This window comes from Dendrobates tinctorius, unplaced genomic scaffold (assembly GCF_039654945.1).
Source record: "Dendrobates tinctorius isolate UK_male_01 unplaced genomic scaffold, ASM3965494v1 ptg000058l, whole genome shotgun sequence".
In the NCBI taxonomy this organism is placed as follows: Eukaryota; Metazoa; Chordata; class Amphibia; order Anura; family Dendrobatidae; genus Dendrobates; species Dendrobates tinctorius.
The window spans coordinates 10,211,507-10,355,685 of NW_027361726.1; the positions used below are offsets into that span (position 1 = coordinate 10,211,507).

The 144,179-nt window shown below is 44.9% G+C and overlaps 1 long non-coding RNA gene across 1 annotated transcript; it reads right to left on the reverse strand.

The window, feature by feature from the left end:
- Positions 1–28,671: 28,671 nt before the first annotated feature.
- LOC141092216 (uncharacterized) lies at positions 28,672–102,164 on the reverse strand. The gene is made up of 3 exons (XR_012232709.1): positions 101,602–102,164; positions 84,387–84,545; positions 28,672–29,351 (listed from the first exon to the last, which is right to left on the reverse strand). It is a non-coding gene; the product is annotated as an uncharacterized lncRNA (long non-coding RNA).
- Between the last annotated feature and the right edge of the window lie 42,015 nt (positions 102,165–144,179).

The following is a 144,179-nucleotide window of genomic DNA, read 5'->3' on the forward strand; positions in this document are numbered from 1 at the left end:
CTGTGCACTAGCGCTCACACTTTGTTCCCCATTGAGATCCATTGTATACACTCTGTGCAATAGCGTTTATACTTTGTTCCCCATAGAGTCACTGTATCCACTTTCCATTTACATTTATTTTGATACGGATAATTTGTGTATACTCTCTTTTACAATTGTTAATAGGCGATTTTATGTAATAGCGCTTATATTTGGCTTATTAGATACAGTTGTGGCCAAAAGTATTGACACCCAATTCTGCAATTCTGTCAGATAATACTCAGTTTCTTCCTGAAAATGATTGCAAACACAAATTCTTTGGTATTATTATCTTCATTTAATTTGTCTTAAATGAAAAAACATAAAAAGAATTGTCCTAAAGCCAAATTGGATATAATTCCACACCAAACATAAAAAAGAGGGTGGACAAAAGTATTGGCACTGTTCAAAAAATCATGTGATGCTTCTCTAATTTGTGTAATTAACAGCACCTGTAACTTACCTGTGGCACCTAACAGGTGTTGGCAATAACTAAATCACACTTGCAGCCAGTTGACATGGATTAAAGTTGACTCAACCTCTGTCCTGTGTCCTTGTGTGTACCACATTGAGCATGGAGAAAAGAAGGAAGACCAAAGAACTGTCTGAGGACTTGAGAAACCAAATTGTGAGGAAGCATGAGCAATCGCAAGGCTACAAGTCCATCTCCAAAGACCTGAATGTTCCTGTGTCTACCGCAGTGTCATCAAGAAGTTTAAAGCCCATGGCACTGTGGCTAACCTCCCTAGATGTGGACGGAAAAGAAAAATTGACAAGAGATTTCAACGCAAGATTGTGCGGATGTTGGATAAAGAACCTCGACTAACATCCAAACAAGTTCAAGCTGCCCTGCAGTTCGAGGGTACAACAGTGTCAACCCGTACTATCCATCAGCGTCTGAATGAAAAGGGACTGTATGGTAGGAGACCCAGGAAGACCCCACTTCTTACCCCGAGACATAAAAAAGCCAGGCTGGAGTTTGCCAAAACTTACATAAAAAAGCCTAAAACGTTTTGGAAGAATGTTCTCTGGTCAGATGAGACAAAAGTAGAGCTTTTTGGGCAAAGGCATCAACATAGAGTTTACAGGAGAAAAAAAGAGGCATTCAAAGAAAAGAACATGGTCCCTACAGTCAAACATGGCGGAGGTTCCCTGATGTTTTGGGGTTGCTTTGCTGCCTCTGGTACTGGACTGCTTGACCGTGTGCATGGCATTATGAAGTCTGAAGACTACCAACAAATTTTGCAGCATAATGTAGGGCCCAGTGTGAGAAAGCTGGGTCTCCCTCAGAGGTCATGATTCTTCCAGCAGGACAATGACCCAAAACACACTTCAAAAAGCACTAGAAAATGGTTTGAGAGAAAGACTGGAGACTTCTAAGGTGGCCAGCAATGAGTCCAGACCTGAATCCCATAGAACACCTGTGGAGAGATCTAAAAATGGCAGTTTGAAGAAAGCACCCTTCAAATATTAGGGACCTGGAGCAGTTTGCCAAAGAAGAATGGTCTAAAATTCCAGCAGAGCATTGTAAGAAACTCATTGATGGTTACCGGAAGCGGTTGGTCGCAGATATTTTGGCTAAAGGTTGTGAAACCAAGTATTAGATTGAGGGTGCCAATACTTTTGTCTGGCCCATTTTTGGAGTTTTGTGTGAAATGATCAATGTTTTGCTTTTTTGCTTCATTCTCTTTTGTGTTTTTTTCATTTAAGACAAATTAAATGAAGATAATAATACCAAAGAATTTGTGTTTGCAATCATTTTCAGGAAGAAACTGAGTATTATCTGACAGAATTGCAGGGGTGTCAATACTTTTGGCCACAACTGTATCTCTATAGTGACCTTATATTCTCTGCCTACTTTTTCCTTCCTAACAGATAAAACTTTATCTTTAGGGATTTTGTGCATATATTTCTTTTATAGTAGTTGTTCTTGAGTGATAATTAATGTTGAGCATTCCAATACTGCAAATATCGGGTATCGGACGATATTCGCTGTATCGGAGTTCCGATACCGAGTTCTGATATTTTTACAATATCGAATACCGGAATCGGAAGTTCCCATAATGCAATGAGCCAGTTGTGTTAGCCATGTTAACTAATGGCATGGCTGTGATTGGCTGCTGAAATGATGTCATCATGATGCGCAGTCTGTACGGGCCTGCCGGGGGTCTGTGCGGGGCTGCCGGGGGTCTGTGCGGGGCTGCCGGGGGTCTGTGCTGGCCTGCCGGGGGTCTGTGTGGGCTGCCGGGGGTCTGTGCGGGCCTACCGGGGGTCTGTGCGGGCTGCCGGGGTCTGTGCGGGCCTGCCGGGGGTTTGTGTGGGCTGCCGGGGATCTGTGCGGGCCAGCCGGGGAGTCTGTACGGGCCTGCCGTGGGTCTGTGTGGGCTGCCGGGGGTCTGTGCGGGCCTGCTGGGGGTTGTCTGTGTGTGCAGGCATCGTCCGATGGGACTACAAGTCCCATCGGGCTATGCCTGCTACAATGACAGTGATTGACACATTAGTCAATGATGGGACAGTAGTAGTCCCATCATCCGGCTAATATGTTGAATGAAAAAAAAAAAACATACATACTACAAACATACTACATACATGCTACATATATACAACATTCATACAACATACATACATACTACATACATGCTTCATATATACTACATTCATACAACATACATACATACTACATATATACTACATTCATACAGCATACATACATACTACATAATACATATATACTACATTCATACAACATACATGCATGCAACAAACTACTTACATACTACATTCATACAACATACATACTACATACATACTACATATATACTACATTCATACAACATACATACATACTACATACTTACTACATATATACAACATTCATACAACATTCATACAACATACATACTACATACATACAACATACATACATACTACATACAATACATTCATACATTCATACAATACATACATTTAGACATACAGTACATATAACATAGAGTACATACCATCACTTGTCACTTTGATCCCCGAAGCCAGTGTCATCTCACTGTAAAAAATATTAAAATAACAAACAACCAATATACTCTCTGATCCGCAGAAATCCACGAGTGTCCCACGACGATCTTCTGCAGTGCATCACTGAGAGGTAACTATAGTTCACTGGTCTCACTTCATGGCAAAAGCTGCGTGGGAATTTTCTCACACAAAAGTGAGACTAGGGACTATTTTTTTACAGTGGCGAAGGAATACAGTGCAGAAGGATACCTACCTCTCATCACTGTATTCCTGGAGCCCCTAGAGAGCGGTCGCATCAGCTGATGCTGCTGTTCTCCACGGGAGATCGTCGTGGGACACTCGTGGATTTCTGCAGATCAGGGAGTATATTGCTTGTTTGTTATTTTAATATTTTTTACAGATGACACTGGCTTCGGGGATCAAAATGACAAGTGATGGTGAGCATGTACTCTATGTTATATGTACTGTATGTCTTTATGTATGTATTGTATGAATGTATGAATGTATTGCATGTAGTATGTATGTTGTATGTCTGTAGCATGTTTTATGTATGTTGTATGAATGTAGTATGTGTGTAGTATGTATGTAGTATGTATGTGTGAATGTAGTATGTATGTTGTATGAATGTAGCATAGGGGGGTCTAGGGCATCGTAGGAACCTCCCACGGCTACTGCTAGTTGTGTTGATAGGTTCAGGGGTCTGCAATCCGATAGCTGCCAACTTCTCTGGCTTTCTGGACTTAGCTAGCATTTCTGTTTTTGCCTCCTACGGTGACTCAATCATAACAATATGCCTCCCTCTTTCCAAATAGCAGGAAAGAATTGTGCTTAAAAAAAAAAAAAAAAAAGTGTGTATATTCTTTCCTCTATATCTCTGAGGCCGTAGGGGGAATTTTTTTTTTTTCTCTCAATGGAGATAAAGCAATTGTCTGATCGTGTGGAGCAGCTCGCTGCGGAAGTGCGGGGAATTTCCGCCTACCTTGCTCATTCGCATGCTGTTGAACCAAAGATCCCTACACCTGATGTATTTTTTGGGGATCGATCTAAATTTTTGAGTTTCAAAAATAATTGTAAATTATTTTTTGCCTTGAAGCCTAACTCGTCAGGGAGCTCCGCGCAGCAGGTTAAAATTGTCATCTCTTTGCTGCGTGGCGATCCCCAGGATTGGGCGTCTTCTTTGAAACCAGATGATCCTATTCTGACTAATGTGAACGCATTCTTTCAAGCTTTGGGGTTGTTGTATGACGAACCTAATGCTATTGATCAGGCTGAAAAGACCCTGTTGGCATTGAACCAGGGTCGAGATTCTGCAGAGTTGTACTGTCAAAAGTTCCGAAAGTGGGCGGTCCTTACTACCTAGAATGATAATGCCTTGGCTGCTCTCTTTCGGAAGGGTTTGTCAGAAGCCGTAAAAGATACTATGGTGGGATTTCCTGTTCCCTCTGGTCTGGACGATTCTATGTCATTAGCCATTCAGGTTGATCGGCGTTTACGTGAACGCAGGATTGCACGAGAGGTGTTGCCACCGGTTGAACAGACGTCTGAACCTATGCAATGTGATAGAGTTTTGTCTAAGGCGCAACGTCAGGAGTTCAGAAGGCGTAATAAGCTGTGTTTTTTCTGTGGAGATGCCTCGCATATTATTTCTGTTTGTCCTAAACGAGAGAAACGCTTTGCACACACGTTTTCTGTTGGTGGTGTTCAACCTAAGTTTCTTCTGGCAATTACTCTGATCTGCTCCCTGTCCACATTTTCCGCCAAGGCTTTTGTGGAGCAGCGCTAAACCTAATGGACTTGGATTTTGCTAAACGTTGTGGATTTCCGATGACACCTCTGCAGACGCCTATCCCTTTGGCTAAAAATAAACCTCAGTTTTGGACCCAGGTGGTCATGCGGGTCGCCCCAGACCATCAAGAAAATTGCAGATTTTTGGTGTTGCATGGTCTGCATGATGCCGTTGTTCTGGGGTTTCCCTGGTTGCAAATTCATAATCCAGTTTTGGATTGGAAATCTGTGTCTGTGGTGAGTTGGGGTTGTCGGTGTGCCTTTAGTGAGGCTCCGTTTTTTTCCACCTCTCCTCAGTCGCATGATGTTCCTGACTATTTGGCGGACTTTTATGATGAATTTAGTGAGAATGAGTCTGCGTCCTTGCCTCCTCATAGGAGTTATGACTGTGCAATTGAACTAAGCCCGGGGTGTAAATTTCCCAAGGGTCGGCTCTTCAATTTATCTGTACCCGAGCACGAGGCTATGCGTTCCTATATTAAGGAGGCGTTGGAGAAGGGTCATATTAGACCATCCTCTTCACCCTTAGGTGCCGGGTTTTTTTTTGTGGCCAAAAAGGATGGTTCTTTAAGGCCTTGTATTGATTATCGTGCCCTCAATAAAATTACTATTAAATATCAGTATCCGTTACCCCTGATTTCGGATCTATTCTCTAGAGTTAGAGGTGCTTGCTGGTTTACCAAGCTTGACCTCAGGGGGGCGTATAATCTTATTCGCATTAAGCAGGGGGATGAATGGAAGACGGCGTTTAATACTCCGGAGGGACATTTTGAGTACCTGGTGATGCCTTTTAGGCTCACTAATGCCCCTTCTGTCTTCCAGTGCGTCATGAACGATATTTTCCGAGACTTTGTGGATAAATTTTTGATTATCTATCTGGATGATATTTTGATCTTCTCCAAGGATTGGGATTCTCATGTGGAACATATTTGGACTGTGTTCCGGATCTTGAGGGAGAATTCCCTGTATATCAAAGGATCGAAATGCCTTTTTGGAGTACAGAGGATTTCATTTTTGGGATTTATTTTGTCTCCGTCAACTATTGAAATGGACCCGGCCAAGGTACAGGCCATTTATGATTGGGTTCAGCCCACTTCTTTGAAGGCCCTCCAGAAGTTTTTGGGTTTTGCTAATTTTTATTGGAAATTTATAGAAAAATTTTCTAGTATTGCCAAGCCATTGACTGATCTGACTAAGAAGGGTGCTGATGTGTTGAATTGGTCTCCGGAGGCTGTTGCTTTCTTTCAGGAGCTGAAGCGAAGATTTACCTCCGCCCCGGTTTTGCGGCAACCTGATGTCTCACTCCCGTTCCAGGTAGAGGTGGATGCTTCTGAGATTGGTGCAGGAGCTGTTTTGTCCCAAAAGGATCCTGTAACATCTAAAATGAATCCCTGTGCTTTCTTTTCCCGAAAGTTCTCTCCATCTGAACGTAACTATGATGTGGGGAATCGGGAACTGTTGGCCATGAAATGGGCATTTGAGGAGTGGAGACATTGGTTGGAGGGAGCTAAACATCAAGTCGTGGTCCTCACTGACCACAAGAATTTGATTTACCTAGAGTCGGCTAAACGCTTGAACCCTAGACAGGCTAGGTGGGCCTTGTTTTTTACACGTTTTGATTTTGTGGTCTCTTTTCTTCCTGGAACTAAGAATGTCAAGGCAGACGCCCTCTCTAGGAGTTTCTTTGCTGATTCTCCTGATTTGAGACTTGCTCTGCAAGAGGTCCAGGAGGACAAACCTGAGCGTTGTCCCAGTGGAAAGTTGTATGTTCCTGACCAGTGGAAGAAGAGAGTGATGTCTGAAGTTCATTGCTCTGCATTGGCTGGTCATCCAGGTATTTTTGGTACTAGAGATCTGGTGAGTCGCTCTTTTGGTGGCCCACCTTGTCTCATGATGTCAGGAATTTTGTGCAGTCCTGTGGGACTTGCTCCCGGTCTAAATCTTGTTCTCGCTCTAGTGGGTTGTTGATGCCTTTGCCGGTCCCCAGGAGGCCATGGACCCATATTTCAATGGATTTCATCTCTGATATGCCGGTCTCTCAAAAAATGACTGTTATTTGGGTGATTTGTGATAGGTTCTCTAAGATGGTTCATCTTGTACCACTCCCTAAGTTGCCATCTTCCTCTGAGTTGGTGCCCCTGTTTTTGCAACAGGTGGTTCGCTTACACGGGATTCCTGAGAACATTGTATCTGACAGAGGAGTTCAGTTTGTGTCTAGATTTTGGAGGACTTTCTGTTCCAAGCTGGGAATTCAGTTGTCCTTCTCCTCTGCTTTTCACCCTCAGACCAATGGGCAGACAGAGAGAACAAACCAGACCTTGGAGTCATATTTGAGATGTTTTATTTCCGCTGATCAGGATGATTGGGTTTCATTTTTGCCCTTGGCCGAATTTGCTTTAAATAATAGAGCTAGTTCTGCCACTTTGATGTCACCTTTTTTTTGTAACTTTGGCTTTCATCCTCGATTTTCTTCAGGGCAGGTGGAGCCTTCTGCCTGCCCAGGTGTTGACACTGTGGTGGAGGGAATGCACCAGATCTGGGACCAAGTGGTGGATAAGTTATCTCTCTCCCAGGAAAAGGCCCAGCGATTTTCCAATCGACATAGGACCATTGGTCCCCAGTTTAAGATTGGTGATATGATGTGGTTATCATCAAAAAATATTGCTATGAAGGTGGCTTCTCCTAAGTTTAAGCCTAGATTTATTGGACCTTACAAGATTTTGGAGATTATTAATCTGGTCTCTTTTCGTTTGGCTCTTCCTGTCATATTTAAAATCCATAATGTGTTCCATAAGTCCTTGTTGAAGAGGTTTGTTGAACCAGTTGTTCCTGGGGTGGCACCTCCAGACCCTGTATTGGTTGAAGGTAACATGGAATATGAGGTAGAGAAAATACTGGATTCCCGTTTGGCTAGACGGAGACTCCAGTATTTGGTTAAGTGGAAGGGTTATGGTCAGGAGGATAATTCCTGGGTCTCTGCCTCTGATATTCATGCCAAAAGATTGGTGCGTGCATTTCATCGGGCTCACCCTGATTGCCCTGGTGGCGTGGTTGAGGGTTTGGTGACCCCTCCTCAAGGGGGAGGTACTGTTGTGAGTTCATTTTCCCCTTCATCACTGAGGTCTGGTGAACTCCCTATTCTGGTAAAGGAAGGTAATGAGCCTGATTATCAGGCACCTGAGCCTAATGAGGATGACTGGCTGAGTGGAGTCACGGACTGGATATAAGGCTGCCAATGCCCTTCTGCCCTGCGGGTGATTTCTCTGTGGACTTCTAGGACACCAGTCTGATTCCTGCTCCTCTAAAGCTAAGTTTTTTGCTTTGCCTGTTAGCATTTGTTTTTGTTTTCCTTGCTTTTCTGGATTCTGCCATTCCCTGCTGGGGTGAGCTGAATCTCCTTTTGCCTGTTGCTCTGTCTTCAGAATATTCCTGAGTACTGACATAGCTTTTTTGAAGCCTAGCGTCTTCAGGGCCTTTTTCACTGTCAGTCTGTTGGTTCTTATTTTCATAGGGTTTTTCACGGATTGCAGACAGCAGCCTTCCTGTCCTTTTCTACCTAGTTAGCTTGGGCCCCGTCTTTGCTCAGTCTATCTTTCTGTCTGTGTTAGTGTTTTCATCTTGCTTCACCGTCATTATATGTTGGGGGCTGCCTATTGCTTTGGGGTCTGCTCTGGGGCAGTTTAGATTTCCCCTTTCTTTCTTTAGGCCTATTTAATTCTCCGGCTGTGATCGAGGGGTCTAGGGCATCGTAGGAATCCCCACGGCTACTGCTAGTTGTGTTGATAGGTTCAGGGGTCTGCAATCCGATAGCTGCCAACTTCTCTGGTTTTCTGGACTTAGCTAGCATTTCTGTTTTTGCCTCCTACGGTGACTCAATCATAACAATATGCCTCCCTCTTTCCATTTTATAAACATTTCTTTCTTCCTTTTTAGCATGTGCTTAAGTTCTGTGTTCATCCATCCTGGTTTCCTTAAATGCTTCCTATTCTTCCCTCTTTTCAGAATTGTTAACAATTGTGCTTTGAGAATTTCATTTTTCAAGATTTCCCATCCATCCTGGACATTTTTGTCCTTAAGGATATCCAGCATTGGATCCCTCCAATTTTCTTTCTGAATCTTTTAAAATCTGCCTTTCTGAAATCTAACCTTGATGTATGAGTCTTCACAGGTCTTCCTCCTCTAGTTATCCAAAATTCTAAAATAGCATGGTCACTACCTCCTAGGGTCCCAGCCTCCTAGGGTCCTAGCCACAGGGCGAAAGAAAGAACAGAGAGAGAGAAAGGAAGAGGGGAAAGAAGAGAGAAACAGAGAGAGATAGAAATAAAGATTCTATAGGATACTATAGCAGCCCGGCTCCCATTGTAGTGCCCATCTGAGCCTCCTTATGCAGGACACATCATGATCCGCTCACATGGACAACATCCCTGTGTCCAAGGCGATTCCGCTGTCGGAGGAGGACACGGTGATGGATCCGACGTATTCCCTGTAGTGCCTCCATGATTCTGTCACAATCTCCTCCTGAAATTATCTCATTTCCGGTCAGCTTCCTGCACGTCACTTCCGGTGGAAATGTGCAAATTTTAAACTGCTTCTCGGGGCTCCGCTGTGTACTCCTGTGTCTGCGGGAAAAGTAACCTCCCGGACGGGGCAGTGGGGCAGACTCAAAATTGGGACTGTCCTGCTGGAACTGGGACGGTTGGGCGGTATGAATGCTCCCCACCATACACTTTGTACACGCATGGCTCCGCATACCTCATAGGCACACGGTTCTGCTTTGTATGTCTCGTACACACATGGCTCCGCTCCGTACACATTGTGCACACACATGGCTCCACTCCGTAAACCTTGTACACTTGCGGCTTTGCTCCGTACACCTTGTACACATGCAGCTACGCTCTGTACACCTTGTACACACATGGCTCCACTCCGTAAACCTTGTACACATGCAGCTTTGCTCCGTACACCTCGTACAAACGTGGCTCCGCTCCATACACACGCAGCTCCACTCAGTACACCCAGTACACACACGACTTCCCTCCGTACACACACGGCTCTGCTCCGTACACCCCATACACACACGGATCCACTCCATACACCCCGTACACACACGGCTCTGCTCAGCTCCGTAAACACACGGCTCAGGTCCATACACTTTGTACACACAGGGCTCCGCTCCATACACCTCGTACACACACGGCTATGCTTAGCTCCGTAAACACACGGCTCAACTCCGTACACTTTGTACACACAGGGCTCCATTCCGTACACTTCGTACACACGCGACTCCGCTCTGTACACCTCGTACACACATGGCTCCGCTCTGTACACCTCGTACACACACGGCTCCGCTCTGTACAAATCGTACACGTGCAGCTCCGCTCCGTACACCTCATACACTCGCAGCTTCGCTCCATACACCTCGTACAAGTGCAGCTCCGCTCCGTACACCTCATGCACACACGGCTCCGCTCCGTACACCTCGCGCACACTCAGCTCCGCTCCGTACACCTTGTACACACGCGACTTTGCTACATCCACCCTGTAAACCCCTCCTGACCCCACACATAAACTTCCCTCATCCAGCACCATGACGACCAGCACAGCAGAGTCCTGCATACACCAAGGCTCCTGATCATGTGCCCCCTGACTCCTCCCCTCCTGTGATTTCATCACAGGTCCTGTGTGCACAGAATAGATCAGCCTAGCGACGTCTTTGCAGGCTGTGAGGGGCTGTGGTGTGTCTCTGGGAGGTCGAGGATAGGGTCGGTGCATGGGAGGGGGGCATGCGGGTTATCTCAGTGCAGTGTGGGAAAAGTAGAGTCCCGGGCGGGACAGTGGGTGGGTGGGGCAAAAGCGGGACTGTCCCGCCGAATCCGGTATGGTTGGGAGCTATGGTTATGGATTCATGTATGGAAGTATGTGCTTATAAAGATGTATCAACTGTGGATATGCTGTGCACCGTTATCAGTAAAGAAACTGTTCAAGTTGCACTGGACTGTGTCTTATTTAAGGGAGTTCGCCTTTGAAAGGAGTCTTCGATGGCTGAAAGCACTCAGAAAGTGTTGAACCAGGAGATGTATGTGATCTGCCCTCACTAAATGAAGCAGAATTCATGTAGCTTATACAGGCAGCTAAACCGCTGTACCAAGGTCCAACAAGGAGACTAGTTGAATCTGTACTTTATTGAACGTGATGGTATATTGGCATGGTGAAGCTACAAGCAAACATATAAATACACTCAGTCAATACAGGGTACATCAGGAATTCTTATATACATAATACAATATAAATCAATATCTGGACTAATAGCTAACCAGGGGAGAATTGATTAACCAGGTTAATATAAGACAGGAATTAGATACAGGAAGCATAAATACATACCAGCGATGCTATCACAAGGGGAGAGGAGAAATGAGATGCTTCCAGAATGCAGGCAGAACGAAAATGGAGAACTGGAGGGAAATGGGCGCTGGACTAACCATAATCCTTTGCAAAGGCTACCAGGATGCATTGCAACCTTACCAGAATGCACTGCAAAAGCTTACCAGAATGGACTGCAATGGAGGGAAAGAAGCAAAGTGAAAGTAAACTACAATACACTGCGGTTATGACTCTGGTCACTAGATGGAGCCAAAAAAAACACTGTAAACATTAACAAGCAGAAAATTAAGGATTACGAATCAGATGTCGGAGACAGAACAGTAGATATGCTTGATAACGGACTTTACTTTAATGTGGGAGAAGACCGGGACACTGAGATTGTAATATTCATGGCCATGACTACAGTCCCGGCCTCCATTTACACTTGGCGTAGTCAGTAAGATGCGACTACCTCGCCATGTGGAGAACCCTCTGTGCAAAACGCTGATGAAAATGTGTATGCGACTGTTATGCCCCAGGAAGACGAGCAAATGATTGCTGCAACTGAAGAAACACTGGATTTTCCTACTACCGATTGTGTGTCATTACTGGACTTGACTGCTGGATTATCCCTGATTGATTTGAAGGAAAAATCTGACTTTTTTAGTGTGACCAAGATGGCGGCCAATGGCGTCGCTGGAGCAAACAACAGAGAAAACAGTGTCCTTCGTGGGCATTGCCGCTACTCCCTGGCGCCAATACTTGCCTGTCAGTTTGCCCCAGTCTGCCCCTGGTGGGTGCGGATGAAGAGGAGGAAGACCTACCCACCCTCACAGCCTAATGACAAGTGGGTGGAGCAGCTGGAGGCAGACTCACCAGGAAATGGGTGGGACTTGGAAGAAAACGCCAAATGCAGCTGCGGCGGCATAGGCTGCATGGAGTTAAAATGGCAGCAGGAAGAAGGAAGAACCCGGTCTGGGAGTTCGTGGGAAGAAATCATCGAACACCCCACTTACCAGCTCCAGGAGAGTTCTTCAGCACAGAATCAACATCAACCTGTAGGCCAGAGTCATCAGGAGCGGAGCCGTCCTCAGCCTTTATCTACCCCTCAGGTCTCCACCGCAGCTGCTACTCCATGGCAGCCTGTGGCCTCTGCGGCTGCAGTCACCCCAGTCCCAAAATCGGGTCTGGGATTTATCTATGTTTACAGGGGCATGAGATGCACACCGCTAAATTGCTTGAACTTTTCTGCCCAGGAAAAATGTTGCGCACTTTGCGCCATGCTAAACTGTTTGTAACAAGACAAAACAAGGGCGGGGGCGCAGACATAGGGCTTCACCTGGTATAAATCAATTAAAATATAAAAGTACTCTGGAGTACTCACCCTTTATGGGTTGTGTTCAGACACAACCACTCTCAACGTTTGTTGCAGTCATATAGCTGCTGCAGAGCTCGTGCAGGTGGACAGCGTCCACTAGGTATCATAAGTTGAGGATCCAAGAAAAGCACTTCTGAGCACCCGCGCTGCTTTAGTGATAAGAATTCTTCAGAAATCCATATAAATCTTTCAAGTTCTTTATTATATGTACTACAGAAACTACGCGTTTCGAGGTGACAAACCGCACCTCTTCTTCAGGTTACAGTACAGAGTGCTTCTTATCACTAAAGCAGCGCGGATGCTCAGAAGTGCTTTTCTTGGATCCTCAACTTATGAAACTGTTTGTAACGGGACTGTTCCGCATCCCTGCAGGCAAGGAGCTCTAAAAACCACCCCAAGATGGAGGGTGTAATGCGGCCAGACAGCCAGAAGTGAACAATGTGCTTTTTGTTGTTGCTGTTTGTTGTTTTTGTCGCACCCGTAGCGATATTTCTGCAGGAACTTGCCCTAGGACTGCATCATGGACTACGTGTTACTGTAGTAACCGACTGTTTCTAGGACAGGTTGTGCACATAGCGTATAAGGGCAGTGCTACCCTTAAAGGGAGGGGGAAATCCTTCCCAAGGGACCGTACTTCCCTCAAAGGAAGGAGGGAGCTTTGTCAAGAACTGTGGACTCACAGTTAGGGTCATCCTGTAAATAATTATGGTGTCATCATGAACTAAACCTGGAGGACTGTGAGCCAGGACCTTTTGGTTCATTGCACGGACTAGTGCGTGTACCCGGCTCATATAAAGCTTAGCTGTATATAATTACGTGTTCCTCCCTGAGCAGAGTATTATCTGTTTTTTTTTTATAAAAATTAGTTGATTGGTTGAGGACAACCAAACTTAAGGAAATAAGAAGTTTAAGTGGTGATATTGAATTACTGCCTTGCTCTGCTCCCCTAATGGTTCTTAATGTATGACTGTTCACATGTGTTGGTTCCTGTTATGTTGGTGTTAATTAGCAGTGACATTGCTACGTGTAAAATATGTATTGCCACTACTTATTAATGGTATTGCCACATGCTTTGCTGTGTTATCATTTCATTACCTTACTGTGTATTTGTTGTGTGTTAGAGACAGTTTTCAGTGCACCTTTGGGACATTAGAGGAGGGCACTTTAGGATATAGTTCACATAGTTAAAGGTAGATGTAGCTCTCCTGGTTGGCCACTAAATGGTGGGCATTTCAGTACAAATAGTTCTTAGAGTAATAGACAAGTCAGGACATGTTTAAGTAGGAGGAGCTGCCGGGTAGTAAGAGAAAAGCTTGCAGGAAGTTTAGTCAGACAAGGCCAGGGTGCCTGAAGCATCCACATGGGCCATAGGCCCAGGACAGCCCGACAGGTCTGCAACGTTTGTAAGCAGTAGTCCCAGGTATCTGCAGTTGCAGGACGGAAAGACAGAGGGACTACAGTATGGACAAGCTTTGGCAACTGATTGCCTGGGTGGACACCCAGAGGTCTGGAGTTAGACGGACCAAGGGGTCTATGGAGTTAGTGAGCGTGGAAGGAAGAGATGCTGAGGCTTCACCAGAGACAGTACGGATGGGTCGGATGCTTTGCCAGATGTAGCCGAACGTAGTGACTTATGATCTTGCGCTTGGGGCGAAACAAGTGGAGGGAAGTGTCACTGTGGTCAGGTCAAGCCAGGGAGGAACTGGGAAGTTGTCTACGACGGTCCGATCTGGACGCGTGCTACAGAGAAGCATCAGTTATGCAGGGGGAGTTAAGGAATCTTGTATGGAAGTATGTGCTTATGAAGATGTATCAACTGTGGATATGCTGTGCACCGTTATCAGTAAAGAAATCGTTTAAGTTGCACTGAACTGTGTCTTATTTAAGGGAGTTCGCCTTGGAAAGGAGTCTTCAACAGCTGAGAAGCACTCAGAAAGGCTTGAACCAAGAGATGTACGTATGCTCGATAATGGGCTTTACTTTCATGTGGGAGAAGGCCGGGACACTGAGATTGTAATATTCGTGGCCATGACTACAGTCCCGGCCTCCATTTACACTTGGCGTAGTCAGTAAGATGCGACTACCTCGCCATGTGGAGAACCCTCTGTGCAAAACGCTGATGAAAATGTGTATGCGACTGTTATGCCCCAGGAAGACGAGCAAATGATTGCTGCAACTGAAGAAACACTGGATTTTCCTACTACCGATTGTGTGTCATTACTGGACTTGACTGCTGGATTATCCCTGCATTTTACACATACTCACTATAGCTCCATTCACTTTCTATAGAAGAGGTGGTCGCAAAGGCTCACTATTGCTCCATTCACAGTCTACCAAAGTGGTGATCGCACATGCTCACTACCGCTCCATTCACTGTGTACCAAAGTGGTGGTTGCACATGCTCATTACTGCTCCATTCAAAACTGTACAATATTGTGGTCGCTATTTCCTAGATGCCCGACGACCTGCAGATTTGTTATTCTGTCAGGTCTGATAGTATTAGGTCTAAAAGTGCTGCTCCTCTGGTTGGATTCTGCATCAACTGTGAAAGATAATTTTTCTTGGTTATTAGCAGAAACCAGTTGCTTTTATGGGTTTCGCGGGTCTCTGTTTTCCAGTTAATATCCGGGTCCCCCATAATAAGGACCTCATTATGGGTTGCAGCTTCATCTATCTACCTTAATAGTATACTGTCCATGATTTCTGTTATATTTGGAGGTTTGTAACAGATCCCAATGAGAATTTTGATACTATTTTTCCCTCCATGTATTTCGACCCATATGGACTCAAAATCCTCATTCCCTTTGCTAATATCCTCCCTTAAAGTGGACTTTGGACAGGACTTTACATAAAGACAAACCCCTCCTCCTCTCTGATTTTTATGATCCTTTCTAAATAGACTGTAACCCTGTAAGTTAACTGCCCAGTCATAGCTTTCATGTAATCATCTCTCGGTTATTCCCACTATGTCATAGTTACCTGTAGATATTTCTGCTTCTAGTTATTCCATCTTGTTTGTCACTCTTCTGGCGTTAGCGAGTATGCAATTTAGAGGATTTTGTTTTGTTCCAATCTCCTCCCTGTGGATTCTTTTAGAAATTTTATTTTCTCCCTTGCAAGTATGTTGTCTTGGGTCTTCTTTGCCACACCCCATATCCTTCATCAGTATATTTTCTGGCTTCATGTTCGTGTCTAACGTTTTTATTCCCGTTCGTTCTTCTTCTAGTTTAATGCCCTCCTGATGAGTGTAGCGAGTCTTCGGCGAATGTGTGTTTCCTAGGTTTGTTGAGGTGTAGTCTGTCTCTGGCGAGGAGTCCATCGTACAGGTAATTCACACCGTGGTCCAAGAATCCGAATCCTTGTTGTCTGCACCATCGTCTAGCCAGTTCACATCTAGGATCCTGCTCCATCTCCTGGTGCCATGCCCGTCTACTGGAAGGATAGAAGAAAAAACTACATGTACATCCAGTTCCTTTACTTTCTTCCCCAACTCTTCAAAGTCCTTGCAGATTGTCGGTAGGTCTTTTCTTGCCATGTCATTGGTGCAAACATATATCAGAAGAAATAGGTGGACGTCCTTGAAACTAATGAGCTTTGGTATCCTATCCGTCACATCCTTGATCTTCGCACCTGGGAGGCAGCATACTTCTCTTGCGGTTATGTCCGGTCTGACCTGGCTGCTTCTATTCCTCTCAGTAGTGAGTCTCCCACCACTACCACTCTTCTACGCTTCTTGGCTGTACTGTTTGTTGTCACTTCTGTGTGTTGCTGTGTGCCCTTTTCTTCTTTGCTTGCTGATAGTGTCTCATCCTTAGGTGTGCCATCTTTGTTCTCCACAAGTCCTTGGTATCGGTTTCTCAGTTGTGTGGTTGATGATGTCTCCATGATCTTCTTGCTTCTTTTTGTCACATGCTTCCACTCGTCTGCTTTTGGAGGTTCTCTGACATTTTCTTCACCTGTGACCAGTAGAGATGCTTCTGTTCTGTCTAGGAAGTCTTCATTTTCTTTGATAAGTTTCAAAGTTGCAATTCTTTCTTCCAGACCCCAGACCTTTTCTTCTAAAAGGGCCAGTAGTCTACACTTCTGGCAGGTGAAGTTGGATTCTTCTTCTGGTCGATCTGTGAACATGTAGCACATGTTGCAGCTCACTATGTAGGTTGTCACATCTGCCATGTTGCTCTTAAGCCCCCGTTACACATAGCGGTATCGCTAGTAATATCGCTGCAACGTCACCGATTTTGTGGCGCAGCAGCGATATTGCTAGCGATATCGCTACATGTGATACTTACCTCCGACCGGCTCCCGCGCTGCTCATCGCTGGTCGCGCGAGAACGTCCTGAACCATTTCTCGCTGGTCGCGTCCTGCTGGGCTTCCTGTGGCGCCGACGAACGACGCGTGGACACGGGCGGGAGGATGTCAGGATCGCCGCGTCTGACAGGTAAGTAACGACCCCCGACCCCTGCGATGTCGCTGGTGAGATCTGCCTGTGTGGCAGCTCACTAGCGACCACTTAGTGATGCCCCAGCGATCCATATTGTTGTCGGGATCGCTGGCACATCGCTAATGTAACTGTACCCATAGATCATGCTGACTTGCTGTGTGTCTTCCTTCTTGTGTAATCTACTGTGTAACCTTCTTGTGTAATCTGCTGAGTTTTTTCCTTCTTGCGTAAGCTATTGAATCAATCAAGCTTTCTTGCAATAATGTCCTAGAGGCAAAAATTTCCGTGCCTTATGGCAGGTGGTTTGGCGATGCTTTCCAAGCAGCTGGTCCCGGCTGTACCCAACGATCTTCTTGCTGAGGGAGACTCTTCGCTTTTCATAAGAAGGCTCCTGGAATATGCAAATTGGCCTCCTGTCTATAGGAGTGGTGGTCATACATGCTCACTACTGCTCCATTCACTGTCTATAGTAGTGGTGGTTGCACACACTCACTACTGCTTCATTCATTGTCTATAGGAGTGATGGTTGCACATGCTCACTACTGCTCCAATTACTGTTTATAGAAGTGGTGGTCACATACACACACTAATACTCCATTCACTGTCTATAGGAGTGGTGGTCGCGTATGTTCACTACCACTCCATTCACTGTTTATAGGAGTGGTGGTCGCATATGCTCACTACTCTTCTATTCACTGTCTATAGAAGTGGTGGCTGCACATGATCACTAGTACTCCATTCACTGTCTATAGGAGTGGTAGTCGTACACACACATTACTTCTCCATTCATTGTCTTTAGGAGTGTTGGCCGCACATGCTCACTGCTGCTTCATTCACTATCTAGAAGAGCAGTGGTCACACAAGCTCACTACTGCTCCATTCACTGTCTATAGAAGTGGTGGTCATGTAAGGGGGACGACTGGACCACTGGTACCTGCATGCCGGGTCCGGAACTGAAGAGGCTGCATCCCCTGTTCCCGGAGGGAAACTTGAGTCAGGTGCACCTTCCCCTTTTGCCGGAGGGAAGATTGAGCCAGTGGGACCTTCCTGGAGCTTCAAGAGGGCTGGGAGAGAGGAAGAAAGCACGCAGCAGGGGGATAAAAGAGAAAAAGCAAGCGCAGCAGGTGAGTTTGGTGCGAACGCAGAGCAGCGTGCAGATCGGCGCACGGTGCGCTCTGCTGCCCCTTCCCCCACGACAGAGTACCGATGCTGGATAGAGAGAGCACCTCTTTGACTGACAGAGCAGAGCCGAACTGTTAGCAGAGGATTAATCAGCATAACATCCAGAGTCAGCAACACAGAATGTAGATTTATTCATATACAGGTTGAACAGCTTACAGCATGAAATGTGATCAGTCTGGTATCTGCTGTGGCTTGCAGCATGGGAGCATTACAGCAGCAAGAAGGGAAGAGAAGGAGGGGACATCCTGTCTGTTTTTTTTTTTTGTCACTGAACTTAGTTAACAATCTCACAATATGCACAATATATAAAACAGTACAGTAGTAGTTGTTGCAATACATACAGATCAATATGCATTATTCCAACACCCTCACTCAACAACTACTTATCCTCTTAGTCCCAGTGTGGTCCTCAATTCTTGGAACCTGGCTCGTGGCAATGGCTTTGTCATAATTTTGAGAATATCCTTTTGCCACCAACCTTGCTTTAAATCTGTGGACTTTACCTTCAGAGTCATATTTGGTTTTGAAGACCCACTTGCACTTGATTGCCTTTTTGCCCTGTGGCAGCTTGGTGAGTTTCCAAGTTTGAAGTTGATGAAGCGATTTGATTTCCTCATTAGCAGCATTGATCCACTTTGTTCTTTCATGGACAGGTAGTTCTTGCATTTCATCCCATGACTGCGGCTCTGATTCAGGTAGTGTCTTGACTATGTAGGATAGACGTTTAGCTGGTACGCCTCTGTTTGATCTAGAAGATCTCCTGATTTCAGATTCACCTGATTTTTCTGTTGTTCCTTCAGTGGTTGAAGAATCCAGCCAGACCTCTACATCCTCCTTGTTATTGTCTTGTAATTGTGACTTCAGCTGGACTACTGGCGTGATGTCACAAAACTTGGGGGACACAAAGTTCTCATCAATCACTACATCTCTACTTATTGTGACCTTGTTTGTTTCTGGGTGTAGAATCCTATAACCTTTCTGGGTTTCACTGTAGCCTACCAGGATCCCTTCCTTAGCGTGAGATTCATACTTAGTTTGCCTTTCTTTGGGAACATGTACAAGCGCTTTACTTCCGAATATTCTTATATGATGTAGTTTTGGCTTTCTGCTGTTCCATTGCTCAAACGGATTTTTCTCTGTAGCTTTACCTGGTAGTCTGTTCTGAAGATAGCAAGCTGTCATGATTGCTTCACCCCAATATGCTGTGGGCAGATTTGCAGCAAAAAACATACATCTTCCACTTTAACAGAGTGTTCGGTTCCTTCTTTCCGTGACACCATTTTGCTCAGGATTGTACGGTACAGTGGTCTGAAATAGGATTCCATTTTTCTTTAAAATGCTCTGTGTCTCATTACTTGTGTATTCAGTCCCATTATCTGCACGTAGAATCTTCTCCCAAATGTATTATATACCTCAGCTAGACATACTTCAAGTTTCTCTGGAACTTCTTTCTTGCTGTGAAGCAGATGGACAACTGTATATCTTGAATGATCATCAATAAATGTGAGAAAATATCTCTTCTTCCCAGGAGTCTGAGTGCTCATAGGACCACAGACATCTGTATGTATTAAATCTAGTGTCTGTTCTGTTCTTGTAGTACTTCTCTTAGGAAAAGCTTTTCTAGACATTTTCCCTTTGATGCAGCTAGTACATTTCATTATCTGGTTACATAGGTCAATTGTAATGTCCCCAGCTAGTTGCTTTTGAACTAACTTCCTTATTGCTTCTGGGTCTCTGTGTGCTAGGCACCTATGCCATACATGAATGCAGTTATTGTGCCTTTCTTCCTGAGCAGTATACACACACTCTTTGCATTTAAGCTGGTAAAGTTCATTTGTGATTTTTCCTTCTGCTAGTGTGTGGCCCTCTTTTGAGATGATGCAGCTATCATGCGTAAATGTAACTTCATTTCCTTGTTTTGTGAGTTTCTTCACAGATAGTAAATTACTCTCAAGACTAGGCACATAGAACACATCTTTTACTGGGATCTTCTTGCTTTGTGTTGGTTAGATGTGACAATCAATATAACCATCTCCTATACCTTGTGAAGTCATGTACTGACCACTAGCCATAATCACTTTCTCTGACTTACTTTGGTTAAGCTTAGAAGAGAAGTCCCTGTTATTAGTCATGTGACTAGTTGCTCCAGAGTCTATACACCATACATGCTTTGAGGTATTTACACTGACAGTAAATGCAGTTTCATTATTCACAGAATCTTTTTCTGCAGACACAGCACTTTTAACCCTTTGAAGACTGCCTTGCTTTTTCAGCTGAATCATTCTAGCTTTTCCAGACTCTGCAGTCGGCTTTCAAATGTCCTGATTTCTTGCAAACAAAACATTCACGTGTTTCTTTTAGGTGCTTTCTGTTATCATTTAGATTTTGTGTCTGTAAAGCAGATTCTGCATCGCATGTCCTGCTGTTTACACCTTCCGCTTTCCGCTTATATTCATCTATGAGCTTCCCTCTGACATACTCCAATGTAAGTTCATCATCTGGGCGCGCATCTAGTGCGGTTACAAGCGTGTCATAGAAGACCACTAAGCAGTAATGCGGCTACATGAAAGTCCTTCAAATCTTCCCCAATGCCTCTCAGGCGTTCTACAATCTCTAGAATGCTTGTTATGTAGTCCTGCATATCCTGGCCATTCTGTAGTTTAGTCTGGTACAATTTTCTCATGAGATAAAGATTATTGCTTAAATTTATCCTCTCATGCACCTTTTGCAGCTGCTCCCACATTTCTCTTGCAGTTTCACTTTTACACACATGCACAATCTGATCATCATCTATACTGAGTGATATGGTACTTTGTGCTTTCTGATCCATCTCTATCCACTCCTGTGATACTGGGTCAGGTTTAGGCTCCTGTGTGTATTTCCACGTACCTTCTCTAATCAGCAGCATTTTCACTTTGAATTTCCAGGATTGATAATTCTGGTTAGTGAGACTTGGTACTGTAAACTTCATGGAGTTGCTGCTGCTGGTGGCCATCTTTGCTGTCTTCCTTTCTTTTCTTTTCTCTGTGCTCTGGGGATCTGGGACTCTAGGACTCTGGGCCCATAACCTGTTAGCAGCGGATTAATCAGGGTAACATCCAGAGTCAGCAACACAGAATGTAGATTTATTCATATCCAGATTGAACAGCTTACAGCATGAAATGTGATCAGTCTGGTATCTGCTGTGGCTTGCAGCATGGGAGCATTACAACAACAAGAAGGGAAGAGAAGGAAGGGGCATCTTGTCTGTTTTTTTTTTTTTCACTGAACTTTGTTAACAATATCACTATATGCACAATATATAAAACAGTACAGTAGTAGTTGTTGCAATACATACAAATCAATATGCATTATTCCAACACGAACTGACAGTGCCGAAGTAGAGAAGGGACAGGTGTGCTGAAGCAGCCAGAGAGAGAGAAGTGCTCTGTTTTGGGGGCACCAGCATTACTCAGGCCAGGGTCCATACAGCAGCCCTGTTGCCAGCAGCGGGGATCTGAGAGAAAGAGACATGCAGTGTGAGCCCGGTGACTACAGAGAGAAATTGCAGGGTGCTGGTGACCACCAGAGAGCAGCATGAAGAGGAAAGTGCAGCATGCCCAGTAGTGACCAGAGAACAAGGTGCCGTATTCTCCATTTCCGTGAGTACAGTAAACATGCACATAAGAGTGACCACATACGGGACTGACACTTGTGCCCTGAAATTGCCAGAGACCATTTGCCCAGGCACTTGTGACCTGACTTCATTAGTGATTATAGTTGCAGAGCCACGTTGGGCTCGTAGAGGACTATGGCCTGTACCCTTGTCAGCCACTGCAGTACATGGACTAGGGGCAGTGGAAGGTACCAGAGACTGACCACTGTTGCTAGAAGACGGGGTATTGCTGTGCCTCGATCAGTGAAACGCACGGTGGGGTCGCACATCCTGACGGGGGTTATCTGCTCCATTCCAGTTACTTACCTGGTAAGCCCTTCTTGATATGTATTGGATATTTTCATGTGATATCTTTGATTTAGAGACGCTTGGTGAGGCTTCACAGGGGGGTCTTTTGGATTATGTCATTGTAATGACAAGTTACTCTCTTACTATGGAGCGATACTCCCCACCCATTGTGCTATCATCTTGTTCCCTCTACTATTATGCTGTTGTACAGTTTTATACATTTTTCTATTTTTTGTCATACTTAATAAAATTTAGAGAAAACAAAAAGCAAAAAACACAAATATCCTGAACTAAAAAGTAAAAAATATACTGCAAATAATGCATAAAGGTAATAATAAGGGTGTTTAGTAAACATAATTTTGATCAAAATAATGTACAAGCCATCCCGCCACGTCACGGCAACCCTTGTGGGACAGTCCCTACTCTAGTATTTAAAACCTTTTCACTTATTACCTTTATGCATTATTTGCAGTATATTTTTTACTTTTTAGTTCAGGATATTTGTGTTTTTTGCTTTTTGTTTTCTCTGGTTAATGGTCATGTGTTAATATGCACTTATATTGTGCATACACATTAACTTACTTTTCTCAGTTCAGATTTGTTTTTTATTCATTTCATTGTGCATTCAGTGCACATATGGGTGTGACCGCCCTCTTTCTGAGCTGGGAAAGCCATCCAGTCTGGCCTAAGCTGTTACTAGTGGTTCAGCCGCTCGATCCTTATTCACATTCACGTCACTTGGCAAGTGAAAAGGTTTTAAATACTAGAGTAGGACTGTCCCACAAGGGTTGCCGTGACGTGGCGGGATGGCTTGTACATTATTTTGATCAAAATTATATTTACTAAACACCCTTATTATTATTACTACCTTTATGCATTATTTGCAGTATATTTTTTACTTTTAGTTCAGGATATTTGTGTTTTTTGCTTTTTGTTTTCTCTGGTTAATGGTCATGTGTTAATATGCACTTATATTGTGCATACACATTAACTTACTTTTCTCAGTTCAGATTTGTTTTTTATTCATTTCATTGTGCATTCAGTGCATATATGGGTGTGACCGCCCTCTTTCTGAGCTGGGAAAGCCATCCAGTCTGGCCTAAGCTGTTACTAGTGGTTCAGCCGCTCGATCCTTATTCACATTCACGTCACTTGGCAAGTGAAAAGGTTTTAAATACTAGAGTAGGGACTGTCCCACAAGGGTTGCCGTGACATGGCGGGATGGCTTGTACATTATTTTGATCAAAATTATGTTTACTAAACACCCTTATTATTATTATTATTATTATTATTATTACCTTTATGCATTATTTGCAGTATATTTTTTACTTTTTAGTTCAGGATATTTGTGTTTTTTGCTTTTTGTTTTCTCTGGTTAATGGTCATGTGTTAATATGCACTTACATTGTGCATACACATTAACTTACTTTTCTCAGTTCAGATTTGTTTTTTATTCATTTCATTGTGCATTCAGTGCATATATGGGTGTGACCGCCCTCTTTCTGAGCTGGGAAAGCCATCCAGTCTGGCCTAAGCTGTTACTAGTGGTTCAGCCGCTCGATCCTTATTCACATTCACGTCACTTGGCAAGTGAAAAGGTTTTAAATACTAGAGTAGGGACTGTCCCACAAGGGTTGCCGTGACGTGGCGGGATGGCTTGTACATTATTTTGATCACAATTATGTTTACTAAACACCCTTATTATTATTATTACCTTTATGCATTATTTGCAGTATATTTTTTACTTTTTAGTTCAGGATATTTGTGTTTTTTGCTTTTTGTTTTCTCTGGTTAATGGTCATGTGTTAATATGCACTTACATTGTGCATACACATTAACTTACTTTTCTCAGTTCAGATTTGTTTTTTATTCATTTCATTGTGAATTCAGTGCATACATGGATGTGACCGCCCTCTTTCTGAGCTGGGAAAGCCATCCAGTCTGGCCTAAGCTGTTACTAGTGGTTCAGCCACTCGATCCTTATTCACATTCACGTCACTTGGCAAGTGAAAAGGTTATAAATACTAGAGTAGGGACTGTCCCACAAGGGTTGCCGTGACGTGGCAGGATGGCTTGTACATTATTTTGATCAAAATTATGTTTACTAAACACCCTTATTATTATTACCTTTATGCATTATTTGCAGTATATTTTTTACTTTTTAGTTCAGGATATTTGTGTTTTTTGCTTTTTGTTTTCTCTGGTTAATGGTCATGTGTTAATATGCACTTATATTGTGCATACACATTAACTTACTTTTCTCAGTTCAGTTTTGTTTTTTATTAATAAAATTTAGATGTCTTTTACTAATTGGCACTCGTTACTTGTTGTTCCTCCAATTAGCTTATGGCAACATTTGGGTATAAACATTTTGTTCAAACTGTATTAAAGTAGTAGCACCTTGTCCAGCTCCCATTTATTACTGACTTTGCCGATATCACCTGTCGCACTGGATAAGGCAGCACCCAACTCCTGCCTCCTTGTGTTCTCCTCCTCGTGGGCACTTAACCTTCATACATTGCTTCATCCCTCAGATTAACAATTCCATTATTACAATATGTACATTTTAATGGCCGTGAATCCTGTTTTCGGGCCGTCATCACCTGAATATCCGACCATAAAAATCCACCTCCACCAGACTCTGTAGAACTTTCTAGTCCAAAGACTCCGGACATTCTATGGACCCTCTCTGCCATCTAGTGCTCATATGGTGGAAGTGACAATGAAAGTGTTAACCAGAAAATCAGAATTCTTTAAATTACTATAAATTGTTTGCTTTTTGTTCTGCACACAGCGTCACATTTCATATCCAGTCTGTATCTGGTACTGCAGCTCAGTGCCAGTCATTTGACTCCAATGCAGAATCTGCCCCAGGGTTTCCACCTATCACTTGCCGCTTATTGTATATCACGATGTGACTAGCCCTGCGTGACGCGACCCGACGATCGGTCGGTCACAAAACCAACAAAGACAATCAAGGGGACACCAGGGAGACAAATACGGGGAAATGGACACCTCCTGTACTCCCCTAAGAAAGAGCCCTGAACTCTCCTCACGTTCCCTATACAGGTTCTTTCAACCTGTCGCCGACTAGGATACCTAGGTCCCTCACTTGCCCTGCACCTATCCCTTACTAGGGAACTGGCAAGTGTGGATACTGGTCCCACTGCTGTACTAATAAGACACCAAGGAAAATAACAGACAGGGAAAAACAAACAACACTTAGCTTGCTCTGCGGTCATGCACTGGACCGCAGAGTAAGGCACCCGAACACAGCTGCCAGCAGGAAAACCACTGCTCCTGATCTGCTGCAAACACCACTGCTCAAGATAGCTTCTCTCTTCAGAACAGTTGGCTTCCAAATGACCTCTATTACCAACAGTGAGCTGCAGCACCAGGTGGCCTTAAAAAGGGAGGGGGAGTGGCACCTGCATAAATAATTAAATGCAGTAACACCGGCAGCCACTGGGGGAAAAATCCACCAGCAGACTAACTAAAGTGGTAGTAACACCAGCAGCCACCAGGGGCAAAAACTGACATTAACCCCCGATGACCTGAAAGGAAAAAAAGTTTATATATGAGAAGCCCACACTGACCCAGATCCAAACATGGATCATGACATTATATTAGTGTCTTCTTATGTATCAGAGGGGTGTTTAGACAACCCCGGAACCCTTATATACCTTTATAGCTGTCCATCAGGTACAGAAGTGCCACATTCCAATCACATACCTCCCAACTTTTGAAGAAGGGAAAGAGGGACAAAGGCTGTGGTGCGTGCAGTGTGCTGTGGCAAATTTTAGGCCATGCCCCAACGACACCCATTTCACAACTAGTCACACCCATGTCCACACCAACCGCACCCATTTAGCACTGCTGATCACACTGACTGTTACTGAGGGTACAGTGGCTGGCATTATGGGCACTGTAGCTGGTACTGTGGACACACTGATGGGTACTGAGGAAAAGAAAGAAAGAACAGAGAGAGAGAAAAAAGTAAATGGAGAGAAAGAAAGAAAGAAAGAAAGAAAGAAAGGAGAGAGAAAGAAAGAACAGAGAGAAAAAGAAAGAATGAACAGAGAGAGAAAGAAGAAAGAACAGAGAGAGAGAAAGAGGGGAAAGAAAGAACAGAGAGATAAAGAGAAAGGAAGAATAGAGAGAAAAAGAGGGGAAAGAAAGAAAGAACAGAGAGCGAAAGAATGAACAAAGAGAGAAAGAAAGCTGAAAGAAAGAAAGAACAGAAAGAAAGGAAGAAAGAAAGAGGGGAAAGAAAGAACAGAGAAAGAAAGAACAGAGAGAAAGAAAGAGAAAGAAAGATCAGAGAGAAAAAGAAAGAAAAGAGAGATAAAGAAGAAAGAACAGAGAGAGAAAGAAAGAGTGGAAAGAAAGAACAAAGAATGAAAGAAAGAACAGAGAGAGAGAAAGAAAGGGGAAAGAAAGAACAGAGAGAAAGAAAGAGTGGAAAGAAAAGAGAGAGAAAGAAAGAAAGAACAGAGAGAGAGAGAAAGAAAGGGGAAAGATGGAAAGAACAGAGAAAAAGAAAGAAAGAACAGAGAGAGAATGACAGAGGAGACAGAAAAAAGAACAGAGAGAGAGAGAAAAAAGAAAGCGGGGAAAGAAGGAAAAAGACAGAGACAGAAAGAAAGAAAGAGGGGAAAGAAAAAAAAGAAAGAAAGAAAGAACAGAGAGAGAGAGAAAGAAAAACAGAGAGAGAATGAAAGAGGGGACAGAAAAAAAGAACAGAGAGATAAAGAAAGAGGGGAAAGAAAGAAAGAACAAAGAGACAGAAAGAAAGAGGGGAACGAAAGAAAGAAAGAGGGTAAAAAAGAACAGAGAGAGAACAGATAGAAAGAAAGAAAGAAAGAACAAAGAGAGAAAGAAAGAACAGAGAGAGAGAAAGAGGGGAAAGAAAGAAAGAACAGTGAGCGAAAGAAAGAACAGAGAGAGAAAGAAAGGTGAAAGAAAGAAAGAACAGAGAAAGAAAGAAAGAGGAGAAAGAAAAAAGAAAGAACAGAGAGAGAGAATGAAAGAACAGAGACACAGAAAGAAAGAGGGGAAGAAAGAAAAAGATAAAAAGAAAGAGAAAGAAAGAACAGAGAGAGAAAGAAAGAGGGGACAGAAAATAAGAACGGAGAGAGAAAGAAAGAGGGGAAAGAAAGAATAGACAGAGAGAAAGAAAGAAGGGAAAGAAAGAAAGAACACACACGAGGCTCCACTCCGCACACCCTATACACACACGGCTCCACTCCGCACACCCCATACACACGCGGCTCCGCTCTATACACCTCATACCCACACGGCTCTGCTGCATTCACCCTGTAAAGCCCTCCTGACCCAACACATAAACTTCCCCTCATCCAGCACATGACAACAAGCACAGCAGTGTCCTGCAGAGCAGACACTGAGGCCCCTGATCATGTGACCACTGACTCCTCCCCTCCTGTGACCTCATCACGGGTCCTGTGCGCACAGAGCAGCCCTGCAATGTCATTGCTGTCTGTGAGGGGCTGCGGTGGATCTCTCCGAGAGGGCAAGGTTGGGGTGCATGGGGGGGCATGCGGTTTATCTTAGTGCAGTGCGGGAAAAATTACTCCCGGATGGGACAGCGGGTGGGTGGGGTTCAAAATCGGAACTGTTCCGCTAAAATTGGGACGGTTGGGAGGTATGCCGGGTGGGGGAGGGTCAAAATCGGGGCTGTCCCGCTAAAATCGGGACGGTTGGGAGGTAGGCTATCAGTACCCAACTTTCCCAAACTTCTGAATGTAAGTAACTTTGTTATGCGTCTGTACAAAATGATTTTGAATTTTTTTTGCCTTTTATGGCCTATTAGGACCCATAGTTAACCTTGGGCGTGTTCTGCCGTGCCACGTCTATCATGGTCCCTAACGGAGGGATTTTAGGAGTTTTGCCCATTACAATCCATGGTGACTAAAACCGCAAGAGGTTGAAACGCTTTGGTTGTTATGGGGACCCCATCCTTCCTTTCCTTTGTATTTTTGATACATAAATTTAATATGTCTTGAATAAAAGAATTGATTTTATTGGATTACACGCTGGGGATTTTTTTTCCCCTCTTCCATTTTTCATTGTGAACCACGCCTCTAATCAAGGTAGCTCAGTGCGTGCTCAATCAGAGAAACCTGCAGAAGATTGGTGAGCAGACTTTTTTCCTTTTCCCCTTTACCCGTGCTATTGACATTACAATCCTTGGAGCGCTCCTAACGTCATAGGGGCAATAATATTTTCTGTCTTGTCTCAGTGATATTACCAAGAAATTGCAGCAGAGCAAACGGTTCAAGGAAGTGTTGACATGGGGACATTGTTGCAGGCCTTTTTCCATAAGAGACCCCATAACTGTAAATTCTGATACAGGAATAAGAAAGCTATTCTTTTTCAATTTTAGATTCCATGAACACAAAGAGTTGTCATGGGGACACTGCTACAGCAAGTCCTTCCACACTGGAGGCCTTTATCTGTGAAAGTCAGAGAACTAAACAAAATCAATGTTTTTGTGGAAGTTATAGCTTCTAGGGCACAGGGTCAGGAAGAGTTGTCATAGGAACCTGTATAAAAGCTTTTCTAAAAATGTGATTCTTATAATGAAATGAAAGGTTTAAACACCGTTATCAATGGTGGAAATATCATCTATAGGCGCTGGGGCACATGAAGTGTGATCATGGGGACTCAAACTTTTTTGAAATAAGGTTTTAATTGTATTACAGCAAAACATTTATTGGGACATCAAATGGATATCAAAAACATCAAAAAGCCAAGGACCACTGAGCAGAAGCATGTAAGTACAGGGTCTCCTATAATTCCAAGGACAGCATTAATTGAGGTACTTTCCTAATAGCCCCCTGCATTGGTAGCCTCCATGCATGAGCAGTTAGACTATCAGAAGGTGAGAGTTTTTCACAAGGGCCCCTGAATAAGTGGGGTCCTAAATTGGGATAGGGTTGATGTAGCAGGAGGGATCACAGAATTGTTTCCTCTCGTCCTCCTCTGGGCGCCTACAACATGGCGGCTGCACTGTGGATTTACAATGTGTCACATTGTAGAAATGTTACGTTGTATCAAGATACAAGACACTGCAGTGATGCTTCCCAGCACTGGATGTCAGTGTCGGCTCAGGATTCAGGGTCCATTTCCACAATTACTAAGAAAAGAGCTTCAAATGAATAATTCATCTCATCTCTATTCTTCTACTGGAAAATTGATTGAAGGTCCTAAACTGTGAGCGAGAATGAAAAATGATTATATGGCAATATTGATATTATTAAATATTAATATTGATAATATTTAGAACCTCGATAACGAGCATGATATCACGATGACGTGTACTGGGATATTGGGTCCATTATTGACTATGCTGCCAAAAAATTGATCCATGATTACCTTCCTTTACAGGACTGTCCTCTGAACCTATGGCGACCCTTATGTGAACATCTAGTTCTCATCCAGAGTAAGAATATTCTCATAGCGTGTATCCAACCTTGGAAGTTAGTCATCTATATGAGCTCCGTACTGTACGACTTGTTATCAACCAAACATTTGTTAATGGATCTCACCAATTTGAAATGATCTGCCATCAATTTGGTAATAACAGAACTTCTTCGGACAAGTTGTACCTTTGCTTGTCCAAGCCATTGCCACTGTTCTACAGTAAAAACGTGAACCAGTCTATGATTTTAGTGGACATAGAGTTGGTGGGATTTTCTACTCTTAGATTTTGGTGGATCTTTAAGTTTTTAATTTTGATTGTTAGGTCATTCAAGTTTGGACTTCGCATACATGGAGTTGGTTGGATCATCTAGATTTAGATTTTGGTGGACATGGAGTTCACAGGATCACTAAGTCTTGAATGTTGGTGGATATCGAGATGGGAAAATATTGTGTTGGATTTTGGTTTACATTAAGTTGGCAGGATCATCTAATCTTTGATTTTGGTGAACATGGAGATGAAACAATTATGTTATGGATTTTAGTCAACATCCAGTTGACAGGATCATCTAGTCTTGGATTGTGGGGAGCATGGAGCTAGAGGGATCCTATAGTTTTGTATTTTCCTGTACATGGAGTTGGTGAGAATGTTCTGATCTTTGATTTTGCTGTACATTGTGTTGGTAAGATCTTCAAGTTGTTTTAAAATTTTAGTTGACATGGAGTTTGAGATCTTATAATCTTGATATTTTGCTGGATTTAAAGCACATGGATCTTTTAGTCTTGGATTTTAGCGAATATGAAATTGGGGGAATCTTCTAATTTAAGATTTTGTGGTGTCAGAATCTTCTAATTTTGCCTTTGGGGATCCTTTAATGTTGGATTTTGGCTGACCTAAAGTTGAGTGCACCTCCTAGTGTAGAAGTTTGGTGCTCATGGGGTTGGTCGGATCATCAAGGTGTGGATTTTAATATAGACAATGAGTCGAGATTATCTTTAACCTGTATCTAAAATTGATATTTGAAACAGCACACAATTTTAGTACCTTCATCTCCAGAAGTGATGTGGCCATAGATTGAAATTCTTTCAAAAGACTTGGTAGCCCATCATCACATTGGTGGCCTCTTCCTTACCTCCATACAAATGCTGTCTCTATGCCTAAACCTATTTCATTATTCCAGAAAATATATTCAGGAATGTTGAAGCCAACATTTCTTGAACCATTTCCAAAAATAGGTCTAATTGCCGTCACACATAAATACCTCCGTCTATCATCTCCAGTCTTACTAGGGTTCCAACTTCCCAGTCCCCTATAGCAAAGGTATCATTACTGAGTTTAGTAATGCACACTAATTATGTTGTCTTTTATGTGTTTGCATCACCATGGGCTTCTTGTGCTGCATAATCTGCTGGAAGGAGCCTTTTAATGAAATGCCGAACATTTGCTCACGCATATGGAAGATTTTTTGGCTTTCGTTTTGTAGACACAAAGACTGCAGGCATCAACAGCAGCCCCAAAGCCAAAATCTGTGAAATCTGTGTTCATGGAAGATAAAAATTTCTGGAGGACCCAAGTATCCAGGATCTCGGTAAATGACAGCTATAATTAGCAGTGCGGATAAGCCTATTTGTTGCTAAATGTATCATGTCCCAGCGGCTACGCTGCAGCGGCAAGGTAATGCGGGTCCTGACTGTCTGCAGATGCTACATTTGTCTAACTACAGGAAAAGCGGACTTCCAGCTGTTCATTATATCACTGTGATTATTATCAGCATTAACACATATTTGCCAATCGGCATGGCAGAAGTTGTAACTCCGCAGACGAGCCGGCACAAGAATAATCATTAGCTGGAACGCGTCATCTTCCTGCCTCTATTCACTCAATGTGGCATCATCTTATACTTAAAGGGACAGAAAAGTAGCAGAAGTCACAGCTGTGCTACACAGCCAGCACCTGCATCTAACAGCAGCGACTGGAGCCAGCTCTCATTGCTGCTGTTTTGCCCCTAAAATACATCTGACAATTATTGATTGCAGGTTCGAGTTCCCGTAGGCCTTAAAAAAATAAAGTGAAAAGTCAAATTATTTAGAAAAAAAACATTTAAATAACTTTTTTTTTCTCCTATTAAAAGTGAAGAGACAAAAAATGTGGTTTGGATGCATCTACAAAGGTTGGAGTCATCAAAATATACAATTTTAAATAAATTCTGCATATATGAAAAAATAAACGAAAAAATAAATACAACTCCATAGTTACAGTACACTCCCCTTCTCACAAAAAAAAAAAAGATAAAAAGTGATCTTGGTGTGTACCCTATAAATGATACCACTAAAAACAACTGATCATGTATTGATGGAAAAAGAATGTTATTGATCTCATAAAATGGCAACAAATTATATATACAATTTGGCCTATTATTCTTATCATTTCTATGGTGTTATCGTCCTTCTGTAAAGCTGGAAATAACACAATTTATTACCGTGCCAACACAGACCACCCTCTGACATAGACTGCAAGGGGGAGCCCAGTATCACACAGGATAGGATTAGATACACGGCTCAGCAGCCAGTATCACACAGGATAGGATTAGATACATAGCTCAGCAGTCAGTATAACACAGGATAGGAATAGACACACAGCTCAGCATACAGTATCACACAGGATAGGATTAGATACATAGCTCAGCAGTCAGTATCACACAGGATAGGAATAGATACATAGCTCAGCAGTCAGTATCACACAGGATAGGAATAGATACACGGCACAGCAGTCAGTATCACACAGGATAGTATTAGATACACGGCTCAGCAGTCAGTATCACACAGGATAGGAATAGATACACGGCTCAGCAGTCAGTATCACACAGAATAGTATTAGATACACGGCTCAGCAGACAGTATCACACAGAATAGGATTAGATACACAGCTCAGCAGTCAGTATCACACAGGATAGGATTAGATACACGGCCCAGCAGTCAGTATGACACAGGATAGAATTAGATACACGGCTCAGCAGACAGTATCACACAGAATAGGATTAGATACACAGCTCAGCAGTCAGTATCACACAGGATAGGATTAGATACATAGCTCAGCAGTCAGTATCACACAGGATAGGAATAGATACACTGCTCAGCAGTCAGTATTACACAGAATAGTATTAGATACACGGCTCAGCAGACAGTATCACACAGAATAGGATTAGATACACAGCTCAGCAGTCAGTATCACACAGGATAGGATTAGATACACGGCTCAGCAGTCAGTATGACACAGGATAGAATTAGATACACGGCTGAGCAGTCAGTAACACACATGATAGGATTAGGTACATAGCTCAGCAGTCAGTATCACACAGGATAGTGTTAGATACATGGCTCAGCAGATGGTATCACACAGGATAGGATTAGATACACTGCTCAGCAGTCAGTATCACACAGGATAGGATTAGATACACAGCTCAGCAGTCAGTATCACACAGGATAGGATTAGATACACGGCTCAGCAGTCAGTATCACACAGGATAGGATTAGATACATAGCTCAGCAGTCAGTATAACACAGGATAGGAATAGATACATAGCTCAGCAGTCAGTATCACACAGGATAGGATTAGATACACAGCTCAGCAGTCAGTATCACACAGGATAGGAATAGATACACGGCTCAGCAGACAGTATCACACAGGATAGGATTAGATACACAGCTCAGCAGTCAGTATTACACAGAATAGGATTAGATACATGGCTCAGCAGACAGTATCACACAGAATAGGATTAGATACACAGCTCAGCAGTCAGTATCACACAGGATAGGATTAGATACACGGCTCAGCAGTCAGTATGACACAGGATAGAATTAGATACACGGCTGAGCAGTCAGTAACACACATGATAGGATAAGGTACATGACTCAGCAGTCAGTATCACACAGGATAGTGTTAGATACATGGCTCAGCAGATGGTATCACACAGGATAGGATTAGATACACTGCTCAGCAGTCAGTATCACACAGGATAGGATTAGATACACAGCTCAGCAGTCAGTATCACACAGGATAGGAATAGATACACAGCTCAGCAGACAGCATCACACAGTATAGGATTAGATACACAGCTCAGCACACAGTATCACACAGAATAGTATTAGATACACGGCTCAACAGAGAGTATCACACAGAATAGGATTAGATACTCGGCTCTGCAGTCAGTATCACACAGGATAGGATTAGATACATGGCTGAGCAGTCAGTAACACACATGATAGGATTCGGTACACGGCTCAGCAGTCAGTATCACACAGGATAGGGTTAGATACACGGCTCAGCAGACGGTATCACACAGGATAGGATTAGATACACGGCTGAGCAGTTAGTAACACACGATAAGATTAGATACACAGCTCAGCAGAAAGTACCACACAGGAGAGGATTAGGTACACAGCTCAGCAGACATTATCACACAGGATAGGATTAGATACACAGCTCAGCAGTCAGTATCACACAGGAGAGGATTAGATACACAGCTCAGCAGATGGTATCACGCAGGATAGGGTTAGATACACAGCTCAGAAACAAGATGTGCCTGAGGAGAGGACATTTTCATTCCAAGAATTCCACTCATTCCATCTGATTTGTTTTTTGATTTTAAACCCCTCCAGTTTCCAGTTCAACTGCTATTTGCAACATCCATTAACAATGCTCAGGGACAGTCCTTGAAAGTAGTAGGGATCGATTTGCAATCTCCATGCTTTTCTCATGGTTAACTTTACTTGGTCTGTTCAAGAGTTGGAACTGCCAAAATCTGTTCATCTTTGCACGGAAAGGAAAAACCAAAAATCTTGAATGCGTTTAAAATAAAATACTATCAATACTTGGGCAATCATTTAGTTAATTTGTGTTGCAAATCTGTAGAGTTGAATATATGATGTGAAATGTTTTTATGTGCAATATAATCATTATAATTTGTTATAACTAACCACAGTTGGTTACTATGCCCAGGCAACACCGGGCTCTTCAGCTAGTAACATATAAAACTTTATGTTGCTAGGTCATATTTACTGCATAATGAAGACCATAAAGACAAAGCCTCATAAAAGATGGCGGAATTGCAAATTTTTCAACATTTTACCCAAATAGGATTTTTTCCCTTTTTTTCCGCACAAAATCAATCCTATTAATGTAGGGGTGGCAGCGAGGGCGACAGGGCCCAGGCAAATTAGGTGGTGGTGCTGCTGCTGATGTTGATAGGCGGGGAAGGTGTGCTGTGCTTAGGTGGTGCTGATCCAACAGGCTGGGGGGGGTGACCCACCTCTTGACACAGACTGGATACTGAGACAGGAAAGTGTATTCAACAGGTCCATATTTTATTCACCAACTCCATTAACAACCTCCACAGACCATGACAGGACTTTTGGGAATTGCTTCTCACACAGACCCGGGTACCTTTACTTGTTCTGTGTGTCACTGTCATGGTGTCCCCTGTGGTTCTCTTCGCTGTGGCTGCCCTAGGCACCTTCACCACAGCGCTTCACCACCCAGAGTACACCGTTGTCCTCACCCTCAGGGTGTCACTGTCTGCTGCCACCATCTATTGGATCACCCCGTGTGACCGTCTTCACTGTCAGGCTCTCTCTGAGGGCTCTCTGCTGCCTCTCTCCTAACAGCAGACCCTCCTTTCTTGTGAGCTCCCCTGGCTGACTGAAGCTTCTAGAAGCTTACCTCAGTCTTTATACTCACAGCCAAGGTAGCCCCGCCCACTGTCACCTGACAGTCACCTCTGACCAATGAGAGTGACCTCGACCTCTGGCAGTTACATAACCTCTCTCATGGCAGTTATATGCCTACCCTTTACAAGCTCCCCACTGCCCTCTAATGGTCACTCTCAATATGGCACCCTCTTTTTTGATCTGAGTGCCTCTGTAAGGTCAACCTCCCCACATTCCCTTCCTTTAACCATTGTCATCCTCGACAATCTCGTCCTGGGGTGAAAGTGGTGTCAGAGACCTGGCACTGTCATGGTCGGCGTCTGGGTCACACAGACCCTCGGTCACACAGACTCCTGGTCACACAGACCCTTGGTCACACAGACCCCTTTGTCACACAGACTCCTGGCCACACAGACCCTTGGTCACACAGACCCCTTTGTCACACAGACTCCTGGTCACACAGACCCTTGGTCACACAGACCCCTTCGTCACACAGACTCCTGGTCACACAGACCCCTTACACATGTACCCGGTCTGTCTGTCCCCTTCTTGTCCCATCGTCCTTTCAACCTGGAAAAGTCGTGGTCATCATACTCTTTATACCCGGGACCTGTTGAACATACATTTTCTTTTTACAATAAATAACACTTTAACATTTCAAATGCACTACACACTTTTCATATTTGTTGCAATATGTTTTTATCAAAACAGAGCTCTTTTTTTTTTAAACACAACATACTAAAAGCATGTCAACAGATGAGGCCAGGGGTGCCCCCCTTCCTTTAAATAGAACACTCTCATTAGGCATCCCTGATGCACCAGGAGGATATGTTTCCTACGGGAACGCGGAACAGTCCCCTCATTTTGCAATGGTGCACTACAGTCCTGGCAGTTCAATGTAGTAGGTGCTCCGGGCCACTTCCTGGTGGCTGATGTCTCACCATAACAGAGTGACTCCACAGCCGTGGAGTCTCTGGGATGCCAAAAATACCTCTGGGCCTCGAGTGTCCCTGATGCCCAAGACCCAGGAGTCCTTGTCCTTTTATGGAGGCTTGTAGCCCTCAGGGTAGGCGGTGACAGCTACCGCGTAATAGCCGTGGGGGCAATACTCCTTGTAGTAGGAGACTAAATTTCCCGGTTGAGGAACCCGGCCGTGTATGATGGAGGCCACGATGAGATAAACTTTGTAGCCGGTGTTGTCTCTAATAAAGCCATAGACCTTGTCAGTGTCCATTGTTGTGAGATCATTCTCCCCTTCACCTTTGATGTCTGATGAACTCCCTCTGCTGGTGAATAGAGGTAGTGAAATTGATTGGGATGGGAAGAACCTGTCATCTGAACAGGCAGAGTGTAATTGGACATCTGGAATTTCTGAGTGGATATAAGGCAGCCGACGCCCTGAAGGGCTGCTGGTGATCCTTTCTGCTCTGAGCTCTTGCATCCAGTTTAGTTCCTGTCTACTAAAAGCTAAGTTTTTGCCCTGCTATTATTCCATGAGATTTTGTCTGGTTTCCTTAGTGTTTGTATTCAGCCAATCCTGGTTGGGCCTTGCTGAATTCCATTTTTGTCTCTGATCAGTTGATCTCTTTGCTCTGTTTTCAGAATATACCTCAGTGCTGATATAGTGATTTTGAAGTCTAGCGACTTCAGGGCCTTTTTCCCTATCAGACGGTTGGGACATTTTTGGTAGGGTTTTTTGCGGATTGCAGCCAGCATCTTTTCTGTCCTGTCCTATCTAGTTAATTGGGCCCCATCGTTGGCTCAGCCTGTCTTCCTGTCTGTGTTTGTGTTTTCATCTGTGTTTCACCGACAATACATGTTGGGGGCTGTCTATTGCTTTGGGGTCTGCTCTGGGGCAGTTTAGATTTCCCCTTTCCTTCTTTAGGCTTATGTAGTTCTCCGGCTGTGATGAGGGGTCTAGGGCACCGTAGGAACCCCCCACGGCTACTGTTAGTTGTGGTGTATAGGATCAGGGGTCTGAAATCTGACAGCTACCAACCTCTCCGGTTTTCTGGACTTAGCTTGTATTTTGTTTTCTCCTCTTCCGGTGACTCATTCATAACAGAATCACCAGCCATACCGCAGATTCTAGGGTACTCAATAGCAAGAAAGAATTGTAAAAAAAAAAAAAAAAGTGTCAGAATTTTTTTTTTTCTTTTGTGTATATTTTTTCCTCTATTTCTCTGAGGCCGTAGGGGGAATTTTTTCTCAATTGAGATTAAGCAATTGTCTGATCGTGTGGAGCAGCTTACTGCTGAAGTGCGGGGAATTTCCGCCTATCTTGCTCATTCACATGCTGCTGAACCAAAGATCCATACTCCTGATGTGTTTTTTGGGGATCGGTCTAAATTTCTGAATTTTAAGAATAATTGTAAATTATTTTTTGCCTTGAAGCCTAACTCATCGGGGAGCTCCGCGCAGCAGGTTAAAATTGTCATCTCTTTGCTGCACGGCGATCCCCAGGATTGGGCGTTTTCTTTGAAACCTGATGATTCTATTCTGACTGATGTGAATGCATTTTTTTAGGCCTTGGGGTTGTTGTATGATGAACCTAATGCTATTGATCAGGCTGAAAAAGCCCTGTTGGCATTGAGCCAGGGTCAGGATTCTGCAGAGTTGTACTGTCAAAAATTCTGAAAGTGGGCGGTCCTTACTACCTGGAATGATGGTGCCTTGGCAGCTCTCTTTCAGAAGGGTTTGTCAGAAACCGTAAAAGATACTATGGCGGGATTTCCTGTTCCCTCTGGTCTTGACGATTCTATGTCATTAGCCATTCAGGTTGATCGGCGTTTGCGTGAACGCAAAACTGCACGAGAGGTGTTGCCACCTGTTGAACAAATGTCTGAACCTATGCAATGTGATAGAGTTTTGTCTAGGGCGCAACGTCAGGAGATCAGAAGGCGTAATAAGCTGTGTTTTTTCTGTGGAGATGCCTCTCATATTATTTCTGTCTGCCCTAAGCGAGAGAAACGTTTTGCACACACATTTGCTGTGGGTGGTGTTCAACCTAAGTTTCTTCTGGCAATTACTCTGATCTGCTCCCTGTCCACATTTTCCGCTAAGGCTTTTTTTATTGATTCGGGAGCAGCTCTGAACCTGATGGACTTGGATTTTGCTAAACGTTGTGGGTTTCCTATGACACCTCTGCGGACGCCTATCCCTTTGAAGGGTATTGATGCTACTCCTCTGGCGAAGAATAAACCTGAGTTTTGGACCCAGGTGGTAATGCGGGTCGCCCCAGACCATCAAGAAAATTGCAGATTTTTGGTGTTGCATAATTTGCATGATACCATCGTTCTGGGGTTTCCCTGGTTGCAAATCCATAATCCAGATTTGGATTGGAAATCTGTGTCTGTGGTGAGTTGGGGTTGTCGGTGTGCCCATAGTGGCGCTCCTATTTTCTCCACCTCTCCCCAGTCGCATGATGTTCCTGATTATTTGGCTGATTTTTATGATGTATTTAGTGAGAATGAGTCTGCATCTTTGCCTCCTCATAGGAGTTATGACTGTGCAATTGAGCTGAGCCCTGGGTGTAAATTTCCCAAGGGTCGACTTTTCAATTTATCTGTACCCGAGCACGAGGCTATGCGATCCTATATTAAGGAGTCGTTGGAGACGGGTCATATTAGACCATCCTCTTCACCCTTAGGTGCTGTTTTTTTTTTTGTGGCCAAGAAAGATGGTTCAGTAAGGCCTTGTATTGACTATCATTCCCTCAACTGTTAAATATCAGTATCCGTTACCCCTGATTTCTGATATATTCTCCAGAGTTAAAGGTGCTAGCTGGTTTACCAAGCTTGACCTCAGGGGGGCGTATAATCTTATTCGCATTAAGCAGGGGGATGAATAGAAGACGGCATTTAATACTCCGGAGGGACATTTTGAGTACCTGGTGATGCCTCTTGGGCTCACTAATGCCCCTTCTGTCTTCCAGTGCTTCATGAATGATATTTTCCGAGACTTTGTGGATAAATTTTTGATCATCTATCTGGATGATATTTTGATCTTTTCCAAGGATTGGGACTCTCATGTGGAACATGTTCGGACTGTGTTCCGGATTTTGAGGGAGAATTCCCTGTATGTCAAGGGATCGAAATGCCTTTTTGGTGTACAGAGGATTTCATTTTTGGGATTTATTTTGTCTCCGTCAACTATTGAAATGGACCCGGCCAAGGTACAGGCCATTTATGATTGGGTTCAGCCCACTTCTTTGAAGGCCCTCCAGAAGTTTTTGGGTTTTGCTAATTTTTATCGTAAATTTATAGCTTATTTTTCTGGTATTGCCAAACCATTGACTGATTTGACTAAGAAGGGGGCTGATGTGCTGAATTGGTCTCCGGAGGCTGTTTCTTCCTTTCAGAAGCTGAAGCGAAGGTTCACTTCTGCTCCGGTTTTGCGACAACCTGATATCTCACTCCCGTTTCAGGTAGAGGTGGACGCTTCTGAGATTGGTGCAGGAGTTATTTTGTTCCAAAAAGATCCTGTAACATCCAAAATGAATCCCTGTGCTTTCTTTTCCCGAAAGTTCTCCCCATCCGAACGTAACTATTAGAGTTGAGCGAAACGGGTCGAAAAAATTCAAAAGTCGCCGACTTTTGGCAAAGTCGGGTTTCATGAAACGAAACCCGACCCTAGGATGAGGTCGGCCACGAGGTCGGCGACTTACGCGCCAAAGTCGCGTTTCAAAAGTTTGTTTTGCGCTCTTTTTCAGCCAATCAGGATCCACGGACACTGTGGGCAACGTGATGACCTAGGCACGGGTCACCACCATCTTTCAGAAGGGCATGCAAGTGATTGGCTTGCTTTGGTGGGCGTCACAGGGGGTATAAAAGGGCGTGCACGCCGACCGCCATCTTACTTCTGCCGATCTTAGTATAGGGAGAGGTTGCTGCTGATTCTGTAGGGAGAGCGTTAGGCAGGGAAGAAGACAAAAAAACTGCTTCTGATGCTAGCGATTTGGCCTGCACAACACACAAGTCACTGTGTGTGCAGTACAAGGGGAGGCTATATTGTGGTGTATCAGTGGTGTTGGTTGTTGGGCTGCCTTTTAAGGCTTCCTGACACGCTGGCATTGCTGTTTACCCACTGCTCCGCAAACTGCTTTTTTAAAAGCAATCCAATCTCCCTTATCCTCTAGTCACTTTTGTCACAGCTGTGCCATCGAGCGTGTCACATAGCGCTCAGATATCAGTGGGCCTCACACAATCCACAAGTGTCCAGTGTCCAAAAGTGTGCGCAGAGATTCAAAATCTCCATTATCCTCTCGTCACTTTGGTCACAGGCAGCTGTGCCATCGAGCCTGTCACATAGCGCTCAGATATCAGTGGGCCTCACACAATCCACAAGTGTCCAGTGTCCAAAAGTGTGCGCAGAGATTCAAAATCTCCATTATCCTCTCGTCACTTTGGTCACAGGCAGCTGTGCCATCGAGTGTGTCACATAACACTCAGATATCAGTGGGCCTCACACAATCCACAAGTGTCCAGTGTCCAAAAGTGTGCGCATAGATTCAAAATCTCCATTATCCTCTCGTCACTTTGGTCACAGGCAGCTGTGCCATCGAGCGTGTCACATAGCGCTCAGATATCAGTGGGCCTCACACAATCCACAAGTGTCCAGTGTCCAAAAGTGCGCGCAGAGATTCAAAATCTCCATTATCCTCTCGTCACTTTGGTCACAGGCAGCTGTGCCATCGAGCGTGTCACATAGCGCTCAGATATCAGTGGGCCTCACACAATCCACAAGTGTCCAGTGTCCAAAAGTGTGCGCAGAGATTCAAAATCTCCATTATCCTCTCGTCACATTGGTCACAGGCAGCTGTGCCATCGAGCGTGTCACATAGCGCTCAGATATCAGTGGGCCTCACACAATCCACAAGTGTCCAGTGTCCAAAAGTGTGCGCAGAGATTCAAAATCTCCATTATCCTCTCGTCACTTTGGTCACAGGCAGCTGTGCCATCGAGCGTGTCACATAGCGCTCAGATATCAGTGGGCCTCACACAATCCACAAGTGTCCAGTGTCCAAAAGTGTGCGCAGAGATTCAAAATCTCCATTATCCTCTCGTCACTTTGGTCACAGGCAGCTGTGCCATCGAGCGTGTCACATAGCGCTCAGATATCAGTGGGCCTCACAATCCACAAGTGTCCAGTGTCCAAAAGTGTGCACAGAGATTCAAAATCTCCATTATCCTCTCGTCACTTTGGTCACAGGCAGCTGTGCCATCGAGCGTGTCACATAGCGCTCAGATATCAGTGGGCCTCACACAATCCACAAGTGTCCAGTGTCCAAAAGTGTGCGCAGAGATTCAAAATCTCCATTATCCTCTCATCACTTTGGTCACAGGCAGCTGTGCCATCGAGCGTGTCACATAGTGCTCAGATATCAGTGGGCCTCACACAATCCACAAGTGTCCAGTGTCCAAAAGTGTGCGCAGAGATTCAAAATCTCCATTATCCTCTCGTCACTTTGGTCACAGCTGTGCCATCGAGCCTGTCACATAGCGCTCAGATATCAGTGGGCCTCACACAATCCACAAGTGTCCAGTGTCCAAAAGTGTGCGCAGAGATTCAAAATCTCCATTATCCTCTCGTCACTTTTGTCACAGGCAGCTGTGCCATCGAGCCTGTCACATAGCGCTCAGATATCAGTGGGCCTCACACAATCCACAAGTGTCCAGTGTCCAAAAGTGTGCGCATAGATTCAAAATCTCCATTATCCTCTCGTCACTTTGGTCACAGGCAGCTGTGCCATCGAGCGTGTCACATAGCGCTCAGATATCAGTGGGCCTCACACAATCCACAAGTGTCCAGTGTCCAAAAGTGTGCGCAGAGATTCAAAATCTCCATTATCCTCTCGTCACTTTGGTCACAGGCAGCTGTGCCATCGAGCGTGTCACATAGCGCTCAGATATCAGTGGGCCTCACACAATCCACAAGTGTCCAGTGTCCAAAAGTGTGCGCAGAGATTCAAAATCTCCATTATCCTCTCGTCACTTTGGTCACAGCTGTGCCATCGAGCCTGTCACATAGCGCTCAGATATCAGTGGGCCTCACACAATCCACAAGTGTCCAGTGTCCAAAAGTGTGCGCAGAGATTCAAAATCTCCATTATCCTCTCGTCACTTTTGTCACAGGCAGCTGTGCCATCGAGCCTGTCACATAGCGCTCAGATATCAGTGGGCCTCACACAATCCACAAGTGTCCAGTGTCCAAAAGTGTGCGCAGAGATTCAAAATCTCCATTATCCTCTCGTCACTTTGGTCACAGGCAGCTGTGCCATCGAGTGTGTCACATAGCGCTCAGATATCAGTGGGCCTCACACAATCCACAAGTGTCCAGTGTCCAAAAGTGTGCGCATAGATTCAAAATCTCCATTATCCTCTCGTCACTTTGGTCACAGGCAGCTGTGCCATCGAGCGTGTCACATAGCGCTCAGATATCAGTGGGCCTCACACAATCCACAAGTGTCCAGTGTCCAAAAGTGTGCGCAGAGATTCAAAATCTCCATTATCCTTTCGTCACTTTGGTCACAGCTGTGCCATCGAGCCTGTCACATAGCGCTCAGATATCAGTGGGCCTCACACAATCCACAAGTGTCCAGTGTCCAAAAGTGTGCGCAGAGATTCAAAATCTCCTTTATCCTCTCGTCACTTTTGTCACAGGCAGCTGTGCCATCGAGCCTGTCACATAGCGCTCAGATATCAGTGGGCCTCACACAATCCACAAGTGTCCAGTGTCCAAAAGTGTGCGCAGAGATTCAAAATCTCCATTATCCTCTCGTCACTTTGGTCACAGGCAGCTGTGCCATCGAGTGTGTCACATAACACTCAGATATCAGTGGGCCTCACACAATCCACAAGTGTCCAGTGTCCAAAAGTGTGCGCATAGATTCAAAATCTCCATTATCCTCTCGTCACTTTGGTCACAGGCAGCTGTGCCATCGAGCGTGTCACATAGCGCTCAGATATCAGTGGGCCTCACACAATCCACAAGTGTCCAGTGTCCAAAAGTGTGCGCAGAGATTCAAAATCTCCATTATCCTCTCGTCACTTTGGTCACAGGCAGCTGTGCCATCGAGCGTGTCACATAGCGCTCAGATATCAGTGGGCCTCACACAATCCACAAGTGTCCAGTGTCCAAAAGTGTGCGCAGAGATTCAAAATCTCCATTATCCTCTCGTCACTTTGGTCACAGGCAGCTGTGCCATCGAGCGTGTCACATAGCGCTCAGATATCAGTGGGCCTCACACAATCCACAAGTGTCCAGTGTCCAAAAGTGTGCACAGAGATTCAAAATCTCCATTATCCTCTCGTCACTTTGGTCACAGGCAGCTGTGCCATCGAGCGTGTCACATAGCGCTCAGATATCAGTGGGCCTCACACAATCCACAAGTGTCCAGTGTCCAAAAGTGTGCGCAGAGATTCAAAATCTCCATTATCCTCTCGTCACTTTGGTCACAGGCAGCTGTGCCATCGAGCGTGTCACATAGCGCTCAGATATCAGTGGGCCTCACACAATCCACAAGTGTCCAGTGTCCAAAAGTGTGCGCAGAGATTCAAAATCTCCATTATCCTCTCGTCACTTTTGTCACAGGCAGCTGTGCCATCGAGCGTGTCACATAGCGCTCAGATATCAGTGGGCCTCACACAATCCACAAGTGTCCAGTGTCCAAAAGTGTGCGCAGAGATTCAAAATCTCCATTATCCTCTCGTCACTTTGGTCACAGGCAGCTGTGCCATCGAGCGTGTCACATAGTGCTCAGATATCAGTGGGCCTCACACAATCCACAAGTGTCCAGTGTCCAAAAGTGTGCGCAGAGATTCAAAATCTCCATTATCCTCTCGTCACTTTGGTCACAGCTGTGCCATCGAGCCTGTCACATAGCGCTCAGATATCAGTGGGCCTCACACAATCCACAAGTGTCCAGTGTCCAAAAGTGTGCGCAGAGATTCAAAATCTCCATTATCCTCTCGTCACTTTTGTCACAGGCAGCTGTGCCATCGAGCCTGTCACATAGCGCTCAGATATCAGTGGGCCTCACACAATCCACAAGTGTCCAGTGTCCAAAAGTGTGCGCATAGATTCAAAATCTCCATTATCCTCTCGTCACTTTGGTCACAGGCAGCTGTGCCATCGAGCGTGTCACATAGCGCTCAGATATCAGTGGGCCTCACACAATCCACAAGTGTCCAGTGTCCAAAAGTGTGCGCAGAGATTCAAAATCTCCATTATCCTCTCGTCACTTTGGTCACAGGCAGCTGTGCCATCGAGCGTGTCACATAGCGCTCAGATATCAGTGGGCCTCACACAATCCACAAGTGTCCAGTGTCCAAAAGTGTGCGCAGAGATTCAAAATCTCCATTATCCTCTCGTCACTTTGGTCACAGGCAGCTGTGCCATCGAGCGTGTCACATAGCGCTCAGATATCAGTGGGCCTCACACAATCCACAAGTGTCCAGTGTCCAAAAGTGTGCGCAGAGATTCAAAATCTCCATTATCCTCTCGTCACTTTGGTCACAGGCAGCTGTGCCATCGAGCGTGTCACATAGCGCTCAGATATCAGTGGGCCTCACACAATCCACAAGTGTCCAGTGTCCAAAAGTGTGCGCAGAGATTCAAAATCTCCATTATCCTCTCGTCACTTTGGTCACAGGCAGCTGTGCCATCGAGCGTGTCACATAGCGCTCAAATATCAGTGGGCCTCACACAATCCACAAGTGTCCAGTGTCCAAAAGTGTGCGCAGAGATTCAAAATCTCCATTATCCTCTCGTCACTTTGGTCACAGGCAGCTGTGCCATCGAGCGTGTCACATAGCGCTCAGATATCAGTGGGCCTCACACAATCCACAAGTGTCCAGTGTCCAAAAGTGTGCGCAGAGATTCAAAATCTCCATTATCCTCTCGTCACTTTGGTCACAGGCAGCTGTGCCATCGAGCGTGTCACATAGCGCTCAGATATCAGTGGGCCTCACACAATCCACAAGTGTCCAGTGTCCAAAAGTGTGCGCAGAGATTCAAAATCTCCATTATCCTCTCGTCACTTTGGTCACAGGCAGCTGTGCCATCGAGCGTGTCACATAGCACTCAGATATCAGTGGGCCTCACACAATCCACAAGTGTCCAGTGTCCAAAAGTGTGCGCAGAGATTCAAAATCTCCATTATCCTCTCGTCACTTTGGTCACAGGCAGCTGTGCCATCGAGCGTGTCACATAGCGCTCAGATATCAGTGGGCCTCACACAATCCACAAGTGTCCAGTGTCCAAAAGTGTGCGCAGAGATTCAAAATCTCCATTATCCTCTCGTCACTTTTGTCACAGGCAGCTGTGCCATCGAGCCTGTCACATAGTGCTCAGATATCAGTGGGCCTCACACAATCCACAAGTGTCCAGTGTCCAAAAGTGTGCGCAGAGATTCAAAATCTCCATTATCCTCTCGTCACTTTTGTCACAGGCAGCTGTGCCATCGAGCCTGTCACATAGCGCTCAGATATCAGTGGGCCTCACACAATCCACAAGTGTCCAGTGTCCAAAAGTGTGCACAGAGATTCAAAATCTCCATTATCCTCTCGTCACTTTGGTCACAGGCAGCTGTGCCATCGAGCCTGTCACATAGCGCTCAGATATCAGTGGGCCTCACACAATCCACAAGTGTCCAGTGTCCAAAAGTGTGCGCAGAGATTCAAAATCTCCATTATCCTCTCGTCACTTTGGTCACAGGCAGCTGTGCCATCGAGCGTGTCACATAGCGCTCAGATATCAGTGGGCCTCACACAATCCAAAAGTGTCCACTGTCCACAAGTGTGTGCAGAAATTCTAAATCTCCCCTGTCCTATAGACACCATGTACCTTGTTTTACATTACTATATAGTTTGTTGGGTTTTGTCTACATTTCTACCAAAAATGAGGAAGGCTGGTGGAAGAGGCCGTGGAATTGGGCGGGGGTTGGCAGCTGGTAATGATGGTGGTGGATCTGATGGTAGTGGCAAGAGCAAAATAGGACCGAATGCAGGAGGTGCTGACCCTGCGTCATCGTCTGGCTACATAAGGCCTCGAACGCTTAGTTTTCTAGGAGTTGGCAAACCGCTTTTAAAGGCAGAGCATCAGGAGAAAGTTTTGTCTTACATTGCTGACTCAGCTTCCAGCTCTATCGCCTCCTCTTCTTCAGTTGTAAAAAGTAAAAGCACTGAGTCGTCATTGGAGGCTCATGTTCATGAACCACACCTTTCCTTGTGTCCTTCACCCCAACCAAGATTGAAGGATGACGCAGGCCATACTACTGATTACTCCATGGAGCTGTTTTCACATACCATGCCTGGATTATCAAGTGAAATGGTGAATTACCCAGGCCAAGATGAATCTGACATGGAGTGCACTGATGCACAGCCGCTGATGGATGATTCTGCTGGTACATTCACTCAGAGCACTACATTGTCCTCGCAGTGTACAGAGCCAGATTTTGACCCTGATGAAACTCAGGTGCCCCTTCCCGCACACTATACCACCATACACGGTGACACAGAGAAAGGTGCACATGACATAGAAGAGGAGGTGATGGATGACCCAGTTGTTGACCCAGATTGGCATCCATTGGGGGAAGAGGGTGCTGCTTCCAATAGCTCAGATGAGGAGCATCCACAGCAGACATCGACATCGCAACAGCTGTTATCTGGCAGGCCCGGAGCACTCCAAAGACAGGTTCCAAACATCAAAAGAGTTGCTGGACAGCTTGTCCAGAGTTTCAAAAGATCACAGCGTGCTAGGCCGCAAAATGTCTGCCAAAGTAGGAAGAGTGCAGTGTGGCACTTTTTTGAACAAAATCCTCATGATCAGGCCAAGGTTATCTGTAAGAAGTGCGCAAAGACCTTTAGCCGAGGGAAAAATCTGAAAAATTTGAATACCAGTTGCATGCTTAGACATTTAACCAGCATGCACTTGCAAGCATGGACACAACACCAAACCTCAAGTGCCACATGTGCAACTGATCACAACGAAGGTAGTCAGCAACGCTACATTGTTTCCCCCACTGTAAGCCCACCGGTTAGCACAGCAGCAAATGTTGAGGTGTCGTTGCAAGACCACAGCAGTCAGGGAATCCCACTGTTATATCAACGAAAGACTGATTCTAGGCCATCAGAAAGAACACCAACTCCATCACCATCATCAACCCTCTCTCAGTCTGCCCTGTCCACCGCTACTTCCACCATATGCAGCTCTCAAGTCCAGCTCACCCTCCCAGACACTATGAGTAGGTCAAGAAAGTACTCAGTCTCTCATCTGCGTACACTGGGTTTGAACGCCCACATTGCCAAACTAATCTCGTTTGAGATGATGCCCTTTCGGTTGGTGGAAAGCACAGCTTTCCGCGAACTCATGGCCTATGCAGTACCACGCTATGACCTACCCAGTCGCCACTTCTTCTCTCGCAAAGCCATCCCAGCCCTCCACCATCATGTGAAAGACCGCATTGTCCATGCACTCAAGCAGTCAGTGAGCGGAAAGGTGCACCTCACAACTGATGTATGGTCCAGTCGGCATGGCCAGGGCCGTTACGTGTCCATCACTGCGCACTGGGTTAATGTGGTGGATGCAGGGTCCACAGGGGACAGCGGTGGTGGGACAGTGCTGCCTAGCCCACGGTATAGGAAACAGTTGGCTGTAGGCGTTCGACCCTCCTCCTCCTCCTCCTCCTCCTCCAGAAGCGAAAGCTCGTCCACAGAGTGCAGTCGTACGAGCACTCCATCTGCAGCTGCCACTGTTGCACACGATGTGTCCCCCTATCGAGCAGCTAGTGGAAAGCATCAGCAGGCTGTGTTGCAGATGATGTGTTTGGGCGACAGACACACCGCCGAGGTGCTGGCCGAGTACTTGAAGCGACAAACTGAGTCATGGCTGGGCAGTGTACATCTTGAGGCAGGCAAGGTAGTTAGTGATAACGGCCGTAATTTTGTGGCAGCCATAGCCCTCTCAAAACTCAGCCACATACCTTGCTTGGCTCACACCTTGAACCTGGTGGTGCAGTGCTTCCTCAAAAATTATCCGGAGTTAACAGCCCTGCTCCAGAAGGTGCGAAGACTGTGCGCGCACATCCGCCGGTCGCCTGTACACTCCGTTCGTATGCAGAAGCTGCAGCGATTGCTCCACCTTCCCAACCACTGCCTCATTATCGACATTGCAACAAGGTGGAACTCCACCCTGCACATGGTGGAGCGGCTGTGCGAGCAGAGGCAGGCCATAATGCATTTGTGGGAGGATACACGGCCAGGCACTTTGAGAGCAGACATGGAGTTGACAGGCGTGCAGTGGTCGAAGCTGAAAGACCTTTGTAAAGTCCTTCAGTGTTTTGAGGAATGCACACGGCTGGTAAGCGCAGACGACGCCATCCTAAGCATGAGCATCCCCCTTATGCGTCTGCTCATGCAAACTTTGACGCACCTTAAGGAGCAGGCGTCTGCAGCCAATGTTGATGAGGAGGAAGAGGAGGAGGGAATCCTTGATGACATTCAGCCATTGTCTGCTCAGGGACCTCTCCTGGACGAGGTGGAGGAAGAAGAGGAGGAGGAGGAGGATGATGGGGATGATTACTTAGGGGAGGAGGATGCATCTCGTGGGGCAAGTGAAAATGTTGGCGTGGCAAGGTCTGGTACAGGGTTTGTGCGTGACTGGAGGGATGTGGATTTGCCAGAAAGTGCTCCTCCACCCAGCACTCGCAGTGCATCATTGACACCGGGAACATTGGCCCACATGTCAGATTATGCCTTGCGGATCCTAAAAAGGGACCCCCGCATTGCCAAAATGATGAACGATGACGACTACTGGTTGGCCAGCATCCTGGATCCACGCTATAAAGGCAAATTACAAAACATCATGCCACAGGAGAACCTTGACCTAATATTGGCTAATAAACAAGCAACTCTGGTAAATCGGTTGCTTGAGGCATTCCCAGCACACAGCAGCGGTGATGGTTCTCACACGAGCCGTACGGGCCGGGGGCAGCTTGGCAGAGGTGTTCGTGGTGCACACAACAGAAGTGGCGTTGGAGACAGGGGTTTCATGACAATGTTGTGGACTGATTTTTCAAATACCGCTCACACAACTGGTAATACTGCATCGATGGAAAGTGACAGGAGACAGCAGTTGTCAACTATGGTTACAAACTACTTTTCCTCCCATATCGATGTTCTCCCACACAGGTCATTCCCCTTTGGCCGCTAAACTGGACACCTGGCCTGAATTGGCCCAATATGCCTTACAGGAGCTCGCTTGCCCAGCTGCAAGTGTGCTATCGGAAAGAGTCTTCAGTGCAGCTGGATCAATCCTGACAGAAAAAAGGACCCGTCTGTCAACCCAAAATGTGGATGATCTAACCTTCATTAAAATGAACCACGCATGGGTTTCCAAGTATTTTGTCCCACCTTCCCCTGATGACACATAGGGTGACAGAAAAATGGCTTGCTTTGGTCCACCTCTTCCTGGGACTTCACCTATTTCGCCTTTTGCATCAGCTGAATGTCCAACATCAACATATGCCACTTTCTAAAACTCCCTAACTGTGCTGCCTCCCCCCCCATGGCCGGGGTCACCACCTACCGCACGACACCGTGCGAGTGCCGTTGCCCTGGACAGGTGGGTAGGCCGACTCTTGGGCGCGGGCACTGGCACAGGGTCCCTCATAGTGCAATCAAGTGTCTCTGACGGTGGTGGTGCACACCCGCCGTCAGACACACCGCTGTACTATGAGGGGCCCAGTGCCAGTACCGACGCCCACGAGTGGGCCCCCCTTGCTTGGGCAGGGCCCCAGCATTTGCAATCTTTACCTCTCCCTGCTCCTCCGCTGTGTAATCTGGGCCGTCAAATCCATACTGTGCCTGACACCGTCTGAGCCTGCCTCCTGAGACATATATTTTGAATGTGTACGCTATCCATACATGTTATCCGGGGATACAGTACCCTTTCTAACCTTTGTGCAATCACGTGCAATCCATACTGGGCCTAACACCGTCTGAGCCTGCCTCATGCTGTATAGACATATATTTTGAATGTGTACGCTATCCATACATGTTATCCAGGGATACGGTACCCTTTCTAACCTTTGTGCAATCACGTGCAATCCATACTGGGCCTAACACCGTCTGAGCCTGCCTCATGCTGTATAGACATATATTTTGAATGTGTACGCTATCCATACATGTTATCCAGGGATACGGTACCCTTTCTAACCTTTGTGCAATCACGTGCAATCCATACTGGGCCTAACACCGTCTGAGCCTGCCTCATGCTGTATAGACATATATTTTGAATGTGTACGCTATCCATACATGTTATCCGGGGATACGGTACCCTTTCTAACCTTTGTGAAATCACGTGCAATCCATACTGGGCCTAACACCGTCTGAGCCTGCCTCATGCTGTATAGACATATATTTTGAATGTGTACGCTATCCATACATGTTATCCAGGGATACGGTACCCTTTCTAACCTTTGTGCAATCACGTGCAATCCATACTGGGCCTAACACCGTCTGAGCCTGCCTCATGCTGTATAGACATATATTTTGAATGTGTACGCTATCCATACATGTTATCCGGGGATACGGTACCCTTTCTAACCTTTGTGCAATCACGTGCAATCCATACTGGGCCTAACACTGTCTGAGCCTGCCTCATGCTGTATAGACATATATTTTGAATGTGTACGCTATCCATACATGTTATCCGGGGATACGGTACCCTTTCTAACCTTTGTGCAATCACGTGCAATCCATACTGGGCCTAACACCGTCTGAGCCTGCCTCATGCTGTATAGACATATATTTTGAATGTGTACGCTATCCATACATGTTATCCAGGGATACGGTACCCTTTCTAACCTTTGTGCAATCACGTGCAATCCATACTGGGCCTAACACCGTCTGAGCCTGCCTCATGCTGTATAGACATATATTTTGAATGTGTACGCTATCCATACATGTTATCCGGGGATACGGTACCCTTTCTAACCTTTGTGCAATCACGTGCAATCCATACTGGGCCTAACACCGTCTGAGCCTGCCTCATGCTGTATAGACATATATTTTGAATGTGTACGCTATCCATACATGTTATCCAGGGACACGGTACCCTTTCTAACCTTTGTGCAATCACGTGCAATCCATACTGGGCCTGACACCGTCTGAGCCTGCCTCCTGAGACATATATTTTGAATGTGTACGCTATCCATACATGTTATCCAGGGATACGGTACCCTTTCTAACCTTTGTGCAATCACGTGCAATCCATACTGGGCGTGAGAACGGCTGGCGAGCTGTTAAGCAAGCTACAGCACCTGTCCAGACAAGTACAGGGATTCCCTAGCGAGGAGACTTATTTGATTGTTTTCAATGTTGGGACAGCAATTTTTGGGGAGCACTATACTCTGGAGAATGATAGATGGGGCCCACCATACACTGGAACATTCCAAAGGTGGACATCAGACACTGGAGCAGCATTTACAGGGCCCATTATACACTAGAGCATTAGAAATGGGGCCCATTATGTTTGGAGCATTATTTGGGCCCATAAGACAGTGGAGCTTCATCCATGGGGACCAACATATACTGTAGCATTATGTGGAGCTCATCATATACTGTTTCAAACATTATATGGGACCAATGATTCTGTATGGAGAAATAGATGGGCCTCGTCATGAGATGTAAAAAGTGAGGTATTTTTCATTGTACTATACCGCTATTTATCTGCCGTATCGGAGCATGATGAGTTGTGGTATGTGTTAAAGGGGCGCTCTTTCGCCCAGGGCACATGAAAACCTGCAGCCAGCCCTCCCCCCCACAACTTTAGCCAAATAACCCCCATTTTTCAGTGCGTAACTTGTATTATGAAGTTAATTAAGGTTGACAAGCTTAAGTAAGAAGAATTGATGCTTTTGGCATTCAAATGGGCACTGTAGGTGTGTTTCCTGTCCTCCTCTCACTGCCGACTTTTATTCCCCATTGACTTACATTGGGTTTCGTGTTTCGGGACGACCCCGACTTTTCCCTATAATCGGACGATCTTGCTCGACCCGACTTTTGGAAAAGTCGGGTTTCACGAAACGAAACGCGACCCTAAAAAACCAAAAGTCGCTCAACGCTAGTAACTATGATGTGGGGAATGGGGAACTGTTAGCCATGAAATGGGCATTTGAGGAGTGGAAACATTGGTTGGAGGGAGCTAAACATCAAGTCGTGGTCCTTACTGACCACAAGAATTTGATTTACCTGGAGTCGGCCAAACGCTTGAATCCTAGACAGGCTAGGTGGGCCTTGTTTTTCACACGTTTTGATTTTGTGGTCTCTTTTCTTCCGGGCACTAAGAATGTCAAGGCAGACGCCCTCTCTAGGAGTTTCTTTGCTGATTCTCCTATTGTGACCAAGCCTGCTACCATCTTAGGTGAGGGGGTAGTTCTTTCTGCCATCTCCCCCGATTTGAGATGTGTTCTGGAAGAGTTTCAGGAGGACTAACCTGAGCATTGTCCCATTGGAAAATTGTATGTTCCTGACCAGTGGAGGAAGAGAGTGATGTCTGAGGTTCATTGCTCCGCATTGGCTGGTCATTCAGGTATTTTTGGTACTAGAGATTTGGTGAGTCGGTCTTTTTGGTGGCCCGTCTTGTCTCGTGATGTCAGGAATTTTGGGCCGTCCTGTGGGACTTGCTCCCGGTCTAAACCTTGTTCTCGCTCTAGTGGGTTGTTGATGCCTTTGCCGGTGCCCCGGAAGCCATGGACCCATATTCCAATGGATTTTATCTCTGATATGCCTGTCTCTCAGAGAATGACTGTTATTTGGGTGATTTGTGATAGATTCTCTAAGATGGTCCATTTTGTACGACTCCCTAAGTTGCCATCTTCCTCAGAGTTGGTGCCCTTGTTTTTGCAACAGGTGGTTCGCTTGCACGGGATTCCTGAGAACATTGTATCTGACAGAGGAGTTCAGTTTGTTTCTAGATTTTGGAGGACTTTCTGTTCCAAGCTGGAAATTCAGTTGTCCTTCTCCTCTGCGCTTCACCCTCAGACCAATGGGCAGACGGAGAGAACAAACCAGACTTTGGAGTCGTATTTGAGATGTTTTTTTTCTGCTGATCAGGATGATTGGGTTTCATTTTTGCCCTTGGCCGAATTTGCTTTAAATAATAGAGCTAGTTCTGCCACTTTGATGTCACCTTTTTTTTGTAACTTTGGGTTTCATCCTCGATTCTCTTCAGGGCAGGTGGAGTCTTCTGCCTGCCCAGGTGTTGACACTGTGGTGGAGAGAATGCACCAGATCTGGGACCAAGTGGTGGATAAGTTGTCTCTCTCCCAGGAAAAGGCCCTGCGGTTTTCCAACCGACATAGGACCATTGGTCCCCGGTTTAAGGTGGGTGATATGGTTTGGTTGTCATAAAAGAATATCTCTATGAAGGTGGCTTTTCCAAAGTTTAAACCTAGATTTATTGGACCTTACAAGATTTTGGAGATTCTTAATACGGTCTCTTTTCGATTGGCTCTTCCTGTTACATTCAAGATCCATAACGTGTTTCATAAGTCTCTGTTAAAGAGGTTTGTTGAGCCAGTAGTTCCTGTGATGGCACCTCCTGACCCTGTATTGGTTGAAGGTAATGTGGAATATGAGGATGAGAAGATACTGGATTCTCGTCTGGCTAGACGGACACTCCAGTATTTGGTTAAATGGAAGGGTTATGGCCAGGAGGATAATTCTTGGGTCCCTGCATCCGATATTCATGCCAAAAGATTGGTTCGTGCTTTTCATCAGGCCCATCCTGATCGCCCTGGTGGCGTGGATGAGGGTTCGGTGACCCCTCCTCAAGGGGGAGGTACTGTTGTGAGTTCATTCTCCCCTTCACCTTTGATGTCTGATGAACTCCCTCTGCTGGTGAAGAGAGGTAGTGAAATTGATTGGGATGGGAAGCACCTGTCATCTGAACAGGCGGAGTGTGATAGGACATCTGGAATTTCTGAGTGGATATAAGGCAGCCGACGCCCTGCAGGGCTGCTGGTGATCCTTTCTGCTCTGAGCTCTTGCATCCAGTTTAGTTCCTGTCTACTAAAAGCTAAGTTTTTGCCCTGCTATTATTCCATGAGATTTTGTCTGGTTTCCTTAGTGTTTGCATTCAGCCAGTCCTGGTTGGGACTTGCTGAATTCCATTTTTGTCTCTGATCAGTTGATCTCTTTGCTCTGTTTTCAGAATATACCTGAGTGCTGATATAGTGATTTTGAAGTCTAGCGACTTCAGGGCCTTTTTCCCTATCAGACGGTTGGGACATTTTTGGTAGGGTTTTTTGCGGATTGCAGCCAGCATCTTTTCTGTCCTGTCCTATCTAGTTAGTTGGGCCCCATTGTTTGCTCAGCCTGTCTTTCTGTCTGTGTTTGTGTTTTCATCTGTGTTTCACCAACAATACATGTTGGGGGCTGTCTATTGCTTTGGGGTCTGCTCTGGGGCAGTTTAGATTTCCCCTTTCCTTCTTTAGGCTTATGTAGTTCTCCGGCTGTGACGAGGGGTCTAGGGCACCGTAGGAACCCCCCACGGCTACTGTTAGTTGTGGTGTATAGGATCAGGGGTCTGCAATCTGATAGCTACCAACCTCTCCGGTTTTCTGGACTTAGCTTGTATTTTTGTTTTCTCCTCCTCCGGTGACTCATTCATAACAGTACATATATACCAGCCGCCCGCATGATCGTGGAACAGAGATGCCAGCCTCTCCTTTCTCATGCAGCAGCCCCCAGATCTCCCGCTCTCTGGCCTTTTTTCCTTCAATGACCTCCGCAACCCAGGCAGAGGGTCCGGTATAGGCCGCAGAGTCCGGTGGGCGGGTCGCAGTCGAGGTTGAGGGCGGAACAGAAGCGGCTGCAGGCACCGATAGTGAGTAGGCCACAGCCGGCTTTGACAGCGGCGTCGGCGCGGCCGCAGGGGAGGCCGCAGTTGGTACCAAGGCTTCCACGGGCTCCGGCAAAGCAATCTCAGGTAGGGCCACAGATGAAGCAGCGGCCGCACTTTCCGGTAAGTCAGACACTGCAGCTGATGGCCCGATTTCAGTAGTGGCCGGGAGTGGGACCGATGCGTTGGAAGTCAGCTTGACGGGGGCCACGCCGTCGCTCAGACTGGGAGGCACCACATCGTAAAGAGATGGGCGGGGAGGCCGAGGATCGGTGTCAAGGCCCCGTGGTCTGTATGCTGCATGGTGCGTGGGGACGGGGTTGGCTTGGGGTGTCACCGGTGGGGCCGGGGGCCCGCTCACCTGCCCAGCCGCCACGGCTTCCAGCAGACTCTCCCACTGCTCCCTCATCGGCTGTAGATATTCACCCCGCTGTCCGACAGGGCCGGCCTCCAGGCCCAACAGCTCCGTGGGGAAGCTCCCTGGGCAGGTCTCCCGACGTGTCTCCAATTCTTGGTGCCATCGCCATTTCTGGCATCCGATACCCCGACAGCTACAGTGTCTCACGCCGTCCGAGGTCCAGTAGCCAAATGGTGCTAAACAGCCACAGCAGGTCTCTCCACCTGGGCCACTCCCGTTCTTGGGGGGTGCGGCGGTGGGCTTCTCCACCCATTTTCAAGGGTCCAACATGAGGGAACAGTTCTCTTCAGAAGAACACCACTCCCCCAGGGGCGGATTTGATAAAGCCCTGGGTCATCCAGTACAATCAGCAATGTCTGTTTCTCTTTCTTTGGGCGCCAAATCACCACAGCCATTTTATTGGCAGCCAGCAATCCACAGTCCAGTTTTTTTTTTTTTATTATTTGTAATCCACAGGGTACAGCAACCAAACAATTCTTCACCCCACACAGCTTGGTTGGGGGCCTTTGCTACTTGGTGGCAGGCCTGCCGCTGAAGATGTTGTATTGGCGGCAATGATCCTGCCAACTGCGCCAAATGTAGGGGTGGCGACGAGGGCGACAGGGCCCAGGCAAATTAGGTGGTGGTGCTGCTGCTGATGTTGATAGGCGGGGAAGGTGTGCTGTGCTTAGGTGGTGCTGATCTAACAGGCTGGGGGGGTGACCCATCTCTTGACGCAGACAGACTGGAGACTGAGACAGGAAAGCATATTCAACAGGTCTGTATTTTATTCATCAACTCCTTTAACAACCTCCACAGACCATGACAGGACTTTTGGGAATTGCTTCTCACACAGACCCGGGTACCTTTACTTGGTCTGTGTGTCACTGTCGTGGTGTCCCCTGTGGTTCTCTTCGCTGTGGCTGCCCTAGGCACCTTCACCACAGTGCTTCACCACCCAGAGTACACTGTTGTCCTCACCCTCAGAGTGTCACTGTCTGCTGCCACCGTCTATTGGGTCACCCCCCGTGACTGGCTTCATTGTCAGGCTCTCTCCTAACAGCAGACCCTCCTTTCTTATGAGCTCCCCTGGCTGACTGAAGCTTCCAGAAGCTTACCTCAGTCTTTATACTCACAGCCAAGGTAGCCCCGCCCACTGTCACCTGACAGTCACCTCTGACCAATGAGAATGACCTCGACCTCGGGCAGTTACATAACCTCTCTCATGGCAGTTATATGCCTACCCTTTACAAGCTCCCCACTGCCCTCTAATGGTCACTCTCAATATGGCACCCTCTTTCTTGATCTGAGTGCCTCTGTCAGGTCAACCTCCCCACATTATTCAGGCAGAAAAATAAAGTTATGACTCTAGGAAGAAGGGAAGGAAAAAACAGAGGCAAAAATATTAAAATAGGAAAGAAGTTAATGGGTCACGGCGAAATAAAGAAAATGTGGCTGATCTTGTCGATTTCTACAGGTTGATCATCTTACATCTATGTGTGTCTTGATCAGATCCTGTACTGGAAGCTGCATAACATTTTATGTTTTCCTAAATTTTTTCTTTAAAAGAGGAATTGCTGAGAATATTCACATTTTCTATCTTTTTACAGCTTACGACTGTATTCTTGCCTTTATGTGACTGCCTACAATAGGTAAGGATGAATGGCAACAATTCATGACAGTAAGGGGGCATGTACTTTTGGCCTTGTCTTCTCTATTAGCGCTAGCATTGATACAAGCACTGATATAACTAATCTTGTTTAGCTGCAGAAAATAATATGGCCACTTGTCGCAGCACAAAGTTATTACACGCAGATTACATTGTGCAAATGGACTGTATTATTATCAACAGAGTATTAAAATGTAATCTCAGCTCCAGCGAAAGTTCTCTGCACCTCATCTGTCATAGAGCATCGAGAGCAAACTGTGATCACTGCAAGATTACGTGTTTAGCTGGGACGATTGTGGCGTAATCTACAAAAATAACTGCCATTTATATAAAGGGACAAGTGATGTAATGTACGCACACAGTGACTCCAGCAGAATAGTGAGCGCAGCTCTGGGGTATAATACAGGATGTAACTAAGGATCAGTAATGTAATGTATGTACACAGTGACTGCACCAGCAGAATAGTGAGTACAGCTCTGGAGTATAATACAGGGTGTAACTCAGGATCAGTAATGTAATGTACAGTATGTACACAGTGACTGCACCAGCAGAATAGTGAGTGCAGCTCTGGGGTATAATACAGGATGTAACTCAGCATCAGTAACGTATTATATGTACACAGTGACTGCACCAGCAGAATAGTGAGTGCAGCTCTGGAGTATTATACAGGATGTAACTCAGGATCAGTAATGTAATGTATGTACACAGTGACTGCACCAGCAGAAATGTAATGTATGTATACAGTGACTGCACCAACAGAATAGTGAGTGCAGCTCTGGGGTATAATACAGGATGTAACTCAGGATCAGTAATGTAATGCATGTACACAGTGACTGCACCAGCAGAATAGTGAGTGCAGCTCTGGAGTATAATACAGGATGTAACTCAGGATCAGTACAGGATCAGTAATGTAATGTATGTACACAGTGACTCTGCACCAGCAGAATAGTGAGTGCAGCTCTGGAGTATAATACAGGATTAGAGTTGAGCGATACCGTCCGATACTTCAAAATATCGGATCGGAATGGATCGGCCGATCTTTAAAAAAAGTATCGGTATCGCCGATGCCGATACCGGAAGTCCCATTCAAGTCTATGAGACTTCCGGTATCGGAATTGGAAAAACCCTTTCCTGCCCTTGTACAGCCTCTCGGGGGTCTGTACGGGCCTTCCGGGGGTGCCTGCCGGGGGGCTGTTCCGGCCTGCCGGTGGGCTGTGCGGACTGCCCGGGGTCTGTACCGGCCTGCCGGGGGGCTGTGCCGGCCTGCCGGTGGTCTGTGCACCCTGTGGGGGTCTGTACCGGCCTGCCGGGGGGCTGTGCCGGCCTGCCGGGGGGCTGTGCACCCTGTGGGGGTCTGTACCGGCCTGCCGGGGGGCTGTGCCGGCCTGCCGGGGGGCTGTGCTGATGTCCGGGGGTCTGTGCAGGCATCGTCCGATGGGACTACAAGTCCCATCGGGCGATGCCTGCTACCATGACAGTGATTGACACATTAGCCAATGATGGGACAGTAGTAGTCCCATCATCCGGCTAATGTGTTAAATGTTAAAAAAAACAAAACAAAAAAAAACTACATACATACTACATGCATGCTACATACATACTACATGCTACATACATACTACATGCTACATACATACTACATACATACTACATATATACTACATGCATGCTACATACATACTACATGCTACATACATACTACATACATACTACATGCTACATACATACTACATACATACTACATATATACTACATGCATGCTACATACATACTACATGCTACATACATACCACATATATACTACATGCATGCTACATGCTACATACATACCACATATATACTACATGCATGCTACATACATACTACATATATACTACATGCATGCTACATACATACCACATATATACTACATGCATGCTACATACATACTACATGCTACATACATACCACATATATACTACATGCATGCTACATACATACTACATGCTACATACATACCACATATATACTACATGCATGCTACATACATACTACATACATACTACATATATACTACATGCATGCTACATACATACTACATGCTGCATGCATGCTACATACATACTACATGCTACATACATACTACATATATACTACATACATACTACATGCTACATACATACCATATATATACTACATGCATGCTACATGCTACATACATACCACATATATACTACATGCATGCTACATACATACTACATATATACTACATGCATGCTACATACATACTACATGCTACATACATACTACATGCTACATACATACTACATACATACTACATATATACTACATGCATGCTACATACATACTACATGCTACATACATACTACATGCTACATACATACTACATACATACTACATGCTACATACATACTACATACATACTACATATATACTACATGCATGCTACATACATACTACATGCTACATACATACCACATATATACTACATGCATGCTACATGCTACATACATACCACATATATACTACATGCATGCTACATGCTACATACATACTACATATATACTACATGCATGCTACATGCTACATACATACCACATATATACTACATGCATGCTACATACATACTACATGCTACATACATACCACATATATACTACATGCATGCTACATACATACTACATGCTACATACATACCACATATATACTACATGCATGCTACATACATACTACATACATACTACATATATACTACATGCATGCTACATACATACTACATGCTGCATGCATGCTACATACATACATACTACATGCTACATACATACTACATACATACTACATATATACTACATGCATGCTACATACATACTACATGCTACATACATACCATATATATACTACATGCATGCTACATGCTACATACATACCACATATATACTACATGCATGCTACATACATACTACATATATACTACATGCATGCTACATACATACTACATGCTACATACATACTACATACATACTACATGCATGCTACATACAATACATTCATACAATACATACATAGACATACAGTACATATAACATAGAGCAACATACTTACCAATACTTGTCACATTGTTCCCCGAAGCCATTGTCTTTTACGGAATAAATATTAACATAACAAACCACAAAAATACTCACCCATGATCCGAAGCAGTCCACGAGTGTGTCCCACGACGATCTTGGGTAGAGAACTGCAGCATCAGCTGATGCTGCCGCTCTCTACGGGCTGCAGGAATCCAATGACGGAAGGTAGGTATCCTTCCGCACTGTATTCCTCCGCCACTTTAAAAAAAAATAGTCCCTAGTCTCACTTTTGACATTGCTGTGTGAGAAAGTTCCCACGCAGCTTTTGCCATAAAGCTTTTGTGGTTTGTTATGTTAATATTTATTCCGTAAAAGACAATGGCTTCGGGGAACAATGTGACAAGTATTGGTAAGTATGTTACTCTATGTTATATGTACTGTATGTCTATGTATGTATTGTATGAATGTATTGTATGTAGCATGCATGTAGTATGTATGTAGTATGTATGTAGCATGTATGTAGTATGTATGTAGCATGTAGTATATATGTAGCATGCATGTAGTATGTATGTAGCATGTATGTAGTATGTATGTAGCATGTAGTATGTATGTAGCATGCATGTAGTATGTATGTAGTATACAGTGGGGCAAAAAAGTATTTAGTCAGTCAGCAATAGTGCAAGTTCCACCACTTAAAAAGATGAGAGGCGTCTGTAATTTACATCATAGGTAGACCTCAACTATGGGAGACAAACTGAGAAAAAAAAATCCAGAAAATCACATTGTCTGTTTTTTTTTCATTTTATTTGCATATTATGGTGGAAAATAAGTATTTGGTCAGAAACAAGCAATCAAGATTTCTGGCTCTCACAGACCTGTAACTTCTTCTTTAAGAGTCTCCTCTTTCCTCCACTCATTACCTGTAGTAATGGCACCTGTTTAAACTTGTTATCAGTACAAAAAGACACCTGTGCACACCCTCAAACAGTCTGACTCCAAACTTCACTATGGTGAAGACCAAAGAGCTGTCAAAGGACACCAGAAACAAAATTGTAGCCCTGCACCAGGCTGGGAAGACTGAATCTGCAATAGCCAACCAGCTTGGAGTGAAGAAATCAACTGTGGGAGCAATAATTAGAAAATGGAAGACATACAAGACCACTGATAATCTCCCTCGATCTGGTGCTCCACGCAAAATCCCACCCCGTGGGGTCAGAATGATCACAAGAACGGTGAGCAAAAATCCCAGAACCACGCGGGGGACCTAGTGAATGAACTGCAGAGAGCTGGGACCAATGTAACAAGGCCTACCATAAGTAACACACTACGCCACCATGGACTCAGATCCTGCAGTGCCAGACGTGTCCCACTGCTTAAGCCTGTACATGTCCGGGCCCGTCTGAAGTTTGCTAGAGAGCATTTGGATGATCCAGAGGAGTTTTGGGAGAATGTCCTTTGGTCTGATGAAACCAAACTGGAACTGTTTGGTAGAAACACAACTTGTCGTGTTTGGAGGAAAAAGAATACTGAGTTGCATCCATCAAACACCATACCTACTGTAAAGCATGGTGGTGGAAACATCATGCTTTGGGGCTGTTTCTCTGCAAAGGGGCCAGGACGACTGATCCGGGTACATGAAAGAATGAATGGGGCCATGTATCGTGAGATTTTGAGTGCAAACCTCCTTCCATCAGCAAGGGCATTGATGATGAAACGTGGCTGGGTCTTTCAACATGACAATGATCCAAAGCACACCGCCAGGGCAACGAAGGAGTGGCTTCGTAAGAAGCATTTCAAGGTCCTGGAGTGGCCTAGCCAGTCTCCAGATCTCAACCCTATAGAAAACCTTTGGAGGGAGTTGAAAGTCCGTATTGCCAAGCGAAAAGCCAAAAACATCACTGCTCTAGATGAGATCTGCATGGAGGAATGGGCCAACATACCAACAACAGTGTGTTGGCAACCTTGTGAAGACTTACAGAAAACGTTTGACCTCTGTCATTGCCAACAAAGGATATATCACAAAGTATTGAGATGAAATTTTGTTTCTGACCAAATACTTATTTTCCACCATAATATGCAAATAAAATGAAAAAAAAACAGACAATGTGATTTTCTGGATTTTTTTTTCTCAGTTTGTCTCCCATAGTTGAGGTCTACCTATGATGTAAATTACAGACGCCTCTCATCTTTTTAAGTGGTGGAACTTGCACTATTGCTGACTGACTAAATACTTTTTTGCCCCACTGTATATGTGGTATGTATGTAGCATGTAGTATGTATGTAGCATGTAGTATGTATGTAGCATGTAGTATGTATGTAGCATGCATGTAGTATATATGTAGTATGTATGTAGCATGTAGTATGTATGTAGCATGCATGTAGTATGTATGTAGTATGTATGTAGCATGTAGTATGTATGTAGTATGTATGTAGCATGTAGTATGTATGTAGTATGTATGTAGCATGTAGTATGTATGTAGCATGCATGTAGTATATATGTAGTATGTATGTAGTATGTATGTAGCATGCATGTAGTATATATGTGGTATGTATGTAGCATGTAGCATGCATGTAGTATATATATGGTATGTATGTAGCATGTAGTATGTATGTAGCATGCATGTAGTATATATGTAGTATGTATGTAGTATGTATGTAGCATGTAGTATGTATGTAGCATGCATGTAGCATGTAGTATGTACGTAGCATGCATGTAGTATGTATGTAGTATGTATGTAGTATGTATGTAGCATGCATGTAGTATATATGTAGTATGTATGTAGTATGTATGTAGCATGCATGTAGTATGTATGCAGCATGTAGTATGTATGTAGCATGCATGTAGTATATATGTAGTATGTATGTAGCATGTAGCATGCATGTAGTATATATGTGGTATGTATGTAGCATGTAGTATGTATGTAGCATGCATGTAGTATGTATGTAGTATTTTTTTTTTTTTTTAACATTTAACACATTAGCCGGATGATGGGACTACTACTGTCCCATCATTGGCTAATGTGTCAATCACTGTCATGGTAGCAGGCATCGCCCGATGGGACTTGTAGTCCCATCGGACGATGCCTGCACAGACCCCCGGACATCAGCACAGCCCCCCGGCAGGCCGGCACAGCCCCCCGGCAGGCCGGTACAGACCCCCACAGGGTGCACAGACCACCGGCAGGCCGGCACAGCCCCCCGGCAGGCCGGTACAGACCCCGGGCAGTCCACACAGCCCCCCGGCAGGCCGGCACAGCCCCCCGGCAGGCCGGCAGAGACCCCCGGAAGGCCCGAAATGACGGCGCATCATGATGCGCACACACCGCGCATCATGATGACGTCATTTCGGCTGTCAATCAACTTTGAACTTCCGATTCCGATGCCCGATATTGAAAAAATATTGGATGTCGGTATCGGAATTCCGATACAGCAAGTATCGGCCGATACCCGATACTTGCGGTATCGGAATGCTCAACACTATACAGGATGTAACTCAGGATCAGTACAGGATCAGTAATGTAATGTATATAAAGGTACTAGAGTGAGGTTTGTGGGATGCAGTGAAGAGCCAGAGGCAGAGAAGGGGTTGACAGAATTTACTTATACAGGTTATTGAGTACAAGGTAAACTCTGCACAAGGAGATAAGATCAACAATGAAATGTCACAGGAACACTGAAGCAACAACAGAATCTGAACAAAGACACAAATGGGTCGCCCTCCCAGGGCTGTGGGGTACTCGGTACCGGGCTGGGGTCAGTGGGATGTGTCACAGCAGCAGTGACCCGGTCCGTGGCCCTGGGCGCCCAAGTAATAGGGAAATGTAATGGTGTAATGGAATAGTTCATGACGCCACCTGTGGTGTTCGGCAAGGGAGATGTTAAGCCGACGCTGCAGACAGATCCGGTGGGACTGGTGGTATGGTGCAGCAAAGATGTAGTAGCTCCCCACAGGTGAAGCTATAGTCCCAGGGCAGTGTAGATGTGGATGGCACGGTGATGTAGCAGTGCCGTAAGGGTAGGAAGCAGACAAGACACAGCGGGGTGCAATTTCTGTACCTTTACTTGATAACTGCAGTCCAGGGTCCTGATTACAGATGGTAATGGAGCAGGCTAGCCTGGAAGCAACTCAGGGATTCTCTCTCAGCAGATGGGCTGCGCAGTCTCCTTCCTAACGCTGGTTTGAAAGAAGCACTCCAGTACTAAGTTACTCTGAAGTTCCTCCTGTCAGATGTTCCCAAGAACCTAACTTGCACGGCAGACAGCTGTAGCCGCTCTCGGGGACTCCTCTTACTCTGAGTCCTGGCTCTCTATCCATGCTGCTGTTGTGCCTCAAGTCTTAGATGGGAATAGGGCATTTACAGCCTCCTACTTGGCTGGTATCTGTTGTAGGACCGTTAGTATCTGTACAACCGTGGAGACCAGGCTCCAGTTCAGGCGCTCTCAAGCTGAGGGAGCTCTCCTTCCTAGCTCAACCTCCAGCTTCTCTCTCCACATCTGCACACTTCACCCTCTGCAGACTAACTAACTCCTTCCTCCTGGCCCTCAGAGAGCACTCCTCCCCTTAATCCTGGTTCAGAGTTCCCCCTGCTGGCCTGGAGTGGAACTGTGTTGCATGTATGGATTGACTGCGAGAGAGACCCATCATTGCCTTCAAGCCTGGCATTACCCTCCCCTGGAGGAAGGCAAAGCCACTGTGGCAGCCATATTCCTGGGGGCACCACATGTACACAGTGACTGCAACAGCAGAATAGTGATTGCAGCTTTGAAGTATAATAAAGGATGTAACTGTGGCACCCCAGGAGTCCGGTTGCCACAGTGGCATTGCCCCCCTCACAGGGAGGAATGTCATGCCTGGAAGCAAGGGGGGGTCCCCTTACCAGGTGTCAGTAGGAGAGAAGTCTAGCAGAACCTGAGGAGGGAAGCTGTGATTAAACTCGCCCCAGAGCTGAGCGCTAGGAACTGGATATCGGAATCCGTGGTTGCGCGGGTACTGAAGTCACGGCAGCTACATCCAGAGGTCAGGGGACTGCATGTCTCCTGGCCAGATCTAAAGGCCCCGTCACACTAAGCGAGATCGCTAGCGAGATCGCTAAAGTGTCACCGATTTTGTGACGCAGCAGCGATATTGCTAGCAATATCGCTACATGTGATACTTACCTCCGACCGGCTGCCCCGCTGGTTATCGCTGATCGTGCGAGAACGTCCTGGGCCATTTCTCGTCGGCCGCTTCCTGCTGGGCTTCCTGCTGGCGCCGACAAGTGACGCGTGGACGCGGGCGGGAGGACGTCTTCATCGCCGCGTCTGACAGGTAAGTAACGACCGCCGACCGCTGATATGTCGCAGGTGAGATCTGCCTGTTTGGCAGCTCACTAGCGACCATTTAGCGATGCACCAGCGATCCTGACCGGGTTGTATTGTTGTCGGGATCGCTGGTGCATTGCTAAATGTGACAGTACCCTTATACCTGGCAGCACAGCAGCATACCAGAGCCTGGAGCCGACACAAAGGAGCGGCACCTGTCATAGGCTCGAGCTGCCTGCCATGCAGGCAATGGTTTGTAAAAACAGTTTAAGATTAACACACTGGCGCCAGTCCACTTGGACAGAGAAGGAAGGTCCACTATTCCCAGATGCAGCTGGTGAATAACAAGCTCTGTGCTGGTGCCTGTTTAAAAGAGCTAAAGCTGATAAGAAATACACTGCGCTATACTGGGAAATGAAAAAATAATAAAACTGAGTACTCACTTGCTGGTGTGTGAAAAAATCACGTGGTGGTGGATGTATAGCAGTATCCTGAGACTATTCACCTTGTCATAGATGTATATTGCCTTGCACTTGGATGCCAAAACTGCTGAGTAGATAATATAGGGCTAAATGGGGGTGAGCCCGTTAGTGTGTTTCAGAGGGAAAAAATGAACTAATCTTGATTTACTCACTTAAGTAAATCAGAGCCATATAAAATACATGCTGTAAATGTAGCCATTGCTAGGTATTAAGATTGGAATGTTGCAGCCTGTTTCTGATGTAAAAAATTATAATAGTTGAAAAATAAAATGAAACACCAAAAAAAAGAGGGGGATAAATAGATGTTTGGGATGATAACTGAATGCTGACCTTACTGCATGCCAATTTCAACAGGCAAGGTCAGAATGATTAATCCTGTGCAAAACAAATGATGGCACAGTTCCTGCAAAGTGAATGAGCGTTAGTGACAGCTTGTGCCCACTAGTGGAACGGGGTGCTTGATTCTGGTGCACTTACTTGCAGGGCCAGTGCTCAGTGAGGCAGGCTTGGGTGCTCAGCGTGGGGGCTCGGGCTGCTGCTGCTAATCCGCATGGAAGTGGAGACCGCCGCTGCCTCGCGCGCTCCGGCCGAGAGCAACGTTGAGGGACTCGGCGTGTGATGGGGGCAGGGCTAGCGTGACGTCACACTGGGGGTAAGACGGTGGCTCAAAGGCAGCACAATACCGACATGTTTCGAGATATCGCTACTCTCTTCATCAATACCCGGCAGCACAGCAGCATACCAGAGCCTGGAGCTGACACAAAGGAGCGGCACCTGTGATAGGCTCGATCTGCCTGCCATGCGGGCAATGGTTTGTAAAAACAGAGAGAGACAGTTAGCTGCAGGAGGACGAGCTGTTAGGCAGCAAGGAAAAAAGGAGGGCAGCAAAGAAGGAAGGTCTCTGTACCTACCTGGCCAGGTGTAGCCAAAAGTTCTTCCATGCTGCCCGGCTCTTCATAACGATCTGATACCAGTGCCCTGGTCTGTACTATCAACCATCAAGTAAAGGAAAATAAAACTACAGCGCTTGTGCTCTCCAGTGATCTCTTGCGCCTTGAGTCCTGCACCGCAAGGTACACGAAGGCTGACAAACAGAACCGGTAGCCCTGGGGCCCCGCTCCACCTGTGGGGAGCAGAACCATCCCAGGTGCGTCACCATCAGCCCCAGTGGTTTCCTTTAGTAGCGTCGGCCATCTGTTGCCGAACACCACAGGTGGCGTCATGTTAAATCCCATATACATATTCCCCATTTTACGGCACAGCCAGGGCCACGGAGTCAGGTCATGGTCCTGTGACTTCCCCAAAGAACTGTCCGACCCAGTTCCGAGTACCTCACGGCCCTGGTGGGAGTGTCATAACTCAGGATCAGTACAGGATCAGTACTGTAATGTATGTACACACTGACTGCACCAGCAGAATAGTGAATGCAGCGCTAAAGGATAATACAGGATTTAACTCAGGATCTGTAATCTTCCTGTGGTTTCCTGTTCCTCTTACATGTATGAGGACCAGTTGGCTATTGCCAATGGAAGACAATACCCATCCCCCTATGAGTGGGCACAGCGCTGCTCTATAGGTAGTCACAGACTCCATATATCAGATACACACCTCCCTGTAGCCATATATGAGGAATATAAGGACATGTGGAACATCTACAAGGCTGTACAGCTTTGATAATAGCTGGAAAATTAGATGGACATACAGTGGGTACAGAAAGTATTCAGACCCCTTAACATTTTTGACTCTGTGATACAATGCAGCCATTTGAATTGAAAAAAGTTAATTTTTTTCATTAATGTACATGCTGTACCCCATCTTGACTGAAAAAACCCCTGAAATGTAGAAATTTTTGCAAATATATTAAAAAATAAAAACTGAAATATCACATGATCATAAGTATTCAGACCCTTTGCTCAGACACTCATATCTATGTCACATGCTGTCCATTTCCTTGTGATCCTCCTTGAGATGGTTCTACACCTTCATTGGCGTCCAGCTGTGTTTAATTAAACTGATAGGACTTGATTTGTAAAGTCACACGCCTGTCTACATAAGACCTCACAGCTCACAGTGCATGTCAGACTGAATGAGAATCATGAGGTCAAAGGAACTGGCCAAGGAGCTCAGAGACAGAACTGTGGCAAGGCACACATCTGGCCAAGGTTACAAAAGAATTTCTGCAGTTCTCAAGGTTCCTAAGAGCACCGTGGCCTCCATAACCCTTAAATGGAAGAAGTTTGGGACCACCAGATGTCTTGCTAGACCTGGCCGTCCAGCTACACTGAGCAATCATGGGAGAAGAGCCTTGGTGAGAGAGGTAAAGAAGAACCCCAAGATCACTGTTGCTGAGCTCCACAGATGCAGTAGGGAGAAGGGAGAAAGTTCCACAAAGTCAACTATCACTGCAGCCCTCCACCGGTCGGGCCTTTATGGCAGAATGGCCCAACGGAAGCCTCTCCTCAGTGCCAGACATAAGAAAGCCCACATAGAATTTTCTAAAAACACATGAAGGACTAGCAGACTATGAGAAATAAGTTTCTCTGGTCTGATGAGATGAAGATAGAACTTTTTGGTGATAATTCTAAGCGGTATGTGTGGAGAAAACCAGACACTGCTCATCACCTGCCCAATACAATCCCAACAGTGAAACATGGTGGTGGCAGCATCATGCTATGGGGGTGTTTTTCAGCCACAGGGACAAGATGACTAGTTGCAATTGAAGGAAACATGAATGCGGCCAAGTACAGAAATATCCTGGATGAAAACCTCTTGCAGAGTGCTCTGGACCTCTGACTTGACCGATGGTTCACCTTCCAACAAGACATTGACCCTAAGCACACGGCTAAAATAACAAAGGAGTAGCTTCAAAACAACTCTGTGACAATTTTTGACTGGCCCAGCCAGAGCCCTGACCTAAACCTGATTGAGCATTTCTGGAGAGACCTGAAAATGGCTGTGATGTTACTACCTGCAAGTGGACGAAGACATGGAAATTTCCTGGTTATATGGTTGGTGTGCAGGTATCTCCTGCATTTGTCATGTGTTGTATAATGAGAATAATGAGAATCCAATACTTTATTACAGTAATGCTGCTCTGCTCCAGGATGGCACGAGTTCACACACAAGATCTTATCAACTGATCTGCTACATATTATTATTTCTCACAGTAGAAGATTCCTGCACACGAGGCTGATACTAGATGAAACCCACGTGATGGGCAGCAGACCTGATTCCTGGTGACAACCAATCAGACTTCTAGTCTAACGGCTACAGCCATTATCACCCAGAAAAAAAAATCAATGTATCTGCCCATCCTTTCTTAGTTATTCCATTATTCCTTCTTTGGATATCACATGTGTTATGGTGTGAGTGTTAGCATTGTGCAATATGTGGGTGCAGGGTGGGGTTCACAGCTGTATATTTCTATGGAGGAGACTCATCGCCATCTGCAGAGGTCAGTGGAGCTGAATTAAGTTCCCTGTGGAGACGTTACAGGATCTGAATAAAGTCGTGACATCAGCGCTCTTAGAGGAGTTCGAAAATCTTGACCAATCCAGTGTGCTCAGTGCTGTGTACCGGGACTGTGGGGTCTGTCATCAGCCAGCACCTCGTGTACCTGCAATTACTGGATTGTCCTAGAATTTTCTCCAGATTTTTACATTAAGGCCGGGGTCACACTAGAGAGGAATACGGACGAGTGAGAGGCGTTAAAAGCACGCATTACACACAGACCAATGATTCTCTATGGGTTTGCTCCCAACAGCCGTATATTTCTCATCCGTATTCTACGGTCCGTGCCAATCGCAGCATGCTGCGATTGTCAGCGTACTACGCCAGTAGTACGCCAATGCAAGTCTATGGGTGGGCAAAAAATACGGATTACACACGGACCACACGTGTGACTTGCGAGAAATACGCAGGTCTTTTGGCTGGTGACAGGAAATGGACCAATCCATCATCAGGAAGCCTAAACATGCAAATGAGCTCAAAAAGCGGTCCAGACATCCAGGAAGTACGCCTCCATGGAGTACGCCTCCATGGAGTACAGCAGCGTCATGGCGCCATATTTCCTCAATGTGGAGATGCTTATTGTATTAGTGCAGGAGCGGCCAGAACTCTGGGACCAACGTGACGCCCATTATGCCAACCGGGCAAGAAAGGAGGCATCGTGGAGGCGCATATGTCGCCAGATGTTCCATGATTTTGGTGATCGGCCACGTGATGAGCAGCAGAAACTGAGTAAGTACAACCCAATAACTGTTTAAAAATACCTCACATCAAAAGATGCATATAGAATTGGCCACCCCCCTTCCTGTGCTTGTACTTTTTTCTTCATGAGGCGGGTAGATTTTGATGTGACCCATGGTTTTACACTGCCATCATTTGGCACAGGCCACAAGCTTCTCATCCTCCTAGCCAACCAAATTATTAAGTGTAGTTACTTGATACATGAACTATTGTGACCCTGTGTATCTGGCCTGTATGGGCCAATTAGATATGCCTCCCTGGGTAGAAAGCACACACCAGAAGGCCACATGCCTAGGCTACTGGTAGAAAATTTGACATATCAAATATGTGAAATTGATATTTCCTGTCACATTGCAGTGGAAGATGTGATGAGACGGTGGCGCAGCATCCGCAACCAATACAGGCGGGAACGTCAGCAGCAGTCCAGGAGTGGTGATGCGGGCTACATAAAGAGAAAATACATCTATTATGACCACCTCTCCTTCCTCGCCCCTATTCTGCATCTGAGACTGTAAGTAGATACCTCACACCACATTACACAGATACTTTACAGGGCCAAAAATATTGATTTATTTTTGGCTCTGTTCTATTTCATAACAGAACTCAGTTCAACCTTACGGATAGAGGAACGGGCTCAGATACAGAGCCCATCATTGATCCTGTAGGAGATGAGGTGGCTGGCCCATCTTCTCCCCCTACAAGAAGCATGGGTGAAGAATCCTCTCAGGAGAACCCAGTGCCTGCGACACAAACCCCACCACCAGGACCGTCTGCTGCTGCACCATCAGCCATACTGGAGGAGCAGGGCAACATGAGCAGCAGCCCAACTGCCCAGATCCGGGGCTCCCCACAGCCTGCTGGATCATCCCGGCGAGGATGAAGAAGGCGCCAGATCCCTGGCTAGAGTGAATACAGATGATGGCGAGGAGGCATACTCACGCAACCTGGCCCTTTATCTTCGTACCCTTTCCCGTGAGGTGAGGCTCCGTATTCGAGGATGTTTTCAGATCCTGCTTGATGCAAGCACACCCCGCAATACCCCATATGAGTTGTTTGAATATCTGGAGAGGTGGCAGCTTTCACCCAGAAATCTAATGCGCCTTAGACCACCCACACAGATGCTTGCTCAAGCAGGCTCTGAGGATCCTCAAATACGTGGGCCTACACCTCACCCCCTTCCTCCCCCTACCCAACCTTTACAACACCAGCAACATATGTCTGCCTCTAGCCAACCCCACCAATATGGCCACTTTTTACCACCCAGTGTTGGAGGCTGGTCCCAACCTGATTGGGGACGACATGGCTATATTGGTGGGTATGAGACACGGGCCTACCGGAGCCAACAAGATGCCCCTGTTCCGTATCACTCTGGCCAGTACCAAGCCCAATCCTAGGAGGCAGTACAATACCCACATCATGGGCAACAGTATGCTCCCACACAGGGCGATGTTGGGCAAAGTAGCCAGCAGCAACCACAGGCTGGTCTTCTGCCTTCTCCTTCCCCAAATTACCAAAATTTATAATGTAGCCATTTTGGTATTGCATTATGTTGTATTTTTGTTTTTGTATGTGTGAAAAATTGTTTGTGAAAAAATGTTCACATCTGCAAAAAGGCCAATTTGCCACATTGCCACAGTTCTTATTTGGCAATAATATGTTTTGATTTAAAAAAAAAACAAAAAAAAAAGGGTCAAGTAAACATTTGGCTACTACATTTTACGTCTCTGTCTCAATTCTAAAAAACAGAGTCAGCAAACTAACATACGTTTACCAATGCAATTAAACAGTCATAGAATCAGAAGGGGTAGAAATATATATATTTAGACACACATAAACCAAAATATTATAACATAGACACAGCATGCTCTTGCCAGGAAGTTTCCCCCTCAGGTGACATAAAGTAATTTGTGAAAATATCACGCACTTTGAGGCCAGAGAGCGGTCTACGTTGAGGGTTGAAAGGTGGTCTCGCCCTACGCACATTGTCCAACCCACGCACAACACCACCAGGGGAGGAACAAGCATGTATCCTGGTGAAGTTATGAAGAACCACACAGGCTTTAACTACTTCATTAACATTTTGTTCACTCAGCTGAATGGCAGACTGGAGTACCCGCCATTTGGCACAAAGAATGCCAAAGGAACACTCCACCAGTCGCCGAGCACGTGATAGGCGCAACTTAAAAATTCTGCGCCTGTGGTCAAGGTTGCGCCGGGGATATGGCCTCATGACATTGCACGTTAACTGAAACGCCTCATCTGCCACAAGGACATAAGGGACAGATTCTTGAGTGGAGCCTGGTAGCTGGCGTGGTGGTGGTAGATCCAACTGGTTGGTGCGTAGCCGCCGAGCCATAATGGAAGTATTGAAGACTCTAGAGTCTCCCGTCCTTCCATAGGCCCCAATGTCAACAATTATAAACTTGTATTGAGGGTCGGCCAGAGCCAACAATACAACAGAAAAGTATTGTTTATAATTGAAGAATTGGGAGCCAGAGTTTAGCGGCTTACGCACCCGGATATGTTTGCCATCAAAGGCCCCAATACAATTAGGAAACTGGCATTCCTCCTCAAAGTCCCTTGATATCCTCAACCGGTCTTCCATCCTGGGCTCGGGCATGACGAGTTGATGTAGTCTTGACCATATTTTCACTACATGTCGACCTGACTATGCCAGAAATGGTAGATCTTCCAATCAGAAACTCATGGTGGAGGGTGGCATAAGACAGGCCAGTGGACAGGAAGCTGAAGAACAACAGAAAAGGAACCTTTTAGAATGCACAAATTAAACAAAAAAGGTACATACATACAAAACTTGTTATGAATTCACATCTAATAACACACACATATTTTGTTGCACAATGACTAAGTGATATTCAGTACATCTTACACATAACATTCTGGTCTGTAAGTTTCAACATATCTGGAATAAGATGAGGGCATTAAAATTAGTCCATGAAGCAAAAAATACATACTTTGGGCAACACATCATCAACATAGAGAATGTGGTTGTGTAGTACATACCGTATTGTGAGTAGAAGTCGCTCCTCTGCAGATATGGCTTTGCGCATCCTTGTGTCCTGAAAGGTTATCCCACGGTGCACTGTCTCCAAGAGTCTATCAAATGTTGCAAGGCTCATGCAACAGTATTGGTAGAATTTAGCCGGATGCTCCCGCAGAGAAGAATAGAGGCGGTGAAAATGATCTCTTGTAAGTCGTTGCCTCAAAAGTGGATGGACCCACATGCATCTCCTCCTCCGCGGATCCACTATTACTGGGTATGGTTGTCCAAAGCGGCGTGACAAAAGCCAGTTGAAGAGACCTGCTCAGTTGTGTTGAAAGTCAGACTGTCTGCCATGTTACACATACAACAGCAACACACCTAGTGAAGGCAAGGTCACAAATGGACAGAATGGAGGCAGCCACCTGTTCCTGAGGCAATACATATGGTGCAGGCTAATGATTTAAATAGCAGGCCTCAAAACTGTTAAATGTCCATTTTGCAAGGCTGCGAGAAAATCATACGGATGCCATACGGATCATATACGGATGCTGACATGCGCAAAATATGCGACCACACCTTGCTTATGGATGACATACAGAGCACTGTTTAGGGGTCATACATCCGTATTACGCATGTAAACTACGGACCGTATTTCGCGTCGGTTAGTGTGACCCCGGCCTAACCCTTTGGAACCAACCAAAATTAGAGTGTTTTATTTCTACAATATTTTCAAGATCACTGCTTGACATCAGTGAATGGAAACATTCCTGCTCACAACCAGACATAAACCCCCTTCCAACCTATTAGTTCTCACACTGGTAGCTGGTTACATTAGTATCCTGATCATCCTCTGGGGTCAGTACTGATACTTTTCTTTTGCACTGATACATTGTAGCAAGCGATCAGCACCAGAGAGACTTGAGCAGCTTGGGATTGGGATACAATTGTTTAAAAAACCAAGTGTAAGATGTATCAGGTGAGGAGGAAGTTTTGGGTCTAGAGATAATCACAAACAGTTTCCATTCACTGATAGCAAACAACGATCTTGAAGGGTTTAGAAACCAAAACATTCACCGGTCTGGAAACAGGCACCCTTCACTCATCTCCTCCATGGGCCTCCAGATGTTCTTTCTCCACATTCACTGTCAGCAGCAGAGTTCTTAAAAATGGTAAAATATTGAAAAGTAAAGATTATTTTTATAGAAATTTGTGAAAATTTTAATTGTAAAATGAATATTCTTAACCCCTTCAAGGTGGGGCCATACTGTGTTTTATGGGAGCCAGAATTGATTTGATCTTTGCAGTACTGAAGAGTTTTTGATACTTTATTTTTTTTATCTGAAAAACTAGTTAAAATGTGAAATTTTCCATCATTTCTCTGGATAGACAGGCTTTTGTTAGTCTGATGAGGTTCAGCCGCCAATCTGCCGATTAGTATTCAGCGAGCACCAGGCAAACATCTCAAGTTTAACTTCATCGGCCCTTTCTAATGGATCTTTTTCAGCCTCCGCTCCTATAAACTCCCCATTATATGCTTATCCCTGATTTACTTCCTTTGCCTAATACTAGCAGGCTTGTTTAAGACTCGGCTTTATTCAGAACACGACATTTGCCGCTCCGGCCCCGTATTCATCTGCTGAAACTATCTATTGTATGGATGAATGGCTGAGCCTTAATGAGGATACTGAGCAGCGCCAACTTCTTACTTTGCAAATAGCCTCGAAATGTGTCTGTATCCCTGCAGAACCATACGTGACAGCATACCTGTCACATAAAGTGACTGTGCAGAATATGCTGTTATGTGTAGATACAAGAGGAATGGTGCTATATGCGGCCATTTATGACTTGTATCCTGCATTTTCACTAGTTTTACCCTCTGCAGACTGTTTCTTATTTTCAATTGAATACCGAAAAAATGGAGTCTAAAGCAACTGTCTAAGTACAATACAAAAAGTCTGTTATTATAGTATCATATAACAATGTGACTATCAAAAAGTCAATAACTGTAATTACTGTACATAACGAAACAAGATAAATTATGAAGGACTCCGGTAAAAAAAGTCTAGAGTCAAAACCTTATAATATATAGATCGGGAGAATCGTGTTCCTAAATAAGACACATAAAGTCTGTAACAAGAGGTGAGAGTGTATGAAGATGGCTTTAAGAGGTCAGGGAGTCACTACACCAGGATAAGCGTCAAACTGGATATAACTTAAGTGTATAGTGAAAGACACAAATGAACCTCAGACTGGCACCCAAACATTCTAAAGCATAAAGGATTGATTCTTACCTATGTGGATTTTAGTAAGGTGTCAGACAGCCCCAACACACGTTTCGCGTGGGCCTCCTCAGGGGGCCCCTGAGCAATGTTTGGGTGTCAACCTGAGGTTCATTTTAGTCTTTCACTATACACTTAAGCTATATCCAGTTTTACATGTCCTGGTATAGCGACTCCCAGACCTCTTAAAGCCATCTTCATATACTCTCACCTCCTGTTACACACTTTATATGTCTTATTTAGGAATACGATTCTCCCGATCTATACATTACAAGGTATTTACTTTAGACTTTTTAACCTGAGTCCTTCATAATTTATCTTGTTTCCTTATCTAATTACAGTTTTCATTGATTTGTTGATAATAACATTGCTATGTGATACTATAATAAATGACTTTTTGTATTGTACTTAGACAGATGCTTTACACTCCATTTTTTTCAGCATTCAATTGCATGTTTTGGAGTTGTTCTGTTGCTTATGATCCCCATTTCTATGGTTATTAGGCCTCCCATTCACACCTAGTGTGATGTGTCTTGTTCTGATATACCGTATTTTTTGGACTATAAGACGCACCGGTCCATAAGACGCACCCCAAATTTTCAGAAGAAAAATAGGAAAAAAAATTAATGCGTCAAATGAGGGTCCGTCTTACAGTCCGAATTATTCAGCTTACCTGGGGGGTAGGGTGTGATATGGAGCGCTGGTGGAGTGGGGTCACAGGAGGTGGTCTGGCTCATCCCTGGCTGGTGCAGCAGGTTCGGTGGTGTGGGGGCTCTGCCATTCTGTGAAGTCCCCACACATTCATCCTAAGCTGATGGGCGGCGATTTGGCAGAAGATCGGTGGTGTGGGGGCTCCGCCGGCATTGGATTGGTGTAAATCCCAGAGCCCCCGCACATCCATCCTAGGCTGGTGCAGCACTTTTGCAGGTGATCGGCGGTGCAGGGGCTCCGCCGGCTTTTTGTGAAAGGCCGGAGCCCCAGCACTTCCATTGTTGTAATGCTGAATTGAGCTTCATGAAAATGGCCACGCATAGTGAGATCTCGGGAGACAAGATCTCGGGAGACGAGATCTCGTCTCTTGAGATCTCACTCTGCGCATGCGTCGCCTCCGGTGGCCATTTTCCTGAAGCTCAATTCAGCACTACAACCAGTCCGGGATGGATATGCGGGGGCTCTGGGATTTCCACCAATGCCGGCAGAGCCCCTGCACCACCGATCATCTGCCAAATCGCCCCTCCATCAGCCTCGGATGTGTCTCCTGATATGTGCATCTGGACCGTAAGACGCACCCCCATTTTTCCCCAAAATTTTTTGGGAATAAAGTGCGTCTTATGGTCCCAAAAATACGGTATTTGTTTCCCTGTCTCTTATTTTCAGTTGTCTCTGAGCTAGTGGAGACGAGCTGCTGTGATTTCTCCCATACACAGCACATACAGACATGAGGGATGCCTGCTCTCTTGTTTCTTTGTAACACATGTTCAAAAAAAGCAGTATCATGGAAGACACTACGCATCAGTAGTGCACAATGTAGCCATGAATCCAGCACTGTGGTGAGATAAAACACTTAATAGGAAGCAGCATCAGCATAGAAAAAAATTTATACAACAGTACAGAGCAATGTTGCTGTGAATCCAGCACTAGGGTGAGATGAAATGCTTATTATAAATTAACAGCAACATGTAGGACATTTTAGAGTGGTGTAGATAGGAATCCAGCATCAAGGTAATATTAACACTTAATAGAAGCATGGAGGCTATTATACAGCAGTAATGAGCAGTATATCTGTGAATCCAGAACTGGAGGGAGATTATTATTATTATTATTATTATTATTTATTATAGCGCCATTTATTCCATGGCACTTTACATGTGAGGAGGGGTATACATAATACATACAAGTACACTAATCTTAAACAATACAAGTCACGACTGGTACAGGATAAGAGAGGACCCTGCCTGCAAGGGCTCACAATCTAGAAGGGATGGGTGAGGATACAGTAGGCAAGGGTAAAGCTGGTCGTGCAGCAGTTTGGTAGATCGGTGGTTACTGCAGGTTGTGGACATGTCGGAAGAGGTAGGTCTTCAGGTTCTTTTTTAAGGTTTCCATTGTAGGCGAGAGTCTGATATGTTGTGGTAGAGAGTAGGGGGGATGCGCGGGAGAAGTCTTGTATGCGATTGTGGGAAGAGGAGATAAGAGGGGAGTACAGAAGGAGATCTTGTGAGGATCGGAGGTTTTGTGCATGTAAGTAATGGGAGAGGAGGCCACAGATGTATGGAGGACTCAGGTTGAAGATGGCTTTGTATGTCATGGTTAGGGTTTTGAACTGGAGTCTTTGGGTAATGGGGAGCCAGTGCAGGGATCGACAGAGGGAAGAGGCTGGGGAATAGCAGGGGGACAGGTGGATTAGTCGAGCAGCAGAGTTTAGAATAGATTGGAGGGGTGCGAGAGTGTTAGAGGGGAGGCCACAGAGAAGGAAGCTGCAGTAGTCAAGGCGGGACATGATGAGGGTATGGACTAGGGTTTTTGCAGATTCTTGGTTGAGGAATGTACGGATCCATTAAATATTTTTGAGTTGAAGTCGGCAGGAAGTGGAAAGGGCTTGGATATGTGGTTTGAAAGAGAGATTGGTGGCAAGGATAACCCCGAGGCAGCGAGCTTGTGGGCCTGGAGAGAGTGGGAAGCCGTTTACTTTAATGGATAGGTCCGTTGGGGGGGGTCACGTGAGATGGGGGAAAGATGATTAATTCTGTTTTGTCCATATTAAGTTTTAGAAATCTAGCGGAGAAGAAGGATGAAATAGCAGACAGACATTGAGGGAATCTGTTTAGTAGGGAGGTGATATCTGGTCCAGAGATGTAGATCTGTGAGTCATCAGCATAAAGGTGATACTGAAAGCCATGAGAGGGAGATAAACACTTACTAGAAAACAGCAACATTAACAATGCTATAGAGCAAAACTGATTAGTCTGGCTGTGACTCGAGCATCAAGGTAAGATACATACTTACTAGAAAGCAGTAGCAACATGGAGGCCATTATGATGCAGTACTAAGTAGTGTGGCTGTGAAGTCAGCATTGATGTGAGATAACCACTTTCTATAAAGGAGCAGCAACGGGCAGGACACTTTTGAGCAGTAATGAGCTATGTAGCTGTGAATCCAGCTATGGGGTTAGATAAACATTTACTACAAAAAAGCACTTGGTGAGTATCTTTGTCTCCCTTTCTGATCATCCAATCTCCTGCTTTCCCTTGCCAGTTTGTCTTATTTGGACCAAGATGGATTTTATCTCTTTTTCAAAGCTCAGAAAGCAGGAGGAAGAGAAGAAGTTGGTCAAAAGTGAAGAAAGAAGCAGATATTTCTCCTGTTTTAGTCCATGAGATAAATCTGACCTGGTGATATGAGGGTCAGGCATTCAGGGCCAGAATTAGGAGCAGGCATACCAGGCAGCTGCCTAGGGACTCTGCTCCTCCAAGGGTCCACAGGCAGTGCCATGCCGCTAATAGTGGCACATCACACAGCCGCTAAGGGGCCCATGATTAAGAGGGGCCCCCTGCACCCCTGCATCGCGCATTCAACTTTTTGGCTTCATAGATGACGCTCCCTCTTCAATCCCTACCCTTCTGCCTCTGACTCAGGGTGTACCAGCAGTGGAGTTGAGGTGCTCTGCAGAAGCCAGAGCAGCGGGGGAACAAGGAGGAGAGGTAAGTATTGTGTGTGTGTCTGCTGCACTATACCGTGTGTGGGGGGACTGCACTATACTGTGCATGTGGGGAGCTGCATTATACTGTGTGTTGGGAACTACACTTTACTGTGTATGTGGGGGACTGCACTATACTGTGTGTGGGGGCTGAACTTTACTGTATGTGTGGGGCTGCACTATACTGTGTGTGGGGGTTTGCACTATACTGTGTGTGGGGGCTGCATTATACTGTGCGTGTGGGTGACTGCACTATATTGTGTCTTTATTTGTGGGGGGGCTGAAATATACTGTGTGTATGGGGCTGCATTATACTCTGGGGGTTGCATTATACTGTGTGTGTGTGGAGCTGCATTACACTCTGAGGGGGCTGCATTATACTCTGAATGGGCTGCATTATACTGTGTATGGGGCTGCATTATAATCTGAGGGGGCTGCATTATACTGTGTGTATGTGTGTGGGGGCTGCACTATACTGTGTGTGGGGGTTGCACTATACTGTGTGTGTTTTGGGGGAGGCTGCTTTATACCGTGTACATGTGGGGGCTACACTATACTGTGTGTGTATTTGTGGGGGAGGGCTGAATTATACTGTGTGAGTGGGGAGCTGCATTATATTGTGTCTGGGGCTGCATTATACTCTGGGGGGGCTGCTTTACACTCTGGGGGCTGCATTATACTGTGTGTATGGGGCTGCAGTATACTCTGAGGGGGGGTGCATTATATTCTGAGGGGGACTGCAGAATACTATATGAGGGGGAATGCAGTATACTCTGAGGGGAGCTGCATTATAATCTGAGGGGGCTGCAGAATACTCTATGAGGGGGCTACATTATATCGTTGGTGGGGCTGCAGTATACTCTGACAGGGGCTGCAGTATATTCTGAGGGGGGCTGCATTGTACTCTGTCAAGGACCATGGTCAGCGCATTATACTATATAGGACCTGCATTACACTGTATTGAGGACTATCTGTCCCCATCATTCTTCCTCAGCCGGAGTAAAGAAGCCGGAAACAAGCATTGAACGACTTCAATATTGTCGATCACAATTGTTTATCGGCCTGAACGCAGCACATGTAACTACAACAGAAATGTTTCTGTGCTATGTGCAATATGTGAGCATTGGTGGCCCCGCTTTACACTTTTGCCCAGAGCCCCACTTTGTCCGAAACCAGCCCTGCAGGCAGCTTACAGTTATCAGAGTCCTCTCTTACAATGAATGGACATGTCTGCCTAATTACATAAGTGTTTCCATTCAATGACAGTAAATACGAAGAACAAATCCAGAAAGTAATTTGGGATATGGTATACTTTTTTATACTATACAAACACATTTTTTAATTTCTTGAAACCAAGATATCCCTTTAAGGAATCAAAATGAAGGAAACAACTAACAAGTGTGGATGATAATATAAAGAATGACAGGTATTTAAAGGGAAACTCCACACAAAATCTAAATTTTATTCTTCAGCTTTTTTTCAACATGTCACAGCCTCTCTTCTATTATTTTGGCTTATTAGTTAACGGAGCCCTATCTTAAAGGGGTTGTCGTAAATGGAAAATCCATGGTTGTGCTTTATTAAGTCATGCATATGCCATACAGGACAATCATGTATTTCTCTACAAATGCTGCTTCCATATTATGTGGATAGAAGCCTCAGCCTTGGCATGGAATAGTTAATCACGGTGGGAGAATTCTTTGTACTTTAGTATTTCATTTTCTATGTCACTCTATCGGCAGGTAAGTGATTCCGCCTTTTACCTGTTGCTTAGCAGTGCTCAACCTTAAAAGAGTTTTATAAATATATGCCATTGTCTTGTAGCGATGTTCCCGCAGCAGTGACCGGGCTCGCGACCACCCTGCAGTGACTCTGAAAAGCCTGCAATGTACATTAAAGGCAATGCAATCAAGCCACAGCTAAATCTTCTGCCCCCGGTGCCAGTATGTGCCTCGTGTATCGTCTGCTCACCCACAGATTAACCCTTTGGTGCTGCAGCTGTTCGCTGGAAATTCATTTTTTCGGCTTTTTTCATCAGTTCTCAGCCGGAAGCTCCCGGATCCTGATATTTCTTTTGCTCCAGTGCTTGTGCCGCTGGTTTCATAGGAAGAAAAGCCCTTATTTTTTTTAGCGTTAGTGATTAACGCCATCGCCTTGTTTGATTATATTTTTTACTAAGGCGATTAAACATTCTCTACAGAACTTTTCTCTGTTAGAGATTTCCTGCGAATTGCAATGTTACAAAGCTGCCAGTTGCCCTGAAAAGATGTGTGTAACACTCTGAGGTTTCCTACAACTGTATCCAACACTTTTCAAGCTCTTTAATGCAGTCTTAGTAATGTCCAAGTGACCGCACAATAGAAATGGTTAGTAACCAGTAATAAATATAAGCATATTTAATAACACAGCGAACTGACAGAGAGCGCAAAAATATACCTTTTGAACATTTGTGATCAGGCAGACCAGTCTGTGCAGAAGACTAAGGCCGGGGTCACCCTTGCGAAAAACTCGCACGAGCCTCGCGTCTCAATACCTGCCACTGCCACCGACACTCAGACCGGAGCACTCAGCTGCATAGAAATACATGCAGCCGCACACTCCGGTCCTGAGTGCCGGCGTTAGTGTCGGGTATTGAGATGCAAGACTCTTGTGAGTTTCTCGTTAGTGTGACTCCAGCCTAACTCAAACTGACGGTGTCGCTGTCAGAGGTAACATCATCCTGCTGTGATGAATTGACTGATGTGCTATATATTCCATAGTGTATTTTTACCACCTAAATTTCGGTAACTTCTGAACTGGCCGCTGTAGCCCGCAGACTCTAAGGCTGCTATTTCGCCGTGAATTACCATGGTAAACATCAGGACCACAAAATCATGATCTCAGGGTGCCAATGGGGATAAAGAGGAAGCCCCCACACTCAGTTAACCATTTATATGATGTAGACACTATTGACAGCAGCATCTAAAGGGTTAAACGGATATGGACGGTGCAAACACTGATCATGGCTGATGCAGCAAGTTGTCAGCTATAGTGTACAGCCGACAGCTGCTGGACTGTCACCTGTAAGGGGATGCTAGTCTCTTATATCTCAGGTCAGTAAAAAGACGTATTGGCGGTCATTAAGGGGTTAAATTATTATCTGCCTCAATTATTCCACCTTTGACAAAAAAGACGTAGCAAGAAATGGTAAGTAGGTAGAAAGGTAGGTAGGTACACATACAGACAGCAAAATGTCGCAGCTGGACACAGTATAGGTGTAGCGTGTATGATCACACTAGAATAGTAAATCAGATGTCTAAAAACTGAATATGTACATATATATACAATATAGGTGCACATCCGAAAAGCCAGCATCAGTAACAGGGCACTGTATTCATGTGGCATTTATGGATGTAAAATTTCACTAGTAGAACAGATGTGCAAAAAAATTGTTTGCAACACTCACACTTTGTGAGGAAGACAGTCACAATTTCAGTAAATGTCTGGATTTTAAGAATTCTCATTTGTTTTTTTTAAAATACAAAGATTGCAAACCCAAAAACACAGTACAATCACTAGTAACAAGCAAGCACACAATCTCTCACATTGACTTCACATTTTTTTTTATGTAAAAAAGTATTGTGCTGGCTTACATGTACTGCTGCCTTCAAGTACATTAAGAAAAGGAAAAAAACATTGTAATTTAAAGCAACAGGACAGTCGAAGCTCCATCGCATCCCTGATCAATCACAAAGTCTGGCACCTCTCCTATCTCATTGTCAATTGAATATTTATGTTATTCCCAGACTACTACACTCATCATGTTTAGTGATGTATCTGTACAACATGTTGCTATCTGGAGTAATTGTCCAAAGTTTCAGGGCCTATCTCTGATGCTGATCTCTGAGCTCTAACGTCCTCTCACTAACACGGCTGCTGCATTCCCTGCCTTGGCTTTTATACTGGCTGACAGTCCTTTCTGATTAGCTGCACTATGCTATGTGATTTAACAGCAATAATGAAGAAATGCTGGCGTAAGTCAAGAGGTCCAGACCACTGGACTACAGTATGTATAAAATAATAAATGGCAGTACTCCCAGTTCAAAAAGGTAAACAAAATAGTATTTATTCCAAGCCTATGTATGACTTGAAAAAGGCTCATTGCCAGAGCCGGAACATTGTGTATAAAGTCCCATTTTTCACCTCTCTGACAGGGGAGTGCTGCCATTCATTATATTATATACATTGTGACTTAATTTGCCCATAACACAAGATTCGCTTCTCTCCAGTCCCAAACATAGTTATTGTGTTTTTTTTACTCTTCTTAGTGTAAATGAAGGGCAGCACAGAGACTCCTCGCACAGGGGAAAGGTTGTAACAGTGTGTCGAGGGGCTGATGTGGACTCAGGTTGCTCGAGATTCTCAGAACACTATTTTAAGTCTCTGAATCTGTAACCTACCATAAAATCAGCACACACTCTCTACTGAAATACTCTGTGCTGCTGTGGGACACTGCTCCTTACACCATGTTTTCAGCCTGCATTCGGGTAATATCCGATGCAGTGCGATGTTTCCGATAGACATGCATTGGTGCGTGTGATCCGATTCTCGCAGCCATTTGCAGCACGCTGCGATTTGTTTATACCTGCCGAATCGGCATGAGAAAGTAATCGCAGATGTGATCTGCCTCATAGTTTAACATTGGGCCCAGTTTATTCTTATTTTTATCTGATTGCACTCTTCCAATTTCATCATTAGTGTGAGCAAACCCTAAAACATTCCCTCCTGCGCCTCAATCAGGTAGGCAGAGTACAAATTAGTATAAGGAATGAGCAATATATTATTCTCCCACTAGGTGGCGCTTCAGAGAGCTGCTCTTTATAAATATATACATATAAACATAATAAGTAAATACCCTGCAGTAATTGTATTGATGTGGTCTACCATGGCTGCATTAAGTCGGCTGGTGGAATATTACCTCTGCACAGCACCCCATGTGGTGGGACATGGTACTAAAAAGGTATATAAACAGACCCGTCACCCCAGTCCACCAGCAGGTTATCAATACAGAAACGACAATCTTTTTATTACCTGTAGCTATTTTCTTTGCATCTTTCTTCATCCTCTCTGTTATCAGTTTGTCAGAGTTTCACAAATTGCTTTTAGCAAAACCAACTCAAAGCTTTTCCTGACCCGACCTGCACATCCTCGTCACACAATAATGGAAAGCGTGGGAGTTTATTGTATCACCTGGGAATACAGTACAAAAGTAAAAAAAAAAAACAGTAAATTCAGCTATTAAAGTCTAAGTAGTGTATGTGCATCCTCTGAAAGTGCAATATCATATCTCATAATGCATAAAAGAGCAGGTATTTATGTTGTAAGGGGACCCCCAGTTGTAGGACATATTGCACTCCTCATGGGTGGAGTTTAAACAAGATCTGGGGCTCTCACACATTGCAATAACTGTGTAGAAGAAATATATTTTACAGATACCCCACATGAGGCGCTAGTATGCATTAAAACTGCTGCTATACTCTCACACCTTGTGATGAGTGTGCAGAGGTGGAGCCAGATACATGATAATACTGCCCATCAGGAGCTAGTATGCATTAAAACTGCTGCAGTACCCTAGCAGATTGTGGTGTTTTTGCAAAAGAGGAGCATTTTACAGGTTAAAGGAGTTGTCCACTATTCGGGCAACCTCTTCTGAATGCTTGTTTCTCACCCAATAAAATAATAACACATACCCACCTCCAGTCCCAGTGCCGTACCAGTGGTGTTGGTGTAGTAGTAGTGGAGCTGATGGTTTGCTTCCTGACACTCTAAAAGGTTAAATGTATTTGATGTTCATGTATGTTATAAAAGGGTAACACTCACCGGGGCTGCAGTTAGCTTAGACAGGGTTAACTGTAATGGCCAGCACAGTTTGGGCTGAGAGTTTGTGTCAAGTACAGGAAGGGACAGAGTCAGTGAGTGCCGAGCAGTGACAAGCAACAGGCTTAGCACAGGGTCCTGCTAGAGACAGTGTGAGTTCAGAACCTCGGGGCAGTGGATTGCCAGAGAACCCCTCTGCACGAGTCCCCTTTTGATGGCCTAGGAACCTTGAGATAGACTTTGGGGCCCAGGGGCAGCCTCCTTCTGTGAAGCTGCAGGAGAAACTGTACTCAAACTCTTAGAGGTGGAGTGAGATGGAATCCAGATATACTGCTAGAAAACGAGAAGATCCCCTAGAACACGAGAAGATATTAAAAGGAATGTTCTACCTATACCGAGAAGAAGGACTGAAGTTGTGTCCGGTACCTGTGGAAAAGAAGACAACCCGTTGGCCCTTATCCTCTACACCTGCCTGTAAATATTGCCAAGCACCAAGTAAAAGTTTGCTTGTTTTTATCAACCTCATGTCTCTTGGATTGATTGCTACCCTGGTTGTAGAAGATGGATTCCTGCAGACAGAAGAGGCCCGCGGCCATATACAGTAGTAACTGTGATGCCTCCCCATACAGCAGCACACCGAGACTGGGACACAAGATGACTGTAGGATTTCAAAGTGAGTGGGAACAGAAACTCGCCCAAGACTACCTCGCTCGTGCATCTTACATTTGCACTGGATCTCCCAGGGTTCACACGTGATATTATTATGTCACGCGATCCCTGCAGCTAATCAGTGCTGGCTCCACTCATGTCACACAATTCCTGGGAGAGCCAGTGCCTACACTGCTGGAATTGTGCCGGCATCATAGGCAAGTATAAGTGTTATTAGTTAATTGGGGGGAAACATAGGGATGAGAAGGTGTCACCTGAGTAGTGGAGAACCCCTTTAATGCCACCTAGGATGCATCAAAACTGCTACAATGTCCTCTTACTTGATGATTGTGCAGAGGAGCAGCCATTCTCATGCTAATACCACCAATAAGAACTTGACAAAACTAAAACCCTAGCTGGGTCCTTCAACATTTTTATGGCTGTAGAAGGGATGACTATCACAGATTATTACCACCAATCAAGAGCTGTGTTGCACTGGAATTGCTGCAGTATCCTCGCACACTGTGATGGCTGTACAGAGGAGCAACCCTTCACAGGTTAATACCGCCCATGAGAAGCTTGCATGAGTAAAAGCAGAGCTTGGTCTTCCAACATTTTAATAGCTACGGAAAGAGGATTATTCACCAGTTCTTACCACCCATGAGGATCTAGGATGCATTCAAAATGTTTAAACAGTGTTATGGCTATTACCCACGAGGAGCAGGATACATTATAACACCTGCTATAACCCCATCATAGCTTTATTAATGGTCATTTAGAATTCATCAAAACTACAGCAGTGCTGTCACTGTGTGAAGTTTGTGATAGCTTGTACATTTTGATGAAGAGGAGCCAATCACAGGTGAATACCATATCTGAAAAGTTATGTTGCGTTGGAAATGCTGCAGTGCTCTCGCATATTGTTATGGCTGTGAAAATCCGGAGACCTTTACAGGTAGTTATTCCCATGATAAATCAGTGTGAATAAGGGGCTCTACTACATTTTGAAAATGAGGAGCTTTTGCTAAGTTAATACCACCCATGAAGAGCTAGGATGCATCAAAACTACTGCTATACTCTCACACATTGTAATGTCTGGGCAGTGGATGAGCTCTTCATAGGTCATTACTGCCCAAGAGCAGGTAGGATACATACAAAAGTTCACTGCCCTCACATATTGTGATGACTGTTCAAAGGAGAAGCCTATTATGTGATGAGGTGTAGAGAGCGTCAAAACTGCAGAACCAACACACATTGTGATGGCTGGGCAAAGGAGTAGTTTTTACAGCTGATTACCACCCATTATGAACTAGGATGCATTAAAGCATATTATGAAGCCTCCAATTCTGTGCAATTGAGGAGCATTTTACATGTTTATACTGCAAATGAGGAGCTAAGATGCCGTGGCAAATTGTGATTCCTGTGGAGAGCCTTCAACACCACTTTTAATACCACCCAAGAGGAGCTAGGTTGCATCAAAGCTGCCATCATACCCTTGCACATTGTGAGGCTTGCGTAAAGGAGGAACCTTTTAAAGATGATTACGGCCCATGGGGAGCTAGGATGCATTTGGACTTCTGCAGTACTTCGACACATTATTATGTTGTGCAAGTGAAGAGCCTTTAGAAGATGATTACCACCCATGAGGAGCTAAGATACATTTGAACTTCTGCAGTACCCTCACACATTATTATGCTGTGCAAATGAAGAGCCTTTTAAATGTGATTACTGCCCCTGAGGAGTGAGGATACATCCAAAATGCTCAGTGAGCATTCCGATTGTCACAGCTTACGAAGTATTGGCTTATGGAAATATGAAGGCACAAATCATATAGTGACATCTATCAATAGGATTCTTTTACATGTTAATAACCCTGTTAAGGAGATGGTATAAGCCAGTGCTGAGCTGGTACCATCCCACAGTGAGAGAGGTGAAGCATACACTGAGTGCATGGTCAAGGACCTGAATACCTATCTTCTTGGCTATGCACCAGACATGGAACATGATGCACTGTGCACCTAGAGACATGGAGAAGGCTTTAGATATTAATACACGAGCACAATCCTACAATCATTTGTATCATAGATACAGCTGGATATAATGTATTTCCGAGTAGCTGAAGACTCTCTGGTGTCAGTTTAGCGTTACACGTTAGGTCACAGATAGAGGGAATTATCTTTCCAGCTTAATCCATTTACATTCCTCCTCTAATAAGCTTTTTATAACACCGGTGTTTAGGGCATAGGATTTATTCTTCTTGACTAAAATGCAATAAACCCTGTAGACTGATTACATTCATCTTTAAGGAGGGCATATAGATTCTTTCATCTGGACTGCCTGGATTGCTATTCTAATTAAGAACAGATTTGTTTGTAAAACTCCTGAATGTAACGCACATTAAAATCATTTACATGAATGATAGAGAAGCCGACATTGTATGTTGTTACTCACTGCACTCATTAGAAGCTAATTAGCCGAATTGCCGGCTAAAAACAGCCACACCGCATGCAATAAACCGACGTCATTGACTCTCGTACAAATGGTAATTACATTGTAAATAATGACACTAATAGGTGGCGGAGCCGAACTTGTGAGAAAGAGGCCATTGAGAAAAAACAAGGTTGATGTGATCGTAGCGCTGTGGATGTCAGGGGTATCTCCACACACTCGCCGCTCCAAGGAGTCAAATATTCAGCAGAAGTGGTAAAGTGGTAGGACCATTCTAGCTCGGTTCTGGTAATTACAGGGGAGAAAAAATATTTAGTCATACATCAATTGTGCAAGTTCTCCCACTTATAAAGATGAGAGAGGCCTGTAATTGACATCATAGGTAGACCACAACTATGAGTCAAAATGAGAAAACAAATCCAGAAAATCACCTTGTCTGATTTGGCAAGAGTTATTTTGCAAATTATGGTGGAAAATAAGAATTTGGTCACCTAAAAACATACAAGATTTCTGGCTCTCACAGACCTATAACTTCTTCTTTAAGAGGCTCCTCTGTCCTCCACTCATTACCTGTAGTAATGGCACCTGTTTGAACTTGTTATCAGTATAAAAGACACCTGTGCACACCCTCAAACAGTCACACTCCAAACTCCACTATGGTGAAGACCAAAGAGCTGTCAAAGGACACCATAAACAAAATTGTAGCCCTGCACCAGGCTGGAAAGACTGAATCTGCAATAGACAAGCAGCTTAGTATGATGGAATCAACTGTGGGAGCAATAATAAGAAAATGGAAGACATACAAGACCACTGATAATCTCTCTCGATCTGGGGCTTCATGCAAGATCACACCCTGTGGGGTCAAAATGATCACAAGAACAGTGAGCAAAAATCCCAGATCCACACGGGGGACCTAGTGAATGACCTGCATAGAGCTTGGACCACCGTAACAAAGGCTACCATCAGTAACACACTACGCCGCCAGGGTGTCAGATCCTGCAGTGCCAGGTGTGTCCTCCTGCTTAAGCCAGTACATGTCCGGGCCCGTCTGAAGTTTGCTAGAGAGCATTTGGATTATCCAGTAGAGTATTGGGAGAATGTCATATGGTCTGATGAAACCAAAGTAGAACTGTTTGGTAGAAACAAAACTTGTCGTGTTTGGAGGAGACAGAATGGTGAGTTGCATCCAAAGAACACCATACCACTGTGAAGCATGGGGGTGGCCATATCATGCTTTGGGGCTCTTTCTCTGCAAAGGGACCAGGACGACTGATCCATGTACATGAAAGTATGAATGGGGCCATGTAGAAGACTATTGGGAGAATGTCAAAATATTGAGATGAACTTTTGTTAATGACCAAATACTTATTTTCCACCATAATTGGCAAAATAAATCTTGCCAAATCAGACAAGGTGATTTTCTGGATTTGTTTTCTCACTTTGACTCTCATAGTTGTGGTCTACCTATGATGTCAATTACAGGCCTCTCTCATCTTTTTAAGTGGGAGAACTTGCACAATTGGTGGCTGACTAAATACTTTTTTTCCCCACTGTATGTCATCAGAGAATTATTAGGATGCTTTGTGCACGCTGCACTGAATCACAGACTGGGTGGCAGCACGGCACTGTACAGATGGAGCAGATATTATTGCCATCTGATACTTTGTGACAACATGTCTTTGACTAATTTATAATTGTAAAATGTTGTATTGGAGACCCAAGAACTTCAAGCAGCGTGCTCAATGCATCCTAATAATTCTCTGATGACTCAGTCGTCGTACGGAGATTGGATCGGTGACAAGCGCAGATTCGATCTCCATTTGGTTGATGGAGACCTCGCTGATGCTCCATGGCCGCTTCACTTTTTTTACACATACAAATGATTTTGCCTCCAGAGCAGCAGAATTATATTTGCTGATATGATTATTCCCGGACGAAAGGTGCAAGATTGAAATCAACAAATGTAATAAAGAATCAGTAGATAGAAATGTAAATACAGAACGAGAAGAGACATATGACCTTGCTTCTTTGTGACAGGAGCATTCTGCAGAGTAATGGAAAAGTTGTGTATGGAAACATAAACAAATCGCATATAAATTTGCATACTCTTCAGTTCTCAGGATTTATCAGGTTAATAGCACAAAAGATAAAGGAAATTAAAAATTGATTAGTCTTTCCTTTCCCTTTGTCTTGAGTAACACGTGTGAGAAAGTTGAAAGAGTGCTGAACATGAAAATCACTGTGCCACACACTTTGTAGTGGTTGCTCTGGATACTGCAATTCAGATGCTATTGAAGTGAATGTAATCTGAGCTGCAGTCCCAAGAACTGCCACTACACAGTGTATGGAGCTGAGCTGAAGTACCGAGAAGGGCCACTACACAGTGTACGGAGCTTAGCTGCAGTACCGAGAACGGCCACTACAGTGTATGGAGCTGACCTGCAGTACCGAAAACAGCCACTACATAATGAACAGAGGCTAACTGCAGTACCGAGAACGGCCAATTACACAGTATGTGGAGCTAAGCTGCAGTATAGAGAACGACCACTACACAGTGTACTGAGATGAGCTGCAGTTCTGAGAACGGCCTCTACACACTGTAGGGAGCTGAGCTGCAGTACCAAGAATGGTCACTACAAGGTGTACTTAGCTGAGCTGCAGTTCCAAGAATGGCAACTACATGGTGTACTGAGCTGAGCTGCATTTCCATGAACGGCCACTACACAGTGTTCAGAGCTGAGCTGCAGTACCAAGAATGGCACTACACAGTGTCTGGGAGTCTAGAATAGGCTGTCGGAGCATAGAAGAGTCTGGATGGGACGAAGATTTAACTAGAGGGGACAGGGAAATCAACAGAAGACAGTGGAGTCTAGAGGGCACAGAGTAGTCTTGATGAGGCAGAAAAGTCTAAGTGATAAGGGGGTCTGAAGGGGACAGAGGTTTCTCCAAATTGAAAAAAAAAGCACTCAGCCAGGTGAAATATTCATAGGGCAGAAGAGAGAATATACACTACTGTTGGCGAATTGAGACAGAAATATAACAAAGGTTGACCATTTCCAAAATAAAAATATATAACCAGGTCACTAATATTTTGACCCCCATGAGGCCTGAGGAGCTTCTAGGTGACCACCATCAGATTATGAGTTACTTCTCCTGTAGGAGACGTGTAGACTTCCTTCCTTTGAGTCATATCTGTTTTTCTCATTGGTCTCCGGAGTGATTTATTTATCGGTCATCTTCCAGAACATGTTCTCTTTCTTTGAGGGATTTCCCGGATCTCCGATTTAGTTGTGAAGACTCCTCCGCATCTCAGGCCAATGCCCGCTACGTATGAGACAAGATACAATAATGTTCATTGGGAAGGTCTGGTGTTAGGACAGTGTATTGTAATTATAACGTGGTAATTGGCTGTCAGAGTTATCGCCCGTGTTATTGCCACTATTAAATACTAGACGAGCCTTAAAAAATGGAAGACATTGATCTGTTTATTGTGATGCACTAATTAACACCAAACTGACAGAAACAGAAGTTTATAACGAGATTAGGTGGGTTGTGATTTTCAATTATCTTTGTGTTCGCGGAAAATAGCTGAGAAGTGAGGATGGATAAATCCTTCTAAAGAAACGTGTAAGCTATAAAAAAGGAGGCGAGGAAATTACATTCCCTCATGAAAACCAATCTGGGTAGAAAAGGAAGATAAAGTTTCCATTATTCCATCATTCCGCACTTGGTGGCACACTAGGCTTCCTGGATCTTCTAGGAATAATTCTCTGAGGTTTCCCATTAGGAATAACGGAGGAAAATATCTCCAATTCTTCTTTGTTACTGGGTGTAGATATCTCCCTTGGTCTCACTATGGTTGACTTTAACCACCAAAGACTGAGGCTTGTGATTGTCCAATTATTGTTATGGCTGAGACAACAGTGAAGAACACAAACCTCGAGACAGAAAGCCGACACCACCAAATAATCCATCTACTAAAGAGGTGCATGGTCTACATTAAATAGAGTCCATACTAAAGACACAGTAATGGTTTGCTAGGACGAAGAAGCATCTTCCTTCACTTATCTGCAGCTACACAGGACAATAGCCAGAGTCAAAAGAAAAACCAGAACAGAATCATCAGGAAGAGGCAAAAAGACAATAGCGAAGATGTCATAAAAACAATATCCTACCCAATATCTACTATCACAGTCTTTGTGTTGTATCAGAGCAATGGAAAAACTGGCGTTATGTAGAACGATGGTGAAAGGGGCATGGATTTAGTAAAAACAGACTTCTTATAATTTATATATTTAATTACATATTAATGCATTAATCCAATAATCAATATCCATCATCTTACTACATCTATTAATTTCTCCATTCATTTTTCTATACCCAATTTACCAATCCACCCATCCATCATCCATTGATCCATACATCTCTCTCAACTATAGATTTCCCTTCCCATCTGTCCATTCATACACACTGATCCATTCACCCAATGACCAGTCCACCTACCTGCTCCTATCCATTAACTACCCACTATCTGTATGTTCATCCATCATCCATCCAGTCACCATCAACCATCCATTCATTCTTTCGTTATTCCACACACCTTTGCACCCATTTACCCAACAACCAGCATACGTTGATCCTCAGCATCCAATGTGCATGAATCCATTCATCCATCCACTATTCATCAATCCATTCATCAATTCACTATTAATTCATCAATCCTTTTGACCATCAACTAATCCTTTCATCCAAACATCCATTTATCCATTCACCCATCCACTTTCCAACCTATCCATCAATTCACTAACCATCAACACATCCTTCCAACCACCATAACAACCATCCATTCATACATTACCCATGAACTAATTTATTTTTCCATCCATCCAACCCAGCCATCATTTAACTATCAACTCATCTTTTCACTCATTTACCATCCACCATATTCAACATCCATCCATTTCTTATAAACCTGTCCATCCTTTGACCATAAAGTCATCTATCCATCCATCCACTCATCATCCACCATATACATATCCATCTACTTCTCAGCAACCTATCAATCCATTTATAATCAACTCATCCATCCATATATCCAACTAACCATCCATTCTTCCACTTACCCATCCAATTACCATTAACCCATCCAACCATTCTCCATCCATCCATCCATGGCTCTGTAGAATGATTAGTTGAAACCCCCCAAGACCCAGCCTATATACCACCCAGAGGTGGGCAATAAACCACCTGGTGGGACCTGTAGACCACACAGAGGGGTCTGTGAACGACGATCAGATGTCAGTATACCACCCCAAGGTGCTTGTATACCAGCTAGAGAGGCCCCTAATCCATCCGCTCACTTTTCATCCACTATATACCCCATCTATCTACCCCACATCAATCCATCCATTCTCAATCAACCCACCCTTCATTTGACCATCAACCCATCCATGAATTGATCCAACTAACCATTGATTCTGCCACTTACCATCAACCCATCCAATCATTCTTCTTCTAGCCATCCATGGTTCTGTGGAATGATTAGTGAAAAAGCCCAAGATCCAGCCTGTATATCACCCAGAGGTGCCTGTACAAAACATGGAAGGTATTGTATAACTTCATCTGTAGAGACCTGTATACCAGCCAAAAGTGAATACACAGTACCCGGATTGGCCTGTATACTAAATGGAGAGGTCTGAACACCACAGTAAGATGCCGGCAAACCACCCAAAGGAGGCTGTACACCACCACCATGGTGTGGAAGGGCCTGTTCACCATCTGGAGGTGCCTATATCCCATACGGAAGGGCCTGTACACCACCCGAAAGTATATATAAACTATCTGGAGTTGCCTGTCTACTACACACGTGGTCAATATTGTTGGTACCCCTCGTTTAATGACAGAAAAACCCACAATGATGACATAAATAACTTGAATCTGACAAAAGTAATAATAAATAAAAAATCTCTGAAAATGAACAAATGAAAGTCAGACAATGCTTTTCAACCATGCTTCCACAGATTTAAAAAAAAAAAATAAATAAAACTCATGAAATACGCCTGGACAGAAATTATGGTACCCCTGAAATAATGTGACAAAAAGGACATGTTAAATCAAGGTGTGTCCACTAATAAGCATCACAGGTGTCTACAGTGAGTGGGTATAGAGGGCTACAGATACTCACTGTGCTGTTTGGTGACATGGTGTGTATCACACTCAACATGGACCAGAGAAAGAGAAGGAAAGAGTTGTCTCAGGAGATTACAAAGAAAATGATAGACAAACATGTTAAAGGTAAAAGTTATAAGACCATCTCCAAGCAGCTTGATGTTCCTGTGACTACAGTTGCACATATTCTTCAGAAATTTAAGCTCCATGACACTGTAGCCAACCTCCCTAGACGTGGCCACAGGAGGAAAATTGATGACAAATCAAAGAGACGGATAATACAAATGGTAACAAAAGAGCCCAGAAATCTTCTAAACAGATTAATGGTCAACTTCAAGCTCAAGGAACATCAGTGTCAGATCGCGCTATCTGTCATTGTATGAGCCAAAGTGGACATCATGGGAGAAGACGAAAGAGGACATCATTGTAGAAAACAAATCATAAAAAAGCCAGACTGAATTTTGACAAACTACATGTTGACAAGCCACAAAGCTTCTGGGAGAATGTCCTATGGACAGATGAGACAAAAATGGAAATTTTTGGCAAGGCACCTCAGCTCCATGTTTACAGATGAAAAAATGAAGCATATCAAGAAAAGAACACTGTCCCTACTGTGAAACATGGAGGAGACTTATGTTTTGGGGCTACTTTGCTGCATCTGGCACAGGGTGTCTAGAATCTGTCCAGGGTACAATGAAATCTCAAGACTATCAAGGGATTATAGAGAGAAATGTGATGCCCACTGTCAGAAAGCTTGGTCTCAGTCGCAGGTCAACAGGATAATGACCCAAAACACACAGCTAAAAGCAAACCAAGAATGGCTAAGAGGAAAACATTGGACTATTCTGAAATGGCCTTCTATGAACCCTGACCTAAATCCTTTTGAGCATCTTTGGAAAGAGCTGAAACATACCCTCTGGAAAAAGCAACCTTCAAACACGAGACAACTGGAGTAGTTTGCTCTTGAGGAGTGGGTCAAAACACCTGTCAAGAGGTGCAGAAGTCTCATTGACATTTACAGGAACCATTTGATTGCAGTGAGTGCCTCAAAAGGTTGTGCAGCAAAATATTAAGTTAAAGGTACCATCATTTCTGTCCAGGCGTATATCATGAGTTTTATTTAAAAAAAAAATTCTGTGGAAGCATGGTTGAAAAGCAATGTCTGACTTTCTTTAGTTCATTTTCATGTATTTTTTATTTATTATTACTTTTGTCAGATTCAAGTTATTTATGTGACCATTGTGGGTTTTCTGTCATTAAATGAGGGGTACCAACAATTTTGACCACGTGTGTATATGGAGAGGCCTCTAAACCACCAAGAGTGGTCTGTCCACCACCCAGAGGGCCTGTCCCAAAGGTGCCTATATTTCATAGGGAAGGGCATGTACACCACCAGGGAGTGACCTCTATACTATATGCAGAGGCCTGTGGACTACTAGGAGGTGTCTGTCTGCCACCCATAGTTGCCTGCAAACCGCACATAGGGGCTTGTGCACCACCTGAGGGGGCCTGTACACCAATTGGAGGAGCCTGTACATCACCTGGAGTGGCGTGCACACTACCTGGAGGGGCCTGTACACCACCGAGAGAGCATGTACACCAACTAGAGGAGCCTGTACACTAACCAGAGGAGCCTGTACACCAACCAGAGGAGCCTGTACGCCACCTGGAGTGGCCTGCACACCACCTAAAGGGACCTGTACATCACCGGGAGGGCATGTACACCAACCAGAGGAGCCTGTACACCAACCAGAGGAGCCTGTACACCACATGGAGTGGTCTGTACACCACCTAGAGGAGCCTGCACACCATTTTGAGGGCATGTACACCAACCAGAGGAGCCAGTACACTAACTAGAGGAGCCTGTACACCAACCAGAGGAGCCTGTACACCACCTGGAGTGGGCTGCACACGACCTGGAGGGGCCTGTACAGCACCCAGAGGTGCCTGTGTGTGGCGCCCCTGAGGCTCAGCCACCACAGAGGTACTGCACCTCCTCCTGAGGTGTGATGCCCCACCATCCAGGTAAGTTGGGGGCTCCTGACCACGCTCCAACAGTCGCACCCCACACAACACAGTAGTTCAGCAAAGCCACATTGCGGTTCCTTGCTTAGAGAGTAGCAGAGCACCTTTGGTGGTTCCCTGCTTGGAACACGAAACGTGCTGGGAGGCGGGTGGAGTTGAGAATACATAAAAGAGCGGGAAGGTTTAGGATTACAGGTCAGTCTGGGAGAGGAAGCCACTCAGAGAGGAGTGAAGAAAGAAGATCCCTGAGAGAAGGATGGAGGAAGGAGGTGCTGCAGCAGACCTCAGTGACCTGGGTCTGCTGACACGGGAAAGGAAAGAAGGAGAAAGACATTGAACTGAAACCTGATCTTCCATAAGAGAGAGAGAACGAAGGAGTAAAAGGGAACAGAGGAAGTGGGTTAGGAGAGAACCCTGCCTAGAAGTTCTAAGTGCAAGGCCGGGGCCCGGTCCCCGAGGTTGTATGGACTAATGGTCCTGCAGCAGACACCGGTGGAGTAGTGGGCTGTAAATGCACTACTCCCATCTAAGACTTGGGGGCACAACAGCAACTTGGATAGTGAGCCGGGACTCAGGAGTAGAGAGTCCCCGAAGCAGGCTACAGCTGTCTGCCGTACAAGTAGAGTTCTTGGGAACATCTGTCAGGAGAAACTCCAGTGTAACTCAGTACTAGGAGTTCTTCACACTTAAAGGTGCTATAAGAGGAGACATTCAGAAAGGTACATGTTGGCGGAGCGTTGGAAGGGAGCAATCCATCGGACCGGGAGGTTGGTTGAGCCTCTGACCCGGAGGACACAGTACGAAGGTGGGCACCTGTGTGTACTACAGACTGTGAGTAAAGCTTTGCAACTACAAGCCCTGGTGTCCTCCATTGATTCTTGCGCCAACACAGCCAGCACTGCTACCTTTGGGTACCAGCTTCTACACCGTTTGTGCCTCTCCTCTAACTCTACATCTACACTGCCCTGGGGCTACAGCTCCACCTGTGGGAAGCTTCACCATCTTGGCTGCAACACACCACCAGCCCCAGAGGAACTGCAAGCAGCGTCAGCTTAACATCTCACTTGCCGAACACCACAGGTGGCGTCATGAACTATTCTCATTCCACCATTGAATTGCCCCTATTAATTGGGTGCCAAGGGCCAAGGACCGGGTCACCACTGCTGTGACAATCCCCTCTGAGAGACCGGCCCGGTACTGAGTACCCCACGGCCCTGGGAGGGCGACCCATGTGCACCACACAAAGGAATCTGTACACCACCTGGAGGGGCCTGTAGACCAACCAGATGTGACTACACACCACCTGAAGGGACCTGGATACCACCTGGTGGGGCCTGCACACTAACCAGTGGAGTCTGCACACCACTAAAGAGGCCTGCACACCACCTGGAGGGGCCTGTATACCACCTGGAGGGGCCTGTAGACCACCTGGAGGGGCCTGCAGACCATCCAGAGGAGCCTGCACACCACCTGGATGGGCCTGTATTCCACCCAGAGGAGCCTGTCCACCACCTGAACGGACCTGCACACCACCTGGAGGGGCCTGTAGACCAACCAGAGGTGCCTGCACACCACCTGAAGGGGCCTGGATACTACCTGGTGGGGCATGCACACCAACCAGTGGAGCCTGCACACCACCTAAAGAGGCCTGCACACCACCTGGAGGGGCTTGTGTACCACCTGGAGCGGCCTGTATTCCACCCAGAGGAGCCTGTGCACCACCTGAACGGACCTGCACACCACCTGGGGGGGCCTGTAGACCAACCAGAGGTGCCTGCACACCACCTGAAGGGGCCTGGATACTACCTGGAGGGGCCTGCACACCAAACAGAGGAGCCTGCACACCACCTGGAGGGACCTGTATTCCACCCAGAGGAGCCTGTTCACCACCCAGAGGAGTCTGTAAATCACCTGGAGGGGCCTGCACACCAACCAGAGGAGTCTGTACATCACCTGGAAGGGCCTCTAAACCACCCAGATGGCATGTACACCACCTGGAGGGACCTATATACTATCCGGAAGGGCCTGTACATCACCTGGAGGCTCATCACACAGATCAAGATCTCCAGGACGAGTCTCCATCGTGGCACGGCATGCATTTTCTGTCTGCTCATTATTACAGAGACAAAGCTCCAGGCGTTTATAACATTTAGAGATTATAATTAATTTTTCAGAAAAAATAAGTCGTTTCTGCCTAGATAAAAATAAATATGAATTAATCACTTGCTTCAAATACTAAAAGCGCCAGGAGGATTCTCTGTCGCAATCTGATTGTCTGCATGGACACTGCCACGTCTCTGCGGGTCGCCCTTGATATGGAAATAGGATATATTTTACTGGGTACATATTGTGTTCTTCTTAACCACCTTCTTTTGTTCTGCTGAGTAAAAGATCAGAGAATTTCCCGCATTCACAATTTCCAGCACTGATTCTTTGTGTTACAAAATAAGAAAAGATCTCAGATTTATAAATGGATTAATCAGCGAAGCAGCAGAAGAAATGTGAGAATATTTACCAGCCACAGACATGTAAGTGATGTGCTGCATCAGCAGCAGCTCTGCAGTATGAGTGCTGGCAGGACAGCAACGTATCAGGTCAACGCATCGCCATCTGGAGGCTACAAGCTACAGGGGAAAGAGAAGAGTGTCCTGGGGACCCGAAATATCAGCTCTGACCCGTAGTGTGACTCTGGTACAAACACCACCAAGGAAGCGCTTGCTACATGGTAGATTTAACTATTAAAATATCTACACAAGTATCAATCATCCATGTGTCTAATTATCTGTTTATCTATCTGCCCAGCGTTCACTGACCTTTCCCAAAATGGCGCCAGTGACTTTGAAAGTCACTGTGCATGTGCAAAATCACATCACACCTGCCTTGTATCCTGACATGTGCAGGGGGCTAATACGGCGGTTTTGTTATATAGCTGTCCCTGTGACCTATAGGGGGTGTCATCTCAACTACATTTAGTTATTGTGATTTTCCACCTCCTATTTACCAGCATAATTAACACTACTGCACTACCTCTCTGCACTGTGGAACTGTAATCCTTTCACTTACAGGCATGTGCATATGGTCATATATCTGTATATTGTATATTTGTGGTGCCCCTGAGGGTCCAGTCGCCACAGAGGTACTGCACCTCACCCAGAGGTGTGGTACCCCATGACCAGGTAAGGTGGGTGCACCCGACCAGACTCCAACACCCACACCCCACACACACCAGTAGTGTAGCAGAGCACCCTTTATGGCTCCCTGCTTGGAACACGAAGGCGGGAGAATCCTAGGATAGAAAGTGAGATCAGATCCCTCTGAAGGAGGGAAAGCAGAAGGACGTGTCTACAGCAGCTCTACTGCTTAGAGGCAGCTGGAAGGATTGGAAGATTGGAATACAAGGGAAGCTCCCTAGGAAAGAAGGTTCTTCTAGGACACGGCTGGAGCAAACTCCCCGTGGGTCCCTTATTCACGCTGACTACAGGTCAGGTGGAGGGAGAAACTGGTCGCAAAGGGAACGGCCCCTAGCCTAGATCGCATTCTTCTGGGTGCCACTAGCAAGCTGACAGCTTTGGTTACTTTATGGACCAACTCCCCTACCACAGTTAGTCCAGCTGAAAAGGCGACTGTATAGAGTCACAGAAACGGTGAGGCATTGTTTGAACAGGATTCGCAGCTGCTGGCCCAGAACGATAACTGTGAAGTGCTGGAGTGGAAGTAAGGCGGGAAAAGCAGCATATTGTTTGGAGACAGCCAGGAAAGGCACACACTGACAGGGAAAGCATTTCATCTCATCTGGGAGGTGGCTGGACCCCTCACCTGGAGGACACAGCACCGAAGCGGGCCTCTGTATCGCGAGCAGAACTGTGAGTAAAGCCCATTGAACTACATGCACTGTGTCCCCCGCATTCTTTCTGCGCCACTGGTCCAGCACTACTACATCTCCCTTCTACAACAACTCACTATCTTCCAACTCATCTCTACTGCCCTGGGACTACAGCTCTACCTGTGGAGGGCTTCAACATCTCAGCTGCACCGAACATCTATCCCAGAGAAGCAACACCGCAGTGCTGGTCAATCTGACCAGAAACCACAGGTGGCCTCACGAATCACTACATAGACTTTATCCCCATTCAATTCAACTCCTTTTACATGACCGCCTGAGGCCACGGACCGGGTCACAGCCACTGTGACATTTCCCATTGACGTCAACGGGCCCGGTGCCGAGTATCCCACGGCCTCTGGGGCGTGTCATATTCACCTTGTTTGTGTGTTTTTAGGCATTTTTGGCGATATTGTATAATCACCTTCCTAATCAGTTTTCATGAAATTCATCCAATTTTCTTGGAAAGTCAAAAGCAGCTGAATTTCTGTTAAACAAAAATAAGAAGCAGAAAAAATTCAGTATTTCCACAACATGTGAACACGGCCTAAATGACCAAGCAAAGTGGATGTGATTTCATGAAAATTGCGCCGTTGTTGCATTTGAAGACGCTGCTGAACTCGGCAGATTTGGTGTATTTTTTTCTCCTCTATAGGCTTCTGTGTGGAGCCTGAAAAAAACACAAGTAGAAAAAAAATTGCCATTGTACTTTTAAGTGCAGAATCAAAGCTTTTCTGTACTATATAAAATAATTGAGACCACATCTGCACAAAACGCATCAAATAAGGGGAAAAACGCATAAAAGAAATGCAGCAAACACGCAACAGTCAGAAAAGATTGTTATAGTGTAGTGTGGTGCAGAAAAAGGCAGCATTTATGCTACTGGAGTGCCCGCCAAGCCTGTGGGGTACTCGGTACCGGGCAGTTCTTAAAGGGGAAGTGTTCCGACAGCGGTGACCCAGTCCATGGCCCTGGGCGTCCAATGAAAATGTTCAATAAAGTTTTTAGGGGATGATTTAAAAGGGAATTAGTTCGTGACGCCACCTGTGGTAATTGGCAAATAAGGTGTTAGCCGACGCTGCTTCAGAGTCCGCTGGGGCTGATGGTGATGCAGCAGAGTTGTTACGGCTCTCCAGAGGTAGAGCTAGGCCCCAGGGCAACTGTATTTGTAAGTGATGAGATGATGATGGTGGTTGTAGTTAAGGGCAGATGGAATAGCAAACAAATCTGAGGACACAGCGGGGTTGTAGTTTCCTTTACCTTTATGGATGTACAGAATTGCAGACCGGAGCACTGGTTACAGGTGACAATGGAGGTCCAGGCAGCCCGTAGCAACTCAGGATCCACTCAGGCAGGTGGGTTGGAGGCCTCCTTACTGCGCTGCTCTATTTGAGGTACTTGCTGCCTAAAGCTCTGCTCAGTCCTCTGTTCCTCTCACTGTCTGTCAGAAAATGTTACCCGCATGGCAGGAAGCTTGAGCCTTTCACAGGTGTCGCTCCTCGCTCTAACCTGCTGCTGTGCCTTCAGGTGTGTGATGGGGGCCAGAAGACCTGCAATCTTCTACCCTCCAGATTTAGCTGATGAGACCACAGTGCTCTGCAGCCACGGACTCTGGTGTCCAGTTCTAGCGCTGATCTCTGGGATGAGCGTGGTCACAGCTCCTCTTCCCAAGCTTCCCTATACTTTTCTCTTTCTCTCTGACTAAGAATGCACTCCAGTCTGGGGACAAGCTCCTCACTCGTCCAGTTCCCAGCACTGACTGAAACTCTAACTAACTTCCTCCTCCTGACCAGAGAGAGCAGCTCCCCTGAAGTCAGGTTCAGAGCTCCCTGTGCTGACTTGGAGCAGGAACTGTGTTCCATGCTATGTATACTTGGCCAGGGGATTCCTCCTTGCTTTGGGCCTGACATCACCCTCTGTGAGGGAGGCAATGCCTTTGTAGCAACCGGACTCCTGGGGTGCCACACTATGTGTGAACACGGCCTCAGCGTTACATTTTGATTGATTTTTTATGGGTTCATTGAAAAAAAAGGACAATGATGCAATTTTTAATGCCATTTACTGATCACGGTAATCACGTCTGTTATTTGCTGATTTGTGAGTTTTTTTTGTTTTAAAGTGCATTAAAATTTAATTGTTTTTAAATATTTTTTAGTAATTATTCAAGAAGAAAAAAAATATTGTTTTTTTTATTTTCCCTCTAGAATACAATAAGATAAAAATGCGCTGCTACAGGTGTGTGAAAAAGTCTTTGACCCCTTCCTGATTTCCTATTCTTTTGCATGTTTGTTACACTTAAATGTTTCAGATCACCAAACAAATGTAAATATTAGACAAAGATAACACAAGTAATCACAAAATTCAGTTTATAATGAAGGTCTTTATTATTGAGGAAAATAGAAATCTAAGGCTGTGTGCACACATTGCGTTTTTTTTGCGTTTTTGCGGCGTTTTTCCGCTGTGCAATCTCCGCGAAAACGCAAAGAAAGCGCATCCCATGCAATCCTATGGGATTCCACATTGCTGTGCTAATGCTGCAGATTTTTCCGCTGCAGAATCGCATAGCGGAAAAATCCGCAGCATGCTCATTCTTTTTGCGGAATCGCGGAGATTCCGCACCCATAGGATTGCATTGAAACGCTCACTTTATGCATGTGGATATGCCCACCATGCGTAAAGTGAGCGCTCAATGTGCAGATGTTCTTATTGCTCAGCAGCGGTTTCCATCTTGGAACTCTGCCATCCAGGCTGAGGAGACTCTCCTCCAGGCCCTGGGTACCATAATCCTGTAAAAAATAGATTAAAAATACTCACCTTCTGATAGCCCCCGGAGACCTCCCGCCTCTCACCACGCCCCGTCATCTTCCGGTCCCAGTAATGTTTTGCGTGAATGACCGCTGAAGACGTTGCGCTCTCGCAAGCGTGATGTCATCTCAGGTCCTTCGCGCAAAGCATTACAGGGACCGGAAGATACCGGGAGAGCCGCAGAGTAGATCGGGGGGCCATCGGAAGGTGAGAATAACAATATTTTTTATTTTTTTATTATTTTTAACATCCTATCTTTTACTACTGATGTTGCATAGGCAGCATCAATAGTAAAAAGTTGGTCACACTTGTCAAACACTATGTTTGACAAGTGTGACCAACCTGTCAGTCATCTTTCCAAGCGATGCTGCAAATTCGCATGCATTTTACCCGTGGCGGGAGTTACGTAAATGTTATGGAAATTTCCGCAGCATTTCTGCAACGTGGGTACTAAGCCTAAATCTACAAGGTCCTGTGTGAAAAATGATTGCTCCCTAAACCTAATAACTGGTTGGGTCACCCTTAGCAGTAACAACTGCAATCAAGCATTTGCAATAACTGGCAATGAGTCTTTTACAGCACTCTGGAGGGCTTTTGGCCACTCATCTCTGCAGAATTGTTGTAATTCAGCCCATTGGATGTTTCTGAGCATGAAGCACCTTTTTAAGGTCATGCCACAGCATTTTAACCAATGCAAGGTCAGGACTTTGACTAGGCTACTCCAAAGTCTTAATTTTGTCGTTCTTAAGCCATTCAGAGGTGGACTTGCTGATGTGTTTTGGATCAATGTCCAGCTGCATAACCCAAGTGCACTTTAGCTTGAGATCATGAACAGATGGCCAGACATTCTCCTTCAGGATTTTTTTAGTAGACAGCAGAATTCATGGTTCCATTTACAACAGCATGTCTACCTGAAGCAGCAAACCAGTCCCAGACCGTCACACTACCACCGCCATATTTAATGTTGGTATGATGTTCCTATTCTGAAATGCTATGTTACTTCCATGCCATATGTAATGGGACATACACCTTCCAAAAAGATCAACTTTTGTCTCACCCACAGAGCATTTTCTCAAAGTCTTGGGGGTCATAAAGATGTTTTCTGGCAAAACTTAGATGAGGCTTTATGTTCTTATTGCTCAGCAGTGGTTTCCATCTTGGAACTCTGCCATGCAGGCCATTTTTGCACAGTCTCTTTCTTATGGTGGAGTCATGAACACTGACCTTAATGGAGGTAAATGAGGCCTGCAGTTGGATGTTGTGGTGGGGCCTTTTGTGACTTCTTGGATGAGTTGGCGCTGCGCTCTTGGGGTAATTTTGGTCAGCCGACCACTTTTGGGAATGTTCACCACTGTTCTATGCTTTCGCCATTTGTGGATAATGGCTCTCACTGTGGTTTGTTTGACTCCCAAGTATTTAGAAATGGTTTTATCACAATTTTCAGACTGATAGATCTCAATTACTTTGTTTCTCATTTGTTCCAGAATTTCTTTGAATCACGGCTTGATTTCTAGCTTTTGAGGATCTTTTGGTCTACTTCACTTTGTCAGGCAGGTCCTATTTAATTGATTTCTTGAATGAGAAAAGGTGGGGCAGTAATCAGACTTGGGTGTGGCTAGGGAATGTGAACTCAACTTCCCAAAGATGTGATAAACCACAGTTAATTTTTGTTTTAAGGAAGGGGGCAATCAATTTTTCATACAGGGCCTTGTAGGTTTGGATTTCTTTTTCACTTAATAATAAAGACCTTCATTTAAGAATGGCATTGTGTGATTACTTGTGTTATCTTTGTCTAATATTTTCATTTGTCTGGCAATCTGAAACATTTAACTGTGACAAACATGCAAAAGAATAGGAAATCAGGAAGGGGGCAAAGACTTTATCACTGAACTACAGGTGCTTCTCACAAAATTAGAACTGTTTGCAGTGGAGAGAGCCCACTGGATCCCAGCCGGTCCCCTGCCACCGGATCACCCTGCTGGAATAATGCTGGCAAAAATTCTGCACTATAGGGATCGAGACACTATACTGAGTAAGGCCAGAGAAATGACTGATCTCTCTATTAATGGACATAAGAGCTTGATCTTTCCAGATTATTCCACTGAGGTGCAAAAATAAAGGATGAAATTCTCGGAGGTTAAAAGATGCCTAAAGAACTTAGGATTGTCATATTCCACGATGTATCCAGCTCATCTGCGATTGGTTGCTCTGAAAGAAACCCACTTTTTTCCAGGTCTGGAAGAGGCCATGAAGTGGCTAGATCAACACGAAAGACAAATACGTCATGATGCCACCTGAAGCTGCTGAGTAGTTAAGAGAGTGATGGAAGAAGATGTAGCAGTGCTGCGGGTTCATGCTTATGACTTTATATAGTAGATATTCCTGATGGAGTAGCTATCAGACTTGAAGTTATTACAATGTTTTTTCCTTTCCCTCCTTACTACTTAACTTAGGCTGGTGTGGTACCATATACTGAAGCATATGCAGAGATAGATTTAATATCAGGTAGTTTACCTGAGTTCTAATTGTGTAAATGCCTGCGGTCCTGCTAAGATCTCTTTCACACATCAGTTTTTTGGCGTCGGCCACAATCCGTCGGCTCAACGGATCGACGGATCCGTCGCAGATTGTGAAAAACTGATGCGATGGATCCGTTTTGTCGACAGATCCGACTAACGGATCCGAAGACAAAACGGATCCATTGCGTCCATTTTTTCATCCGTTTCATCCATTTATTGACGGATCCGTTTTGACGGAAAGAATAGATAGATAGCAAGGATAGATAGATAAATAAATGAATAGATAGATAGAAAGAATAGATAGATATATAGAAAGAATAGATAGAAAGAAAGAATAGATACATTACCTGCGGTAACCTCTTCCCTTGGATTTTCCCACTCTTCAGAGTTTACTTCAGGTCAGGCTGTGAGGGGGCAGAGCTTCAGTGACATCAGCGCTAGTCACTGAACTTCCTCTTCCAGCATCTCATTCCTCAGTGCTTTACAGCCGGGGTGGTCGCATTAGCATTGCTCCAGGCTGTAAAGTATTTGCCCGCCAGATATGGATTACGCCGTGGAACTTGACTGTTCGCCAGACAGGTATGGGTATATTGTTGTTTTTTTATTATTTACTTCTTTCAGGTGATCGAGGGCTTCGATTGGATAGGAGAACAATAAAGATGGAAAACCTGTGTGTTTATTTATTTCATTAAAAGACTTTATTCTTATTGTGTGTGTGTTTATTTAACCCTTGAATAACTCTAGGACTAGTAATTACTAACCCAGGCTTACAATAGCAAGGTGACATTAACCCCTTATTACCCCACTTGCCACAGCTACAGGGCAAGTGGGAAGAGCTGGGCAAAGCACCAGAATTGCTGCTATTTTTCGGCTGGGGGGGCCAAGATCAATGGCCCCTTACGAGCCTGAGAATACCAGCCCCCAGCTGTGAGCTTTAGTCAATAACTTGATCTCAAGTACAGAACACATATTCTTTTGGTAAAAATCCTGGTGTACCACCAGAATACTAACGGGAATGTTCCCTATGGAGCTCCCTAATAGGTAGAACAGGAAAATGGAGCCAAAATCCATAGAAATAACAAGAAATCTGTATAAATCTTGCTTTTATTGATAAAAAAATTTCCAGTAAAGACCAAGAAGGAGGAAAGAGGGAGGGCAAGGGTTAGAACGGAGTTTCAGCCATTACCCGTGCTGGTGTCCATAAGCGAGCGCGTACCCCTACGCGCGTTTTGCGATAGCTTCCTTGGGGGGTCCTTCTTGGTCTTTACTGTAGCCACACTCTAGCAAGATGTAATTACAGACACTCCTAGTTATATATGGGGGCATAGAATGTGGAAGAGGGATTGGGTCCCACGTCGTTTCCCCCATTTGTTTGGGTTACTATTGTTACTGTCTTCTTTAGACGTATTATATAATTGTAGATATATGTGTGGAGTTCATAGGCTATTGTACTGGCCTTAACCCGGTTTCTGGTGCTCACTATGCAGCACATTTTATTCTAATTATGGTGCACTCTGACCTGTGTCAAATGGCTTTGTCTTTGTTTGCACTATTATGTTATGGATTTTAAATTTTTGGTATCAATAAAAGCAAGATTTATACCGATTTCTTGTTATTTCTATGGATTTTGGCTCCATTTTCCTGTTTATGAGCTTTAGTCAGGCTGGTTGTCAAAAATGGGGGGGACCCCACGCCATTTTTTAAATTATTTATTTAAATAATTAAAAAAAAGTATGGCAACCCCTCTATTCTTGATAACTAGCCTTGCTGAAGCTGACAGCTGAGGATTGCAGCCCCCAGCTGTGAGTTTTGTCTGGCTGGTTATCAAAAATAGGGGGAGACCCACGCCTTTTTTTTATTTTTATTATTTATTTATTTATATTCAGTGCAGGAGCGGCAGATGAATACTCCCATCCGCCGCTCCTGCTCTCACTGCAATTAGTCGTAGTAGGTGTCAGATGATGGGATCAATTGTCCCATTAGCTGACACCAGTGACCAGAGGAACTGAGCATGCTCAGTTAAAAAAATGGAATCTGTCACCCATAAGCGTCCATTCTAGCAGACGATGGACGACGACGGATCCGTCGCTGTCCGACTTTTCGACGGACACAAAAAAAGTTGCTTTGTGCGTCGTGTCCGGCTGACGGGCAAAGAATTTCTGACGGATCCGTCGAACGATGGATGAAACGTGCGGCCATCCGTTGCAATCTGTCGCTAATACAACTCTATGAGAAAAAAACGACGGATTGTGACTGATGGGAAAAAAATGATTTGTGAAAGAGGCCTAACTGCAATAGGAGTATTCTCACCTACTCTCTGGGCAAGAGAGGAAAACAACACTCCACTGTTTGGGGGGGGGGAGTGAGGTATGGCAGGGGGAGAGAAGGTTACTTGTTATGTATGGTGGGGAAATCACAGGATGAGTCCTTGAAGTACTGGCATATGGTAAAGGCACACTGTAATGGCATTCACAACAAGATCTTAAGTACAATATATGATCCTAGCAATAATGTCTGGAACAATTGAGATTATAAGCTGGAATGTCAGGGGTCTTTCAAATGGGGCAAAACAAGCAGCGATCCTTCAACATATTCAATCACAAAATCCCTCTACAGTATAGTATGTTTGCAAGAAACACACCTCACAAAAGAGAGGCTTTGTACTATGAGGAAGACATGGTTGCAGGCAAGTTACCACTCCATCTTCTCTTCATATTCTAGGGGAATCTCTATAATGGTTCACGCTTCTTTGCCATTTCATCTAATTGAAGTAGATATATATGCAGAAGGATGATTTATATATTTAACCAGTAAGATATCTGATACAGTAATCTCCATCGTTTTCATCTACGTCCCACCTCCATATTCTGGTAAGGTTATGCAAAAAATATTGGCTTTATCTGCATCTAATCAGGGGACTCTGCTCTTGATTATTGAGAATAACAACAACATTATGAACTCCCATTAAGATAAAGGGAAGCATGACCCCATTAGGAAAGAAGGGAACATAACAACTTTTAGGTCCTTCATTAAGGAGGTTGCGCTAGTAGATTAACCCCTTCATGACCCAGCCTATTTTGACCTTAATGACCTGGCCATTTTTTGCAATTCTGACCAATGTCCCTTTATGAGGTAATAACTCAGGAACGCTTCAACGCATCCTAGCGATTCCGAGATTGTTTTTTCGTGACATATTGGGCTTCATGATAGTGGTATATTTAGGTCAATAATTTTTGCGTTTATTTGTGAAAAAAATGGAAATTTGGCAAAAATTTTGAAAATTTTGCAATTTTCAAATTTTGAATTTTTATTCTGTTAAACCAGAGAGTTATGTGACACAAAATAGTTAATAAATAACATTTCCCACATGTCTACTTTACATCAGCACAATTTTGGAAACAACATTTTTTTTCGTTAGGAAGTTATAAGGGGTTAAAAGTTGACCAGCAATTTCTCGTTTTTACAACAAAATTTACAAAACCATTTTTTTTAGGGACCACCTCACATTTGAAGTCACTTTGAGGGGTCTATATGGCAGAAAATACCCAAAAGTGTCACCATTCTAAAAACTGCACCCCTCAAGCTACTCAAAACTATATTCAAGAAGATTATTAACCCTTCAGGTGCTTCACAGGAACTAAAGCAACATGGAATGAAAAAATGGACATTTTAATTTTTCCAACCAAAATTTTATTTTAGCATCAGTTTTTTCATTTTCACATGGGTAACAGGATAAAATGTATCCTAAAATTTGTTGGGCAATTTCTCCTGAGTACACTGATACCTCATATGTGGTCATAAACCACTGTTTGGGCGCACGGCAGGGCTCAGAAGGCAAGGAGCGCCATTTTACTTTTTGAATGTAAAATATGCTTGAATGTTTAGCGGTTGCCATGTCTTGTTTTAAGAGTACCTGTGTGCCTAAACATTGGAGCTCCCCCACAAGTGAGCCCATTTTGGAAACTAGACCCTCCAAAGAACTTATCTAGATGCATAGTATGCACTTTGAACCCCCAGGTGCTTCGCAAATTGATCTGTAAAAAAAAAAAAGTACTTTTTTTTTCACAAAAATTTTATTTGGCCTCAGTTTTTTCATTTTCACATGGGCAACAGGATAAAATGGATCCTAAAATTTGTTGGGCAATTTCTCCTGAGTACATCAATATCTCATATGTGGTCATAAACCACTGTTTGGGCACACCGCAAGGCCCGGAAGGGAAGGAGCGCCATGTGACTTTTTGATTGGAAAATTAGCTCCAATCGTTAGCGGACACCATGTCGCATTTGGAGAGCCCCTGTGTGCCTAAACATTGGAGCTCCCCCACAAGTGACCCCATTTTGGAAACTAGACCCCCGAAGGAACTTATCTAGATGTGTGGTGAGCACTTTGAACCCCCAAGTGCTTCACAGAAGTTTATAACGCAGAGCAGTGAAAATAAAAAAATAATTTTTTTTCCTCAAAAATGATTTTTTAGCCCGCTATTTTTTATTTTCCCAAGGGTAACAGGATAAATTGGACCCCAAAAGTTGTTGTCCAGTTTGTCCTGAGTACACTGGTACCCCATATGTGGGGGAAAACCACTGTTTGAGCGCACGGCATGACTCAGAAGGGAAGGAGCGTCATTTGACTTTTTGAATGGAAAATTAGCTCCAATCGTTAGCGGACACCATGTTGTGTTTGCAGAGCCCCTGTGTGCGTAAACTTTGGAGCTCCCCCACAAATGACCCCATTTTGGAAACTAGACCCCCTAAGGAACTTATCTAGATGCATAGTGAGCACTTTGAACCCCCAGGTGCTACACAGAAGTTTATAACGCAGAGCCGTTAAAATAAAAATATTTTTTTCCCTCAAAAAATAAATTTTTAGCCTGCTATTTTTTATTTTCACAAAGGTAACAGGATAAATTGGACCCCAAAAGTTGTTGTCCAGTTTGTCCTGAGTACGCTGGTACCCCATATATGGGGGGGGACCACTGTTCGGGGACACGTTGGGGCTCGGAATGGAAGTAGTGACGTTTTGAAATGCCGACTTGATGGAATGGTCTGTGGGCGTCATGTTACGTTTGCAGAGCCCCTGATGTACCTAAACAGTGGAAACCCCCCACAAGTGACCCCATTTTGGAAACTAGACCCCCCAAGGAACTTATCTAGATGTGTGGTGAGCACGTTGAACCCCCAAGTGCTTCACAGAAGTTTATAACGCAGAACCGTGAAAATAAAAAATCTTTTTTTTCCACAAAAATAATTATTTTAGCCCCCATTTTTTTATTTTCCCAAGGGTAACAGGAGAAATTAGACCCCTAAAGTTGTTGTGCAATTTTTCCTGAGTACCCTGATACCCCATAAGTGGGGGTACACCACTGTTTGGGCACACGTCGGGGCTCGAAATGGAGGGAGCACCGTTTGACTTTTTGAACGCAAAATTGGCTGGAATAAATGGTGGCTCCATGTCGCGTTTGGAGAGCCCCTGATGTGCCTAAACAGTGGAAACCCCTCAATTCTATCTCCAACCCTAACGCCAACACACCCCTAACCCTAATCCCAACCCTAATCATAACCCTAACCACAACCCTAATCCCAACACACCCCTAACGAAATCCCAACTCTAACCCTAACCACAAGCCTAACCGTAATCCCAACCCCAACCCTAATCCCAATTCCAACCCTAACCCTAAATTCAACCCTAACCCTAAATTCAACCCTAACCCTTAGTCCAACCCTAACCCTTAGTCCAACCCTAACCCTTAGTCCAACCCTAACCCCTAGTCCAACCCTAACCCCTAGTCCAACCCTAACCCCTAGTCCAACCCTAACCCCTAGTCCAACCCTAACCCCTAGTCCAACCCTAACCCTTAGTCCAACCCTAACCCTAACCCTAACCCTAGCCCTAACCCTAGCCCTGGACCTAACCCTAATGGAAAAAAAAAAATAAAAAAATATTTTATTATTTGTCCCTACCTATGGGGGTGATAAAGGGGGCGGTGATTTACTTTTTATTTATTTTGATCACTATGAAAATTTATCATAGTGATCAAAATAAATGAATCTGCAGCGTTGCAGATTCGATTCGGCGCACTGCGCATGCGCCCGCCATCTTGCAAGATGGCGGCGCCCATGACGCTGGACGGCAGGACACCGGGACGGATAGCGGGAGATCGGAGGCACAAAGGAGGGTGAGGGGGTGATCGGAGGGTGAGAGGGGATGATCGGAGGGCTGGGGGGGCGGAGAGAAGGCGGGGGGGCAGATCATGTCGGCGGCTGCCGATCGGTGCCGTCAGAAGGTGGCGGCAGCCTATCGGTGCCGTCAGTCGGTGTGGGGGGGGTCGGGTCTCGGTGTCCAGCCATGTCCGATGCTATTTCAGCATCGGCCATGGCTGGATTGTAATATTTCACCAATTTTCATTGGTGAAATATTACAATCGCTCTGATTGGCAGTTTCACTTTTAACAGCCAATCAGAGCGATCGTAGGCACGTGGGGGCTAAGCCACACCCCCAGGTGTTAACTCTGAAGGGTCCTTTGTGTGCGGGTCGGGTGACCTTTCAGTGACCCCGGTCACCCGACCCGCAGGGGGGCTATTTATAGCATGACGCCTACGTAGGCGTCATAGGTCGTTTGGGCACTGCTTTTCATGACGCCTACGTAGGCGTCATAGGTCGTGAAGGGGTTAATGGAGAAATAGATTTCCTGATACCTATCACTACTCGTGTTATTCCACCACACATAATTCCTTGTCACGTATAGATTTGGCACGGGGAATATGGCTATGGATCGCCTGGTGGGAGATATTCAATACTTGCCTAGAGTGATATCTGATCACAGTCTTCTTCAGGTTTCACTCAAATTGGGCACAAACTCCCCTAGGATCTGGAAATTAAATTAGTTGTGGCTACAAATCATGAACATAGAAAAAGTGGCCGTAGATCTCAAAGAGTTTTTCCAAATTAATAATGGAACAGCATCTATTCCAATGGTCAGGGAGTCTATGAAGGCCTATCTGAGAGGGACATTTATTAGAGAAATGACTAGGAGCAAAATGTTTGGTCTGTAAAATTATTCAAAATACTGTGGGACAGGGGGCTCTTGTGTAAAGTTAAGAGGCAGGCAGGTTTGGGGTCTCTCAGTATACCCTACATTGGACTTAATTTCCAAGGTTTGGCTTAAATCAAACAAATAAGAGAGGTTGAACACTTATCAATGTACACACCTATTTGGTGTAATGACTTACTCTCAGAATTTGCCAAACTAACTGAGTTTGGGAACTGGAAGAGTATGGGTATACAGAACGTTCACCAGGTGGTTGGCAATAAGGGGCTTAAATCCTTTGACTGTCTGCAAAAAGACTTCCATCTACCTGATGGTAGCTTCTTACAACACTTTCACCTCAAACACTCCTATAGAGCCCAATGTAAAGTGAAAGATGTTAACTCAGAGAGATGTGGTATTGGACACTATTTGCTCAGAGGGAGTAACGAAGGGGAAATATCTAGTGTCTATGGTGACCTTCTCTTTGTCATCCTTAAGAAATTCCCTCTGTTGTTCAGACAGAAATGGGAGACGGAGATTGGTGCTAATGTAAGAAGGGGCCAGGACAGTAGTCGTGGCTGAGGACACCAGGGCCTTGGTGTCCCGGCCTCTTCCTACAGAAAAATTGTCAGCTTCTACCGGTGTACCTATTTGGGGCTCTGGTTCACCATCAGGAATTTAACTGCGGTGCGACACAGCTCCTGCACACTCAGCTTCTGTGCACAGGGTAGAAAGAAAGGACACAGATACCGGTTCAGATGTCAACCAAATGATTTTACTTTTCTCTTCAACGGTGCCAGACACATCAGTTACATTACATTCCACACAGCATTCCTCCTGCACTTTCCCTTTCCTGCTTTCTTTGTTCTCACGCACATTACAGGGTAATAGCGCCTTTGGCGGTACCGTAGCATAACTCCTGTAGGAACTCAGGACATAGGGGATCCCGTTCATCTGTTTCGCCCTGATTTACAATCTTCAGCCCTATTTAAGATCTGCCACATGGTGAATATTCTGCGCCCTGCATGACTTTTGGACCACATATTCCTTCCTGTTCCTGCTGCTGTCGTAAACGGCAATTTCCTGGGTGCTCCGGTCTTATCCAGCACCTATCTGACTGTGCCTGTGCTGTTCTTCATATCGTTGCATAGCTGCTATTGCATCCTGGGCTTAGAGCCCTTCTGGACACGTCGGGCACGCTTCCCCTTCTGAACTGTTCCTATCTCCTACACTTGCTTAACCCATAGCAGCTCCTTCTACAGTTAACCCTATGTGAACTTCCTATAGCTATACCTAACAAGACCCACTAGTATATCCCCATCTAGTGGCTCACTACAGTACTACACTTACCCATATCTAGAAACTCTATTCTAATAGTGCCCTCCACTATTGAACCCGAAAGATGCACCATCTTACCCTAATCTATGCATTTACATGTAGAACACAACACAACACAATATATCACAATATGTACAACATGGTAACACATATAATGTGGCAGTACCAATGAGAATGGAGGTAATACACAATAGTGTAGCAGTACCGGAGCATAATTATATTTGTACAGCATTTACAATATATTTATATTAGAACTACTTAACACTAGACATCCCAGAAATTTCGAGCTCCCCCCTGAAGTCCCGAAAGAGGGTCAAATGACCCTTAGTCCGAACTGACGACTCTGATGGCTCCAATTAGCATCCTTTCATTTGTAAATGTGGCCATTGTCTGAGGAATATGCAGTGGGGAGTAGAGCTGAATTCATCCTCAAAACACTGTGTGAAACACAGGTCAAGAGACTTTGCATTTGCGGGAGCTGACAATTTGTGTAAACCACACATTTGTTTCAATTTTTCAAGTTTTTCTAAAAGAATTTAGTTATGTTTTTCTTTTAAAAAAAGATGTGAAAGAAGTGGGTTAAAAATGACAGACAAAGAACAAAACAAATTAATTGTGTTGATCCACCTCAATAAAGGTCCTGTAAAAGAGCAAAAGAATGTAAGCTGCTCCTGAGTGTGTCTGCCAACCCCCCAGCTGCATTGTTGTGCGGGGGATATGCATAAGGTTGCTAACACCTTAGCAAATTTGCATGCAGCATTTTGTGCTGTGGGGGATAAATACACGAACAAATACACATGTGGCAAATGTACTAGGGACATACCCAGGCAGTGCCAGGTATGTTCCGACAGTGCAGACAGACTGCTCGGTGAGTGCTGAAATGCTAGTCACATAAGAAGGACATGCCACTCACACACACATGCAGCCCCCACTGCAGCCTATGGTAAATATGTGTGGAATTGTTTTATTCCTTGTATTTTTTAATTATTTTTATATAAAAAATAAAAAGCATGGAGACAAATAACAGTTGTTCTTTTGTATATTTTTCACACTGACTTTTCAGTCCTCTTGACTTAGACACAAATGCTTCTGGTCATTACTCACAGCTGTACCTTGCTCTAAAATTTCTAATTCTCTTTTTAAAATATATAACAAATGATTCATTGTTTCAGTGCTTTTTTGCTCAAATAAAACTAAACTAAATACAATATGTATAGTCTTTATATTATCAAATACAATAAACTGAATAGAACTAACTAGAAACTAAAAGGCTAAACTCAATGGAAAACAACAACCTCCTGTGGTGCGACAGTAGTGGCCTTAATTACAGAACAAAAGACGGTGATTATAGGATGCTAGATAAAATCCTTCAGGTCATTCAACCCAAAGGTAGAAATGTTAAATGACCCCTCTCTGGGACTTCTAGTGTTAAAGGGAAGGTGGCATTAAAGGGGACATTTCATTTCACTCCCTTACACTATCACAGATAATGAGTGGGCTTCGTTGCTGGAATACATACCCAATCTTTCGTTTAGTGAGCCCAAACAACTCTCAGCGCTCTATGTCATTCACAGAGTATACAGGTCACATTAAATGATGTTTAAAATGGGTCTTAGAAATGATTCTGGATACCCGAGGTGTGCCCAACAGGAAGCAGGAATACTGCGCATGTTATGGTCATGAACGTGTCTGCACTCATATTGGGGAGCAGTTTTGGGCCATATAGAGTCAGCCTATGGGTGTGTGGTGACTAATAATCCTCTCACCTGCATACTGGGATATGTAGATGAACTGTGTACTGTTGAGACTGGGAATCTTGCCATAGCTCAATTACTATACATGGCTAGAAAACGTTGCTAAAAACTGGATTTCTGCAACTCCCCCGACAGACAGAGAATTTATTAATCAAGGTGAGTCCCTCATATCATTGGAAAAAGGGGTATACCTCAAAAGGGATAGAAGTAAATATTTTGATAAATTTTGGGGTCCCTGGCTTGGAGGTAACCAGTGATCAGCCTTGATAGGATCTTGTTAGATGTGTATCAGTTGCTATGAAATCACTACACATTGCGTTTACAAATGCCAATCGGCTGTGTGCCTTTCGACTTGGCTGGTCTTGACCGGCCTGGTTTATTCTGTTTTGTATGGTCATATATCTATGATATGGTATTCTGAAAAGCAAATGTTGGGGGGAGGTGTTCAGGGTATGGGGAGGGGGATAAACACTTTTAGTTGAGAAAGTTTTTTGTGTACGTGGCACTGTTATAAAATTAATAAAAATGTACTTTATTAAAAAAAGAATATCATCAAAATGTTAATTTATTTCAGTTCTTCAATACAAAAACTGAAACTCGTATATTATATAGAGTCATTACAGAGTGATCTAATTCAAGTGTTTTTTTCTGTTAATGTTGATAATTATAGCATACAGCCAATGAAAACCCAAAAGTCTCAGTCTCAGTAAATTAGAATAATTAACAAAAAACACCTGCAAAGGCTTCCTAAGCATTTATAAAGGTTCCTTAGTCTGTTTCAGTAGGCTCCACAATCATGGGGAAGACTGCTGACTTGACAGATGTCCAGAAGGCAGTCATTGACACACTCCACAAGGAGGATTAGCCACTAATTTTACAAAAAGCACCTGTATATATACAATAAATCTCTGTGTACCAGTACAATTTGTCTGCAATGTAAGAAAATACATTGCCCATCCAAGTATAGGAAAGTCTCCCATACTTGTCAGTGTATCCTTTGTTGTTGCCTACAATGATGCAAGTTGGGAGTTTGAATTCCGGTGAGATCAGATCTCAAGAAAAGTGAAGAATTTTTTAATTCACTTAATGTAACTATAAAAAGCAGATAGGCTGATATTTATCTATTATCTATCTATCTAGCTAGCTATCATCTATCTATATTTCAGACGCAGGGGTTTACTATTATGAGAATGTTCTTCATCTCCTAGAATAAAAGTAAAAATGCAGCAACCTAACACAAGTGTAGCTGAAGCCATCATATACATGTGCTGACCCCCTGATGGTCTACAGGTAACGAGACCGACAGTAGAAGATTGCTAATATCCACAGAACAGAATAAGGGGATCTTCCCATTAATATCCCCAGAAACCTCATAAGCAAGAAAATTAAACCAGCAACAACAAACAACGCTAAATAATTTACAGGCGAGGTATGAAGCCATATTTAATTTTAATGGTGTCACCTATAAGCATTAAAGTCGTAATGTACGGTGATGTTACAGCCGCGCGTCTTAATTAAAATAATAATTCAAATGTTTTTGAAACATTATATTATGGGAATACGATGTTTATTATTTAGTGGGAATATTATACATGCGTCATAAGCTTTTAATTATTTTAACATTGAACTAAATACTACAGTGTTATGAGAAGCAGGGGCTGAAGTACATGGCGGAGCAGATGGAGGAAGGAAACAGGAGATTATTCTGAATATTGAAAACTACAGTAAATCCATAAAATTCATAAAGCATGTATGAATCATCTAAGGATAGATTGTAAAAGTTTCATTTGTGTTTCTGGAACTTGAGAAATATCACAGATTCATAAAATAAAAAATGTGACTACAATGGTGAGGAAGTTGTTATAGATCAGATATGGCAGTATCATAGTAGTTATATTCTTGTACATAGGAACAGTATTATAGTAGTTATATTCTTGTACATAGGAACAGTATTATAGTAGTTATATTCTTGTACATAGGAACAGTATTATAGTAGTTATATTCTTGTACATAGGAGCAGTATTATAGTAGTTATATTCTTGTACATAGGAGGCAGTAGTATAGTAGTTATATTCTTGTACATAGGAGCAGTATTATAGTAGTTATATTCTTGTACATAGGAGCAGTATTATAGTAGTTATATTCTTGTACATAGGAGGCAGTATTATAGTAGTTATATTCTTGTACATAGGAGCAGTATTATAGTAGTTATATTCTTGTAAATAGGGGCAGTAATATAGTAGTTATAGTCTTGTACATAGGGAGCAGTATTATAGTAGTTATATTCTTGTACATAGGGGGCAGTATTATAGTAGTTATAGTCTTGTAGATAAGGGGCAGTATTATAGTAGTTATATTCTTGTACATAGGAACAGTATTATAGTAGTTATATTCTTGTACATAGGAGCAGTATTATAGTAGTTATATTCTTGTACATAGAAGCAGCATTATAGTAGTTATATTCTTGTACATAGGGAGCAGTATTATAGTAGTTATATTCTTGTACATAGAAGCAGCATTATAGTAGCTATATTCTTGTACATAGGGGCAGTATTATAGTAGTTATATTCTTGTACATAGGAGAAGTATTATAGTAGTTATATTCTTGTACATAGAGGCAGTATTACAGTAGCTATATTCTTGTACATAGGAGGCAGTATTATAGTAGTTATATTCTTGTACATAGGAGCAGTATTATAGTAGTTACAGTCTTGCACATAGGGGCAGTATTATTGTAGATATATTCTTGTAGATAAGGGGCAGTATTGTAGTAGCTATATTCTTGTACATAGAAGCAGCATTATAGTAGTTATATTCTTGTACATAGGGGCAGTATTATAGTAGTTATAGTCTTGTAGATAAGGGGCAATATTATAGTAGCTATATTCTTGTACATAGGAGCAGTATTAGAGTAGTTATATTCTTGTACATAGGAGCAGTATTATAGTAGTTATATTCTTGTACATAGGAGCAGTATTATACTAGCTATATTCTTGTACATAGGGGTAGTATTATAGTAGTTATATATTTGTACATAGGAGCAGTATTATAGTAGTTATATTCTTGTACATAGGGGCAGTATTATAGTAGTTATAGTCTTGTAGATAAGGGGCAGTATTATAGTAGTTATATTCTTGTACATAGGGGCAGTATTATAGTAGTTATATTCTTGTACATAGGAGAAGTATTATAGTAGTTATATTCTTGTACATAGAGGCAGTATTACAGTAGCTATATTCTTGTACATAGGAGGCAGTATTATAGTAGTTATATTCTTGTACATAGGGGGCAGGATTATAGTAGTTATATTCTTGTACATAGGGGCAGTATTCTATTAGTTATATTCCTGTACATAGGGGCAATATTATAGTAGTTACATTCTTGCTGTAAGGTAGCGCTTATTGTTAGTGTTGGGGGACACTCACTTGGCAGCAGATTAATAGTGTCAGGCACAGGTTTTTCCACATAAACAGTCCATTTTGCTTTATTCAAGCATCATAAACCGCTGTAGGCCATGTTACACTTCACAGGCTTAACACATAGTCCAGAACATTTACAGGTTATGGCTTTTCCTTGCAGTCCCTAAACACGCTGGACCTCTCTGTCTAGTGACCGTGGGCGACTGCACGCCAAACAGTTCATTAACGTTCATAGAACCTCACAAGCACCAACAGTTATATCCCCATATCAGGGGTTACCTCGCAGGAGCTCCTGCTCCAGATGCCGACTCTTTGGTAGTCCTCTCTCTCAGGGAAGCTGACGAACTGGGATCACCATCCCGGACAATACCTTGCTCACCAGGCCACCTGACAGTCCAGATCCACAGCTGGACAGTAGCTTCCCCAATGCAGTGCCGTCTCTGACTCTGCAAACACACGTGGCCTGTCTGTGTGCTATTCAGGACGTCCAACCCCACTTTGGAACCGTCCAACACACCGGCCTCACCGGGTGCTATTCAGGGACCCAACCCTCCTCCCAGGGTCTCCCAACACACCAGCCACCAGGACCAGGGCCTCAGCGGGTGCTATTCAGGACATCCGTTTCCTCCTGAGACCGTCCAACACTCACGCCTCACCAGGTCCAAGGACGCTGCACATGCTCCAGGGATCCGATTCTTCTCCTAGAATCTTCCAACACTGACCCTCCAGGACCTTGCACCCTGAACCATTCAGGTACACACTCTCTCCATGTGACCAGACCTCAGGCACATTATATGGTACATAACCACACCCAGAGGTGAGGTATGGATCACATGGTCATGACCTCACTACAGGTCCTATTCCACACACAGCCACACACATACAGGCTTTACATTGGGCATTCAGACAAATGCCCCTGGGTGGGTTTGTAGGTGACTGATCCCACCCATCTCACCAAGTCACCTGGAAGCTTCCCTGATACACAGTAACAAACCCTCAGCAGTACCTCTGCTAATCAATACACGTTCCAGCTTCCATCACAAGGCACCCACCCTTGTGATACATATTGGCCATTTACAATCCTGCCGCTCACCATTTCCCCATCTCAATAAAGGAAACACCTGCGTGCATGTCCTGGGAAGCCCATACAGTGCCCTCTAGCGGTCACAGGGGTCACTGCATCACATAGTACATAGGAGCAGTATTATAGTAGTTTATTCTTGTACATAGGAGCAGTATTATAGTAGTTATATTTTTGTGCATTGGAGGCTATATTATAGTAGTTATATTCTTGTACATAGCAGCAATATTATAGTCATTATATTCTTGTACATAGGGGCAGTATTATAGTAGTTATATTCTTGTACATAGGGGCAGTATTATAGTAGTTTATTCTTGTACATAGAGGCAGTATTATAGTAGTTATATTCTTGTACATAGGAGAAGTATTATAGTTGTTATATTCTTGTACATAGGAGCAGTATTATAGTAGTTATATTGTACACAGAGGGCAGTATTATAGTAGTTATATTCTTGTATATAGGGATAGTATTATAGTAGTTATATTCTTGTACATAGGGACAGTATTATAGTAGTTATATTCTTGTACATAGGGGCCGTATTATAGTAGTTATATTCTTGCACATAGGAGCAGTATTATAGTAGTTATATTCTTGTACATAGGAGCAGTATTATAGTAGTTATATTCTTGTACATAGGAGCAGTATTATAGTAGTTATATTCTTGTACATAGGGACAGTATTATAGTAGCTATATACTTGTACATAGGAGCATTATTATAGTAGTTATATTCTTGTGCATAGGAGCAGTATTATAGTAGTTATATTCTTGTACATAGGAGCAGTATTATAGTAGTTATATTCTTGTACATAGGGGGCAGTATTATAGTAGTTATATTCTTGTACATAGGAGCAGTATTATAGTAGTTATATTCTTGTACATAGGAGCAGTATTATAGTAGTTATATTCTTGTACATAGGGGCAGTATTATACTGTAGTAGTTATATTCTTGTACATGGGAGCAGTATTATAGTAGTTATATTCTTGTACATAGGGGCAGTATTATAGTAGTTATATTCTTGTACATAGGAGCAGTATTATAGTAGTTATATTGTACACAGAGGGCAGTATTATAGTAGTTATATTCTTGTATATAGGGATAGTATTATAGTAGTTATATTCTTGTACATAGGAGCAGTATTATAGTAGTTATATTCTTGTACATAGGAGCAGTATTATAGTAGTTATATTCTTGTACATAGGGGCAGTATTATAGTAGCTATATACTTGTACATAGGAGCATTATTATAGTAGTTATATTCTTGTGCATAGGAGCAGTATTATAGTAGTTATATTCTTGTACATAGGAGCAGTATTATAGTAGTTATATTCTTGTACATAGGGAGCAGTATTATAGTAGCTACAGTATACTCTTGTACATAGGGACATTATTATAGTAGCTATACTCTTGTACATAGGAGGCAGAATTATAGTAGTTATATTCTTGTACATAGGGGCAGTATTATAGTAGTTATATTCTTGTACATAGTGGCAGTATTATAGTAGTTATATTCTTGTACATAGGGGCAGTATTATAGTAGTTATATTCTTGTACATAGGGAGCAGTATTATAGTAGTTATATTCTTGTACATAGGGAGCAGTATTATAGTAGTTATATTCTTGTACATAGGGAGCATTATTATAGTAGTTATATTCTTGTACATAGGGGCAGTATTGTAGTAGTTATATTATTGTACATAGGAGCAGTATTAGGCCAGAGTCACACTACCGTAGAATACGGCCGAGTGTTGTGTAAGAAAACATCGCATAGTACTTGGCCCACTGTTAATCTATAGGGCAGCTTACATCAGCATTTTTTTCCTCAGGTGTACTCAACACGTGTGTAAAATCACAGCATATTGCGATTGGTACCGAGACTCATCCGAGACTTACCAATGCAAGCCTATGGGTGCATGAAAAAAAAAAAAAAATCGCACAGCACTCGGACCATGCAAGTACAACCAATGCGAGCCTGTACCTTGCACTGTGGATATGTAACGCCTGCGCCGCATATTGGAACTATGTGACTGCATTAGGACAAAAGGTCTAAATATTCATTGGAAGTAAATGTGATTACAGCCTATCATCTCCAAACTATTATACAAGAATTGCACCTTATATCTGACAAATATATGATACATTTACATCTACAGGCCTAAATTCTCATTCCATCTCTGAATTTAATCGGATGTACTCGAGTGCTCATTTGAAACCCTCATCTGGTGATAATCAACCAGAATTATTCATTGAGATGAAGCTTTAATTTATTTGTGATTTGGACTTGTGCCAAAATGGATGTAATCTTTTTTTTTACTTTGCCAAGCGAACATTTGCTTGTAGTTTGCAGACTGTGCAGCAGAGGGCAGCAAAGAACCACACAAAAGAAGTTTAGATACAAAAACACTAAATTTTTATATATATGCATTTTTTTTTGCTAGAGTGAACCCAGTAATTTACTTGGATTCAGCTCAACCACTAGTAAAACTCAACAATATTTAGACCAAGTCCAGATTAGTCGGCTTTGTCGGTGTATATTTAATGTTTGATTTTTTTTTTAAAAATCCCTAGTTGATGATGGGCTATGTGAAGCTACATTGAGAATCTCGTGCTTCCGAGCTCATTCACACATTTACAAAAATGATATTACGCTATAGTAAAGCTCAGGCCGGGGTCAGACTTGCGAGAAACTCGCACGAGTCTAGCATCTCAATACCTGACACTGCCGCCTGCACTCGGGACAGAGCGTTTAGCTGCATGTATTTCTATGCAGCCACACACTCCGGTATGACCAAAACGGCTTGATTTTGCAATACTCTGTTGGGAGATGTTTATGCTGAATGTGTTTGTGCTGCCCCTCAGTGGTTGTGATGTGAATTGCACCCTGCTGAAGGTTTTTGCAAGCATCTCATGACATCATATCTATACTGTATGGTGAGATATTGGAGAACAGGATGAATTTGTGCAATGAAAAGCAAGGACACATTTTTATAAATTGAAGTAAAGCCTGTATTAAATCTGTTGCCTTTCATTTTTAAAAAACTCTGAAGTCTAGCTAGGTGAATGCATGTCAATAAGGCTCTGATCCATGTCATTACTTGTGCCGTGCTGAAGCTATACCAACAACATACACAGACGGTGACATTGGACTAAATGCTCCAAAATGATCCTTTTTCTGCACAGGTGTATTTCCTTCTCTGCACTTTTTCCTTAGGCCTCTTTCACACATCAGTTTTTTCCCGTCTGTCATAATCCTCCAATTTTTGAAAAAAACGGATCCGCCAAAAAAGGGGCGGATCTGTTTTTTCCCACCATAGACTTACATTATTGGCGGATCTTGACTGACGGTCGTCCGTCACCCCCGTTTTTTGACGGATCTGCCAAAATTTTTCTGGCTCCCGGGCGGATGAAATGGACACTGCAACGTTTTTTTTCTTGATGGTCCGCTATTTTCATGTGCGCATGCCCGGAAGCTTTGCTCCGGGATAACTTTTAACCCAGTAATGCCGTTCCAGTCTCTCTCTCTCTTTCCGGGCATGGGTTCCTTTAACATTCAACCATCGCCGGATCCGCCGACGGATCCGTTTTTCGCCATTTTCAAGGATTACGACTGATCTGTAAAACGGATGTGTGAAACAGTCCTTAGGTGCATGGATTAGCATAGTAGTTGGCGTGGTTTGTGCAGTGAGGCATTTTCACCCAACATGAAAGCATAAACAGAGTGCACCCTGTTAGGGGGCAAAAAAATGCAGTTGTGCACATAAAAGGAGATTGAGAGGCGGCTCCTGTGGCGACATCGCATTTATTCTGAACTAGCTGAAGAGCCCGGCCTTGCCCAGGCATAGTAACTGACTGTGATTAATTATAACAAATTATAATGATTATCCTCCATCCCATAGTCCAGTGGCCATATACCCATCATACATATCCTCCATCCCATAGTCCAGTGCCATGTTGACTGACGTCGTAATAGGTTGCAACCATTCTGACATCATCGTCACCATGGCAACCATTATGACATCATTGTCACCATGGCAACCATTATGACATCATCGTCAACATGGCAACCTATTATGACATCACATATCCTCCATCCCATAGTCCTGTGCCATGGTGACTATGATGTCATAATAGGTTGCACTTGCAACCATTCTGACATCATTGTCGCCATGGCAACCTATTATGACATCGTCACCATGGCAACCATTATGACATCATCGTCGATACACACACATACACTCAGCTTTATATATATAGATTATCCAGACATATTATTTCAGTAGGCCCAGGGACATGAGCTAGAGTTCATTTGCATGTGAGAATGACTGTTGACTCTTATTGTCACTGAATTATTGATCACTGGCTGCATTTGTTGACAGGCTGCTGATTAGCTATTCTATCTGTCCTAGTATTGTTCTACTATCTTTGGGAAACAAAGGCACAATGTCTAAATGTTTGTTAGTTTGTTGATGACCCATTGGTGCTCTTCAATATGTAGGACAATCTATGCATGTTGTTTGCACACTCCTGCAGTAAGGGATGGCCTCCTTCCCCCAAGCTGTGGTAGAATGACTGAATGAGAAGTTGTGACCTATAAAAACGAGGATCTGCCTGTGGTCAGAGAGACTCTACATTACAGATGCCATGGCATCATGGCTCCAACTGAAGAAATACAGAGCTGCCTCACTGACCATCACTGAACCCTCAATGAAGTTTAGAGAATCCAGGTTGAGACAATCAAGTCACCTGGCCTCTTACATGAATGGACTGTCACTTTCCTAAGCTTCTCGCCGCCTCCTCACTGTGGGGGCCTGCCAAAAGCGGGGAGCCACCAATGGGTGTAGTCAGCCCCAGAGGCAGCTCTAATCCCGGCGAGTCAGCAGAAGGGTGAGAATCTGCAATGTGCACCATCATGGGTATTTGCTGGGACTGTTCTGTATGCTATTGTGTGTTGGTTCAATAAATTATTGCCACTGTTTTACCCTCACCCTGTGTTGTCTGAGTAGTGTTCTGCCCACGGGGAGAGAGAGTGGGCGTTCAGTGGTATGATCCCTGGTCCATGCAGTCTTTCTTAAGACAGCCGGGCCAGCGGACGAGAGCACCCACTCACCCCGGTGTCTCTACAGCTCCGATCCCTTAGTACTGCAAACACAGCATGGATAAGAGCCATACGCCCCTTTATTAGTGTCAATGCATGTCATTGTCATGTTGAAATTGTACCTTTTAGTTCCTTTGTGCTGGAAAACACATCAGTGCCATGCAAACTCTTACAAGGACATTACGCTGTACAGGAATTATGTCAAGCGCCATTATTGAATTTTCAATAGTGAATTTTGAGATGGAGTCACGCTGGTGTCATGTGTTTGGAGCAATAAGTAAAGCAGTTTTTGTTGGTAACTAAGATCCTCATTTGCACCATGTGACTAGAATTTTACATTGACCGAGGCGTCTGGCTCTATAATTCTGCATTACAAAACTTAAAAATATTGGTTATTAAGAGAATCAAGGACCGAGAGGAGAAGGCAGATTCCAGATGAAAGTCTTGCTGGGTTGGGCGCATCTTTTTTTTGCAAAGAAAAAAACCTGTAAGTGATACAAGATTGACAGGAGACGGGAGAGCTGTCAGATTCATGTCAAGGGCTCGTTGCTATGAAACGTCTGCATAGCTCGATGTACAATTTGTACAGGAGGAGTTTTGGATTTGGAGATTTTGCTCCTCGTGTGGAGGATTCACTATATGGAGATTAGCAGTGACAAGATGTCAGCGCTGCACTGGATAAAGACAGATATTCTCAGTAATGTGCTGCATTGTGATAGGAACAAAATGATAGTAAGAAGGGTTTTATGCCACTGTAACTAGAGAGATAACTCCAGGCACAAGAGGCTCAAGCCATGGTCTACAACCGGTCAGCCAGGGTGAGGCACTTCAGCCCCGTGGACAGTGTCCTCATGCTTATTCCCATGGTAGAGTAAGTTTAGGCTGGCGAGGTCCCTATGAGGTGGTAGAGAAGCTTAGTGAATTTAATGATACAGCTCATCAACCAGGAAGATGTAAACTGCACTAAGTCTACCACATCAATCTTACCAAGCCATGGCAACACAGGGAGCCTGTTGAAACTCTATGTTTACTGGTCAAGCCAGAAGCAGATATTGAAGGTGTCACAGACAATGTCGAAAAACAACAGTGTCAAGAATTGCTGCAGCAGTACAGAGACCTGTTCTCAGATTTGCCGGTGTGTACAAAGATCATAGTACACGAGTTTCAGACAGAACCCCATAAGCGGGTGAACTTGAAGCCCTATCAAATTCCCAAGGCCTGGTGAGAACTGATCTCCAAGGAAGTGCAGCGCATGCTGAATCTCGGAGTCACTGAGGAATTCAAGAGCTGGTGGTCTAGCCCAATTGTCATTGTTCCAAACCCCGAAAGCGAATAGAGATTTTGTAATGAAGCGTTATATCTGATGTCGCATGTCAATTAGCTGATCAAGAGACTTGGGCCAGCAAGGTACATAACCACCTTGGATCTAACAAAGGGATATTGGCAAATCCCCATGATGTCACAAGCAGCCAAGGAGAAGACGGCTTTGTCTATGCCTGACAGATGCTTCCAATATGTCCAAATGTGGTTTGGACTGGAGGGAGTTTAGGCCACCTTCCAGAGGGCCATTGACTGGATCCTTGCACACACTAAGAATTACGCCTCGGCATACCTGAACGATGCCGCAGTCTTCAGCCCGGATTGAGGAAGTCATCTGGAAAAGGGCCAGGCTGTGTTTGTTGCTCTCAGGATGGTGGGATTTTCTTCAAATCCAAAAATTGTGCCATGGGGAAAGAAGAGGCCAAATACCTAGGATATGTAGTAGGTAAAATCAAACTTCAGATCAGTAAATTGGACGCAATTCAGAATGGAGCAAGACCACTATGGGAAAATTGTATGTTCCTGACCAGTGGAGAAAGAGTGATGTCTGAAATTCATTGCTCCGCATTGGCTGGTCCAGGTATTTTTGGTACCAGAGATTTGGTGAGTCGGTCCTTTTGGTGGCCTGCCTTATCTCGTGACGTCAGGAATTTTGTACAGTCCTGTGGGACTTGTTCTCAATCTAAACCCACCTGACCCTGGTTTAATGCCAACAGGGTTCTCTCAGCTTGATCAACAGCATTAGGTTCATCATACAACAACCCCAAGGCTTGAAAAAATGCATCCACATTAGTCAGAATAGGATTTTCAGGTGTCAGAGAAAAAGCCCAATCCTGGGGATCGCCGCGCAGCAAGGACATGACAATTTTAACCTGCTGCACAGAGCTCCCCGATGAGTTAGGCTTCAAGGCCAGAAATAATTTGCAATTATTCTTAAAATTCAGAAATTTAGACCGATCCCCAGAAAACACATCAGGAGTAGGGATCTTAGGTTCAGCAGCATGTGACTGAATGAGGTAGGTGGAAATTCCCTGCACTTCAGCAGCCAGCTGCTCCACACGATCAGACAATTGCTTAATCTCCATTAGGAAAAAGAGAAAAAAATCCTCCTACGGCCCCAGAGAAAAAAGAGGAAAAAATATAAAAAAAGAAAAAATTCTGACACTTTTTTTTTTAACAACTTTTTCCTGCTTTTGAGTACCCTAGAATCTGCAGTATGGCTGGTTATTCTGTGATGAATGGGTCACCGAGGAGAAAAAAGCAAAGCAAGCTAAGTCACAGAAAACCAGAGAGGTTGGTAACTATGCAGATTGCAGACCCTGATCCTACCACACACCTAGCAGCAGCCGTGGAGCGCACCTACGATGTTCCTAGATGCTTCGTCACAGCCGGAGGACTAAATAAGCCTGAAGCATGAAAAGGGGAAAACTAACTGCCCCAGAGCAGACCCCAAAGGAATAGATAGCCCCCACACATGTATTGACGGTGAAACAAGATGAAGGCACAAACACAGGCAGGAAAATAGGCTGAGCAAACGATGGGGCCCAAACTAACTAGAAAGGAAAGGAAAGGAAAGACACTGTCTGCAATCTGCCCAAAAAACCCTACAAAGTAATGTCCAACACTTCTGATAGCAAAATTAACCCTGAAGTCACTAGACTTCTCCCACTATATCAGCACTCTGAAATATTCTGAGACAGAGCAAAAAGAGACGAAACTAGTAAGGGACAAAAAGCAAATTGGCAAAATACTGATAAATAAGAGAGGAAATTCAGCACAGCCCCCAGCCGGGGCTGGCTGACCACACCAAAAAATGAATAGACCAACAAAATCAAGTGTGAACATTAGCAGAAAAACTTAGCTTTAGATGACTGGAACAGAGCTGAATACCAAGAGCTGACAAGCTAGAAAGAATCACCAGCAACTGAATAGGGCGTCGGCTGTCTTTAATCCAATCTGAGACTCCTGAGGTCCAATCGTCATCCTCATTCTCAGGTGGCAGATCTCCACCGATCAAATCAGCCTCACTACCTCCTGTTATGACCAGAGGGAGTCTGGAAGGAGAACTCACAACTGGTGAACCAGAGAATGAACTCACAACACACCACATAATGACAAAATAATAGCACATACAAGGAACAAAAAACACTACACCATGAATAGACTATGTATTACTGTTAGCACCATGCCGGATCCCTGCTCTGACAGGCAGGGTCTCCAGTGTGTCATTTCACTCATCCGCGCTGTGGTCGGTTCCTCTCTTTCTCATGCTCTGCATGCTCCCAGCAACACTTCCAGCCATGTCCTTAAGGCACGCGCATGCGCTCCTGCCCTCTTAAAGGGCCAGCATATGTGCTTGCTATTTCCTCCCCAGCCAATGATTGAGATTTAGTATGTATGTATTGCTTCCTCCCCACCGGGGAGGTGCCTGAGCAACCTTCCTGTTTTGCAGTCTAAGTTGTGTAAGGTTGCATACCAGTCCCTGCTGCACTCCAGTGTAAATTCTACCTGCTGCACTCTGGTGCAAATCCTGCATGCTGCACTCTGGCGCAACTCCTGCCTGCTGCACTCTGGCGCAGATCCTGCCTGCTGCACCCTGGTGCAACTCCTGCCTGCTGCACTCTGGTGCAGATCCTGCCTGCTGCACTCTGATATAAGCACTGCCTTCTGCACTCTGATACAAACTCTGTCTGCTGCACTCTGGTGCGAACTCTGTCTACTGCACTCTCATGCAAACTCTGTCTGCTGCATTCTAATACAAACTCTGCCAGCTGCTCCCTTTAGTCTTTCCTCTGGGTGCAGCTGCTGCCTGTCCATTGGTCTGACCTGGAGTGGCACCTAGTGTTCATTGGGAGCCAAGTCTAATCTCACCATCAGAGGCTCTGGAGAACAGTCAGGTCTTCACTTAGTCATGCCCCTCCAGGCTCTCCACAGTCTGTCATGTGGGCCGCGGGCTGGCAGTTCCCGCTCATCTGGCCTCTAGCCAGCTGATGCGGCCACCCACCTGGCTGTTCTTCATGCCGCTGGCCCTCTGCGGGCATGGCGGTTATAGAATCATAGAGTTGGAAGGGACCTCCTGGGCCATCTGGTCCAACCCCCTGCTCAAAGCAGGATTCGCTAAATCATCCCAGTCAGATGTCTGTCCAGCCTCTGTTTGAAGACTTCCATTGAAGGAGAACTCACAACTTCTCTTGGCAGCCTGTTCCACTCATTGATCACTCTAACTGTCAAAAAGTTTTTTCTAATATCTAATCTGTGTCTCCTCCCATTCAGTTTCATCCCATTGCTTCTAGTCTTTCCTTGTGCAAATGAGAATAACGATGATCCTTCTACAATGTGACAGCCCTTTAGATATTTGTAGACAGCTATTAAGTCTCCTCTCAGTCTTCTCTTTTGCAAACTAAACATTCCCAAATCCTGCAACCTTTCCTCATAAGACAGTGTTTGCAGACCGGTCACCATTCTGGTCGCTCTTTTCTGAACTTGCTCCAGTTTGTTGATGTCTTTTTTAAAATGTGGTGCCCAAAACTGGACACTATATTCCAGATGAGGTCTGACCAAAGAGGAGTAGAGGGCAATAATGACTTCACGTGATCTAGACTGTATGCTTCTGTTAATACATCCTAGAATTGCATTTGCCTTTTTTGCTGCTGCATCACACTGTTGACTCATATTCAGTCTGTGATCTATTAGTATACCCAAGTCTTTTTCACATGTGCTGTTGCTTAGCCCTATTCCTCCCATTCTGTATTTGCTTTTTTCATTTTTATTGCCCAGATGTAGTACTTTGCATTTTTCCTTGTTAAAAACCATTCTGTTAGTTGCTGCCCACTGCTCCAGTTTATTTATATCTTTTTGAATCCTCTCTCTCTCTTCTCTAGTATTAGCTATCCCACCTAGCTTTGTGTCATCAGCAAATTTAATCAGTTTACCCTCAATTCCTTCATCCACGCAAGAGCTGACAAGCTAGAAAGAATCACCAGCAACTGAATAGGGCGTCGGCTGTCTTTAATCCAATCTGAGACTCCTGAGGTCCAATCGTCATCCTCATTCTCAGGTGGCAGATCTCCACCGATCAAATCAGCCTCACTACCTCCTGTTATGACCAGAGGGAGTCTGGAAGGAGAACTCACAACTGGTGAACCAGAGAATGAACTCACAACACACCACATAGTGACCGAATAATAGCACATACAAGGAACAAAAAACACTACACCATGAATAGACTATGTATTACTGTTAGCACCATGCCGGATCCCTGCTCTGACAGGCAGGGTCTCCAGTGTGTCATTTCACTCATCCGCGCTGTGGTCGGTTCCTCTCTTTCTCATGCTCTGCATGCTCCCAGCAACACTTCCAGCCATGTCCTTAAGGCACGCGCATGCGCTCCTGCCCTCTTAAAGGGCCAGCATATGTGCTTGCTATTTCCTCCCCAGCCAATGATTGAGATTTAGTATGTATATATTGCTTCCTCCCCTCCGGGGAGGTGCCTGAGCAACCTTCCTGTTTTGCAGTCTAAGTTGTGTAAGGTAGCATACCAGTCCCTGCTGCACTCCAGTGTAAATTCTACCTGCTGCACTCTGGTGCAAATCCTGCATGCTGCACTCTGGCGCAACTCCTGCCTGCTGCACTCTGATGCAGATCCTGCCTGCTGCACCCTGGTGCAACTCCTGCCTGCTGCACTCTGGCGCAGATCCTGCCTGCTGCACTCTGGCGCAGATCCTGCCTGCTGCACTCTGATATAAGCACTGCCTTCTGCACTCTGATACAAACTCTGTCTACTGCACTCTGGTGCGAACTCTGTCTGCTGCACTCTGATGCAAACTCTGTCTGCTGCATTCTAATACAAACTCTGCCAGCTGCTCCCTTTAGTCTTTCCTCTGGGTGCAGCTGCTGCCTGTCCATTGGTCTGACCTGGAGTGGCACCTAGTGTTCATTGGGAGCCAAGTCTAATCTCACCATCAGAGGCTCTGGAGAACAGTCAGGTCTTCACTTAGTCATGCCCCTCCAGGCTCTCCACAGTCTGTCATGTGGGCCGCGGGCTGGCAGTTCCCGCTCATCTGGCCTCTAGCCAGCTGATGCGGCCACCCACCTGGCTGTTCTTCATGCCGCTGGCCCTCTGCGGGCATGGCGGTTATAGAATCATAGAGTTGGAAGGGACCTCCTGGGCCATCTGGTCCAACCCCCTGCTCAAAGCAGGATTCGCTAAATCATCCCAGTCAGATGTCTGTCCAGCCTCTGTTTGAAGACTTCCATTGAAGGAGAACTCACAACTTCTCTTGGCAGCCTGTTCCACTCATTGATCACTCTAACTGTCAAAAAGTTTTTTCTAATATCTAATCTGTGTCTCCTCCCATTCAGTTTCATCCCATTGCTTCTAGTCTTTCCTTGTGCAAATGAGAATAACGATGATCCTTCTACAATGTGACAGCCCTTTAGATATTTGTAGACAGCTATTAAGTCTCCTCTCAGTCTTCTCTTTTGCAAACTAAACATTCCCAAATCCTGCAACCTTTCCTCATAAGACAGTGTTTGCAGACCGGTCACCATTCTGGTCGCTCTTTTCTGAACTTGCTCCAGTTTGTTGATGTCTTTTTTAAAATGTGGTGCCCAAAACTGGACACAATATTCCAGATGAGGTCTGACCAAAGAGGAGTAGAGGGCAATAATGACTTCACGTGATCTAGACTGTATGCTTCTGTTAATACATCCTAGAATTGCATTTGCCTTTTTTGCTGCTGCATCACACTGTTGACTCATATTCAGTCTGTGATCTATTAGTATACCCAAGTCTTTTTCACATGTGCTGTTGCTTAGCCCTATTCCTCCCATTCTGTATTTGCTTTTTTCATTTTTATTGCCCAGATGTAGTACTTTGCATTTTTCCTTGTTAAAAACCATTCTGTTAGTTGCTGCCCACTGCTCCAGTTTATTTATATCTTTTTGAATCCTCTCTCTCTCTTCTCTAGTATTAGCTATCCCACCTAGCTTTGTGTCATCAGCAAATTTAATCAGTTTACCCTCAATTCCTTCATCTAAATCGTTGATAAAGATGTTGAATAATACAGGGCCCAGGACAGAGCCCTGTGGTACCCCACATGAGACATTCTTCCAACTGGATGTGCAGCCATTTACGACCACTCTTTGGGTCCGATCACTAAGCCAGTTATGAATCCACTTAACAGTTGCCTTGTCCATTCCATACTTAGTCATTTTTTCAATAAGGATTGTATGAGATACTTTGTCAAATGCTTTGCTGAAGTCAAGATATACTATATCTACAGCATTTCCTTGATCCACCCAATCAGTGATTACATCATAGAAGGAAATTACGTTAGTCTGACATGACTTATTAGTTACAAACCCATGCTGACTCTGTTTAATCACTTCATTCTTATCTAGGTACTGACATACATGTTGTTTAATAATTTGTTCAAAGATCTTTCCTGGTATAGAAGTCAGGCTCACCGGCCTATAGTTGCCTGGGTCCACCTTCTTCCCCTTTTTGAAGATAGGAACATTTTCTCTTCTCCAGTCTTCTGGGACTTCTCCTGTTCTCCAAGAATTTTCAAAGATTATGGAGAGGGGTTCAAAAATTTCTTCTGCTATCTCCTTCAGTACTCTGGGGTGTAATTCATCTGGACCTGGAGACTTGAATTCATTTAGGTTAGCTAAGTGTTTCCTCACTATCTTTCTGTTTATCGATATCCTGGATTCTTCTATTCCCTTAATAGGACAGTGAAGAACAGTTGAGGTTACATTTCCTTTCTGAGAGAAAACAGATGCAAAATAGGAATTTAAAAGTTTGGCCTTCTCAACATCCTGTCTTACCATTTCATCATTTTCATCCTGTAAAAATCCTATAGCATCTTTGACTTTTCTTTTACTTTTGACATATCCCCAAAATCCTTTATGATTGCTTTTGACATCTCTTGCAAGCCTCAATTCATTGTCAGCTTTAGATAATCTGATTTGTGCCCTGCAGGTTCTGCAGACAGCATTATATTCTTCTTTAGATATGCCTCCCTCTTTCCATTTTATAAACATTTCTTTCTTCCTTTTTAGCATGTGCTTAAGTTCTGTGTTCATCCATCCTGGTTTCCTTAAATGCTTCCTATTCTTCCCTCTTTTCGGAATTGTTAACAATTGTGCTGTGAGAATTTCATTTTTCAAGATTTCCCATCCTTCCTGGACATTTTTGTCTTTAAGGATATCCAGCCATTGGATCCCTCCAATTCTCTTTCTGAATCCCTTAAAATCTGCCTTTCTGAAATCTAACCTTGACGTCTGAGTCTTCACAGGTCTTCCTCCTCTAGTTATCCAAAATTCTAAAATAGCATGGTCGCTACCTCCTAGGGTCCCAGCCACTTTTACCTCCTCAACCATTTCCTCCCTGTTTATAAGGATTAGATCCAAGGTAGCAGTTCCCCTTGTTTTCTCCCCTACCTTTTGGAAGATAAAGTTGTCAGCAAGAGAGGATAAGAATTTCCTTGACCTGTTAGTTTTGCCTGAGAGAGATTCCCAACAAATGTCTGGATAGTTGAAATCTCCCATGACAACTATGTCATATTTTTTGGAGAACTTGGCCATTTGATGAGATAAGCCGCCATGCCCCCCATGCACCCCACCCTCGCCCTCCAGAGACCCCCCTCCGCAGCCACTCACAGCGTCGCTTGGCTGCTCTCTACTCTGCGAACAGGACCTGTGATGAGGTCATAGGAGGGGAGGAGTCAGGGGTCCCATGATCAGGATCCTCTGTCCAGACCCATGATCATGTGACCCCTGACTCCTCCACTCCTGTGACCTCATCACAGGTCCTGTGTCTGCAGGTGTCTGCTGTGCTGGTTGTCATGGTGCTGGATGAGGGAAGTTTGTGTGGGGTCAGGAGGGGTTTAAAGGGTGGATGTAGCAGAGCTGCGTGTGTGTATGAGGTGTACGGAGTGGAGCCGTGTGTGTACGAGATGAACAGAGCGGAGCCGTGTGTGTACGAGGTGAGCAGAGCGGAGCCGCGTGTGTACGAGGTGTACAGAGCGGAGCCGCGTGTGTACGAGGTGTACAGAGCGGAGCCGCGTGTGTACGAGGTGTACGGCGCGGAGCCGCGTGTTTTCGAGGTGTACGGAGCAGAGCCGTGCGTGTGCGAGGTGTACAGAGCGGAGCCGCATGTGTACAAGGTGTATGGAGCGGAGCCGTGTGTACAAGTTGTATGGAGCGGAGCCATGTGTGTACGAGATGTACATAGCGGAGCCGTGTGTGTACGAGGTGTACGGTATGGAGCCGCGTGAGTACGAGGTATACGGAGCAGAGCATGTATGAGGTGGACGGAGCAGAGCCGTGTGTGTACGAAGTGTACGGAGCGGAGACATGTGTGTACAAGGTGTATGGAGCAGAGCCGTGTGTCTACGAGATGTGCAGAGTGGAGCAGAGCCGTGTGTGTATGAGGTGTACGGAGCAGAGCCAGAGGTGCACGAGGTGTACGGAGTGGAGCAGAGCCGTGTGTACGGAGCGGAGCCGCATGTGTACGAGGTGTACGGAGCAGAGCCGGAGGTGTACGGAGCGGAGGTGTGTACAAGGTCTACGGAGCGGAGGTATGTACAAGGTCTACGGAGCGGAGCCGTGTGCGTACGAGGTGTATGGAATGAAGCCCTGTGTGTACAAAGTGTACGGATCTGAGCCTTGTGTTAACGGAGCAGAACAGATCCGGGTGTGTGTGGGGTGTACTGAGCGTAGTGGAGCTGCGTGTGTATGGAGCGGAGCCGCGTGTGTATGAGGTGTATGGAGCAAAGCCGCATGTGTACAAGGTTTACGGAGTGGAGCCATGTGTGTACAAGGTGTACAGAGCGTGGCGGCGTGTGTACAAGGCGTACGGAGTTGCATGTGTATGAGTTTTACGGAGCAGAGCCATGTGTATACTGAGTGGAGCTATGTGTGTGCGAGGTGTACGGAGCGGAGCCGTGTGTGTACGAGGCATACAAAGCTGAACCATGTGTGTATGAGGCGTGCGGAGCCATGCGTGTACGAGGTGTATGGTTGGGAGCATTCTTACCTCCCAACCATCCTGTATCCAATGGGACAGTCCTGATTTTGAGAGAGAGACTGCCGCAGCTGGGAGCTTACTTTTCCTGCGGACACAGGAGTACACGGCGGAGCCCCGAGGAGCACTTTAAAACTCGCACGTGACGTTCTACCAGAAGTGACGTGCTAGAAGCTGACCGGAAATGAGGTAATTTTGAGAGGAGATTGTGACGGAACCATGGAGGCACTTCAGGGAATGCTTCAGATCACCGTGTCCTCCTCCGACAGCGCCGACAGTGGGATTGCTTTGGAATCGGGGATGCCGGCCATGTGAGCGGATCATGATATGTCCTGCACCGGGAGGCTCAGGTGGGCACTACAATGTGAGCCGGGCTGCTATAGTATCTTTATAGAATACTAGCTGAAGAGCTCGGCGTTGCCTTGGCATAGTAACCAACTCTGGTTAGTTATAACAAATTATAATGATTATATTGCACATAAAAACGTGCATCTAATCCTATCCTGTGTGATACTGGCTGTTGAGCCATGTATCTAATCCTATCCTGTGTGATACTGTTTGCTGAGTGGTGTATCTAATCCTATCCTGTGTGATACTGTTTGCTGAGTGGTGTATCTAATCCTATCCTGTGTGATACTGACTGCTGAGCTGTGTATCTAATCCTATCCTGTGTGATACTGACTGCTGAGCTGTGTATCTAATCCTGTCCTGTGTGATACTGACTGCTGAGCCATGTATCTAATCCTATCCGGTGTGATACTGGGCTCCCCCTGCAGTCTGTGTCAGAGGGTGGTCTCTGTTGGCACAGTAATAAATTGTGTTATTTCCAGCTTTACAGAAGGACGATTACACCATAGAAATGATAAGAATAACAGGCCTCAGTTACCACAACTGTCTACAAAGGAAACTGTTGCTGATAGCAACCAATCACAGCTCATTTTTCATCTTTTAAACAGCTCTGGGACAGCATGGCGAGTTTTGAGTGGCGATTTTTGTGTTTCAACTTTTATGTGGCGAGGTTGGTGTATGTGTGGTGAAATGTGTGCTGAGGGTGGTATATGTGTTGAAGCACGTGGTAGTGTGTGGCACATTGTGTGTGTGTATTCATATCCCTGTGTGTGGTGAGTATCCCATGTCAGGGCCCCACCTTAGCAACTGTACGGTATATACTCTTTGGTGCCATCGCTCTCATTCTTTAAGTCCCCCTTGTTCACATCTGGCAGCTGTCAATTTGCCTCCAACACTTTTCCTTTCAGTTTTTCCCCATTATGTAGATAGGGGCAAAATTGTTTGGTGAATTGGAACGCGCGGGGTTAAAATTTCGCCTCACAACATAGCCTATGACGCTCTCGGGGTCCAGACGTGTGACTGTGCCAAATTTTGTGGCTGTAGCTGCGACGGTGCGGATGCCAATCCTGGACACACCCACATTGAACTTTATATATTAGATTTCTTTACCTCTCTGTTTCTTTCTCTCGCTGTTCTTTCCTTCTTTCTCTCTCTAATCTTTCTTTTTTCTTTCTCTCGCTCTCTGTTCTTTCTTTCTTTTCCTCAGTACCAGCCACTGTGCCCAAAATGGCTGATGTACAGTATATGCACTGTACACTGTATATACATCAGCCTCGAGTCAGCACTTCTATATGTAAGCCTCAGCAACAGTATATACGTAAGCCTCAGCACCAGTATATACATCTGCACCTGTGTAATACACCGATGCTGGTGCTCATGTATATACAGGTGCTGGCGGGGGTGATGTATATACTGGTGCTGACTTGAGGTTGATGTATATATGGGCTGTATGTATATACATCACTGATCAGCCTCTAGTCAGCACCAATATATACAACAGCCCCAGCATCAGTATATACATCAGCCCCAGCACCTGTATATACCTCAACCCCAGCACCCGTATATACATCAGCCCCAGCACCCGTATATACATCAGCCCCAGCACCCCTATATACATCAGCCCCAGCACCCGTATATACATCAGCCCCAGCACTGGTATATACATCAGCCCCAGCACCGGCATATACATCAGCCCCAGCACCCGTATATACATCAGCCCCAGCACCCGTATATACATCAGCCCCAGCACCCGTATATACATCAGCCCCAGCACCCGTATATACATCAGCCCCAGCACCCGTATATACATCAGCCCCAGCACCTCTTTATACATCAGCCCCAGCACCTGTATATACATCAGCCCCAGCACCTGTATATACATCAGCCCCAGCACCTGTATATACATCATCCCCAGCACCTGTATATACATCAGCCCCAGCACCCATATATACATCAGCCCCAGCACCCGTATATACATCAGCCCCAGCACCTGTATATACATCAGCCCCAGCACCTGTATATACATCAGCCCCAGCACCTGTATATACATCATCCCCAGCACCTGTATATACATCATCCCCAGCACCTGTATATACATCAGCCCCAGCACCCGTATATACATCAGCCCCAGCACCCGTATATACATCAGCCCCAGCACCTCTTTATACATCAGCCCCAGCACCTGTATATACATCAGCCCCAGCACCTGTATATACATCAGCCCCAGCACCTGTATATACATCAGCCCCAGCACCTGTATATACATCAGCCCCAGCACCTGTATATACATCAACCCCAGCACCCATATATACATCAGCCCCAGCACTCGTATGTACATCAGCCCCAGCACTCGTATGTACATCAGCCCCAGCACTCGTATGTACATCAGCCCCAGCACTCGTATGTACATCAGCCCCAGCATCGGTATATACATCAGCCCCAGCACCCGTATATACATCAGCCCCAGCACCCGTATATACATCAGTCCCAGCACCCGTATATACATCAGCCCCAGCACCTGTATATACATCAGCCCCAGCACCTGTATATACATCAGCCCCAGCACCCGTATATACATCAGCCCCAGCACCCGTATATACATCAGCCCCAGCACCTGTATATACATCAGCCCCAGCACCTGTATATACATCAGCCCCAGCACCTGTATATACATCAGCCCCAGCACCTGTATATACATCAGCCCCAGCAGCCGTATATACATCAGCCCCAGCACCCGTATATACATCAGCCCCAGCACCCGTATATACATCTGCCCCAGCACCCGTATATACGTCTGCCCCAGCACCCATATATACATCAGCCCCAGCACCCGTATATACATCTGCCCCAGCACCCGCATATACATATTGTGGGGATGTGGCTCGCTTAGGTGCAGCGGGAGACAAATGTGAGACAGGTTCTTCCACAGTGCTTGCAGTTTATTCACGGCATAAACGCACAAGGCAACGTAACAGCAAACAAATAGCCATTTAGCTCAGGCAAAATAACACAATGTCCGTAGTTGTAGACTCAGAGCAGGAGTCTCAGCACACATGGGAGGTTTAGTCCTCCCCACACACAACTCCTTGGTTCAGGAGCAGGTCACATTATAAGGCTGTAGCCACACCCACGTTCCCAGCAGCTGACTGGTCACCTGACTGTGACCTCACCACAGGTCCTTCAAACAAAAACAATAACAATATCTGTTATGCTTTACTTCTGCCTTACATTATAGAGACAAGCCATTTATGAGACACATATCTCCCATCGATTACACGACCCTTAGCCCTGCCACATACCTCCCCCCTCTGCCTAAAGCCGTGGGGCTTGGCACTTTCACCTACCAGGCAAGGGATTCTGGAGAGGGCATCGGCATTCCCATGTAGCTTCCCGGCCCTATGCTCTACATGGAAGCTGAAGTCTTGTAGGGCTAAGAACCAGCGGGTGACCCTAGCATTCTTGCCCTTGGTTTCCCTCATCCACCTGAGTGGGGCATGGTCGGATATTAACCTAAACTTCCGTCCCACCAGGTAGTACCGTAATGTGTCCACTGCCCATTTTATGGCCAAACACTCCTTCTCTACAACTGAGTAATTTCTCTCACAAGAAGTCAACTTCCTACTCAAGTAGAGAACAGGATGCTCCTCCCCACGTATCTCTTGGGAAAGGACAGCTCCTACCCCGACATCTGAGGCATCTGTCTGGAGGACAAATTCACGTTTAAAGTCTGGGGCCACCAAAACGGGTTGCTTACAAAGCGCTCCCTTCATTTCTTGGAAGGCTGACTCTGCTTCTTCGGACCAGCTGACCATCACTGACTTTGTCCCTTTAAGCAGATCAGTTAGAGGTGCAGCCATTGTGGCGAAGTTTGGGATAAACCTCCTGTAATATCCCACAATCCCCAGGAAAGCTTTAACTTGCTTCTTTGACAGAGGTCTCGGCCATGTCTGAATTGCTTCCACTTTATTGATTTGGGGTTTGATCTCGCCACGCCCCACTACATATCCGAGGTACTTGGCTTCTTCTCTCCCCAAGGCACACTTCTTCGGGTTTATTGTAAACCCCGCCTCTCTTAGAGCATCAAACACTGCTTGGACCTTCTCCAGGTGAGTCTCCCAGTCCGGGGTAAAGATGACGATATCATCTAGATATGCGGCAGCATATAGCTTATGAGGCGCAAGGATTCTATCCATCGCCCTCTGGAAGGTTGCTGGAGCTCCCTGTAGGCCAAACGGCATCCGGACATACTGGAAGCACCCGTCTGGTGTGGAGAATGCCGTCTTCTCCTTGGCTTCCTGTGCCATGGGGATCTGCCAATATCCCTTGGTCAGATCCAAAGTGGTTATGTACCTGGCAGGTCCAAGTCTCTCGATGAGCTCATCAACGCGTGGCATGGGATAAGCGTCGAACTTGGAGACCTCATTCAGCTTCCGGTAATCGTTGCAGAACCTCCATTCACCATCAGGTTTTGGGACCAGGACAATCGGGCTCGACCAGCCGCTCTTGGATTCCTCAATGACCCCGAGCTTCAACATACGCTGCACCTCCTTGGAGATTACCTCTCGCCGGGCCTCAGGACTACGATATGGTTTCACGTTCACCCGCACATGTGGCTCGGTCAGAATTTCGTGCTCCACCACCTTCGTGCACCCCGGCAACTCTGAGAACAGGTCCCGGTTTTTCTGGAGTAACTCCCGGCACTGCTGCTTCTGGGCCTTCGATAGAGTCTCCGCTATGGTAACGGCTCCAACCTCCCCTTCTAGGTTGCCCAGCAAGCACGGAGTTACCGCTGGCTCTCTATCTTGCCACGGCTTGATAAGGTTAACATGGTAAACCTGGTATGGCTTCCGTCTTCCGGGTTGGTGGATCTTGTAGTTTACGTCTCCCAGTTTCTCCACCACCTCATATGGCCCTTGCCACTTGGCCAAGAACTTACTTTCCACCGTCGGGATTAGCACGAGAACTCGGTCTCCCGGATTGAACTGCCTCACTCTGGCTGACCGGTTGTAGACCCTGGCCTGAGCCTCTTGTGCCTGGCGGAGATGTTCTTTAACAATGGGCATCACCTTTGCAACCCTCTGCTGCATCAGTGCCACATGCTCAATGACGCTTCTGTGGGGCGTGACTTCGGCTTCCCAGGTTTCCTTGGCTATATCTAGGAGACCTCGCGGATGCCGGCCGTACAGAAGCTCGAAGGGGGAGAACCCCGTGGAGGCCTGGGGAACTTCACGGATAGAAAACAGTAAATACGGTAAGAGACAATCCCAGTCTCTACCATCTTCCTCTATGACTTTTCTCAGCATGCTCTTCAGGGTCTTGTTAAACCTCTCAACAAGGCCATCTGACTGTGGATGGTACACTGAAGTCCTCAGCTGGGAAATTTGCAAGACTCTGCACAATTCTCTCATCACCTTGCTCATAAAAGGTGTCCCCTGGTCGGTCAGGATCTCCTTCGGCAAACCCGTCTGGGAAAACACATGGACCAGCTCACGGGCTATACTCTTCGCAGAGGAGTTTCTCAGGGGAATGGCCTCAGGATAGCGTGTGGCATAGTCCAGGATGACTAATATATACTGATGGCCCCGAGCTGATTTAACTAAGGGACCGACCAAGTCCATGGCAATTCTCTCAAATGGCACCTCAATAATGGGCAGTGGCACAAGAGGGTTCCGAAAATGAGATGTGGGGGCAGTTAACTGACATGTCGGGCAGGACCTGCAATAGTTTACTATTTCCCGGTGACACCCAGGCCAATAGAACCTCTGTACAATCCGTTCCTGGGTTTTTTCCACCCCCAGGTGTCCCCCCAAGATGTGTGAATGGGCCATGTCCAACACTTTTCGTCTATAGGGGCCTGGTACTATTAACTGCTCTGCCACCTCCTCCCTTATTTTCGTGACCCGGTACAACAATTCCCCACTCAACATAAAATGGGGAAACCTTGTGTCTGCTCCCGGCTCTTGTGCAACCCCATTAATGACGGTGACATTGTTAAAGGCTTCCCTTAGTGTGGGGTCCCTATGTTGGGCAGTCCCAAAATTCTCCCCGGCCACCCCTAACTCCGGGATGTCAGGTACAGGGGACCCTTCCTCTTCATCCCCAACAAGGACACATAAAGGGAACTCGTCTGCCTCTGGTGGTGGCGATACCTCAGTGGGGTGGATTGGTTCCCTGCTCTTGCTAGCACACTCAGAACCCATCCCCCACAGATCCCAAAACAGACAGAAATCCCGGCCAATAATTATGGGATGCAACAAGTCTCGAACAACGCCAACTTCATGCGACTCGGTGCCATGCGCCGTTTCAATCTTCACCCTAGCCATAGGGTAGTCCTTTGCATCGCCATGTATGCACCGAACACCAATCTTTTTACCCGGGAGAATGTTTAGAGGAAAACTGGCCCTCACAAGGGTCACCAAGCTCCCGGAGTCCAGAAGCGCCATTACTGCTCGACCGTTCACCTTCACGGGACACGCTTGTGGCCCCTTGTTAGGTAGCGAGTTCACACTGCAAGCTGGATATGCGTAGTATGAACTACGGCGTCCCATGCTGCAGTCCATCTGCTCGGTGGTCTGGGGACAACGGGCCGCTATATGTCCTGGCCCATGACACTTCCAGCAAATAACACCCGAGGGGACCTTGGGCACTGCCTCCCCCGCCCCTTTTGACCTTGGATGCACCACCCCTTTTTGTGACTCCGCCCCCTGCTGGGACCCCCAATATGGAATGGGCTGCTTCCCCAAGGAACCTTCCATCCCCTGGTATCTCTCGACCAGCCCAACCAGTTCATCAGCATTTTGGGGATCACCCTGGGCAACCCAAGTCTGTAGAGGTCTCGGCAGAGAATGCACAAACCGATCCATCACAACTCGCTCTACCATCTGTGCAGGGGAAGCCGACTCTGGCTGCAGCCATTTCTGGACCAGGTGCAACAGGTCAAACATTTGGGAGCGCGGGGGTTTGTCCCGGTGATAGGCCCAACGATGCACTCTCTGTGCCCTGGTAGTCATTGTTACCCCCAAGCGGGCGAGAATTTCCGCTTTTAATTTGGGATACTCTCTGGCATCTTGTACCGTCAGGTCAAAGTACGCCTTCTGGGGCTCCCCCGTTAGGTAAGGGGCCAGTACCTCCGCCCACCGCTCTGGCTGAAGTTTTTCCCTCTCAGCCACCCTCTCAAACACCGTCAGGAAGGCCTCCACATCATCCTCAGGGGTCATTTTTTGTAATGCGCGTCTTACCGCCTTCTCGACGTCGGTGGCATCAGCCCGACCTGGGGTTGGGGCGCTCGTCCTGCCCTCCTGGATGGCGGTTGCCAGAAGCTGCAAACTTCACCCAGGACATGCAGCAACTGTCTCAAGTCTCTGCTGGGACCGCTGCCCGCACGTGTACCACCAATTGTGGGGATGTGGCTCGCTTAGGTGCAGCGGGAGACAAATGTGAGACAGGTTCTTCCACAGTGCTTGCAGTTTATTCACGGCATAAACGCACAAGGCAACGTAACAGCAAACAAATAGCCTTTTAGCTCAGGCAAAATAACACAATGTCCGTAGTTGTAGACTCAGAGCAGGAGTCTCAGCACACATGGGAGGTTTAGTCCTCCCCACACACAACTCCTTGGTTCAGGAGCAGGCCACATTATAAGGCTGTAGCCACACCCACGTTCCCAGCAGCTGACTGGTCACCTGACTGTGACCTCACCACAGGTCCTTCAAACAAAAACAATAACAATATCTGTTATGCTTTACTTCTGCCTTACATTATAGAGACAAGCCATTTATGAGACACATATCTCCCATCGATTACACGACCCTTAGCCCTGCCACAATATGTATATACAGTAGTTTCAATATGATATATATTCAGCAGTATGTAACATAATATAGTATAAGGCTATGTGCACATGTAGTTGGAAGTGCTGCGGATTTTGAAAAATCCGCAGGTAAATCTGCAGGTCAAAATACCTGCGGATTAGCCTGCGGTTTAGCCCTGCGGTTTCACACCTCACAATGGTGAAGGTGTAAAACTGCAGCGGAATCCGCACAAAGAATTGACATGCTGCGGATTGTAACCCGCGGAAAAATCCGCAGCATGTGCACTGCGTTT